General features: G+C 47.8%; 2 protein-coding genes, 1 long non-coding RNA gene, 2 other non-coding genes and 1 pseudogene across 9 annotated transcripts; 5 read left to right on the top strand and 1 right to left on the bottom strand.

Moving 5' to 3' along the window:
- Positions 1 to 12,872: 12,872 nt before the first annotated feature.
- Positions 12,873 to 12,990, top strand: LOC139186726 (U2 spliceosomal RNA; annotated as a pseudogene).
- Positions 12,991 to 24,001: 11,011 nt separating this feature from the next.
- On the top strand, positions 24,002 to 28,791 carry LOC139186594 (uncharacterized). Its single transcript, XR_011570233.1, has 2 exons — positions 24,002 to 25,927; positions 27,146 to 28,791. It is a non-coding gene; the product is annotated as an uncharacterized lncRNA (long non-coding RNA).
- Positions 28,792 to 34,062: 5,271 nt separating this feature from the next.
- ADA (adenosine deaminase) lies at positions 34,063 to 57,626 on the top strand. Of its 3 annotated transcripts, none has more exons than XM_019972443.2 (12): positions 34,063 to 34,233; positions 44,897 to 44,958; positions 47,730 to 47,852; positions 50,786 to 50,929; positions 51,665 to 51,780; positions 52,966 to 53,093; positions 54,010 to 54,081; positions 54,170 to 54,271; positions 54,570 to 54,634; positions 55,979 to 56,108; positions 56,724 to 56,826; positions 57,302 to 57,626. In XM_019972443.2, exons 1-12 carry the CDS (start codon positions 34,201 to 34,203, stop codon positions 57,313 to 57,315), a joined length of 1,092 nt encoding a protein of 363 aa, XP_019828002.2. In that variant the 5' UTR covers positions 34,063 to 34,200; the 3' UTR covers positions 57,316 to 57,626. The 3 variants fall into 3 exon arrangements, with proteins under 3 accessions (XP_019828002.2, XP_070657835.1, XP_019828003.2); XM_070801734.1 differs by having other exon boundaries at positions 56,661 to 56,826; XM_019972444.2 differs by lacking the exons at positions 56,724 to 56,826; positions 57,302 to 57,626 and adding an exon at positions 56,492 to 56,643.
- Positions 57,627 to 58,112: 486 nt separating this feature from the next.
- PKIG (cAMP-dependent protein kinase inhibitor gamma) lies at positions 58,113 to 138,284 on the bottom strand. Of its 3 annotated transcripts, none has more exons than XM_070801736.1 (4): positions 138,147 to 138,284; positions 82,821 to 82,890; positions 62,255 to 62,428; positions 58,113 to 58,801 (listed from the first exon to the last, which is right to left on the bottom strand). In XM_070801736.1, exons 3-4 carry the CDS (start codon positions 62,403 to 62,405, stop codon positions 58,722 to 58,724), a joined length of 231 nt encoding a protein of 76 aa, XP_070657837.1. In that variant the 5' UTR covers positions 62,406 to 62,428; positions 82,821 to 82,890; positions 138,147 to 138,284; the 3' UTR covers positions 58,113 to 58,721. The 3 variants fall into 3 exon arrangements, with proteins under 3 accessions (XP_070657837.1, XP_019828004.1, XP_019828005.1); XM_019972445.2 differs by lacking the exon at positions 138,147 to 138,284 and adding an exon at positions 137,918 to 138,102; XM_019972446.2 differs by lacking the exon at positions 138,147 to 138,284 and adding an exon at positions 92,515 to 92,789.
- Positions 69,588 to 69,667, top strand: LOC139186671 (small nucleolar RNA U2-19). The gene has a single exon (XR_011570346.1). It is a non-coding gene; the product is annotated as a small nucleolar RNA U2-19 (small nucleolar RNA).
- Positions 69,820 to 69,891, top strand: LOC139186670 (small nucleolar RNA U2-30). The gene has a single exon (XR_011570345.1). It is a non-coding gene; the product is annotated as a small nucleolar RNA U2-30 (small nucleolar RNA).
- Positions 138,285 to 142,820: the final 4,536 nt, after the last annotated feature.

The raw sequence follows: 142,820 nt of genomic DNA, 5'->3' as shown, positions 1-142,820 counted from the left end.
CAGGATTTGTATCAGTCAGATAGTCTGGGTCATGTTGCTGTAACAAACAACCCCCAAATCTGACTCCTGAGTCAAGCACTTAACCACTGTCCCATACTGCCTTCCACACTCAACGCCCCGCCCAGAACCTTCTTCCTTGCTGTCCTAAACCTCCCCTCCTCTGTCTGCACCCCAACTGTAGGAAAAACCAATAGAGTCAGTCAGATTCACCCTTGACTGGTTGTGTGCCTGTGGACAAGCCAGCTAACTTCTCTGAGCCTCAGTTTCCTCATTTGGGAAATGGGGCAATAACAGCACGTACCTCGAGCGGAGAGTTCAAGGAGCATGGAGACCGTTTAGCTGGCCTCAGGCACGCTGCCAGCCTGTGCAGATAGGTAAGCCTCAGGCAGGGTTTGGTCCTCGGTTTGAACAATCCCAGGGGAAACACCTTCTTCCTGCCAGCCTTGCGTCAGGGCAGGGGAATGAGTGGGACAGGGGCCAGAGGCTATAGAGACAGTTGTCTCGAGTCTGAAATACTTTTCTCCCCAATAATCTGTTTTCAATCTCATTCCCTTTTTTTCCTCTCCTTTTTCAAACTCACTCTGCCAAGAACAAGCCAGGAAGTGTGCATCAGCTCCCAGCCCAGCCAACATCTCACCCTTTGGGAATTTCTGCTTTAAATACGGGGGTGCAGGACCCTTCAATCAACCACGTGTGTCCCTTTACAACAGCTGGTTCTCCCTCCTGCCATGTGGTACCCTAGGCCCTGGGTCTATTCCGAGCCTGTTCATCATCTGTTGAGGCTTGGGCACAGGGCCCTCACCTGCAGTAGCTCCTCTTCTCTCTGCCTCTCTGCCCCTGTTCACAGGACCCTTCCCTCTTACCCCAGGTCTGGACACATCTTGAATTCTTGTCTCCTCTTGTTATTGACCATATTTGAGGGCAAGGACAGTATCATTCTCTTCTCTGCCGACTCAAAGGCTTTCACAAATCAGAATGCATTCACAACCACCGTATCAATGGGAGGACAGGATGATAATGAGTATGACCATTTTACAGATGAGAAAATGGAGGTTCCGAGAACAGGGGTGAGCAGTCACACTGCTGGGGAGTTGAGACCCCTCTCCCCCAGGTCTCTGCTCTCACCAAGCCTCCCGCAGGGCTAAGCACACTGTAGGAACCTGTCTGAACATGCATTATCAGGGAGTGGGCAAGTGTGGCAGAGGCTGGCAGAGGCTCTTCTCTGAACCCATTCCCTCCTCTTCCTGGACACAGGGCTGGTCGACATCTCCCAGCTTCCCTTGCAAGGGGACCAAGCCCTTTGTGGGTAGGGGTTTTCCATGCCTCTCTGCAATGTGACTTGGTCCTGGCTCCCCTGTTCAAGAGGTGGACTCTATTCCCCTCAAATAAGGGTTGGCCTTAGCGCTCTCTAATCGATAGAATGTGGCGGAAGCAACCTCGTGCTAGTTCTGGGAACAGCTTCTAGAAGCCCTGCAGCTCCTTTCTGTCTCTTCCTCTGCCAGCCCCCGGAGGATGGAAAGGCGAGCAGAGGGAAGCCGTGTTGTCTCAGCCAGCTTTTAGATGACAAACAGCTGGACTGTGGCTTTAAGTCACAAACATGGTCTTCACTCAAATTTTAAATGTCAAGACAGTCATGGAAACTGTAGCTTGATTTGGGGTTAGACCTCTGCCCTGGCTTCCTCCCAGCAGTGGGGAAGGTGGATGAAGGTGGGGTGGGGCTCCTTCTCCCTCTTCCCTCCCCGCCCCTGCAGACAGTGACTGGAGATGGCAGTGCTGACCTGCGCCCCTTGGAGACGGTCATCTCTGCGGGGTGGCCCTTCTCCTTCCGAGGGGTCCCACAATCCTTGCTCAGCCCTGGGGACCCAGCATTCAATGCCAGCTTCTTGCCCCTCTGGGAGGCCTTACAGGACAGGACCCAAGATGATCACCTGCCAGCTACCCCTCCTCCATACACACCCACCCCCCCGCCCACGCAGGGAGTGTTGATCTGGAAACTTCTGCCCCCACCCCCCACCGAGGTCCACTCACTGGCAATGACTCTGCTTCTCTGTCAAGTCTTTCAGTGAAGGCATTTTGTTTCAGTGGGATGCATGTGTTTCTAATTTGGGGAGGTATTGTCAGATTCCCTTCCAGAGGTGTTAAACTGGGTTTTAATCCCACCAGCAGTGTGTGAGTGTTTCTCCACGCCCTCAGCTGTATAACTGCCAGTTTGATAAAGTGCCTGCCCCTTGTGGGTTTAACACACGTTTTTCTTATTAAGAGTGAAGCTAAGCATCTTGTACGTTAAAACCATTGCATTTCCTTTTCTGTGAACCACCGGCTCACCTCCTTTGAAGGCTGTATTTTCCATTTCTCTACACATTTCTCCGTGCTCCCCAGACCCCGACCAGAACCTGGGACTAAGGTTTAAGGACTAACTCAGTCCTCAGGGTTGAGGATTTCTGAATTGTTGGGCAGCAGCAGCAGCAGCCGTTCCCAGGTGTGAGAATTCAATTGGCCAGCCTCTGGGAAGGAAGCTATTTACTAGGTGGTGACTCTTTGCAACCCCATGGACTGTAGCCCACCAGGCTCCTCTGTCCATGGGATTCTCCAAGCAAGAATACTGGAGTGGGTTGCCATTCCCTTCTCCAGGGGATCTTCCTGACCCAGGGACAGAACTAATGCCTTCTGCATTACAGACAGATTCTTTACTGTCTGAGCCACCAGAAAGACCAGGGTTTAATTTTTGAGGGCATACTGCCCTCTGCTGGCAAAGCTGAGTTTCTCCACTTCAGCTTGGAGCAGAAGAGGAGGCTGGGCAGCTCTGTGATGGGGGTGGGGTGGAAGGGGGATCTGGGGGAGCCTCTGGACTCTGGGTTTGATTGTACTCAGCTGTTTACCACTGTGTGGCTTTGGGTAAGTAGCTTCACCTCTCTGGGCTAACTCTTTATCTGCAAAATGGGAATAATAACTCTTCGTCTCACTCACAGGTTTGCTGGAGGAATAATCAGGTAATGGGATATGCAGAAGATCGGAGAAGGCATTGGCACCCCACTCCGGTACTCTTGCCTGGAAAATCCCATGGACGGAGGAGCCTGGTAGGCTGCAATCCATGGGGTCGAGAAGAGTCAGACACAACTGAGCGACTTCACTTTCACTTTTCACTTTCATGCATTGGAGAAGGAAATGGCAACCCACTCCAGTGTTCTTGCCTGGAGAATCCCAGGGACTGTGGAGCCTGGTGGGTTGCCATCTATGGGGTCGCACAGAGTCGGACACAACTGAAGCGACTTAGCAGCAGCAGCAGAGGAGATGGCTCTAAACAAGTCTAAATAAATAATAGCTGGGGGTTTTCTTGGGAGGGGGTGTTGGTTTGTTTTGTTGGTAGCTGGAATTGTTGACATTTAGAAAGACCAGGGAGGGGGAGAAAAAGGCTGGCCTGGCGCTGAGTCAAGGAGACCTTAGTTGGGGCTGGATGTTCACGGGTTCACCACTGCCTCAGCAGCTTCCAGACCTCAGTTTCCTCTTCTGAGGAATGGCCACTGCACTTCACAGCAAGAGGGGGACATGCAGTAACGCCTGGGGCCCTGGGACCCCATGCCTGACCTGGGCAGGGCCCCAGCTGCCCCCACATTGGACCAGGCACACAGAATGCTGAGCAAATCTAGGCTGAACACCCACCAAGGCACTTGGACTCTCCTAACCTGGACTCTCGGAGAAGGCAGTGGTACCCCACTCCACTACTCTTGCGTGGAAAATCCCATGGACGGCGGAGCCTGGTACGCTGCAGTCCATGGGGTCGCTGGGAGTCGGACACGACTGGGCAACTTCACTTTCACTTTTCACTTTCACGCACTGGAGAAGGAAATGGCAACCCACTCCAGTGTTCTTGCCTGGAGAATCCCAGGGACTGCGGGGCCTGGTGGGCTGCCGTCTATGGGGTCGCACAGAGTCAGTCATGACTGAAGCGACTTAGCAGCAGCAGCAGCCTGGACTCTCTGTCCCAGGGACTAGCGGGGGCCTCCTGGAGGCACAAGAAGCACCCCGATGGAAGGTACCCCTATCACATTACTAGCTCTTTGGTGGTGCTGGGTGAGGGCCGTTTTTATATGAGCCAATCAAATGGTCCCCCAGTCACAGGGCCCTGTCTTCATACCTGACAGTTAACTCTTGCCTAATTGACAGTTACCCTCAAGGCTGCCCTCTGCTCTAAAACCTCCCATGACTGCCCATTGCCTGATTCCTCGCCTTGACATTCAAGGCCACCCATGGCCCAAGTTCAATCTATCTGTGAAGGGCACCCTGAGGCTGCATGAGGAGCACTCATGAAAACCCTTTCCTTCCTTTAAGATTAAAGGGCACTTCAGTCATTTATTCCCCTATCATGCAGTTGCTCATTCAACACAATCTATTAAACACACAAATTACTTATTAATACATCTTTATCACCTACTAGACGAGAAGGCAATGGCACCCTACTCCAGTACTCTTGCCTGGAAAATCCCACGGATGGAGGAGCCTGGTAGGCTACAGTCCTTGGGGTCGCTAAGAGTCAGACACGACTGAGCGACTTCACTTTCACTTTTCACTTTCATGCATTGGAGAAGGAAATGGCAACCCACTCCAGTGTTATTGCCTGGAGAATCCCAAGGACGGGGGAGCCTGGTGGGCTGCCGTATCTGGGGTTGCACAGAGTCGAACACGACTGAAGCAACGCAGCAGCAGCAGACAAAGACATCATTCTAGGGCTGAAGTAGAAAGAGACAGTGGTCTTAACCAACTGTAACTAAAATGTCTTAATTTTGCACATTTTCTCAAATGTGACCCTGTATATGCATTGCAGAACCTCCCCCCGCCCCCAGCCTGCAAATGTCTTGGTTGTTTAGTTGCTAAGTTGTATCCCAATTCCAGGCACGAATACAGGAGGGGGTTACCAGTTCATTCTCTAGATCTTCCTGACCTGGGAATTGAACCCGTGTCTCACGCATCACCCGTGTCTGCTGCATTGCAGGTGTATTCTTTACCGCTGAGCCACCAGGGAGAAGGGTGTAAATCCACCTCTGTGTCCAGCCCGAGGGTCCATCCCCCAGCGCAGGAACTGAGCTCCAATGTCTTGATTCCTGGTTCTATCATCAACCACCTATGTGCCCTTGGAAAGGCATTTTCCCAGGTCTCAGACTATTTATAACCAGTGATAATCACAGTTCTGACCTGGAGAGAGTTCTCGGCAGGAATCACGTTAGATTAGGTGTAAAAGCGCCTGCGCGCGGGGCCTGCACGTGGTAAGCGGCAGCCAACATTAGCTGGGGCAGGAGCCACTGACTTTGCTGGCTCCCGGCAACTTGAGGGATCCAGAGATTTGCTCTCTCTGCCCACTGGCGGGCACCAGAAATCACAAATGACATGCCGTCTCTGTACACTGGCTAAGCAGGCGTCCCGGAGCTCCCGAAGCGGATAAGAGTGAGGGGTTTCTGGACCCCAAAGAGATCCCACAAGACCAGCCAGGAGCCTGGTAGTTTTCTGTGCTCTACGTCTGGAGCAATGATGGGGGCGGGTTGCATCTGGCCTAAAAGGGCTCCCCAAACCTTGGGCTGCTGGTTCTCATTCCCAAAGCCCTTAAGTCCACTTCTCACTGCATCCCACAGCCCAGGACAGTGTGGGTAAGAGACTCTGGCTTCCTGAGCTAGCTCTTCACGTTTTGGTCTGTGTGACCTTGGGCAAGTGACTTGACCTCTCTGAGCCTCGGCGTCCTTTTCTATAAAATGGAAACATTACTGGTCCCAAAGAAGGGAAAAGCCTCTCTGCGGAGAAAATATGGCCTTAATGGTTTGGGTTGCTTAGAGTCAGTAAATATGCTACAGTGTAATCGGCTGTTTCCTGCTGATGACAAATGTAATGTGTTGATTAATCTGAACATTGTACCAAGTATCTTACCATGAACCTAGCCCTGTACTGGATAAGAAGACTGGCAAAAATGAAGCTAGGGGTTTTGTTAGGGGTAGTGGGATTCTGGGTGATAGATTTTCCCCACCTCAGCCCCGCTCTGTATCTGCCAAACTCTATGCAGTTTGTTTTTTGTTTTTGGCTGTGCCGGGTCTTAGTGGCATCACGTGGGATCAGCAGGTGGGTTTTTTTTTTTTTTTTTTTCAGTTGCAGCCTATGGGCTCTTTAGTTGTGGCATGTGGGATCTAGTTCCCTGACCAGGGATCAAAGCCAGGCCCCCTGTATTATGAGCACAGAGTCTCAGCCCCTGGACCACCAGGGAAGTCTCTAAACGCTCTACAATATGGATGCATGGACCTAACAGTGATGGAAAGGGAAGCAGGGGAGGAACGCTGATTGGACCCCTACTATGTACCAGATGTTTCCGCTTTATCCTTTCTCTAAGGCTGTGGGCTCCGGGCAGACAGGGACCACCTGGCTTGCTCATTGCCGCGTTCTCCGCGCCCAGCATGATGCCTGAGATGTAGTAAGTTCTCAATAGAAACATATCTAATGATTAAGAATGACTTGGGTAATGTTTACAAAGGAGGAGCCGAGGTTCAGAGAGGTTGTGTGACTTGTCCGAGGTGGCCCAGCCAGTAGGACACAGGGCTGGGATCCTGAGGAGCTCCTTTCCACTCAGTGCCTGTCCTGCCTCCCTCCATCCTCACACTTCCTTTGCCCGAAACAGCTTATTTTACAAATACAGACTTTGGTAGTTCTGGTTAAGCAACAACCCCAAGGGGGTAGGGCTTAGAATTTACCCCATTTACAGGGAGGACAACTGAGGCACTGATCAGTTAACCAGCTTGCTCAGATCACACAGTCAATAAGGGGTAGAACCAGGATTCTAAGCCTTCCCGTTGCTACAATGCTTGCAGGTGACCACTCTGTCATGCGGCCTCCCAGAGGGGCGGCTGGATGTGAATCTTGTCTCCTCAATACCCTGGGGAGCCCTGGAGGCCCCCAATCATGCCTTTTTTGTGCAGCCCCTGGAGCCCCTGGCACAGGGTTGGGCGCACCTCGGGCCCTCAGTTTGGGTCCTCTGGTTGGGGGGTTTGGCCATCAGGTGAGGCCCCTTAGTCGCTGTAGCCCCCTTTGGAAGGTAGTTGGTGACCCTGGGTTTCTAGTGCAAGGTCAGCTCTACCCTTTGAGTCTAGGACTACCTGTCCACGCCCCACCCAGGCCTGTACACACCTGCCAGCAGCGGCGCTTTGAGGATGTGGGGAGGAGGCAAGGGCTGGACTTTGGCCCCTTTACTGCACCCCTTTCCCACTCTCAGATGTTTGTCCAGTAGTGTATGGGCTGTGTGCACATGGCATATATATATACACACACACATGCAGACGAGCCCACATGTACACATGCATTTCTGTACACATGCCTTTGGATATGAGTCGTCATGTGTGTGAGTACACACGAGCATCTGGCCGTGGTATGTGTGCTCCTGTCTGAGGGTGCGGGTGTGGACTTAAATGTGAGCCTGAGTTTATATGAGGCTTTGCACGTGTATGTGATGTGGGAAAACAGAGCACCAAAGTGGAAGGGCATCTCTTTGCCTAGCCTCAGTTTCCTCACCTGTAAAATGGGGGCAAAAATGGTCCCTAACTGGTAGAACAGTGCTAGATACACAGAAAGTGCCTTAATATTGGCTGTTATTATTACTAGTGACCTCACAGAAAGTGCCATAATATTGGCTGTTATTATTACTAGTAACCTCCCAGAAAGTGCCATAATATTGGCTGTTATTATTACTAGTAACCTCCCAGAAAGTGCCATAATATTGGCTGTTATTATTACTAGTAACCTCACAGAAAGTGCCGTAATATTGGCTGTTATTATTACTAGTAACCTCCCAGAAAGTGCCATAATATTGGCTGTTATTATTACTAGTGACCTCCCAGGGGCTGTGTGGGGATTCCACAAAATAATGGCTTTGAGAGTCTGGCTCAAGAATTGTTTCTCCCATTGTCCTTAGATTAGTAGTCTTTTTTTTTTCTTTTTCCTTTTCCCTTGCTTTTATCATCACAAAGGTAATATAACTGTTCTATTTTGGGAAATAGAGGTGGGGAAGGGTGGGACATCTCTCACCCAGAACTCCTGTCACCCTCAACACAAGTAGTGTGTTACTCTCTTTAACTAAAGTATGGTTTCTGTACAATATTATATAAGTTACAGATGTACAACATAACAATTCAGAATTTTTAAAGGTTATGCTCCATTTATAGTTATTATAAAGCATTGTCTATATTCCCCATATTGTACAATATATCCTTGAAAGTGAAAGTTGCTGAGTTGTGTCCAACTCTTTGTGACCCCATGGACTATACTGTCCATGGACTTCTCCAGGCCAGAATACTGGAGTGGGTAGCCTTTCCCTTCTCCAGGGGATCTTCCCAACCCAGGGATTGAACTGGGGTCTCCTGCATTGCAGGTGGATTCTTTACCAACTGAGCTATCAGGGAATATCCTTGGAGCATATTTTATATCTATTAGTTTGTACTTCTTAATTCTCTACCCCCATATAGTAGTTTCGTTTTTGCTATTCCTTTTCAGACTTTGTCCATAAATAAGATAGCATGAGCCTTAGCACCAGGATGGTACTTAAAGCATATTTGGATGGATTAACAAACATTTTTTTTCAGCTTAGATGATTAAACTGAGTACTTTTAAGTGTACCTTTATTATTATTATTTTTAAATTGGAGCATAATTGCTTTAAAATATTGTGTTGCTTTCTGCTGTACAACAACATGGATCAGCTACGTGTATACATATATCCCCCCTCTGTTGACCCTCCCGCGCACCCCCATCCCACCCTTCGAGGTCATCACAGAGCACCGAGCTGAGCTCCCTGTGCTGTGAACAGCTTCTCGCTCGCTAGCAATTTCACACTTGGTAGTGTACATATGTCAATTAAACTGAGTGTTTCTTATCCTGCTTTTGTTCACTTATTATGGGCATTTTCCATGGAACGGCCAATAATTTATAATTATTAGAAGTAATAGAAGAAAATTAGAATTGTCCCCATGCCCCCAAAGCTGGGAAATAGTCAGTTGATTTATGGAAGAACTACTTTAAGAAATGTTGTGGGTTAATAACAGACCTGTAAGATTTTTTTCTTTCTTTGTGATGAGTTAGTGCTTCCATATTAGGAATGGGATATCCCAGGATTTATCTGTCCCTGGACATGAAGGGGATTCCATTGAAAAAATGAGACAACAACCATCAAGAAAATGCAGGTCAAAATCACAGTGAGATACCTCTACACACCCACTAGGGTGACTGTATTCAAAAAGACAGAAAATGACAACTGTCAGTCTGGGTGTAGAAAAATGAGAACCCTTGTACACTACTGGTGGGAAAATAAAATGGTGCAGCTGCTTTGGGAAACAGTCTGGCAGTTCCTCAAAAGATTAAAAATAGAGCTACCATATGATCCAGCAATTCCTCTTCTAGGTCTATACCCAAGAGAAATGAAAACATATGTCCACATACAAATGTTCACAGCAGCATTATTCACAAGAGCCAGAAGATGCTGACAATCTAAATGTCCACCAGGTGATGCATGGATATATTAAATACGGTCTATCCACACTGTAGACAATATCCTGGCAATAAAAAGGAATGAAGTACTGATGTACGTTACACCATCGATGAACCTTGAAAGCATTACGTTCAGTGAAACAGGCCAGTCACAAGAGGACTCTGTGCGCTTTCTATCTTGTATGATTCCATTTATAGGCAAATCCACAAAGACAGAAAATAAATGGGTGGTTGCCTTGGGCTGGGAGGGGTGGGAGATTAGCAGGGAGAGGGGTTGGCTAGGGAGTGACTCCTCATGGGTACAGGATATTTTGAGGGAGGGATGATGAAAAAGTTCCAAAACTGATTGTGATGACTATAGTAAACCCCATTGAATTACATACTTTAAATGATTAAATTGTATAGCACGCAAATTTTTAAAGGAATAGAGACCCAAGATGACAATGAAAATATAGCTCGTTTATTTAAAAGCCTGGACTATGTATGGGCCAAGTGCTTGGTAATCTCATTTAACTTTCACAACCATCTTCGTTATTTTCCCCACTGTACCAGTGAAGACACAGATTCAGAGTGTTTGGGTAAGTGGCCCAGAGTCACTCAGCTCTTTAGTGGTAGAGCTGTGGTTTGAATCGAGGCTTATTTTTAGGTCCGTGCTCAGTCTGCAGTATTTTGTTTCAGTTCCGGTGCAAGACGGCGGCCTGGGAGGATGCTGAATTCACTTCCTTTCACAGACTCACTGAATCTCCAGCTACATACGGAACTGTTTCCTGTGGGAGAAATCCTCTAAAACTAGCTGAGGGACTCCTACACATCAGGAGAACATGAAAAAACCCACGTGGAAGCAGGTAGGGCAGGCTGAGACACAATCTCATCACAGACCCCATCCCTGGCACGGTGACTCGCAACTAGGAAGGAGTTCTAAACCTTGACCTTCTCCCCAAGGAGTGAAAGGTCTGAACCCCACATCTGGCGGGCTAACTTTTCAGACCCGCATCTTAAGTGTTTCTGCTGCTTCTTGGAAGGGGCCAGGAGCCGGTGCACCAGGCCAGCTGGACAAACATGCAGCGTACAGGACAGGTGGGGCCCAAGGCCTGGGGCTCCTCTCTAGTCTTCATCTGGCCTGGGCAGCCAGAGTTCATGGTCACAGCTCTTTATCACTCCCTGAAGCCTTCTCCCAGCATCTCTCTGTTTATGGCCCTTTAACCAGATACTCAACAAAGGGCTGCCCAGGAAGCCTCCAGGACTGGGCCCTGGTCAGCCCCCACGACTTCCATCCTTGCTACACTGAGATAATAATATGTGTGTACTAAGATATATAGACAAAGATGTTCATCATAGTATTGTTTATAATAGGGAAAAACGAGAGACTCTGAATGGTCAACGCCGGGGGACTGGTTACTGTACAACAGAATGTACAACGGAATAATACAAAGTAGCCCTTAGAAGTCAAGTCCTGTGGTAGAAGACTGCTTCCTGACATAGGACGAGGCTCAGATGTCAAGGTCAAATGAGAGAGGCAGACATGTGCTGGGCATCCCCACGCCTCACCACCACGCAGGCCAACCCCTGCTTGCCATCTGCTGTGTTGCCATATTAAACTTCTTAGGGTCCCCTAAAGCCCTGGGCTTTTCCTCGTTTCAGGCATTTGTACTTACTTCCCCCTCTGCCTGGAATGTTCCTTCCTGTCCCTTCCTGCAACTCTTTCAAACCAGCTGACTCTGGGTCAGCCATCAGGTCTCAGCAGAAATGCCTCTTTTCCTGGGAAGTACTCTTGGCCACTTGGGCTGGGGCAGGGCCCCATGTTCTTTCGCCACCCCCCTGGGTCCCCAGCACAGCATGGGTCATGCTCTGTGAGGACATTTAACTGCCTGATTCTCACATTTGACACCAGAAGATGAGAACAGACCTGCCTGACTGGCTGTTGTCTTCTCCGTGTCTGTTCTCAGAGTAGACACCTTCCAGGGATTTCCTTGGCAATTGGAATAAAAGCCAGCCTCCTTTCCATGTTGTATGAGGCCTTGCGTGGTCTGGCCAGCGCTCACTTCACCAGCTCATCTCCTGTAATTCTCATTTGCTGACTGAGATCATTCTCTAAGGTACCAAATGCATTCCTGCCCCCAGACCTTTGCATTCACTATTTCCTCTGCCTGGAATGAATGACAGAATGAGCAGGACCTAATCCTTCATTTCAAGTTGCTCATAGTCCAGTGGGAGGCAGACAGATAAACTGGCTCTCTCTGGGCCCCAGTTTCCTTGCCTATAAAGTGGAGTTGGTCATCTGCCCAGTCTCTCTCTCTGCCCTCCCCCTCCCTCCCTTGCAGGCCTCTAGAAGGGCCTGCTGAGGCCCCCGGTGGAGCCTGTGTGGTGAACCGTGCTGGGGAGAATGGTGGTTATTATAATGGGCTGAGAGCTGGGGGCCCAGCTTCCTGATGGATGATCAGGAGGGGTGGGGTCAGGGGATGAGGGACTGCATTGGCAGGCCGGCCCCCACTTTGCCCCAGGCTGCACATGTCTGGCGTCTACAGATCGTTGCTCTGAGATCATTGCCACCAGATGTGGCCGGGCCTGTAGCATGGACCAGCTGAGGCTGGCGAGGCCTCCGTGGGGTCAGATATCTGGTGACGGCTGACCTCGCCTTCCTGAGCCAGCTGGGCCTGGGCTGGGCTGCAGGGTGGGCAGCCCTGATGCCTTTCCCATTGATGGTCTCTCTCTGCTGCTGACTAGACACCTCTCCTCCCAGAGGGAGCCCCAGGGGGCAGATAACCAGTTCCAGGTGCCGCCCTCTGCTCTTTTGGCCCATTCCTGGCCCCCTTAGTGCTTAAGGAAGCCGAGTGTGTGTCCTTTACCTAGACGCATCTCTTACCCCACAGAGTCCTTTTATGCCTGTGTCCCTAGTGGAAAAGACAATTGAACCTTGTATTTGTCTAGCGGGAACATTGAGTGGATTCAAGCTGTGTGTGAAGTTCCTGTGATTGTAATGAGGATTTACTAATCCCATTTCATATACGAAGGAACTGAAGTTTTGAAAGATAATGGTGCGGATTCAGGCAGAGAACAGGCCCAAACTCGTCAGACACCTAAGATATGACAAGCACTTTACAACCAGGATCTCATTTCATCCTCACGCAATCCTGTGAGGTGGGTACTATTGTCTTCATCTAGCAGATAAGGAAACGGAGGCTGATAGAGGAGAATGTTGCTCAAGGTGTTCACTCGGCCAAGCAGTGGTGGGTCTGGGACTCAGAGTCAAGTCTGGACCACGGCTAAAGCCAGTGCCCTTAATCACGGAGCTTATTGCCTTGGGGCTGCATTTCAGTTCACAGCCATGCTGAGAGACAGTAGGTTATTAACTATATTTCTCAAGGAATCACTTCTTGGCCTTTTGGCTAAGATCAAGTGTAGTATTTGTTCTTATCAGTTTAATATATTTCTCAAGGAAGAAGACTGAGGATGAGTGAGATTAGTAGGTTGGACAGCATCCCACAGCCGGCGAGACAGGAAGCTCTGATCATTGGCAGAAGTTCAGGATTAGGAAAAACAGGGTCTTTGGAGGTTGTCTTAACCAGCCCTCTCAGTTTACAGATGAGAAAACTAAGACCCAGAGAAGGAAAGTGACTTACCAATGTTACAGAATCAGCAAAATCATACTCAGGGCTCTTTCATTGGCAGGGAGAGTGGCTCACCTTCACCCCTTTCTTTACTATTAGGTCACTCCTCCAGCTCTGTGTGTCTGTCTCACTGTCGCATGAGTACCACGCTGGTCCAATTTACTGATGATATCATGCTAATAGGACTTGATGATCAGGAAGGATTAGGCATCTTAGATGCCTCACTAAGACACACACACACACACACACACGAGAGAGAAAGGGAGAGAAAGGTCTATGTTACAGTCTTGGAGCAGATTTCCTTCTTCTCTGGAAAAACTCATTTTTTGCACTTAGGACTTTCAGCTCACTGGAGGAGGCCCATCTACATTATGGAGGGTAACATTCCTTATTTAAAGCCGATTGGTTGTAAATGTTAATCACATCAATAAAATACCTTTAGCAACATCTATACTTGACCAAACAACGGGACAACAGAGCCCAACCAAGTGGACACATAAAGTTAATCATCATGGGCCCCACTCCTGATACTAATTACTTGATCAACCAAATTTCTTCCTTGGAAACGAAATCGCTCTAGCTTGTTCAAACAGGAGAGATTTATTAGAGGATATTTGAGAGACTCTCCATAAAGGCCAGAGTATCAGAATTTTATTCTTTTCCAAAACAAGCATTAAAAGCTAAAAATCCTCCTAGACATTGCTTTTGATTCATCCCACAGGTGATGATATACTGTTCGTTCATTTTCACTTAGTTGGAAATATTTTTAATTTTCTTCATTGTTTCTTCTTGGATGCTTGAGTTATTTATAAATATGTAATTTCTAAATATGCAGGTTTGTCTTAGATATGTCATTATTAATATATAATTCCATCCCACTTCCCTGGTGGCTCAGAGGTTAAAGCGTCTGCCCGCAATGCGGGAGACCTGGGTTCAATCCCTGGGTTTGGAAGATCCCCTGGACAAGGAAATGGCAATCCACCCCAGTATTCTTGCCTGGAGAATTCCATGGACGGAGGAGCCTGGTGGGCTACAGGGTGGGGTCGCAAAGAATCGGACACGACTGAGCGACTTCACTTTCACTTTCACTGTGATCAGAGAACACTCTGTAAGATTTCACTATTTTGAAATATAGTGAGACTGGCTTAAGGCAGAGTATATGGCTACCCTGGTGAAGGTACCCCATGCACTTGAAGAGAAGTCATTGGTTATAATGAACCATAAGTGTCAATTAGCTCAAGGTAGTTGCTGGTATTATCTAGACCATTATGTTTTTAAAGTATTATTGTTTGTTTATTTGGCTGTGCTGCGTCTTCGTTGTGGCATGCAGGATCTAGTTCCCTGACCAGGGATTGAACCCAGGTCCCATGCATTGGGAGTGTAGAGTCTTAGCCACTGCACCACCAGGGAAGTCCCCATTATGTTTCCTTAACTTAATTTGTTTATTTCTAATCGGAGGATAATTGCTTTGCAATGTTATATTGGTTTCTGCCATTCGCCAACATGAATCAGCCATAGGTATACCTCTGTCCCCTCCCTCCTGAACCTCCCTGCCCTCTCCCACCCCATCCCAGCCCTCTAGGTTGTCACAGAGCCCTGGGCTGAGCTCATGCGCCATACAGCTGCTTGCCACTTGCTGTCCATCTTTCATACGGTGATGTACATGTTTCAGTGCTGCTCTCCATTTGCCCCAGGCTCTCCTTCCCTTGTTGTGCCCACAGTCTGTTCTCTGTCTGCGTCTCTATTGCTGCCCTGCAGGTGGCTTCATCAATACCATTTTTCTAGATACCATATATCTCTCTTGCTTTTTTAATGTGTCTTTATTTTATTTTTGGCTGTGCTGGGTTTTTGTGGCTGAGCAGGTTTTTCTCTAGTAGCCGCAGCGGTGTGTGGGCTTCTTATTGTGGTAGCTTTTCTTGTGGAGCACAGGCTCTAGGTACGTGGGCTTCAGTGGTGGCTTGAAGGCCTTAGTAGTGATGGTTCCAGGCTCTAGAGCACAGACTCAGTCGTTGTGGTGCACAGGCTCAGGTGTTCTGAGGCACGTGGGATCTTCCTGGAGCAGGGGTTGAACCGGAGCCTCCTGCGTTGGCAGGCAGATTCTTCACCACTGAGCACTGTGGAAGCCTCACATTATGGTTCTACTGGTTTGGCGCGTCACAGGCTGACCCATCAATGACTGAGAAAAAGGTATTAAGATCTCCAACTACTGACATTTGTACACATAGGAATGAATATGCAAAATGCATATCTACATACAATGGTGTATTATTTAGCCTTAAAAAAGAGGAGATTCTGACATGTGCTACAACATGAAACTTGAAAACGTTATGCTAAGTGAAACAAAACAGAAAGAAAGAAATATATGATTCTACTTGTATGAGTTCCCTAGACTAGTCAGACTCATAGCAGAAGGGTGGGCATTAGCAGATGCAAACTATTACATACAGGATGAATAAACAACAAGGTCCTACAGTATAGCACAGGGAACAGTATTCAATACCCTGGGATAAACCATAATGGAAAAGAATATGGAAAAAGATGTGTGTGTGTCTGTGTATGCCTGAATCACTTTGCTGTACAGCAGTAATTAATACAACATTGTAAACTGACTATACTTCAACAAAATAAAATGTATGTCAAAAAAAAAAAAAAAAAGAAAGTAGAAGGATGATGGCCCAGGGCTGAGGGAGGGGAAAAGGGAAGTTGCCTAATGAATTGAATTTCTGCTCTACAATGTGAAAAACTTTGGAAATCATTTAGAAAAAATGTAAATATACATAATACTATAAAATTATACACTTTAAATGGTTAATATGGTACATTTTTTATGTGTCTTCTACCATAATTATAATTTAAAGAAATACTTTATAAATCTTCAACTGCTCTAGATTCTATGTCTCCCTTCAGTTCTGTCAAGTTTGGGATTGTGTATTTTACAGTTTAGTTACTTGACACTTGTACAACTGTAAACTGTCAGAGCTTCCTGATGAAACGACCTACATTGATTATGTGAAGTGAAAGTCGCTCAGTCATGTCCGACTCTTTGTGACACCATGGACTGTACTGTCCATGGAATTCTCCAGGCCAGAATACTGGAGTGGGCAGCCTTTACCTTCTCCAGGGGATCTTCTCAACCCAGGGATCAAACCCAGGTCTCCCGCATTGCAGGCAGATTCTTTATGAGCTGAGCCATCAGGAAAGCCCAATCAATATTATTCTCATATTACACAAATTAGAATTCCCTACTTCCAGCTACTACTTGTGGGGATTAAAAGCATGAGCTCTAAAGTTGGAGATTATACCACTTATATGTTATATAACCTGGAAAGGTTAGTTACTTTGAGCCTCGGTTTCGTCATCTGTAAAATGGGCTTCATAGCTGTGCCTATTTCCCAGGATTGTCATAAAGATTAAGCACGAACAACACCCAGCACAGAGCCTAGTACACAGTAAGCATTCAAGGTGTGTCAGCTATTATCATCATCATCACATATGTATGTGTGGTTAGAAATCTTTGACATAATGGGTGGGAAAATCCAAAGAGGTCAAGTCATAGGAAGAATCTCTGAAGGAAGCCAGGTAATCCTGGGCAGGAACAAACTTGTACACTGGTCTCACATGTCTGCAGTGCTATTATGAAATGAGAAGAAGCGACCAGTTACTTCTGGGCACACTAGGGAAGAAGACAACCCAAAAAGGAAGCACAGACAGGGGTCAACTTGAAGCAAGTTTAACAACCAGAGTTTTGACCTGTGGTAGTATCACATTTGGGGGAGGAAGTGAGCTCCCCAACTCAGGAAGTGTGTACAGCTAAGGCTCAGTAAGCCACTGTCAAGAAGAGGATCCCTACACTGGTAGGAGGGGGAGGAAATGACTTATGAGGTCCTTTCTTTGGCCTTGGTCTCTTTGGATCAGGGTCCAAAGGCTCTCTCCCGTCTTTGGCTGCACAGGCAGTGAGAAGTCAAGTCGGGGTTACAGGCAGTACGCTCCCCTCCCTTCTTCCGGTCTTCTCTGTGATTCTATTTCCCGATCACAGCCCAGCTCCCACCCGCTGCCACTGGGCCTTTGCACATGCCTTACCCTCTCCATAAGAGGATAGCCAGGTTTTGTGGACCTGAAACTTATAAAGCTGGGAGACCTTCTTTAAGAAAAAAGAAGACAAAATCAGATAAGAATGTGAATATTTAGAACAAGAAACAGAATCACAACAAATTTTTAGAAGATGATAAACAGGGACTTCCCTGGTGATCCAGTGGCTAAAACTCTGTGCTCCCAATGCAGACAGCCCAGGTTTGATCCCCAGGCAGGGAACTAGATCCCACATGCCCCAAAGGGTTCATATGCTACAACTAAGAGTTCCTGTGTCCTGCAACTACGACCCAGTGAACCAAATAGATGAATATTTTTAAACAAGCTGATAGACCCTAGACAATATCTAGAAAAATAATAATGTTTATATTTATTGCCTGATATACATCCATAAAATTTTTTTTTTATTCCTAAGTTTTGGCTGTATGCTTTTAGGATCACCTCTTCATATGACATTGATTTTTTAGTGTCATTTTCTTTAGAGAAAATAAGAGCGTTTTGTCTTTTCTCTAGCACAGTTGACCAAAAGATTTTTTTTTTTAATTGTTGATAGTTTAGAGAAGTTTCTTCCCAGCTTCACAACTCATTATAAATGAGGTCATAAATTTTTAGGACTGTTGTCAAATTTAGAAAAACATGTATAAGTTTCTTTCATAGGGGAGCTGTAAGGTTTCAGGACTTTTCCTATTTCCTTGATCATGCATCTTAAAAACCCTTTGACTAAGATGCTGCCTATTAAGCAGTTTGTTGCAAATGTCCTCTTAGCAGTGATATACTTTGAGTTTTATTTTTCATCGATGTGGCATTCCATGACAGCTTCCCCTTAGCTAGATCCCCAAAAATGTCACCGCCGTGCCCGTGACACCCAAATGAGGGGAAGTATGACCAAGGGGAATGTCAAAGAGTAAAAAGGCAACATTCTTCATCATCTGCAGTTAAACTAGCTTACTTTGGCAAACTCTGCATCAGCATGTGACCCTGAATGTGTCCTGCTTGGGCCCCTCCCAGATCACTGGAAGGCATCTGGCAAGTGAGGGGCTCTAGAGTTTAAGCTTCGGAGCTTCAAGGTAAGCCTGGTAAATTCATTTCTGCCTCATCCCAGGATGGAGCCTCTGCCCTGCCCACGCCTGTTGAATGTGGCGTACAGCTTCTTATCTTGTCCATCTGCGTTCAAGCATCTCTTGCTCCATGAGGCCTCCAGAATAGGTTAGCTGCCCCGTGAAGCTGGAGTCCGCGTCTGTCTGTCTAGCTCACCCGGTACCCTCAGTGTGCTTTGAGCAGAGCCTGGTGCATAGTAGAACCATAGATTCGGAAGGCCGAAGTGACCTGTAACAGTCAGAACTGGCAATCATCAGGGAAGGGAGGGAGGAACTCTGGCTTTCCAGACAGCCTCAGGCCTCAGACAGAGAAATTTATCTCTTGCCAGACCCCTTCAGAGCCCTCGCTGGCTGGCTTCCCTCCCTCCATCCTGGGGCAGCTGATCAGGAACCCCCAGAGAAGGTCATCTGAGCCCTACGGCAGAAATCTCTCTCCCTGGCACTGTTGTGAAGTGTAGAAAAAGACTGCAAACCTAGATTCGAATCTCTGGGCCACTGCTTAGCAGCTGGATAGCACTGGACAGACTGGAACCATCTCTCTGCTTCTTCAGTCCATGTTCTCAGCTGAGTCTTGTGACTGCCCCTCCCCGCGCAGGGCTGGCTGGAAGACTGTAGACAACCTTAGATTAGAGGAAGCTTTCTGGCCCTAGGGACAGCATCAAGTCACAAAGCTCTCTTTGGTTTTTGTTTGTTTGCTAGTTTGTTTTAATTTTTATTTTGTATTGGATTATAGTTGATTTACAATGTTGTGTTAGTTTCAGGTATACAGCTAAGCGGTTCAGTTATTCATATGTCCATTCTTTTTCAGATTCTCTTCCCGTATAGGTTATTACAGAATATTGAGTAGAGTTCCCTGTGCTCTGCAGTAGGTTATGCTGCTGCTGCTAGTCACTTCAGTCGTGTCCGACTCTGGGCAACCCCATAGACGGCAGCCCACCAGTCTCCCCCGTTCCTGGGATTCTCCAGGCAAGAACACTGGAGTGGGTTGCCATTTCCTTCTCCAATACATGAAAGTGAAAAGTGAAAGTGAAGTCGCTCAGTTGTGTCCGACCCTCAGTGACCATGGACTTCAGTCTTCCAGGCTCCCCTGTCCATGGGATTTTCCAGGCAAGAGTACTGGAGTGGAGTAGGTTATGAGTGGTTATCTATTTTATATATATTAATGCCTATGTGTCAGTCCCCAGCTCCTGATTTATCTCTCTCCCCACACGTTTCCCCTTTGGTAACTGGAAGTTTGTTTTCAAAATCTGTGCAGGGCTCTCTTTGTGAACTGGTACCTAAGGAAACCCTTTGTCTCTCCAGCCTGAGTCCACCTCAAGCCCCCATCCCCATCCCAGTCCCCTGGGGTCCTTCCAAGCCTTCTGCTAATAGTTCTTTGCTGATGTCAACCAAGATGACCAACATGCTTGTTGGTAAAGTAACTCTGGACCAAGCATCCTGCCCTCCCATCTGCCTTTTGATTTGAGGTGATGAAGGGCACATACCTGTGATGGGTGAGGTCAGAAGGCAGCTGCCTTTAGATCATGAGTTCCTCTCGGTGGGCCAGCCCTTTCTCACCTTGTGTCCCCAGCACCCAGTATAGGACCTGGCCCAGGGTCACACCCAGTAAATGCTGACTGGGAATTAAATGAGATGCTAGGACACTGCTGTCCCAAACTAATCACCCCTGGCTCACCACCATGGCCACCGGGAAACAAGGGGTAATGTATCTGCCGTGTGCCAGGCACCACGCTCAGCTTTGCTGACTCCTTCTCTTGTTTCCCAGATGCCCTGTAAGATAGGTACTATCATCCCCATTTCACAGAGGTGGAGACTGAGGCTCAGCTAGGACAACCCACTTGCCTGAGCCCATGCTCATGCTGAATGGTAAAGCTTGGAGGGGACAAACTTTCCAATCAGGGCTCCTGACACTATCTACTGCTCTCCCTATTAGTCCTTAACCCAGAATTCCCCCTAGGAAGTCATTTTTTCCTGTTAAGGGATGCTCCTCTGCTAAAATGTAGCACTATGTCAAATAAGTCTAAAATTTCATTTAAAAAATTGAACACTATTTTCTACCCAGGGGTAAAAACAACTGTGAACTCTTCAAAGGAAGGAAAGAGGTTTTTTGTTCTTCTTGTGTCCTCACTGCCTATCACAAGGTCTGGCATGGAGTAGTTGAATAAATGTTTGTTGAATGACTGTGTGAACGTGTGAGTGAGTAATTGAAAATAGCCGCCTCACCAATCCATGGCCCATCCATGTAGGATCATTTGGGCAAGATGAGACCCTCTAACTAGTGGTCACAGACATAGCATGAGGGCTGTACTGTTCATAAGAAGGCTTTGTTTAATCCAAGTAATATCTTTTGTAAAAATTTAATGACTTGCCAATATTTAAGAATTAGAAAATTTCACATATAATCCAGATTTTCACCTTGTGTCAGAGACTTTCACCAAAAGTCTGCCTTTCATCAAACCTACACCCTATTTTTCCCTGAACAGCTGCTGCTGCTGCTAAGTCACTTCAGTCATGTCCGACTCTGTGTGACCCCACAGACGGCAGCCCACCAGGCTCCCCCATCCCTGGGATTCTCCAGGCAAGAACACTGGAGTGGGTTGCCATTTCCTTCTCCAATGTGTGAAAGTGAAAAGTGAAGTCGCTCAGTCATGTCCAACTCTTAGCGACTCCATGGACTGCAGCCTACCACGCTCCTCCGTCCATGGGATTTTCCAGGCAAGAGTACTGGAGTGGGGTGCCATTGCCCTGAACAGAGCAAGACTCAATTTCCCAGCCTCACTCTTGGTTATGTGGACCATGTGACTACACTGTAGCCAGTGGAATGTGGGCAGAAGTATTAACAATATGTCCTACTTCCTGCCCACTTCCTCCCTCCCCACCCTCCAGACTCTTTTCTGGGTCTGTGGGGCAGGTGGGGAAGATCCAGGGGAAGCCCCTAGGCCTGAGGAGATGGCAGAGCCACCAGACGAAAGGCATGGGGCCCCTCCATGGCTGTGGGGAGCCCCCCGCTGGCCCACACTGGACTGTGGTGGGAACAGGAAATACCAACTTTACAATATTAGGGCAATGTGCTTTGGGATTGTTTGTTACAGCAGCTTATCCTGACTAATACATCTTCTCTTGAAGAATCAGAAATCTCACAACATGGGGCTTTCTCTTCTACACGGCAGTGAGGAGCTGGACTTTGGTAGCTGTTGTCCCCTTCAGCTGGGCTGGCGTTTTCTAAGCTCACCTGATCCTTGCTCTCCATCTGCCTGGTTCCTCCGGCTATTTGATTTTATAACTTCTGCTCAAATTCAATCTCTCCCTCCAGTATATGGGGATATTGAGGCATGGAGGGGATAAGGGACCAGGTCACAGTGTGTGTGATGGGCAGAGCTGAAACTTCTGAATTCTCCTAACACCTACTCCAGGGTTCTTCCTTGCGGGGGGCGGCGGGGAGCGGGGATTCTTTCTTAGGAAGTGAGCAGAGGGACTGTTCCAAGTCTCAGGTCCTTTTGGGGTGGAGGGGGAGTTAAGTGGCCAAGAGGGAAAGGGGGCACCCCAGATGGTGAAGGGGATGAAAACAGGAGGGGAAACCCTGGCTCCTCTGTGACTCCAGTTGGCATAAGGCTTAGAAGTCTTGGACAGGTGGACTGAGGAGCTGGGTCCACATTTGTGGTATAGAAGTTTGAGTCCAATTACCCTCTTCTCCCAGTCTTGGAAAAGGGCTCATGTCTTTGATTGCCTAAGCTCCACTGACAAGACATAGGAACGCAGGAACGAATTTTCCCTCCCAGACAAATCCCAAAAGAAAGGAATTTGCAAAATAAAGTCCCATATTGAGAAAGCTGTGCCAGGAATGCCTGGGCAAGCAAGGGAGGGAGCTCTGTGAGGTGTGGACAGGGTTGTCCAGATGAGGCCTCTCTCAGGGGCCGTGCTGGGGTGGGGGCTTTGCCCCCTGCAAGTCATTCTAACTCCCTAATACCTTGTTGTTGCTGTTTAGTCGCTAAGTTGTGTCTGACCCTTTGTGACCCCATGGACTATAGCCCGCCAGGCTCCTCTGTTCATGGGACTTCCCAGGTGAGAATATAGGAGTGGGTTGCCATTTTCTTCTCCAGGAGATCGCCCCAACCCTGGGACTGAACCCGCATCTCCTGTATTGGCAGGTGGATCCTTTACCACCTGGGAAGCCCCCCTAATGTCTTGAGCACCTGTCACACACGTGTTTTCTGGAGGCTCACCTGAGGAAACTTCCCAGCATCCCTTCCCCACGCCTTCCAGCAAGTGTGGCTGCATCCGCCCTCAAGATGTTTGTGGACGCCCAGGGGCTGTGGAGAAGCCGTAAATCCTTCTCTGGCTCCATGATCTCTCCTGCCCAGACCAGACTCCTGCCTGAAACCCATGGCAGCTTTGCCAGAAACAACATTTTCTCGTGGCTTATCCACCCCCCTCCTGTTGAGGGCCAGCTGGCTCCCTGGAGAAGGCTCTTGAAGACTTGAATTTGCATCCACACCCCACCAGCATATTGAAGGGCAGAGAGGGAAACCACTAAGCTGAGGGCCTGGGTAGAGAGAGGAGAGGAGAGTCCGCTCTGCCTCTGAAGGTTGTTCAGAGCTGTTGGTGCCGAAAACCCCGTGAACCCAGAAGAGCCTTGAGCGTGAAAGCTCTGAGTTGTAGTCAAGAAGTGATTACATGGCCGTGACACTGAATGTTCATTAAACACTAATAACAAAAACCCTTACAGAGGCCTACAATCCCCTACCTGCAGTCTGGGAGCCAAAAAAGTTGTGAGCAAAATAATTTAAGGTTAGGACCAAAACTCCTCTGGTGGTAAAAACCCAACCTGAACAGTTGTATGAATATTGATGTTACTCTGCAGAGATATTAATGTGTTTAATTATGGCATGCTCACCCAGTTCCCCACTAGTATCTTTAAAAAATTTTTTTTTATTTTGAGATATAGTTAATTTACAATGTATTAGTTGCAGGTGTACAGCAAAGTGGTTCAATTACATGTATACATATATCTATTCTTTTTCAGATTCTTTCCCCATATGTGTTACTACAAAATACTGAGTACAGTGCCCTGTGCAATCCAGTAGGTCCTTGTCGGTTATCTATGTTTTATATAGTAGTATGTATATGTTGGGCTTCCCAGGTGACTTGGTGGAAGAGAACCCACTTGCCAATGCAGGAGACTCAGGTTCAATCCTTGGGTGGAGAAGATCCCCTGGAGAAGAAAACAGCGACCCACTCCGGTATTCTTGCCTGGGAAATCCCATGGACAGAGAAGCCTGGTGGGCTACAGTCTGTGGGGTCGCAAAAGAGTCAGACATGACTTAGTGACTAAAACAACAAGTGTGTATGTTAATCCCAAACTCCTAATTTATCCCTCCCACTAGTATCTTAATATAACCTACGACATATGCTTTCTAAAACTCCAAAACTCCCCAAATCCCAAAATGCGCGAGGACCCTGAGATATTGGTATTTTAGGTAAGGGATTTTAGGCAAGGAATGTAGAAGACATTTGAAGTGCTTTACATGCATTAATCCTTACAGTAACCCTACGGGGTAGAATTTGTGCTTTGTCTCCCCATTTTATGGATAAGGAAACCAAAGCAGAAAGAGGTGAAATGACTTGTTTCACAGCTGTTGTTGGTGCTCGGGTTTCGACCCAGGCATTCCAGTTCAAGAGCCCACTCTCTGAACCACTCCACCATCTGCCTTGCTGGGCAAAGTGGGGTGGGGTGGGTGGGAAACAGGAAATAACTATTTTAAGCTGCATATGCAACAAGTACACACCCTGGATGGCATCTGAGGAGCAAACCTGCTGCCACAGGTGTTCTCGCAGGGTGCCCAGAGTCTGGGTTACCCTGGTACTGCCCTGGATTCCACAGCCAACTCCTGCATCCCAGTACACTCCTCAAGCCCAACAGAAGGGATGGATGCTCACTTAGTTCTTGAGGACCGTGTGCCTCTTATCTTACGAGTATCATGAGCATCACGGCCCGCAGAGGGGACTCGGGGGTTTGGAGACATTGATACAACATGGCTTCTGAACCCAAACTGGGATCTCCTGTGGGCGCTTAACCAAGACATGGGAGGAAACCCTGGAGGAGGTGCTGGCCAGGTCAGTTGCACCCAGCAACAGTGTGTACCGTTAGTTCAGTTCAGTCACTCAGTCTGTCTGACGCTTTGCGACCCCATGGACTGCAGCACGCCAGGCTTTCCTGCCCATCACCAACTCCTGGAGCCTACTCAAACTCATGTCCATAGAGTTGGTGATGGCATCCAACCATCTCATCTTCTGTCATCCCCTTCTCCTCCTGCCTTCAATCTTTCTCAGAATCAGGGTCTTTTCCAATGGGTCAGTTCTTTGCATCAGATGGCCAAAGTACTGGAGTTTCACCTTCAGCATCAGTCCTTCCAATGAATATTCAGAACTGATTTCCTTTAGGATAGCACTTTCCTAAGGGGTTTACAAGGAAGAGTGCACTCTAATCAGGTTTTTGACTTTGGATTCCATTGTAATCACACTAAGGATATACCCTTAGGGAGAGATTTTCGCTGCTGTTCCGATTTAGAAATGGCTAGCTTTCATCCCCAGCTTTGAATTTTAACTCTTGAAGGCCTACACCTGACCTCTCAGGAATGAGCCACACCAGAGACTCAGAGCTACCTGCCATGGGCTTGCCCAGACTTGTCTGAGGGCAAAGAAGAAAGAGGCAAGAGCTCTGACCTTGAGAAACGGATCTGGGGCTGTAGAAGCAGGAGATAAGCAGAACCAGGCTCAGCGGGAGAAAGACAGCCCCATGTGCTGCAGGTCCAACAGGCTCCTGGAACTGGTAAGGAGGAAGAGGAGTGGGATGGGAATGCAGTGGAATCCTTCTGAACGCGGAGGGCTGCCCGAGTCAAGGATGCAGGCTGGAGGTTGCCAGTTAAACATGGCACACATACTTACCTTCACTGTTCTCTGGAGTTCCAGTATAATGACATAAAGGCATTAAAAAAAAATACACACTTATCCACTGGGACAGAGAGACCATGTGAGGCCATGACAGCAGATCTGGAGAGTCAACCACATTCTGGAAGCTGGAAAGCAGATGCTGAGTGGGGACCGATTTAAGAAACCTGAGAGGTTAAAACCTGACAATTTAGGGGGAGCCAGGTGGCTCAGATAGTAAAGAGTCTCCCTGCAATGCGGGAGACCTGGGTTTGATCCCTGGCTCAGGAAGATCCCCTGGAGAAGGGAATGGCTACCCACTCCAGTATTCTTGCCTGGAGAATTCCGTGGACAGAGGAGCCTGGGTGGGCTACAGTCCAGGAGGGTCACAAGGAGTCAGACATGACTGAGTGACTAACACTCACTTTCATCAGGACACAAGACAATTCAAGATCCTCAGGAAGGCTCAGGGGTTGGAGGAACCGGGAATCTCCAAAAGCCAAGATGCAGAGCAGATAAAACTGGAAAAGCTGGTTAGTAACTGTCTGTGGGACGACTGGATTTCTCCTACCACAGCTGGCACAGGCAGGACATGACCCCTCCGCTCTGGAGCAGAAGGCTGCCTCTCGGGAGAGAGAGAATGATCTGAGAGGATGTTCTTGCAAGGCTCAGCAAGGGCCAGGAATATAGCAGGTCCTTGGTAAGCTATTGCTGTCATTCTATTCATCTGGCCTCTCTCTGGTTCTCTAATTTTCTTCTTGGAGTCAGAAAGAGGCTCAAAGACATGAGGCAAAAGAGGTCACGTGGGCGGCAAAGGCTAATTGCCTGGTAATATCCTCTCCAGCTAGTCACGTGCCCTCCTCACACACTAGGCAATTTGCCTTCTAATATCTACTATCTTCTTCTTCTTCAGTAACAATCTCTTTTTTAGGTAGCTATCTTGTTCCTAGCTCCAAGGTATTTTCCAGTGTCTTTTGCAGTTAGATACGGCCATGTGACTATATAAATAGTAGTGTTGTGAGCAAGTCAGGAACTATCTTTATAAGAGAAATGGTCTTCTGCCACTCTGCTCTCTGGGCTGCAGATGTGATGGCCAGTGCCCCAGCAGCTGTACTGGGCAATGAGGAAAGAGGCCACTTGCTAGAGATGGAAGAAACCGTTTTCATGGAGTTGCCATACCAGCCTGCATTGCCCACCTTTGGACTTCTTCTTTCTTATTTTGGCCACTATAATTTTAGGATTTTCTGTTGGGTGCCTCTGAGCCTAATCCTGTAAACTTGAGTTGGGGGTAACCCCTTCCTTGTCATCCTCCTTCCTATTCAGAGATCCTAGAAGATGAGAATCAGCAGAGAACTTAGCTGTTACAGAATCCACAGGGCCAGGGACAAAATCTGGCCTCCAGACATTTTTTTTAGCTCATACAGAGTCTTTAAAATCAGGAGCTATTTGAGCATATTTTGAACATTAAAGTTGCAGTTTTGGGCTTCCTTGGTGGCTCAGACAGTAAAGAATCTGCCTGCAATGTGGGAGACCTGAGTTCAATCCCTGGGTTGGGAAGATCCCCTGGAGAAGGGGATGGCTACCCACTCTAGTATTCTTGTCTGGAGAATTCCATGGACAGAGGAGCCTGGCAGGCTACAGTTCATGGGGTTGCAAAGAATTGGACATACTGAGCGACTAAGCACAGCACAATCCTATATTATATATAAACCCTATGAGCTAGGTATATTTTAATACATATCTGTTGTTGTTCAGTAGTTAAGTTGTGTCTGACTCTTTGCAACCCCATGGACTATAGCATGCCAGACTCATCTGTTCTCCACTATCTCCCAGAGTTTGCTTAAATTCATGTCCAATGAGTCAGTAATACTATCTAACCATCTCATCCTCTGTCATCCCCTTCTCCTTTTGCCTTCAGTCTTTCCCAGCATCAGGGTCTTTTCCAATAAAAAGACTCTCCAGTGGAAAGGCTCTTCACATCAGGTGGCCTGAGTATTGGCTATGTGTGTATACACACACACACACACACACAGATGGTTGGATGGCATCACCGACTCAATGAACGTGAGTTTGAGCAAGCTCTGGGAAATGGTGAAGGGCAGGGAAGCCTGGTGTGCTGCAGTCCATGGGGCTGCAAAGTGTCGGACACGACTGAGCGACTGAACAACAACAACAATATACACAGAACTCTGAGCTTGGTATGTATATATGCATTGTCTCCAGTCAACAGACGAGGAATCTGAGGCTCAGAGAGGATTTGCCCAAGTCATAGGTCACAAAGCTGGAAGCACTGGACCTGAAACTCCAGACCGTCTGCATTCCATGCTGGCTCTGTCAGCCTTTGAGTTTGCAACCATTGAGGTCTGGATCCCTTGCCTGAAGTTTCTCAGAGGAAGACAACAGAGCCGAAGAGGAAGAAATACTTGATGACCTTTATCATGTTGTGTCAAACCAATAGCCCCAGCTCTCCTGCTTCACTGTGAGGAAACCAACTCAAGAATGGTTTGTTTTTTTTCTCTCTACATCCTGTGTCTGGCACAGAGCCAGCCAGGGAACTATGTGCTGAATGAATGAGGTGACCCACTCTCAGTCACACAGACAGAGCCCGATGCAGGGCTGGGATGCCAACCCTGGGCTCCCACCTGCCCACCTAGGGCTCTTCCAGACCTGGCTGTCGCCCAGCCAGCCCCGCTTTCTTCGGGGTGCCGACAGAGGGCAAGAGCACAGGCTGAGGCCTAGCATGTTCACGCTCAAACTCCAGCTTCCTCTCTCACCGCTTTGAGCCTTGGTTTCTGCCCCAGAAAATGGGAACTAATCACTTACCTCATCGGGCTGCTGGGAGGATTTGATGAGATCAAGCCACATGGCTTCCCGCAATGACCAGCACATAATAGGTACTCATTAAATGGGAGCTATTACTGTGACACGTATTTTTATGAGGGAGTGGCGTGGGGAGGGATTAATTTGCCTGTGGGTTGAAGTCCTTTTGCTTGTGCTTTGACTTGCCCTCCCTTAACCAAGGCAGCTTGAACTCTTCATAGGACTGGACACAGGTCACACTCAGCAGAGAGCTTTGTGTATCTCAGGAGCTTGTGAATAATGACCTGAAACTTCCCTTTCATCTTTGCACCAACATATAACAAGTTCCTACTCTCCAGCAGGCCCTGCGTCAGGGCTGGAGACTTTGGAGAAACTGGAACTGTCCTGCCTTTGAAGACTGTCCAGCTGGCTGGTGAGGTTAGACAAGGTCACGTGACTCTTCGATATGTGGAAGATGATGACAAGTCTTACGGGAAGGGGAGCAAAGGTGCTCCCTCCAGGAAGATGCGTTCCCAACCCAGCAGAGACGGCTAGAGGCTCACCCACATCCTGGCTCTCCATTCCTTCCCAAACTGGACTACGTTTCCCTACGTCTCCCCTGCAATTCAGTGTGACCACAGGACCCAGTCGCAGGGGTGGGGACTGAGCGTGGACTGAAGCATTGTGTGCCGCTTCTGAGCCTGGCCCCTCAAAATTCCCAGGACTCCTTAATAAAGATGACCCCCAGGGTGACTTTGAGACCCACATGTTGTAGATTCAGCCTGAGTTCCAGAAGGACTGAATGGAGAGTTTCCGCCCACCCAGAACTGTTACATGAGAAAGAACTCTTCTAGTCTATTTACCAGGTATTTGTAACAGTCTGTGTGTTACAGTAGCTCCCTTAACTCTAAGACACTGGCCTTGAACATCAGGTTTTTTTTCATTATATTACTTTTCCTCTTTACAACTTTGACAGTTACATTTAGTGCTGTAGTTCTAAGTTACCCACAACTTAATTCTTTAACTGGAGATAATACCCCCTGACCAGGATTGGTTCAGATTGGGATATTCTTATTCATTAATTCTGCATTTTCTTTTCTTTCTTTCTTTTTTTTTGGTGGTGTTGTTAGCTGGAATTAAATCTTGAACTAGATTTTTTAGGAAGGGTATGTGAGAGTTACAGTTCCTGCATGTTTGAGAATAGATCTTGCTTTTCTTCACACATGAATGATGAATCTTATGGATAATGAATTTGGGGGAGAGTATCTCTCTCCATCCTTCCTCCAACTCTGTAGACATTGGCCCACTGTGTACTAATATGGATAGATTCATCACCAGCCTGTATTACTGAGGGTTCTGGCAGGAACCAGGTGATACACCCAAATTGAACAATTGAGGAAACTTTAATAGAAGAATTATTTCCATTCAGTTATAAGATGAATGAGGCTTCCCTGATGGCTCAGTGGAAGAGAATCCGCCTGACAATGCAGGAGACGTGTGTTTGATCCCTGGGTAGGGAAGAGCCCTGGAGGAGGAAATGATAACCTGTTCCAGTATTTGTGCCTGGGAAATCCCATGGACAGAGGAACCTGACGGTCTACAGTCCATGAGGTCACAAAGAGTAGGACATGACTTAGTGACTATACAACAACAAGATGAATAAGGTCGGAGGATCCGATGTATAATACGGTGACTTTAGTTGATCATTCTGTTGTACAGCTGACATTTGCTAAGAGAACAGAGTTTAAACGTTCTCACACATACAAAAAGAGGTAAATATGTGAGGTGATGGATGTATTATTAACTTAATGGGGAGAAATCCTTTCATGATGGATATGTATATCAAATCATTGCATCATACACTTTAAATATCTTACCAGTTTGTCAATTATACTCAGTAAAGCTGAAAAAAATACAAAATTTGTAAAAAGGAATTATTTACAAAGAGGTAGGTAGGCATGGGAGAAGGCAATGGCACCCCACTCCAGTACTCTTGCCTGGAAAATCCCATGGACGGAGGAGCCTGGTAGGCTGCAGTCCATGAGGTCGCTAAGAGTCGGACACGACTGACCGACTTCACTTTCACTTTTCACTTTCATGCATTGGAGAAGGAAATGGCAACCCACTCCAGTGTTCTTGCCTGGAGAATCCCAGAGACAGAGGAGCCTGGTGGGCTGCTGTCTCTGGAGTCGCACAGAGTTGGACACAACTGAAGCGACTTAGCAGCAGCAGCAGCAGGTAGGCATAGCTGTCAGTACCCTGCCCATATGCCCTCACCATCACCTCCACGTGCCAGAAGCTACTTGCTGCTAACACCTGAGTCAGCACCTCTCGCGCGTGGTCAACCCCCTCCTCCCTCCCCACTCTCCCCCTGCTGGTGTTTTCTAACTCCGGGTAAGCTTAGCCAGTGTCCTGAGCAAGCTAAAAGAACCAGGAACTTAACATCTTGGAGCAACCCTCCCAACAATGACAGCAGGCAGTCGGTGGATAAACCCAGCAGCTTCCTCACTCCTCAGCTGAGTTACCTCTGGGACACATCTATGTAATCTCCGAGGTCCCCTGAGGGGCTGAGCTCCAGGTGTCCTGTCTGGTAAATTGCCCGGAAGTTTCAGCTTCTCTCACATCCTGTCTCACTTCTGCCCTCCCCTTCCCGTGCTTCCCAGGATGTCTTCCCAAATACTTGTGTTTGACTCTTATCTCAAGCTCTGGGGCCCAGGCTGGGGTGAGGGAAGGCCGGGGGAGGGGCAGGCGGGGGACCCTAACCCAGAAAGCAGAGTTTCGGGAAATCAATAAAGGCCAGTACAGTAGCCCATGGGGCAGGAGGGAACCTGGAGAGGGAATGGTGTGGAGAGGGCCACCTGCTGGAAGCCTGGACCCTGGTAGAGAGACAGAGCTGACCCAGGGACTGTGCAAGGGGCAGAAAAGAGGGAATAAACATCCTGACTTCTCCCTCCTCCCACCTTCTGATCTCCTAGTGGTGCCCCCTATTGACCAAATCCAACCAGAAGTCAGAGGGCAAGAGAGCCTGCTGGTGGTCAGGCTGCCTGGCACAGAGCAGCAATAAGAAGGGCAGGAAATGGGTCTGGAAGGGCAAACAGGAGACATAAATGCAGCATATAGGCCGATAATTTCCCTCTGCATCTGACCTGAATGGAAAGCATAATCTTGATAATTTCCAGGATCCAGGAGAAGGCTTTTCCAGATGTCAGGGTGGAGTAAACTAAGCGCAGAGACCCCGGGGGGCTGGAGTGGGCCAGCACTTCTGTTATCTACAGCTGCCTAATAATCCACCCCAAGACTCAGAGGCTCAGAATAACAGCCAGTTATTATAAACCACAATTGTGCAGGGCAGGACCCCAGGCCCAGGGTCGGCAGGGTAATTCTTCTGTTCCACACAGCAGGACTGAAGTCACAGATTCAGCTGGCAGCTCTTCTGGTCTGCAGGGTGGCTCCGCCAGTGTATTTGGTTTCTTGGTGGAGACAGTGAAAAGGCTGGTGGACTGAAGTGATTATACAGGATTCTTTAGTGTGATGGTCTCAAGGCAGTTGGACTTCCTACACAGTGACTCGGGGCTTCCAGAAAGAATGTTCACTAGGCCCCAGTGGAAGCTTCAAGGCTTCTTCTAATCTAGGTTCAACGTCCAGGAATGTCACATCCATCACGTTCTATCAAACAAGTCACTCAACCCAGCTCAGGGACAGAAGGAGGAAAATCAGATTCCATCGGACAGTGGGAGGAAGAGCAAAGAACTGGGTCAACTTTCACTGGCCAGAAAGCCATCCAGATTGACTAGTGTTTGGGAAACGTGCCGGGAAGTGATGAGACTGACATTGGAGAGGGACTGGATTGTCATACAGGGGATGGGGAGACAGTAATAAGGCACAGAGTGAAGGTTCTAGAATCAGATTCAAATTCAAATCCTAGCTCCCCCACACACGACACGTGTGCCAAGCAGGCTCTTCCTTTTTCTGAGCCTCAGTGTTCTCATTGTAAAATGGGATCTGATCCTACTTCACAGAATTGCTGTGGACATTAAATGGGATGGTGCTTACGAACTGCTTCCCAGAGTACCTGACTCCAAGTATGTCTCAGTAAACAGGAGCCATTATTGTGTACTCTAAGTGACATGAGAAGCCAGGAAAGGGTCTTACAGAAAACTCCTCTGGCTTCAGCAATGCATCAGAAGGATTTTTTTTTTTTTCCCACTTTTATTTGAGACAGTTGTTTTACTCTTTCTTTCCACTAGTAAATGTGTTTTATTTATTTAAAAACACCTTTTGACTGCACTGTGTGGCATGTGGGATCACAGTTCCCTAATCAGGTAAGATAACCTGTGCTCCCTGCTTTGGGAGCCCAGAGTCTTAACCACTAGACTGCCAGGGAGGTTCTAGGGTGATAGTGAGTCAAAAAAGGGTCATTTTTGACTCACTCTCGCCCTCACTGTCACATACAATTCAACCCAAGCCTCGTTGATTCTACCCCCTAAATGTGACTTCCCCACGGTCACAGCCATCTCTACTCAGATAACTGCAGCCACCTCCTTCCTCCTCTGGCGCCTCTGCAGTGCCTTCCCTTCACAGCAGCAAGCCTGGGCTTCCCCTCCAGCTGCATAGTAACCACATGGGGGATGAAATTCAAGTACAAATTCCAGTTCCAGAGGGCTATAATGGGGTCTGAGAGTCTGCGGTTCAGATAGACTCCTAGGTGATAACGATGCTAATGATTTCAGGACCACACTTTGAGGAGCTGCTGGAGAATGTTTCTTCCACATAAAAGTTTCATCCTATCTTGCCTCCACTTAAAAACCTCCATTGATTTTCCAGTGCTCTTGGGGGAAAAAAGACCAAACCCTCACCAAATCCAACAGGTCCCGTGAGGTCTGGTCCTTGCCTCACTCTGGCCCGTTGTCCTGCACTCTCCTACCCCTCTCTTTCTCCCTTATGTATTGTTACTGTATTTCTTCTATAATGAAATGAAACAGAACCACCATCCCACCAAGTACTGGACCATCGCCAATAACCTGAAAATACCTGTATGCTCCTCCCCTCCTCCTCTCCTTCCCCATTCCCCCGAGATAACCATTCTTCTCAAACATTTCCCTTGCTATTTTTCTACTATGCCTGTTTGTCTAAATATGCATAGTCTGGGTGTTGCTTTCATTATACATTCTAGATTTGAGTCATCGTGTATGTAGTTTTCTGCGACTTATTTAGCATTGTTTGTGAGATAGATCTGTGTTGTTGTCTGAAGGTCATTCAATTTCACTGCTGTATAATATTCCATGGTGTGACTATCCCAGTTTTATTTGCCCACCCGCCTGGGGATGGGCAGCTGGGTGTTTGGAATGTTTTTGCTATTAGAAACACCACCGTGGGAACATTCTTATAGGCGTTCTCCGGCGGCACCGTGGGTCGTTTCTCAAGGGTAAATGCCTAGGAGAGAATTTGCTGTCTGCCCCCTCCCTCTTTTCATTCCCCAGCTCCCTGGGGTCTCCAACACAGAAGACCCTCTCCACCCGGGCTGCCCTCTTCCATTCCACCCCCTACCCACCCCAACCCCCTTCACTTGATAAACTCCTTAAGATCCCCGGAGAAGCCTTCCCCCACCTGCCGGCCTCGACTGGTCCCTGCTAAAGCTTCCTGATTATACATTTCTGTTGTGTGATTCTGCGATGAGCGTGTGTCTTGTCCGGTAGAGTGCGAGCCCCATGAAGTCTGTGAAGCGCACCGATTTCCCAGTTTCCAGCTGTGGCCTGGCACATGTAGGCGCCCAGGCAGTAGTGTAACCCTGCAGGAGGGACCGGGCCGGCACAGAGCCCGGCCAGGCGGCTGGAGTGTGAGCCCACAGGTGGCTCCTACCCAGGGTCCCGGGCCAGAGACATGGGGCAGGCCAAGGCTCCGAGGGGACTCGGGTTTGTCTACCCTGCCCGGCAGGAATTCCAGGAAATGCGCAGCGCGCCAGTCGATGGGGAGGGGAGGGGCGGGGGCTCCGGCAAGGGGGCGGGGGAGGGGGCGGGGCCCGGACGGCGGGGGCGGGGCCGGGCCCCGTTAAGAAGAGCGTGGCGGGCCGCGGTCACTGCGGGCCCCCGGAGAAGCGGACCTGCCATCGACCCATCGGGGACCACCGATCTTCTTTCGGCAGAGCGAGCAGCGCCGGAGCGCACGCTTGGCACCATGGCCCAGACGCCAGCTTTCAACAAGCCCAAAGTGAGCGCGGGCGGGGGCTCGGGTTCCGGGTCCGGCTCCTTGTCTGGCTGGAGGGCTTGGGGGTATCCACTGCCCCGGGAGCAAATGGGGCAGCTGCAGGCGCGTTCTTCCCTCAGCTCAGGTCCTTGGCCGCCTCCAGGCCGGTTCATGAGAGGCAGTGAGACAGGAAGAGTTCTGAATCTGGAGGCACCCCTGGCTGTCCTCCAAGTTCTGCTTCTGCCTCTGATTTGGCCCATCTGGGTCTCAGTTTCACTGTCTGTCAAATGGGCATCCTAGCAATGCCTGTGCTGAGCAGCCTAGGCAGGTGGCTTAACCTCTCTGAACCTTGGCTGTCAAATGGGCCCCTGTATCTACACCCACAGGCACCTAGTGTGAACAGCACATGAGTGCAGGGTGAATGGAAACAGCTTTGTACTCCAACACTGTGGCTATTTTGTGAGCACCAAGGAACCCTGGTTTGTGGATGTGCCTGTGAGAGCAGTGGGCCATGCCATAAAGGGTAGGGAGGGGAGCAGGGAACCCCTCTCCCCACTTTAGAGGGGCTGGATGGGCCTTAGGCCTTGGGCCCCCATAGAGTTCACTCTGGGCCGAGTCATGGACACTAGCCCCAAAGGGATAAATTCCTTGTCCCTTCTCCCACCAGCTGTGGTGTCTTGGGAATGGTGGGGTCAGGGAGGGTCTGGGCCCACTTGGCAGGCTTGGGAGCACTGAGAGAGTCCAGGGAAAGGAGCCCAGGAGTCTGTCCAGCAGAGTGAATCAGCTCGTAGGGTTTAAGATGGGTTGGGTGGGGTCAGAGGAAGGAGCGAGCTGCAATCAACCTCAACTTGCCTCTCTGAGAAATAGGTGTGAGTGATGATGGCAGGTACTGCTAAAGCATGGGTGAGAATCCTGGGTGTGGGGGAGAAGGGGTGGGGGGACTCTGACGAGGTAAGGCCTGGTCCCCACTTCTGATGCCCCCACCAGAGGGCAAACCCTTCTGCTGCTCCCTGCCAGATGTTTCAGGCACTGGGGCTGAACATCTGCCATCTGCATGCCTCCTTCCCAGCTCACCTGGATGCCCCATGTCCCATCATTAGTGTTTTGTTCCTTTGAAGGCTTCCCCCCTGCTTTTGTAAACTTATTTTTTTGGCTGTGCACGCAGCATGCTGGATCTTAGGTCCCTGACCAGGGATGGAACCCATGCCTCCTGCAGTGGAAGCGCATTGTCTTAACCACTGGACCCTCAGGGAAGTCCCCAGGCAGGATGTTGGTGAAAGCATGGAGCCAAACCACTGGACTGCGAGGGAATTTCCTGTTTTCAGTGCTTTGGGAGTCCCCCTGCCTTTGGGCTGGGGAGCCATCTGACCCTAATATGCATCCCAAGGCAGAAGACAAAACCTCTTGACTGGGAGTGAAATGGGGGTTATGGAGAGAGATAACAGATGACCCTTTTGTAGAACTTGCTATATGCGCCAACACCTTCAACACCTCTGTAACAGCCCTGTAAAGGAGGGACTATTATCATGCCTATTATTTGGGCTTCTCCCAATCCTCTCTGCTTCAAGCTGGCAGGCCATTTCCCCTCTCTAGGCCTCAGTTTCTGCAGCTGAGAAATGGGCTCTACCTGTAACGGACGTGTCCAAAGATTAAAAGGCAATGCTTGAGAGGGAAGATAGAGTGTCACCTACTACATACGCGAGATGCAATACATTTTGTATTATTGAGAGGAGGGAGTGTGTCCAAGCTGGTCAGTGAAGCCAGGAGTGTGGATCTCAGCCATTGTGACCAGAGCCAACTCCCTGCCTTCCCTTGTGTGGGATGGGGAACCACTAGAATTAATAGCTAGAACCTATTGAGTTGAATTATTGCTCTGTGCCAGGCACCATTCTGAATATACTACCCTTCATTAATTTACTTGATCCTAGCGGTGCCTGGAAAATCCCATGGACGGAGGCGCCTGGTAGGCTGCAGTCCATGGGGTCACTAAGAGTCGGACACGACTGAGCGACTTCACTTTTTTTCACTTTCATGCATTGGAGAAGGAAATGGCAACCCACTCCAGTGTTCTTGCCTGGAGAATCTTGGGGATCGGGGAGCCTGGTGGGCTGCCGTCTATGGGGTCGCACAGAGTCGGACACAACTGACACGACTTAGCAGCAGCAGCAGTAACTCTGGGTGGTAGCTGGTGGTGTCTCATTTTACAGATGAACAGAGAGACACAGAAATTAATGAGGCCTATTATCACATAGCTAGGATGTGTTGATGCTGGGGTTAGAGCCCAGAGTGGGCTGGCTTCAGAAATTCTGTGCCCTAGCCAGCTCTCCTGAACTGCCTCTGCAGAAGCCACTAGAGGGGGTGGTGCCCCAGGTGTGGGCCTCTCTGGGACAGAAGCCGCTGCTGGGTTCTTTGGTTTCTCAGGACTGGCCAACTTTGAGAAGGCAAAGCAAGGCCATGTCTTCCAAATTTTCATGTGTACTCACATCACCTGACACCTGTTAGCATTCAGACTCTGAATCAGAAGATCTGGGTTTGGGGCCTGAGATGCTGTGCTCCTAACAAGCTCCCAGGAGGTGCTAGTGCTGCTGGGCCATGGACCACACTTTGAGTAGCAAAACCCTAGGCAGCTGCCTACCTGCTCTGATCGTGTTATTCCAACAAATAACTTCCTGAACACCTGCTGGGCACTGGAGGAGGTGCAAAGGCGGGTGGAGGGGGGACCCTTATCAGTCTGTCTCCACAGGAGGCAAGGCTGGAAAATCTCATGGCCCTCAGGAGTTCAGTGTCATGGAGGGCAATGCTGGTCACACGGCTGTCACTGTAATAAAAGTAACGATGCTGCCATTTGAGTGTTTGTGGGTACCAGGCACCTGGATGATTTATCTCACAGAATCCTCCGGACAGCTCGACAAAGCGGATGTTTTCGTCCCCGTTTACAGATGATGAAACTAAGGCGTGACAGGTGAAGTGGCTTGTTCAATGCTACACAAAATCTGACAGCCTTGAAGCTGTGGGCTGGTTCAGGTTGCAACAGCCCGGGCCCCCTGTTCATGCAGAGTATTGAAGCTCAATGTCTAACATACTTTTTTCTTTCTCTTATTTGAATGTTCACTCTGTTTCAGGCACTGTTCTAACTGCTTTGTGTATATTAACTCATTTAGTGCTCACAGCAGTCCTTTAAAGTAAGTCCTATTATGGGACTTCCCCGGCGATCCAGTGGTTAAGGTTCCACTTTCCAATGTAGGGGGCGCAGGGTGGATCCCTGGTCAGGGAAATGCAGACACTTATGCTGCAAAAAAAAAAAAAAAAATACAGTCCTGTTATTATCTTCATATACATATAAGACTGAGGCTCAGAGAGGGGAAGGAACTTGTCAAAGTCACACGGCCAGAAAACAGCAGAGCTAGCGTGAACCCAGACCTACCCAAGACCAAGGTAGATGCTGTTAACTGCTTTGCATATTTACACCCCACTTTGTGGGGGCAGGGGCGGAGTTAGAATCAAGGTGGCCGTGGGCTTCAGACAGACTGAGCAGGGATCCTTGCCTCACCGCTTAGCAGCTACAAGGGCTCAAGTAGACAGTTCCCTGAGCCCCAGTTTCCTTCTCTGTAAAGTGGGCTGATAAAGCCAGGGTCACATAGTTCTTGGGGGGAAGTGGATGCTGACTGGGGCCTGTGAAGCACCTGGCTGGCGGGCAGGTCCTCGGGGGTGCATTTCCTCCCTGGGGAGTGCGGTGGGGGCTGCGGTGGCCTCTCCACCTGCACCTGCAGCTCTCACTCTCGCCTCTTGTCTTCCAGCCACAAAGCCCACTGGGTTAGCACTGCTGTGGGCTTTTGGGGCTTTGCTGTTACTAGAGCCACCTGTTAAAAGAAAAATGCGGCCTGGCTGGGAAGAGCCCTCCGCCCCTACCTGTTACAATGCACGTGGCAGTTGGGAGGGCGGGGAAGAGAGAGATTGGGTTTCCTTCAAGCCTTATGTTTCACAGAGGAAGAAGCAAGGGCCAGAGAGGGGAGGTGCGGTGTCCAGGGTCACACAGCGAAGCTGGGCAGGGCAGGCAGGGCAGACAGCCTCCCGATTCTACAATTCTATGTCTGACCTCAGGGTGGGGGTGGCCTGTGTGGGAAGGGCTCCTGGGACCTGGGAGCTGGAAGTAGCTTGTCCGCCTGCCCTGTTGTCCTGGGGGATGCCCCTGGGCCAGAGAAGGGTAGGACTATGGCCTGGATTTGGACAGGGGAGAAGAATAGGCCAGGGCAGCCAAGGTGAGGCTCAAGCCTATATTTATAGAGGGTTGGGGGCCATCTCACCCTCATTACTTAGGTTCTGAGGCCCCAGAGGAGCAAGGTCAGGAGAGAGACAGTCTCTAGGTTTCTCAAGGGAGTTGCTTCTCTGTGCCTCAGTTTCCCCATCTGTAAAATGGAAATCATATTTGTATCCACCCTACATAAAACACCAAGTGCAGGCCTGGGAGAGCGGGCAGGCTGATGCTAGCTGCTATTGATCACCCTTATCATGGTTATCAATCATCCTGTTTAGATTTGACCAGCACTGACTCAGCACGGATATGCAGGATGAACAGAGTGTGATGTGGTGGTTACGACCTCCCTCTTTAGAATCAAACAGCTTCCGGGCGTGGCACTCATTAGACTGTGCCCTTGGGAAAGTTATTAAATCTCACTGAGCCTCTGTCTTCTTATCTATAAAATGGGGGTAACCTTGCTGAGTTCCTAGGCTGTTGCCCTATAGGTTGACCCCTGGCTGAAGACACACCTTGCCATTTGTGAAACCCCCTGGGGAAGCTCACAGAGGCCCAGGGAGCTCAGCTGAGCTCTGAGTCAGCCGGAGGCGCTGAGGGATGGCCCTTTTTGCTCTGTACCTCGGAGCTGCAGGTGCAGATGGGGCTGAGCCCAGAGGACTTCTTGGAGGAGGTGTGGTTGAAACAATGGCAGCCCTGAGGCTGCTCTGTCTCCTGACATCACCCCAAAAGTTGGCTGAAAGGCTGTGGTGGCATGAAGGCACTGACCCCTGGTGTTGCCTAACTCAGTGCCGAGAGTGGGTCTAAGAAGGGTCACGGGCACCTGTGGCTCCTCCTGGTTCTGACTGCAGTGCCCAGGTCCTGGGGGCTGGCCAAGCCACCCTGGCTACTCTGCCCCATCTGGGTTCTCTGCTAGGCCCAAGGTGGGCAGGTCAGCCCTGCAGAGAGAGGACACAGCACTGCTGACCCAGGACAGGGAGAGGAGAAAATAATCACTTAGCTGTTTAGCACCTACTGAGCCCCTCCTGCTGTGCGGGGCTCTGTCTTAGGCACTGGGGGCACAGCAGGATGCCACAAAGTCCCCGTTTGAAGGGAACTGAGAGTCAGGGACCCAGGCATGATAAGTAAGTGAACTGAAAAAGCCAGTGGGATGGGGACGTCCCTGGTGGTCCCAGTGGTTAGGACTCTGAGCTCCCAATGCAGGGGGCAGGGGTTCGATTCCTGGTTGAGGAACTAAGATCCCAATGCTGCGCAGTGTGGTCTACAACATTAAATAAATAAACAAAAATAAAAGTCGGGGAGATGAAAACAAAATGGGTTTGTTTGGTGAGTTGGGGCAGGGGGTGCTGAGGAGAAGTAGTCTGGTTCAGCTGTGCCTTGAAGGTAGACAGCCCGGCCAGTCATGAGTGGGAGTCAGATCTGGGAGTGCCTGGTCCTAGAGTTCAAGACCTGGGTCCTCGTCCTGGCCCTGCCACTGATACCTCATGTGACCTTTGTCGTTGTTTAGTCACTAAGTCATGTCTGACTCCTTGTGATCCCTGGACTATATAGGCCCCCAGGCTCCTTGGTCCATGGGATTCTCTGGGCAAAAATACTGGAGCAGGTAACCATTCCCTTCTCCAGGGGACCTTCACAACCCAGGGATCAAACCCAGGTCTCCTCCACTGGCAGGCGGGTTCTCTACCACTGAGTCACCAGGGACCTTGGGGAGTGCATATTCCTTCCTGGGCCTCACCTGCCTGCCTGGTATCTTCTGAGAGCACAGATTCCCTGTGTTCCCCACAGTGCCTGGCACCTGGGGGTGGGGAGACTTAGTAAATATTTTTTGGTAACTGGGGATGTTTCCTGTTCAGACCTGGAGGATTTCCTGCAATTCTGTCAGAGGCTCACTGTGAGTCAGCCTCGTGGAAAGTGACTGCAGGGGTGGGGGTTGAGGTCCCCCCACCCCTAGCACTCAGGAGGCCTGGTGTAGGTGCGCTGCAAGTTCTCAGGAGGTAGTATGGCCGGTGGGCAGGACTTGGGTTAGAGGTGGAGGGGCTTGGGTTCTGCCCCAGCTCTGCCCTTGTTGGTCTGGGTAACCCGGCAGGTTCCTGAATTTCTCTGAGCTCAGTGGCAAGTCCATTTCCCTATCCGTAACATGGAGCTAGGGTATCCCCCGAGGAGCTTGCCTAGGGGCAAAGATGAAAGGAAATAAAGGGTCTGATAACAGTAAGCAGCTCCTTACATCTGACGTTAGGCCTGCAGAGACAGTAGAGCAGGAGCTCAGTTCAAACCTGGGTAGCACAGATCCTAACTCCATCACTGCCTCTGCATCCTTGGAAACTTTTTGGGAGCCTGTCTCCTCATGTGTAAAATGGGAGTGAAGTCCCTACCTCCCTGGTTGTAAGGATGATATTCAGTTCAGTTCAGTCACTTAGTTGTGTCTGACTCTTTGCGACCCCGTGGTCTGCAGCACGCCAGGCCTCCCTGTCCTATGGCCAGCTCCTGGAGCTTACTCAAACTCATGTGCGTTGAGTTGGTGATGCCATCTAACCATCTCATCCTCTGTTGTCCCCTTCTCCTCCCGCCTTCAATCTTTCCCAGCAAGGATGGTATAAAATGATGCACATAGATGGTCCAGAACATAGGAGATGGTAAATTGGAGGTCACTGCTATTTCTTTCCCCTGAAGGGGGCTGACAGAGCAGGGTACCTGCCCCCTACCCACCGCCATCTCTGAGCTTGTGCCTGCTTGTCATCTGGGGTAGGCTGACAGCTTTCTCCATGGGTCATGTGTTTACCAGAAAGTGCAGTGGGAGGCCTGTCTGAGCATGGACCTCCAGTGCAGGCAGTTCCTGGCCTCTGTTCCTCCCCTGAAACGTGTCTGGGCAGCTTCCCAGGAGGCCCTGAAGAACACAGCGTGAGGCGGGATGGGGGGGCAATGGTGGGGGAGGTTGGGTGCAAGGGGCAGGCTCTGCTTTCCCTCCGCCCGGGGTGCCCTTGCCACCTGTATCCTACGGGCTCCCTGAGGCCTCCTTTCCGGAGAACCAGTCAGTTCCTGCTCCCTGAACATGTACCGTGTCTGGCACTGCAGCGGGTCTTCCCCGTGGGGCTCATCTCCCATCTGGACCACACCCTCAGGTCTCTGTCTTCTGTTCTGACTTCCACACAGCAGCCAGAGGAAGCTTTTACAAGGTGACTCTCCCTGTGGGAAACCCTTCAGCAGATCACCCTTTCCTGTGACCTGTGAGATCTCCCTGCCCTCCATCTGCCTAACTCTCTCTCTGGCCTCATCTCTCACGGCCTGATTCAGACACATAATGCCCGCATGTCCCTCTGCCTGGAGCTGATAGCTCTCCTTCCTTGTCCCTTTCCCCTGCTGACTCTTCCTCTATTTCCTCCTTCTCAGAGGGACCCTCTCCTACCTTCTCATAACCATTTGTCAGCTCTTCAGCTTCTGGGGGCTCCAGGTGTCCCTTGGCTTGTGGTGACCTCACTTTCACGTTTTGCCGTGGTCCTAATGCTGCTTCCTCTCATGTGTGCCTCTCAAAACTCTCTGCCTCCCTCATGAGGGAAAAGGGGATTGGGTGTAGGGCCCACCCAGATATTCCAGAAAAAAACTCCTTAAGATTTTTCATCCCATAGTTTGCCCTGTACAAATCCCCAAATCTGGGGATTAGGATATAGCTGTCTTTTGGGGGGTTCACCATTCAGCCCCCTGCACCAGCCGCAGCGGGGTGGGGAGGGGACTCCTCCCTGTTGAAATCTTCTCACCTTCTGCAGCCTGCACACTCCTGGCTCCCCTTCTTTCATCCGTCTGGCAGCTCTTCTCCAGGCTCACACGCTTCTGTAAGCCACTGGGCACTGGTGCTCACCCAGGCTTCCTTTCCTGCTCTTTCCTCTATGTTCCCTCCCTGGGGGAGCTCATTCAAGACCACAGCCTCCGTATTCCTACTCACATCTCCAGCCTGGATCTCTCTGGGAGCTCCAGACCTGCACAGCCACTGGCTCAGTCCCCGTGCACGTGAAGGTCTTGGTGGCATCCCAGCTTCACACACCCAAGATCACACTGACTGTGCTTCTCTTCCCACGCCTCTGCACCTCCTTCCTGCTCAGAGCTTGATCCTCTTCCTGGGCTCTCTGTCTCAGTGTCAGAATCGCTTCTCACCCAGGCCTGACCTGAAACATCCTCCCTGACACCCCTTTCTGTCCACCTGGCATGTTGGCCTCACCATCCCAGTCCGCGACACCATCATCATTCAGAAACTTGACTACAGCAGTCTCTAGCTATGCACTGCCCTCTTCAGCATCAAACCCATGTCTCTGTTGCTCTCAGGTCAGAACCCAATCCTCCTGGTGCCCCTACAGCCTCTCCAGTCCCACCATTGCTCTCCTCTCTGGACCTGTGTTCAGTCCCTCTCACTCCATGTTCTTCTCCTACCACATGGCCTTCGTACATGCTGTTCCCTCTGTCTAGATGCTCTTCCAGCCTTCCCGCTCACCCCCACTTTTGCCTGTTGTTAAGTCACTAAGTCGTGTCCGATTCTTTGATACCCCATGAACTGCAGCACACGATGCTTCCTTGTCCTTCACCATCTCCAAGAGTTTGCCCAAACTCATGTCCATTGAGTCAGTGATGCCATCCAACCATCTCATCCTCTGTCACCCCCATCTTCTCCTGCCCTCAATCTTTCCCAGCATCAGGGTATTTTTCAGTGAGTCAGCTCTTTGCATCAGGTGGCCAAAGTATTGGACCTTGAGCATCAGTCCTTCCAATGAATATTTAGGGTTGATATCCTTTAGGAAATTTCATCCTTAGCTCTTAGCTCAACCTCTGCTTTCTCTGGGAAACCATCATCGGCCCTCTAGCTGAGTTCTTTTGTTTGTTACCTCTTTGGTAGGTCTGCATTCATGCCTCCCAGGAGCTGACTTGGCTTGTGACTGTGCATTCACCAGTGTGACATTTACTTAACATCTCTCTCTCTTGCTGGACTGTAAGCCTCATGGAACCAGGACTCCTCCAATGCAGGGAGTGTGGGTTGGATCCCTGATCAGGGAGCTGAGATCCCACTTGCCTTGTGGACAAAAAAAAAAAAACCCAAAACATAAAAGAGAGGCAATATTGTGACAAATTCAATAAAGACTTAAAAAAAAAGAAACAGGAGGCTCAGAGAGGTGAGGTCACCTGTCCAAGGTCGAACAGCTGGTTGGCAGTTCCCTGCCCTTCAGTGTTCCCAGTGTAGAGTACTTCTTGAGAATCCATCAACTTTTGGCTAAGTGGGCATTCAATTCATCTTGTCAGGGAATCCAACAGCTCACTGGATGCAGAATCTGTGAGAGTTGGTCCTTTGCCAGCTGAATGACTTCCGGAGAGATCTGGTTATTCTGATCTCCTGCTGATGGGGGGCTTGGTGGCCCTGGCCCTGCTGGCCCCCTGGGGGCCCCAGGCTGGGTTTCCCACACAGGAGGCAGCTCATGTGGGTGCTCCCGGAATGCCCGTGGGCCAGTGGGTCCCTGGCTACTCCCTCTCAAGCCAGGGTGGCCACTTCTTGTCCGGACTCCCAGGTTCCAGAGAAGGCCCCACCCTGGTAGAGATGTTTATTAAAAATGGTCTCCCTGGCTGGGGAAAAGCTCTTCCATGACATGGAGCAGAGAGAGGGCAGTTGCTTCCCCACCGTCTCCCAGAACCCGCTCTGCTTTTCTTAATAGTCTATGCGAAGGACCCTGCCTAAGAGGCAGGGGCTCTTGCCCATGGGCTGAACTTGCCACGTTTTAAAATCCTTAAAATGTTCTTGGACAGGGAGGCAATCTTTTTGGCTGTTGAGGAAACAGGCTCAGAGAGCTCAAGTGTCTTGTCTAAGATCGCACAGCCAGAGAAGAGGCAGAGCTGGGAGTCCAGTCTGATGAGCTGGCCCCCAAGTCCCTGTCCGTAAGCTTTTAGCTTTGTGTCCTGAGTGTCGTTGGTGGGGATGAGCATATGGGAGAGGATCACCAAGGTAGCCAAGTCGCTAGTGCCCTTTCTGGAGTTGTGGGAAGATCTTTTAAGGAAGAACAAAAACTTTATTTTGTATCGGAGTATAGCCAGTCAGGGCTTCCCAGGCGGTGCTAGTGGTAGAGAACCCACCTGCCAACGCAGGATACGTTAGAGGCTCTGGTTCAGCCCCTGAGTCAGGGAGATCCCCTGGAGGAGAGCATGGCCACCCACTCCAGTATTCTTGCCTGGTCTTCCCTGTGGGGAAGCGACTTGAAACGCAAGGGGAGAATGGATACATGTATATGTATGGCTGAGTCCCTGTGCTGCCCACCTGAAACAAATACACCATCGCATTCCAAGTCGCTTCAGTCATGGCCAGCTCTTGGCAACCACATGGACTGTAGCCCACCAGGCTCCTCTGTCCACAGGGTTCTCCAGTTTATGGGTGTTTGTTTTTTCTCTTTTTCCTCTGCACCCTTGCAGGTAGAACTGCATGTCCACCTGGATGGAGCCATCAAGCCCGAAACCATCTTATATTATGGCAGGTAAGTCCACAGATAAGAGGCCTTCTTCCCCAGGAGGCCTCTGGAGAGGTCCATGTGGCTTGGATTGACTTACTGAACTCTCGTGACAACTTGTGAGGTGGGTATATTATTGTTCCCAACTTACCGGCAAGGAAACTGAGTCAGGGTAGGGGAAGTGAGTTGTGATGTAAACAGGTGTGATCCTGAGTCCGTGCCCCTGACCATTGCCCCAGTGAGCTGGAGGTTTGGATGAAGTATTGCACAAAAAATACTTAGCTGAGGGCGAGCATGCTAAGTGCTCCATAAATGTCACTTTGTGATGATATTACTATTATTAATTGTAACCTATGCCTCTGACTAAGTGGGGTGAAGCCACTGGGCTTATCTCTGCCTATCCTTTGCCCAGTGTCAAGTACCAGCTGTTGACGCAGGGTCCCTAATGAGGCCATTAGTGTGGGTTAACCAGGTACCCAGATGGGATCTAATCGCGGGCAACCCATTAAGGGGTCAGATCACGCTCATTAGTGGAGCAAGAATCTGAGAGTGCCCAGGGCAGGGTAGAGGGAGGAGGAAAGGGAGTAGCCCTTGTTGGGCAGCGGGTTAGGTTTCCTGTTTCCACGTCGACTTGGCATCCTGGGAACCATCTAGGCACTTCTTTGGGCTCTAGAGAAGGGGTGTGGGTTTGATCCAGCTGGAGTTTGATCTTGAGGTCAGCAGGCAGGGGACCGGGGAGTCAGTCAGACAGGGATATGGACAGAACATGCTGGAGGCCTCCTAGGTGGGGTGGGCTGTGGCTGAGAGGGGGAAGCGTGGGTGTGTCTGGCCTGACACCTCCTCCACCCCAGCCAAATCCAGTGGCCATTTACCTGCCCTGTGACTTGAGCCTCCGTTGACTGTGTTCTCACCTGTTTTTTTGTTTTTGGCTCCCATGCCATGGCTTGTGGGATCTTAGTTTCCTGACCAAGGGTCAGACCCAGGCCCTCAGCAGTGACACTAGAGAGTCCCAACTCCGGGACCATTAGGGAGTTCCCTCACCTGTTTCTTCTTATTCTATCTTGTCTCTGGGGGCTTTAATTTCTTTCTCAATCTCCTTCCCGACTTTGCCACAAGCCCATTCTGATTCTGACCACTGTCTCCTTCCTGTCACCATCCTGGTTTGAGCCATTGGACTATTGCAATGACTTCCTGACTGGTCTCCAAGTGGCCACCCTGACCTCCCCCATCTATTGTCTCCAACAATACTGGAGTCAGAACAATCACCTTAGAACATTGTGCAATTGGATCGCTTCCTTGGTCAAACCCTCCCAACTTGCTCGGGGTCAAAGCCAGTGTCCCCACATGGCCCTTGAAGTTCTACAAAGCCTGTGTTAATCTCTTTGACCTCTTCTACTACTTCTTGGTTAGTTCATGCCAAGTGTTCTCAAACATGCCACACCATGGGCATCATCTTCCCTGGGGACACCTGGCAGGGACGGAGGTCTGACTCAGAGCTTGAGCACCAGGGTGCCCCCTGGTGATACCCACAGGACACTCATGAGGCCTGGGGTCACCTTGAAGCAGAAGAGGACACGTTTAGGGAGACTTAGGGAACAGGTATTTATGTAGAGAAACATTTTAGTATTTTAATAACAAGCTATTAAAAGGACTGCAACACTTCGGTCCATTTTCCATTTCTTTGGCAATGTCATCCCTTCTGTCTTCTGTTCTTGCTCTGCAGGTCACTGGAGGCCGAACCTCTTGGTTGAATCACTTAATTTTCTTAATCATTTGCTCCTATTTTTTATCTTGTCTTTTGTTCTATTTGCTGGAGGATTTCCTCAATTCTATTTTCCATTCCTTTTATTACATCCTGATGTTCACTGCCCTATTCTTCTAGATCTCCGAGAGCTCTTTCTTCCTCCCTGAAAGTCCCCTTTTTAAAAAGGAGTGTTCTCATTTCAAGGATGGGCATTGTTTCCTCTCCTTGAGGCTGTTCATTTTAAGGTTTTTAATCTTTCTCTGCCTGTTTGTTTCCTAGGGTTCCTTTGATCTCCTGACCCTCATGGGAGAAGCATCTCTTGAGTGTCTGGGGTTCTTTGCTTGTCGCTTTTATCCTACAAATGGAAAAACTGAGGCCCGGGGTGACCCATGGGTGGGGACAGGGCCCAGAAGAGCAGAGAAGCAAGGAACCCAGCCCAGTCTTGCACCCTGCAGGCCCCGGCTGGGAGGAGGCAGGGAGCTCTGCGGAGAAACAGAGGCCCCGGAGCAGAAGGGCTGTTCTCAGCCAGCCTGAACTGAGCGGCCACGTGTGGGGGGCTGTGGGCAGGGAGGGGAGAGAGCTGGGGAGGCCTCTGTGCTCTGCCAGCACAATGAGCCGGCCCAGCCTCTCTGATGTGTCGGCCACTTGGAGGGTGGGGTGGGGAAGTCCGGCGCCTGCGCCTGCCCCGGGCATTGTGTGCTGCCGTTCTTGCCTCTGATGACCCCTGACCTGGCACAGGATCAGCTGGCTCTACTGCGAGTTCGCCTTGGCATCTTCCATGTCCTCAGACACCGGTGTGTGTGTGTGTGTGTGTGTGTGTGTGTGTGTGTTCATGTGTTAAATGGGTTTTAACACCAGTTGTCCTCCTTGAGATTTGTTGGCTTGTCATGGCTTCAGTGACAGGAGGTCCTGGAAGGATTTGGGTCCTGGTTCTATACGCCCTAGGCCTCAGTTTTCCCATCTGTCCAATGGGAGGAGCTGGATACCTGCACTCTGTCAGGAACTGTAGGGTCCTGCCCAGGGTCGTCCACCATCCTCATTGTTTCGTCCCCAGGAAGAGGGGCATCGCCCTCCCCGCCGACACGCCAGAGGAGCTACAGAACATCATCGGCATGGACAAGCCACTCAGCCTCCCAGAGTTCCTGGCCAAGTTCGACTACTACATGCCTGCCATTGCGTGAGTCTTCCCACCCCCAGGCCTTGGGCAGCGTCCTGTCGTGCTGCCAGCCCCCAGCCTGCACACCGCAGCCTGTGGGGCAGGAGAAGGCACTGGGCTACTCTGCTCTACCTCTCACCATTAGGCGCACTCCTGCTGCAAATCTCCCACGCCTTTGGGCCTTGGCTTTCCCTTCTGGAAAGTGGGTGTGATGGGCGGAAACTCCTCTCCTTCCATAGAAAAGTGACAGAATGTGAGGATTGAGAACACAGATCCTAGTATCAGAATCTTTCATGAGATAACTGCAACACTGGGGGAATCTGCCCACTCTGCGCCTCAGCTCCCTCGTCTAGTCTATGGGGCTTATGACCCTCTCCCTCCCAGGCTGGGGTTTGGAATGGACACAGCGCTGTCCTCAGGAAGCTCCCTGTTTCTATGAGGACAGTTGCTACCTTTATTGAAAGCCAGGCACTGCTGGTTTGATGTTGCTTTTCATTCCTTCCATTAAAAAAAAATTAGCAGACTCTTAGATAAAGAAGAATGTAATGTGTACAGCTCACAGAACTGTCCTCTTTGTAGCTGTTCACAGTCCTGAGAGCTGGACCCCCTCCTCATTGGCAGAGGAGGAGATGAAGGCTCAGGAAAGTTGAAGGAACTTACTCAGTTCACAGTTGAAGGAACTTATTCAGACCACACAGCTGGCAAGGGGTGAAGCCCAGATTCTTGCCCCGGTGTCACCGTGAGCTTACTGGCACGAAGCAGAGTTTCCCAAGGGAGGCGATAATTGGGCCTTGGCAGTCAGTGCTGCCAGAGCTCAGAGGGGGAAGAGGTGGAGGGGACTGGAGGAGGCAGGGAAGGCTGCCTGGAGGAGGCAGTATGGATGGATCCTTGGGAGGGAAATGTGTGCTATTGTCCAGCAGGCTGGACCTAAAGACAGGTCTGGAGGACAAGCTGTTGGAGGACCAGTGAGGAGGGTGTGCAAGACGGATAGAAACCTTTGGCTGGGTAGGTGGCAGGACAGGAATGAGGAGTCCTGGGGAAGGAAGGAAGGAAGATGTGTGCCAAGGCTGCTGGCTGCTTTCTGGAAGCTTCTGGGCTCAGACTGGAGGGCCCGCAGGGCCCCCATCCTTGGCATGTCAGTAGATGCTGTGGTGCACATGCTGCCTCCCCCTGGACACCCCACACCCAGACACATGGACTGGTGGAGCTCATACACAGGCCGAGGTACCTCTCCTGTGCTGCTACCCAGCTCCTGTCTCTTGGCCACAAGACAGAAGAGGGCAGCTTTGTGAGGGCTTAACTCAGTTTTGCTTTGCATTTCCCTGGTGATTAGTGACATTAGGCACCTTCTCGTGTGCCTGTTGGCCATTTGTATGTCTTTTGGCAAACGTCTACTCAGGTCCTCTATTTTCTAAAACTATTTATTTGGCTGTGCTGGTCTTAGTTGTGGCCCGTGGGATCCAGTTCCCTGTCCAGGGATCGAACCTGGGCCCCCTGCATTGGGAGCACAGAATCTTAGTCACTGGACCGACAGGGAAGTCCCCCCTTTGCCTATTTTGTTTTTAAATCAATTTTTGTATTGTTGTTTGCTTTGCTGTTGAGTTGTAGGAATTCCTTCCGCATTTGGGGCATTAGCCCCTTACCGCATGTGTGGTTTGCAAACACTTTCTCCCATTCGGTAGGTTGCCTGTCACTCTGCTGCTGGTTTCCTTTGCTGTGTGGAAGCTCTTTAGTTTGGTGCAATCCCCCTCCTCTAGTTTTGCTTTTGCTGCCTTTGTGTGTCCTTTTCTCCTATTTCTCCTCCCTGCTGGCCTACATCTATCACTCAAGAAATATTTCAGTGGCTGCAGTGTCCTAGACTCTGTTCTTGGCTGAGGGATCGTAGCCATGCCAAGACAGAAGGGTCCTTGTCTCATGGAGACTATGTTTTAGGTTGGGGAGGTGAAAATCGGCTAATAAAGAAACCACGTGATCTGTCATGTCAGGTGGCGGTAAGCGGCAGGGAGAAAACTGAAGCCCTAGGAAAGGGGTGGAGAAGGGAGAAGGGCTGTTTTAAAATGAAGTGGCCAGGGAAGGCCTCCCTGAGGAGGTGAGGTTGGAGCCGGGCTCTGAATGGAGGGAGCAGGGAGGACAGGGTAATCCAAGGAAGAGCTTGTAGGCCAGGGAGCTGCAAACATGAAGGCCCTGACCTGCGAACTAGCTTGACTGTTCGCTCGGTGGAAAGAAGGCCCTGGAGGCCTCAAGGAAGGAGCAGGGAGGTTGGCAGGGACCGGATTGTGCAGGCTTTGTGGGAAGGGTCTCAGAGTTGAGATTTCCTCCATGAGGTGGAACGCCATTAGGGTTCAGAGTGGAGGAGCGACACTCTTATTTTTGGGTGCATCGTCTTAGTTACGGCACTCAGGATCTTTCATGGTGTGATGTGAGATCTCTCGTTGCGGTGCAGGGACTCCCTAGGTGCGGTGCAGGGACTCCCTAGGTGCGGTGCAGGGACTCTCTAGCTGCGATGCAGGGTCTCTCTAGCTGCAGCACGTGAGCTTAGTTGCTCGGCAGCCTTAGTGGGATCTTAGTTCCCTGACCAGGGATTGAACCTGCGTTCCCTGAACTGCAAGGCAGATTCTTAACCAGACCAGGGAAGTCCCAGAGTGGTGTCCCTTGATTTCCATTTTTAAAAGACTGCAATAGCTGCTGTACTGGGACAAATGTGGAGACGGAGAGGCTGGTGAGGTGGTCGAACCGGGCTGGAGGGGGCGAGGACTGGCACCGAGTTGGGAAGTAGAGCTGACAGGATGTGCTGGGCTTCTGGGATCTTCTGCAGTAGAGGCCCAGAGCTTGTGACTGGGGGATGAGAGATTGGGGGCCCCACGTGGGTTTGGTCTGTCATGGGTTGGGGACAGCTTTGTCACTCCTGGAGCACCCAAGGGGAGTGCTCTCGAATCCCTCTCTTCCCTTCCCAGGGGCTGCCGGGAGGCTGTCAAAAGGATTGCCTACGAGTTTGTGGAGATGAAGGCCAAGGACGGCGTGGTGTATGTGGAGGTGCGCTACAGCCCACACCTGCTGGCCAACTCCAAGGTGGAGCCGATCCCCTGGAACCAGGCTGAGTGAGTGACCCCCCGGAGGGCTGTGTGGGGGCTGTGGCAGGGTGGCCTGGCCCGAGACTGAGGGGCACCCTGGGAGCCCTGGCCCAAGCAAGACTTGGATCTTGCATCCTGAGCTGGTCCGCAGCCTCAGCAAGATGGGCCTGTCTCTGCCCTGAGGGATGTGGTTCCCATCCATCACCTGGGCTTCTGTTCTTACCTTGGGCAAAAGCGTTTGGCTGTGTCTTGCCATCCTTGGTCCTGGGCACAGGCCTGTGGTCTAGCAACATGAACCTACTTATCCAATGACATCTAGGGGTCCCATCCTCACCCAGTAGCTGAAGCGATGTGACCCATTCTTGCCCCTTCTGCCTAGACCCCAGGGATGACCCCCGTGGTACCTCTCAACCGCCTTGCCCCCTTCTGGCTGTGACTCTGATACTTGTGGACAAATGGGGATCAGAACACCTTAGCTTAGCAGAGCTCTGCATCTTGAGTAGGGGGCTGTCTGACGACCCCCCAGTTGGGACAGAACTTCCAGGTCTGAAAGCTCCCAGGCAGACCCAAGGAAGATGGAAGGGGGTGTCCTAGGCCTTGGGGCCATCTCCCTCAGCCTTTCCGTGGAGGCAGTTGGCTAGTGGGGCCTAGGGCTTCTCCTGGAAGACCCCTCCTTCCTCTCTCTCCTACCTCCTCTGTCCCAGCCTCTGTCCTTTATGCCTGCCTTTGTCTCGGGCCCACCCGTCTCTTCCCCACACACAGAGGGGACCTCACCCCGGATGAGGTGGTGTCACTGGTGAACCAGGGCCTGCAGGAGGGGGAGCGGGACTTCGGCGTGAAGGTGCGGTCCATCCTGTGCTGCATGCGCCACCAGCCCAGTGAGTGTGACCCTGGCCCCGGCCACCCATCTGCCACCACCGTGGCCTGGGGGGCACCGGGGTCGTACCCGGTCTCCTCTGTGTCCCCACCCTCACCCCGTGGTCTCCCTTGAGCCCATCAGCTGGACTGTGGTGGGGCTTCCTTCCGGGCAGGCTCAGAATTTCCTGCAACAGACTTGGCTCCCCAGGGAGGTTGAGCCTGAGAGCCATGTGACCTGCAGGAGGCTCAAAACCAAGGGAGCCTGCACAATAGAGAGAAGCCAAGCCAGGTTCCCATCAGCTCGCAGTCCTTCCTGGAGACTCTGTGGGCTGGGCCCCCTCCTGTCAGAGCTGCGGAACTTGGGACTAGGGTCTGAGCTCCGGGGCCTGAAGGGTCTCCCTGTGGCTGACACCGGTCGCATCTCCAGGGCTTGTGCTTCCAAGGCTGGGCGACTCTGGCCAGATCACATCACCTCTCTGGACCTCAGATATGCCTTGTCACAGGAGGTGACCGTACTCACCCTATTCCCTGCCCTAAGGAGGAGTGAGACCACAGTGAGGGGCTGATGTCAACCCACAGGGCCTCCCTGGGCAGAGTGGCTTGTATTCTCTCTAATCCTCGCAGGGGCCTAGGAGGCAGGACCACCATTTGACATTGGTGGTCGATAAATTCGACCACCATGTATCCCCATTCGACAGATGACGAAACTGAGGTAGAGGCTCAATCAGCAAAGCAGAAAGCCCAGATCAGAAGCCAGGGCCATCTGGTTGCAGAGCCTGTGCTGGTTCATTCTTTACGATGACCTCACTGGTTGTGAGGGTGTGGTAGTTAGGAATACGTTTAGTAACACGAGTGCGAGTTACATTTTAGGTTTAAATGTTAACCAGTGTGGACCCCCATCCCCTCTGCTGAGTCGAGGTGGGTGTCGGGGATCGAGAGAGAGGACTGCCACTTGTCCTTTACTGAGCCCAGGCCCTGCCCCTGGTGTTTCACCCGCGGGGCCTTGACCTTGTGCCACAGCAGGTGGTGTCCGCTCTGCGAGGAGAGGACACTGAGGCCTGGAAGGCTGTGGAGTCAGGCCTGGAAGACAGGACTCGGGGCCCTCTGCCTTGTGCTGGCCTTGCGCGGGAGGCAGGGGTGCATGGGGTGGGAGGTCTTTCTCCTCCATGCCGCTGCCAGAGGCCCGGCGGGCATCTCGCCCACAGGCTGGTCCTCTGAGGTGGTGGAGCTGTGTAAGAAGTACCGAGAGCAGACCGTGGTGGCCATTGACCTGGCTGGAGATGAGACCATTGAAGACAGCAGCCTCTTCCCTGGACATGTGCAGGCCTATGCGGTGGGTCCTGGGGAAAGGAGGTCAGGGAGCTGCAGGCATGGGGGAAGCTGCACGCAGAGAGCATATCCCCACCCCAGCAAGGAGTGGTCACACTGACTGGGGATCCCAAGGCCCCCTGGGCTCCCAAGTGTTCTTGACTTGAGTCTAAAGTGTTAGTCGCTCAGTCGTGCCTGACTCTTTTGCAACCCCATGGACTGTAGCCTGCCAGGCTCCTCTGTCCATGGAATTGTCCAGGCAAGAGTAATGGAGGGGGTAGTCTTTCCCTTCTCCAGGGGATCTTCTGAACAAAAGGATTGAACCCCAGTATCCTGCATTGCAGGCAGATTCTTTACCATCTGAGTCACCAGGGAAGTTGTCTAGGGGCTCTAGAAATTGGAACTCTGGTATGAAGGAAAAAACCCCACTGGATGCTGGGGGTCCTGTGTTGGAGCCTTTCTGCCTAATGATTTGCCTTGTGACCTTGGGCAAGACTGTCCCTTCTCTGGGCCTGTTCCATCTGCTGGGATGACTGGGTTGGATGGAGCCAACCTCTCAAAGCCTCATGACGTGCTTCCCATGGAAGGGGTGAAGCTTGGGGTGGAGAACAGCTCTGGAGTCTACCTGGCTCCAGAGCTCAGCCCCCACTCCCTAGCTGTCTGATCCCTGACCCTCCTGAGTTTGTCCCTTGCCCCTCCCTGTAAGGCAAGTATCAGAGCAGCTGTGAACGTTACCATAGTGTATCCAAACCAAGTACAGTGCCTGACACATAACTGTCTAATAAATGAGAGCGACCACTTACATGTGGTTACAAAAACAAAACCCACCCGGATCTCCCTGTCTGGAAGCAGGCCAGGCTGACTCAGCCCCAGGGTGCGGTGAAGGCAAGGCCCACAGGGAGAACCCCAGGCCGCCCCTGACCTTGCCCTTGCCGTTCCAGGAGGCCGTGAAGAGCGGCGTCCACCGCACGGTCCACGCCGGGGAAGTGGGCTCGGCCAATGTGGTGAAAGAGGTGAGTGGTGCGGGTTGGTGGAGGGGTCCTTCTCCCTGCTCCCCCTGCTCCCGAGGCCCACGCTGGACTCCACGATGCTTGTCCGCAGGCCGTGGACACACTCAAGACCGAGAGGCTGGGGCATGGCTACCACACCCTGGAGGATGCCACCCTTTACAACAGGCTGCGGCAGGAAAACATGCACTTCGAGGTGAGGGGCCGGGGAGGGGAGGACAGGAGGCGGTGCAAAGTGGGGCGGGGCCAGTGGCACGGGGCGTGGCCAGGGGGCCACAGCGGGGCGGTCAGGGGCCGTGGGAGCATGGCCGCGGGCCTAATTGCTGCTGGGTGGGGGGCTGACAGGTTCGTGGGACTCAACTACAAGGCCACTGGCGTGACCAGGGCAAGCATGCTGCCAGGGCAGGTGGCTCTGGCCGGGGCCAGGGGAAGGGGGGTCAACGTGGCCCGGGAGGATGTGGAGTTTCGTGCCAGCCACCCGCCGCCTCTTCCAGGTCTGCCCCTGGTCCAGCTACCTCACCGGCGCCTGGAAGCCCGACACGGAACACCCGGTTGTTCGGTGAGGCCTGGTCCCACTCGGTTTTTGTTACTAGAAAAGCCAAGGGTGGGAAGGGGGTGCAGATACCGCGTGCTGGCCCTGCTGGGTCTCTCGGGTATGGAATCTCTTCCAGTGCTTGGGAAGCAGGAATTATTGTCCTCATCCTCCGACAAGTGAAGAATCCGAAGCTTGGATGTGGTGTAACTTGACCAAGGTCACTCAGCTATTGGAAAGCAGAGCTGGGGGCCCTATAGCCCCATCCAGCTCTAGCAGAGTGCCCTGTTAACCGCAAGGGAACTTCCACACTCCAGATTCTGTCTCCTAGCAATGAAGATGAGTCTCTCTTGCCCACGTGGTCTCTGGGCATTCCCACAGCACCATCTTGACACTTCCCCCTGGAGAGTCTGTTCCCCTACCCATCCATCCAGTCCCACCCTACGACCTTGGCCCTTCTTCAGGTTGTCCTGGGAGAAGCCTCAGGAGGGCAAAGCTGACTCAGGAGAAGCTCACCGAGAACTCTGGGTGACCGCAGTCAGGCCAGCACTGATGGTCTGTCTGCCAAGACTATGACAAGGAAGGGAGCTTGGGCTGCATTTACAACAGGGGCCCAAAGTCTGCTTTAGAACGTGGAGTGGGCAGTACCTACAGGACTTCCAAGTGGAGGTTCCTGGAGGCATATGTGTTTACAGTCTGTGGGCTGGAGGAAGACTTGAGTCGTCTAAGCAGATGTGGTGTTTGAAGGAGAAGGGAAGCCCTCAGCAGGTGGTGAAGCAGGAGAGCTTAGGAGAGAAACCCAGAAGGACAGTGATACTAAAGGGATGGGCAGAAGGAAAGCCCAGTGGTGGTGTTGGAGAAATCTAGGGAAAAGGTCAACAGTATAAAATTCTGCGACACAAGTCGGGTGAGGTGAGAGCTAGGAAAAGTCCTCTGGACTCAACAAGATGGCGGTCAGAGGCGGTGCAAACAGTTTCCATGGTGGGTCTGAAGAGTCAGATCCCATGGGACTGAGGATGGCTGGGCGAGAGGGGTGCCAACAGCTCTCCCAGGGTGGCGGCTCTGAAGGGAGGCTAGAGAGGGTGGTAGCTGGGGGGGGGGGGGGGGGGGCTTTTTTAGCCCGCCCCAAGCACCTTTCCACTTGGCTCCTCTCCTGCCTTTAGCTGGCTCTAAGCCTGGCTGGGTGCCTTAAGTCTTGAGTTGCTGGTTTTGTGGCCTTAGACAAGTCGCTGGAGTTCTCTGAGTTCTTCTTCCTCTCTACAATGACGAGATCTTCCAGGCACGTCCAAGGGTGCCACAAGGCTCCGAGGAGGGTGGCCGTCCATGAGTAACAGGAGGGTGCTTCTCCTTGCTCCCTTCCCCCATATTTAGGTTCAAAAACGACCAGGTTAACTACTCGCTCAACACGGATGACCCGCTCATCTTCAAGTCCACGCTGGACACGGATTACCAGATGACCAAGAATGAAATGGGCTTCACTGAAGAGGAGTTTAAGAGACTGGTAAGTGGCTGTGAGCCTTAACTCTGGGCTGTGTGAGTGTGTGGCCTGCAGGTCCTGGAATCCCTGGAGAACTAGGGGCGAGTCTCAACAGGCCAGGCCAAGCTAGACATGGAGTTTGATGTCTTCCACGGAGAAGACATCTGTGGCTGAGATCCTGACCTGGGACTGGATTTTCTATCCTTTGCTTGGCTCAAGTGCCCTAAGAGACCCTCAGCACTGTCAGCCATCTCCCCAGAAAGGGGCTCAGCTCTACATCCTACATGTGGTTTGCAGGCTACTCCTGGACCCCAGGATGAGCCCTTGATTTCAGTGGTTCTGATACCCCCAGTCTGTCCCTGCAGGACTGTCCCTCTGGCCCCACACATCCTGCCCTGTCTTCAAAGGTTTCTCCAGCCTCCTTCCCGCATCTGTGTGTCACGTCCTGCCACTTTAAGAACACAGACCCTCATAGTCTGCGCTCTGGCACTTGCTGCCTGTGAGCCTGGACAAGGGCTCCCCATGATGAGCTTATCGAATTGCCCGTGTCTAATGAAGAGGCTGGACCGTCACTAGATTGCCAAGGGCTCCCTTCCGTGCTGTCTGGTTTCACGCTGTCTGTCGTGCTGGACCTTCCAGAACATCAATGCGGCCAAGTCCAGTTTCCTCCCTGAAGATGAGAAGAAGGAGCTTCTTGATCTGCTCTATAAGGCCTACGGGATGCCCTCTCCGGCCTCTGCAGGTATGTTTCTGGTGGACCTGCTGGGCTGGCGTCCTGCCCTGGCTTCCGTCTGGCTTCTGGGGGCTTCTAGCAGGGCGCTCTCCACCCCTATTCCGGGCCGCACCAAGGCTGGGTGATGACTCCCTAGCTGGTGGTAGCCCCTGACAAGACCAGCTTACGTTCTGCATAAGCCTCTCATGAGGCTGGTCTGGGGACAAGACTTTCTGAAACCCACTCCCAAAGGTCCCAGCAATCGGGGGCATCTCCAGGGCTGCCCAAAGCCAAGGGCAGGGAGTTGAGCCCAGGTCGCAGCTTTGTTCTGCTTCTTCCTTCCTGTGTGGCCTTGACAGAGCCCTCCCTTGCTCCAAGCCTCAGTCTCCCCATCTGTACAAAGGGGTTCCTTTCTGGCTCTGATGTCCTGTGATTTTTTTTGTTTGTTTGATGTCCTGGATACTACAAGTTGCCTAACCTTTTGCTTCTCTGACTTGTCAAGCAGAGCAGTGTCTGTGAAGGTGTCGTGGCTACCTCTCCGAGTCCTGGCCCTGTGGATGGAGCCTTCACAGCCCCAGGGTCAAGCGACATGCTTACCTTTACTCCTTCCAGGAAGACTGTGATTTCCAGAATCATCTACCAATGATTGTGAAGCCCACGTGCCTCTTTCCGTACACACATATACCTCGGCAGGGCCGTGGCTCTCCTCTGATTGTGTGCCTGGGCCAGGATCAGGGCCTAGGGCAGGCTGAATCCAAATTCCTCCTCCTCTGGTGACTTGTGCTGAAAATCTGGTGCTCAATAAAGAAGCCAATGGCTGGGGCCGTGCAGCCCTGTGTCGTGTGCACTGCGGTCTGGGCGGGCGCCTTGGGTTTGTGGAGAATGGAAGGGGCCTCAGGGCCCCCAGCTGCAGGCAGTCTGCCCAGCAGCAGTGTCCTGCAAGCCTGGCGGGGGCTGTGAATGGGAAGAGGGAGGACAGAAAGGTTTCCAGAAGTAACCAGGCTTCTCTCGAAGAGTCAGTTTCTTAAATGTGCACTGAACTCTTAAGCCCCTTCGACCTTAGGTCCTAAGGGTGAAACTTTCCTTTTGGGTTCCCATGGCTGTGAAGTGGGGTGGGAGAGGGTGAGATGAAGAGGGCTCATTAGATACTGGGCCGAGGAGTGGTGGCTCTGTGGAACCCCGGCATCTTCTCCACTACTTCACAGGTACGTGGGAGCCTGGGGCAGCAGTGGGTCTCAGCTAGTCGTGGCCTTGGGGAGACAAGGCCTGGCTCCTGCTTTTTGCTGTTTAAAGGAGAAACAGTCGTCGTAAACCAGTCACACAAATCGTCAGCATTTATTTCCTGGGTCCTAGGTATCACTTATCTTGGTAGAAAGGGCAGAGAGTTAATCAATATGGTTTTGAGCACAAAAATCCCTTCCCTAAAAATGGATCTGTGAAGCTCCAGGAGGGAACCTCAGAGCTGCATAGATGGTTCAAGAGTTTAGCTTACAATGGCTTCCAAAAAAAAAAAAAAAAAATTGTCAGCTCCCTCCCTTCTCTGCTGAGAAAAGGTTGAAAGTTTCTAAAAAGTTTAAAAGTGCTTTTTAAAAAACGGGGTAAGAAGGTGTCCTGACTCAGAAGGCTGGAAAGGCTGGAGCCAGGACCAGTCTCTGAGTCCCAGCGCCCCCTGAATAAATTACATCCTTGTGGTTACAGCGTCGTGAAAGTGTGCCCGGGTGCAGGGGGGAGGTGGCGGGGGCGTGGAGTCGGGGTGCGGGCAGAGGGCCTTCCCAGGGTGGGGGCCGTGGGAGCCCCTGGGCCCGCCTTTCAGTCTGGCCCTGCTTGCCTGGAACACACCGCTCACAGGAGAGGCTGCTGGGTCATTGCCAGGGCTCCAGGTCCATGGCACGTCTCCCTTCCAGCCTCCTCGGGCAAGGTCACGTTCAGGATGAGGTGGTGCCATCGCTGCTCTCGGGCTGGCTGCTGGCTTCCTTGTCTGAGGTGCCTACCTCTGCCTGTCCTTCTGCAGAGGAGAGAGAAAGGGGCATAGTCACAAATGTAAAGTGTAGAAGGAGGTATCATGGGACCTGGCCATAGTGGGAATGGTGTGGATAAGCCTGGGGAGCAGGACAGGAGCTGGACTAGGGGTGGTGGCGGCCAAAGGGAACTCTACCCGGGTCCGCATCCTTTTTCTTTCTACAAAGGAAATGCATCTGCTGTTACTAGTGTGGTGGTGGTAGTTTAGTCACTAAGTTGTGTCTGACTCTTGTCACTCCAGGGACTGTAGCCCGCCAGGCTCCTCTGTCCATGGGATTTCCCAGGCAAGAATACTGGAGTGGGTTGCCATATCCCTCTCTGGGAGATCTTCCTAACCCAGAGATTGAACTTGGGTCTCTGGCATTGCAGATGGATTCTTTACGTGCAGCTGGGGGCCCTGAGGCCCCTTCCATTCTCCACCGAGGAATAATTAAAATCAATGAAGGGCCAGGATCATGGATGGATGCTACAAGCAACAGGTGAAGAGCTGTCGAGGGTCGGGATATTTGGGTGGCTTCTCCAGAGGGAGAGGGCATGTGAGGTCCCAGCACATGACGGGTGTTCAGCAAATGGTAGGTCTTACAAGACAGGGAAAAGGGCATCAGATGATGCCAGCTCAGGACTTCCCCGGTGGTCCAGTGGTTAAGACTCCATGCTCCCCATGCAGGGGGCCCAGGTTCAATCCCCGGTCAGAGAACTAGATCCTACCAGCAGCAACTAAGAGTTTGTATGCCAAAACAAACACCGAAGATCCCCCCTGCTGCAACTAAGACCCAGCGCAGCCAAATAAACATTAGAAAAAAAAAAGATGATGCCAACTCAGGGGAGCACCAGGGGTGGCCTGCAGAGGGTCTAGGGTGGAGCCCGAGGCTGTTTCATTGTGCTGTGTCTCCCTAGACTACCCCTACCTCCCTCTCTGGCCCCTGGCCCCTGACCCCTGTCTTGTATCCTTAGGCTGAGCCCTTTACGGGATGAAGGAGAAACTATCGTGTACCGGGATCCCTAGGCTGCAGGCTAACAAGTACTTTCCATGCAGTCACACAGAAGCCTGGAGGCATGATGAGGGTCATGATATGATTTGAGTGAGAAAACCGAGGTTCAGAGGAGAAAATTGAGGCTCAAAGAGGTGAACTGAGTTGCCTGAGAGCCAAGCGGTGGAGGGAGCAGTGTCCTTTCCCCTGACTGAAGCCCGTCCCTAAAGCATCTCTCTCTAGGGTTTGTAAAGGCTCATCACTGCCACCACCTCATTCTGCCCCGGCAGCTGGCTGGGGACTGGGGGGAGTGGTAGGGCGAGGATGTGGGAAGAACTTGGACACTGGCCCCTCCACCCCCCGACTATCCTGGGGCGGTGCCTGCAGCAAAGACTTGTTCCCATCGGGTCCTCCTGGCCCACCAGAAGCCTGACAAAGCAGCCGGCACTCGGGGCAGGTTTCCTGGCGTGTGACGCCCTACTGGGTCCTGAGCCTCCTGCCCTGGAGAGCAGAACCTTCTAGTCAGATTCCCAGGACCTGCTGTTCAGCCATGTCCTTGCTGTGGGGCCTCGAGCAACATAGTTAACCTCTCTGAGCCTCTAATTCCTGGTCCAGGAAGTGAGGATGACGACACCTCTGACCCTCCGTGGTCGCTGGGCCCCTGGGGACAGCTCGGCCAGGGGTAAAGCTTCCCCTCTGCAGGTCCCAGCTCCCTTCTGGGCCAGAGAGAAGGTCCCCAAGCCCGCCCTGGGACAGACTCCCTCGGGACCAGTTTCAGAGTATGATTTGGAAAATTTCCCAGTCACATACTGCCAGGCGGTACATTTATATTCCTTCAGGTCCTGCTTGGTTGTTTATGTCTTATTATTTGGCCAAGTAAGGAAATACTTGTGCTTTCCACAGAAGGAAATATGGGAGCAGACAAAGGTTCGTACATAAAGGGCTTGAGGAGTGTTAACACACATATGACCTGGGGAAGCCTGGAGGCCAGGCCTTCAAGGACAGGCGAAGGGCTTGGTTCCTCCTCCCTTACCCGGGCTGGGCATCAGTCTCCCAGGAGATTTAAGCAAACAGATGCTCCAGGGCCATCAGTATCTGTATCCTCTGTAACCCTCTCCCCTAGTGAGTCCGCTGGACTGAGCATGCCTTGTAGACCTCCAGGGGAAGCTGTTCGTTGCAGGGCCTACTAGAAGGTTCCTTGGCCAGTCACTGTAGCCTGCACTCTGCTAGGAGGGCTTCACTGACTTGCAGCCAGCACCACTCCTTCCTTGGGTGCCCTTCTTAATGGCAGACAGATGCCAAGACACCCAGATAACCTCAGGGATTTCAAATCAGATGCGGGTAGGAGCAGGCAGTAGAGGACCTGGGTGGGTGGATGAGCCGCTACAATGAGATCGAGGGAGACAGAAAACAGTTCAGCAGGCAGACGCAGAGGCCTGGCAGCCAGCCCCCTGGCCGCAGGCCCAGCGTGGCAGCTGGATGTGCTGGTCAGTGAACAGCTATCAACCAGGTACCTCTGATGTACACCAAACACTGCCAGGCACCAAGCGGTCAGGATGCGGGTCCCAGAGGATCCCTGGGCTCTGTGGGATCGTGGAGGTGGCCAGAGGAGGGAGGGCAATGAAGTCAGAGGAGACTTCTCAGCAGAACAGTCTGGGCTATAGAACAAAGAGAAACAGCCAGCCCAGCAAGGGGATGGCCAGGAAGGACCAGACAGGGAGAGTGCATGGAGGCCCCCTGGGGATTTTCAAGAAACGGAAGTCCCTTCCTCAGCTGGATTAGAGGCACAGGGGAGAAATAGGGGCCCAGAGGCTGGAGGAGAGCAGGTTCAGACCCGGGGAGGCTCCGCAGCCTGGGGAGGAGATCGGGCCGCAAGACGAGGGAGGGCTGACCATGGATGGACAAGACAGTGTGAGGATGGAGGGGGAGGCTCCTGGAGCAGCCAGGACTGGGTGGAGGACGTTCTAGTGGAGGAAACAGGGAGATGAAGGGGGACAGGGGATGAACTGGCAGAAGCACGGTGGGACGGGAGCTTTAGATGAATCCTGCTGGCAGCTGTCCAGGAGGAAGGCTGCGGTGAGGGCAGGCCAGGGAGGCCAGGGCAGAGGCTGCTGTGCTGCTGGGAGTGGCCTGAGCCCGGTGGTGGCCATGGGGACAGAGAGAAGCAGAGGAACCAGGAGGGATCATAGAGGGGAACCAACAGGGCCCATGGATGGGCAGGGAGGCTGAGGGGCAAGGGAAGCACTGGGATGCCTGGCCAGAGGGTCCTCATGGCCTGAGATGCTGGCACCCTCCAGCCTAGGGACTGGCTGCCCTCTGCCACTGACCCAGGGCCTGGGGCCTGATTTAAAGGCAGTTTCTTCTCTGAGAAAGAGGGGGCAGCCTAGGACTTAAGAGGCCAGCCCTGGAGCCCAGAAGAGGGTCTCCCACCGGGGTGCTCGAACCCAAGAGTGTCCGTGGGTTCTGACCTGCGCCCTCAAGGGCCAGCTCGCCCATGTCGCCAGCCAGCTTCCGCACACTCACGGCCTCGGAGTCTCCCTGGATGTCGGGGACCGCATTCCGGCGGCCCGTCCGGTCGCAGGAGATGAAGTCCGAGTAGGAGGACTCGACCTCCATCATGCCTGTCGCATCGCTCTTCAGGCCTGTGGGGGTAAGGGCAGGAGGACAGAGGTGAGCCCAGGCGTACCCTGCAGAGAAGACCCAGCACCGACGGGTTCCAACAAAATGATAACTGCTGCCTTGCTCATGGCGGACAAAACAGAAAGCACAGGAAACTACAAATTAAGTCATGCGTAATTTTATACCCCCAGAGCTACCATCATCATTTTAAAGGACATCTTTTTTTCCTCTAAAGTTCATGATAACCCTCTACACACTTATCAATACCGTGCACCGGCCAGGGGCCACAGATGCAGCAACGAACAAGTCAGCCCCTGTCCCTGCCCTCAGGGAGCTTATAGTCTATTGGGTCAGAGAACAACCAGGGCCTGACCAAGGCTGGGGGTCAGGAAGTCATATTTTACTGAGATTTTAGAAGGAATAGGTAGACGAGGAGTCTAGGATTGCAGGGAAGAGCACATGCAAAGGCTCTGCGGATGGAAGGCATGGTGGGTGTTGGAAATGCAAAGGCCATGGCCTGGGGGGAGGGGGAGTGGGACTGAGACACCCAGGACACCGCTGAGCTGGGCAGGGGCCCGTGCGCATCTGCAGCTGCTCCCTCAGGACGATCAGATCAGCATTTTCAAAGATGACTCTGGCCCCTGGAGTGAGCAGGCCCAAAAGGCTCCAGTCCATGGGGTCACAAAGAGTCAGACATGACTGAGCCACTACCTCTTCACTTTGATTGTAGTAATAAAGCCCAATTACCTGTCTTTCTTCCCGCCCACCCACTAGCTTTGTTCATAGTGATGCTTTCTAAGGCCCACTTGACTTCACATTCCAGGATGTCTGGCTCTAGGTGAGTGATCACACCATCGTGATTATCTGGGTCGTGAAGATCTTTTTGTATGGCATGCTTTAGGGAGTTTCAAACAGTAAGCTATAAAAGACAGCATACTATAGTATGATCTCCAGATCTTTTTTCATATGCATATGGTTCTTTGTATATGTGGCTTTCCTCTCTCTCAGCTGTAAAATCAACCATCAGGGCTATTGACCACCATCTCTGTAACTGTCTCTGTAACAACAGGGCTTCCCTGGAGGCTCAGATGGTAAAGAATCCTCCTGGAATGTAGGAGACCCAGGTTCGGTTCCTGGGTTGGGAAGATCCCCTGGAGAAGGGAATGATTACTCACTCCAGTATTCTTGCCTGGAGAATCCCATGGACAGAGGAGCCTGGCAGGCTACAGTCCATGGGGTTGCAGGCAAGAGATGGTGGGCCTTAGAAAGCATCACTACGAACAAAGCTAGTGGAGGTGATAGAATTCCAGTTGAGCTATTTCAAATCTTGAAAGATGATGCTGTGAAAGAGCTGCACTCAATATGCCAGCAAATTTGGAAAACTCAGCAGTGGCCACAGGACTGGAAAAGGTCAGTTTTCATTCTAATCCCAAAGAAAGGCAATGCCAAAGAATGCTCAAACTACCACACAATTGCAGTCATCTCACACGCTAGTAAAGTAATACTCAAAATTCTCCAAACCAGGCTTCAGCAATACGTGAAGCACGAACTTTCAGATGTTCAAGCTGGTTTTAGAAAAGGCAGAGGAACCAGAGATCAAATTGCCAACATCCGCTGGATCATGGAAAAAGCAAGAGAGTTCCAGAAAAACACCTATTTCTGCTTTATTGACTATGCCAAAGCCTTTGACTGTGTGGATCACAAGAAACTGTGGAAAATTCTGAAAGAGATGGGAATACCAGACCACCTGACCTGCCTCTTGAGAAACGTGTATGCAGGTCAGGAAGCAACAGTTAGAATTGGACATGGAGCAACAGACTGGTTCCAAATAGGAAAAGAAGTATGTCAAGGCTGTATATTGTCACCCTGCTTATTTAACTTGTATGCAGAGTGCATCATGAGAAACGTGGGCTGGAAGAAGCACAAGCTGGAATCAAGATTGTTGGGAGAAATATCAATAACCTCAGATACGCAGATGACACCACCCTTATGGCAGAAAGTGAAGGGGAACTCAAAAGCCTCTTGATGAAAGTGAAAGAGGAGAGTGAAAAAGTTGGCTTAAAGCTCAACATTCAGAAAACGAAGATCATGGCATCTGGTCCCATCACTTCATGGCAAATAGATTGGGAAACAGTGGAAACAGTGTCAGATGTTATTTGGGGGGGCTCTAAAATCACTGCAGATGGTGACTGCAGCCATGAAATTAAAAGACACTTACTCCTTGGAAGGAAAGTTATGACCAACCTAGATAGTATATTCAAAAGCAGAGACATTACTTTGCCAGCAAAGGTCCGTCTAGTCAAGGCTATGGTTTTTCCAGTGGTCATGTATGGATGTGAGAGTTGGACTGTGAAGAAAGGTGAGCACTGAAGAATTGATGCTTTTGAACTGTGGTGTTGGAGAAGACTCTTGCGAGTCCCTTGGACTGCAAGGAGATCCAACCAGTCCATTCTGAAGGAGATTAGCCCCGGGTGTTCTTTGGAGGGAATGATGCTGAGGCTGAAACGCCAATACTTTGGCCACCTCATGCGAAGAGTTGACTCATTGGAAAAGACTCTGATGCTGGGAGGGATTGGGGGCAGGAGAAGGGGACGACAGAGGATGAGATGGCTGGATGGCATCACCGACTCGATGTACATGAGTTTGGGTGAACTCTGGGAGTTGGTGATGGACAGGGAGGCCTGGCGTGCTGTGATTCATTGGGTTGCAGAGAGTCAGACACGACTGAGTGACTGAACTGAACTGAACTGAAAGCATGCCATGAAGGTTCTCTGTAGATGTGCTTGGTGTATCATAATATATTTGAAGAGTCCCCTAGACATGAACACTCCTCTGGTAGCTCAGCCTGCAACAGAAGACCCAGGTTTGATCCCTGGATTGGGAAGACCCCCTGGAGAAGGGCATGGCAACCCGCTCCACTATTCTTGCCTGGAGAATCCCATGGACAGAGGAGCCTGGTGGGCTCTAGTTCTCTCGGTTGCAAAGATTCAGAAATGACTCAGCGACTAAACACCAACAACAATAGGCAGCACTTTCCTGCCTGGAGAATCCCAGGGACGGGGGAGCCTGGTGGGGTCGCACAGAGTCAGACACGAGGGAAGTGACTTAGCAGCAGCAGCAGCAGGTCTTTGTGTAAATATTTCAGCCTATGTCTAGCTGTTTCTTTAGAGTACATTTCTAGAAGTAGAATTGCTAAGTTAAAGGGAAGGGTGAAATACTGTTTAAGACACAATATTGTGACACATTTGCCTTCCTGAATGACATAATGGTATCTATAATAACCAAAAAAGATGAGTAAATAGAACTTGTAAGTTCAGTTCTGTTCCTATTTATATCCCCACCAGCAGCCTGCAAGACTGTCCATTTATCTGCACCCTTGTCAAGAATGGATACTGCTATTATACATTTTTTTAAAAGGCTAATCTGCTAAGGGAATATAAGTATCTCCCTTTGAGCACCGATGATTTTCTGAAGGCAATCAAATCATACAGTCACCACAGGGATTCTGGCCACTGGGCAGATCCTGAGTTGGGAAGCGGGGTGGAGGGTCTAAGACACTGGCCTGACCATAGGAGTTCACAGTACTCTAGTTGAGATGGGCCCAGCAAATCCCAGTTCCAGACACATGATGGCAAATGCCAACGCTCTTCATAGTTTGAGGAAGCTTTCTGCACATGGTCAGTGACAGGGAAGCTCCCAAATGTCCCTGAAAAGGCTAGGCATTGCATGAATTATAGAGTATTCAAAAAACAACCTACACCGGGTGGATATGTACTAATGGCAAAGTGTCAGAGATAAACTATTACCTGAAAAATTCAAGGACATTCCTGGTGCTCCAGGGGTTAAGACTCAGCCTTCTGAAGCAGGCAGGGGGTGTGGGTTAGATCCCTGGTCCGGGAGCTAGGATTCCCACATGCCTCCCAGCCAAAAAGCCAAAACATACAACAGAAAATATTGTAACAAATTCAACGAAGACTTTAAAAGTGGTCCACCTCAAAAAAAAAAAAATTAAGAAAAAAAAAAAAGGCAGATTGCAAAACAACACCTTAAAGAAAACTCAGTTTCAGCTCATACAACTCAACACCAGCAGAAGAAAAACAACCCAATCGAAACATGGGCAGAAGACTTAAACAGACATTTCCCCAAAGAAGACGTGCAGAGGCCAATAGACACATGAACAGATGCTCAGAATCACTAATTATTAGAGAAATGCAAATCAAAACTACGAGGTACCGCGTCACAGAGTGCGGAGAAAAGGGAACCCTCCTGCACTGTTGGTGGGAATGTAACTTGGTTCAGCCACCGTGGAGAAGAGTATGGAGGTTCTTCAGAAAACTAACAGGATTTAGCAATGCCACTCCTGGGCACGTGTCCAGACAAAACTAATTCAAAAAGACGCACGAACTCCTATGTTCATAGCAGCACTACTCACAATAGTCAAGACGCTGGAGACAACCTGAATGTCCACAGACAGGTGAATGCATGAAGGTATGGTGCATGCACACAACTCACCCTTAGAAATGAATGAAATAATGCCATTTGCAGCAACATGGATGCAACTAGAGAGGACCCTACTAAGTGAAGGGTCAGAAGGGCAAATACGATGTATGGTATCACTTATATGTAGAATCTAAAATATGACACAAATGAGCCTACCTACAAAACAGAAGCAGAAACAGAGAGAACCCAGTGGTGGTTGCCAAGGGGAGGGGGCTGGGGGTGGGACAGTGTGGGAGGCTGGGGTTGGCACTTCCAAGCTTTCATACATAGAATGGATAAACCAGGTCCCCCTGTATAGCACACAGAACTATATTCAGTATCCTGTGATTAACCATAATGGAAAAGAATATAAAACACAATGTACGTGTGTGTGTGTGTGTGTGTGTGTGTGTGTATAAGTGAATCACTTTGCTGGATAAAATAATTAACAAAATATTGTACACCAACCATACTTCAATTAAAAAAAAAAAAGATAACCCAGTTTACACAGCAGATACAAGAAAAACACCTTGCCAAATGTGGTACTTTGTGACGAAGAGGAACTTTCACGCCTAAGACTAAATTTTTATAACGGTAGGAGTTTGTATAAGCCCGAGTTATTGTGCAAAGCTTTCAGAAAGTAACCACATTGGCAGGAAGCTCCCGGAGCACCCAGGGTGGGGCTCAGTAAGTGGTGTGTGTGTGTGAGAGAGAAAGAGAGAGAAAAAAGGGACTGGCCAGTATGGAGGGCTGGACCCACATCTCCCCACAACCCCAGGCTGAGAAGACACACTTGGAGAATGAATGAGGAGACAGGGAGGCGTCCTATAGTAGGAAGAGTAGAGAGAAGGACACGTGACCTGTTCTGTCGCCAGACCTTGAGCAAGACTGCCCCCCTCTGGGCCTCCATTTACCAGGTCTCAGTTCAGTTCAGTTCAGTCGCTCAGTCGTGTCCGACTCTTTGCGGCCCCATGAATCGCAGCACGCCAGGCCTCCCTGTCCATCACCAACTCCCGGAGTTCACTCAAACTCACATCCATTGAGTCAGTGATGCCATCCAGCCATTTCATCCTCTGTCGTCCCCTTCTCCTCCTGCCCCCAATCCATCCCAGTATCAGAGTCTTTTCCAATGAGTCAACTCTTCGCACGAGGGGGCCAAAGTACTGGAGTTTCAGCTTTAGCATCATTCCTTCCAAAGAAATCCCAGGGCTGATCTCCTTTAGAATTACCAGGTCTATAAAACAGAATAAAGGCTGGACCAGAATTCCAAGGCAAGCCCCGCAGCTCCAGCAGGGGGCGCACCAGGCCAATTTGTCTAAGCTGCCTTGAAAGAAAGAAGTTGCCCTAGTTGTGTTGCCGGTTGCTTCTTGGCCAAAAACCAACCAACCAACCAACCAACCCCAGGCTCTGAATCTGCCAGAGACGGTTCTTCCATAGGTCACGGAAGGTTCACTCCTACATTCTCCCTCTGGGAAAACTGCTCAAAGCTTCAGAACAGGGGCCTGGCCTGTGGTAATAACAGTAATAACACAGAATAAAATTTATAATGATAGTTCTAACCATCAGAGAAGGCAATGGCAAGCCACTCCAGTACTCTTGCCTAGAAAATCCCATGGATGGAGGAGCCTGGTGGGCTGCAGTCCATGGGGTCACTACGAGTCCGCCGCGACTGAGCGACTTCACTTTCACTTTTCACTTTCATGCAATGAAGGAAATGGCAACCCACTCCAGTGTTCTTGCCTGGAGAATCCCAGGGATGGCAGAGCCTGGTGGGCTGCTGTCTACGGGGTCGCACAGAGTCGGACACGACTGAAGCGACTTAGCAGCAGCAGCAGTTCTAACCATAATGGTAAAAGCAAGTCAAGTCATTACATTTCCTGTACCTCGCTTACAAAACTTCCACAGCAGCCTCTGAGATCTGTGAGGTGAGTTTATCTATCACCACGACCTGGGAAGGTCTGTTTCAGGCGGCAGGACCCGCACCTCCCAGAGGAAGGGAGACCCTGGGCAGGCCACACCAGCTCCCAAGCCCCGGCTCCTCAGGGCTTTTCCTCCAACTAGGATGTGGGCTCCCCAAGAACCGGTATGTCTGTCTGGGTTTTCGCCTGGCCAGGCCGAAAGGCCTAACCCCGGCAGCTAAACCACATGCTCCGGCTGCTCGGTCCTCAGCTTCTCGCCCAGGGCCTGGCAAACAGCAGGTGCTCAGGAAACACCTGTCAGATTAAATCTGAGTCTGTCCATCACTCTATCTCCTCTCCAGCCCTCTTTCCCTGCCTGTGGGAACCAGTGGGAAAGGCCTCTGTCGGCCACAGACGGCTGTGCTGACGTTCCGGTCCAGGGTCTCCAGCATCTGACACTGTGGGATGGATGGAATTACAGGCTCCATCAGAAAGGCTAGTATCCTTCTCAAACTGGCACTCTGGGGCTTTGGCTCCTGCCCTTGCCCAGCTGACATTACAAGCTGCCTAGCACAGGACGCCGACCTTCCTGGCTCGGAGAGGGAAGTGTGCCAAACTCAAAGGCCGATCCTGGAAAACACCAACAGCCACCAGTGTGCTCTGGCTGCCTCCCCGCCCCCACCCCCGCAGGGATGGGTCTAGGGAACACACTATTTTCATTTTTATGCAATATTTATATATTTTCCCTTCACTCTCTGCTCTTAAAAGTCAACAGCATTCTCTGAAATCTGCTCTTACTGAAGTGGATCAGTGATGAAAGTAGCCAAATCTGAGCATCAGAAGACCACCCAGTGTACCTGATGCATGATCTCTGTAGTTCTGAGAAGCAAAAGAATAATTTAAAATAAGGGGTATGAAGGGGTATGTGTGTGTGTGTGTGTGTGTGTGTGTGTAGGTGACTGGATAATTAAGGGGCTTATTGGTAGGTAAGTGAGAGTTGGTTGTGGGTGTGCTTGTATGAAAGGCTGATCAGTTCTGAGCAATGATGAAAAGATTTTACTGCAGAACTTTATGTAACTGTGAAGGTTTCTACACTTGATCTGAGCTTAGGAAAAAAAAAAAGTCAACAGCAAATGGGGAAATATGAGCAACCATCCTGGGAGCTGGAAGCTGCATCAGCAAACGGACGTCCTCAGACTGTTAACGACAGCACCAACGCCAGGAACTCTGAATGACCTGACACGATACACCAAGAAACCAACTTTTCTCACACCCTTGAGCCAGTAAGTCAGCAAGGTGACCGGTGAGAACAGTCCCTGGCTGTATCAGCTTGCACTGCTCCTGGGGGTAAAACACAGCATCTTTCCATGTGTATTTCCTTTTCTGTGAACTGTACTCAAATCCTTTTGCCCATTTTCCCATTAGATGGTAGCATTCCCACTGATTTGTGGGAGTTCTTTATATATTGAGATAATCAGTCTTTCACATTAAGAAGCATTACACGTATTTTTCGGAGAAGGCAATGGCACCCCACTCCAGTCCTCTTGCCTGCAAAATCCCATGGATGGAGGAGCCTGGTAGGCTGCAGTCCATGGGGTCGCTAAGAGTCAGACACGACTGAGTGACTTCACTTTCACTTTTCACTTTCACGCATTGGAGAAGGAAATGGCAACCCACTCCAGTGTTCTTGCCTGGAGAATCCCAGGGACAGGGGAGCCTGGTGGGCTGACATCTATGGGGTCACACAGTCAGACACGACTGAAGTGACTTAGCAGCAGCAGCACACATATTTTTGGGGTTTTGTTCTCTGATTTTATTTCTCTGTGTGCACACATTTTTTTTCTCTTCAAGTAGTCAAACTGATCCATATTTTACTGTATGGTTTTCGGGTTCTGGATCATACTTAGAAATGTCTTCCCCACTCCGAGATTGGTGAAGAATTCTCTCTTGCTTATTTCTTGTATTTTCCTGGCTTTATTTTTCATATTTAAATCTTTGACTGAGCTTGAATTTATTTGCTATGAGGTATGAGGTAGGGAATCTACCTTAATTTTTCCCAATTATCTAAAAACATTTTGTGGAATCATCAAACTGAAAAGACTCCCTGAGCTCATGGAGACAAACCTCTCATTAATAGCCGGGGAAAGTGAGGTTCAGAAAGGGAAAGTGACTCGCGCAAATTCTGGATCTAGCTGTCTGATGTCCTAGTCCAGAGGCCTTTCTCCCACGCCTTGCTGCACCCCTGGGGGTCGGAGTCCCCAGCGACAGGCCCATCTCTCAGGGGCATGCGGTTGCCAGGAGGCACCAGTTCTGACGTGCGGCCCGTGTCCCTGTTATGAGCTCAGAGACCTTGGACAACTGCCTCCATTTCTCAGGATCCCAGTTTCCTCCTCAGCCACACGGAGAGAACAGTAAAAACCTTCTGCTTAGGGGGCTGTTGTGAAGTCAACGGGTCAGTGTGCTCAAAAAGAGTCCGATAAGATGTGTGCAAGGGAAGAGGCTCACAATAAGTCATTACCACGGTCCATTCTCACTGGGTGACTTATCAGTAAAACTGTCCTACTGACGCTTTCTTTCAGCTTCTTTGTTTTTACTCTGTTTAGTGATGCACAGGAGGCCAAACCTCATGCTTCCTGCTTTTGTGCTTTACCGTGCTGAGTGAATTAAGTTCCACAGGAGTGGCGCCCTGGCTGACGTGTGGACTGCTGCATCTGATAGGCCTGGCACAGAGGTGAAGCCCAATGAATATTTCATAAATGAGTGAATAATAGAAGACGGTCTAGATTCCAGGGCAGAGCAAAGACTACGCGGGTTTGCCTTATAACAGGGGCCAGAGGTCTGGCTCAGTCTCCTTACAGCAGGGTGACCGCCCTTCTCCCCACCCTGGGACCTTCCCTCTCTCCCAGCTTCCTTTCCCCCCATCAGAATAATCAGGTTGAAATATGATCCCTAAATGTCTTCCAGTCCTGAAACTTCATTCACTCATTTATTCTGTGTTTACTGAGTACTTTTTGTATGCCAGGCACTATGCCAGGTATGGGATATGCATTGGAGCCAAAAAGATATTTACTATGTGATAACAGAAAAAGGCACCGGAAATCAAAACTACAATGAGATGTCACCTCACATCAATCAGAATGGCCATCATCAAAAAGCCTACAAATAATAAATAACGGAGAGGGTGTGGAGAAAAGGGAACCCTCCTACTCTGTTGGTGTGAATGCAAATTGGAGAACAGTATGGAGTTGCCATATGACTCCTGGGCATGTACCTGGAGAAAGTTCTAATTTGAAAAGATACATGCACCCTGAAGTACCCAAGGCACGGAAGCAGCCTAAATGTCCATCAACAGATGAGGATGTGGTGTTTACATATACATATATATATAACGGAATATTTCTCAGCCATAAAAAGAAGGAAATAATACATTTGTAGCAACATAGGTGAACCTAGAGATTATCATACTAAGTGAAGTAAGTCAGGCAGAGAAAGACAAATACAGTATGATATCACTTATATGTGGAATCTAAACTAATGATACAAATAAACTTATTTATAAGGCAGAAATATTTAACTCACAGACACTCACAGACATAGAAAACAGACTTATGGTTTCCAAAGGGAAAAGGGGAGGGAGGAATAAATTTGGAATTTGGAATTAACAGGTACATACTATACTATACATATAATAGATAACCAACAAGGACCTACTATATTAGACAAGGAACTATATTCAGTATCCTGTAATATCCTATAATGGGAAAGAATCTGAAAAAGAATATATATATGTGTGTGTGTGTGTATATGAGACTGAAGATATATATATAAATATGAGACTGAATCGCTCTGCTATATACTTGAAATAGTATAACTCAACTACGCCTCAATTGATAAAAGAGAGCGGCATTAGCAAATAAATGAATCCATCATCAGGGCCTGTGTAAGTGCTGTGGAGGAAGAGAACAGGTTTCTCTGTGTAGGGGTGGTTCAGTTCAACACTGAATGGTCAGGAAGGCCTCCTTAAGGATGTGATCCTGCGCTGAGGTCCACAGAAAAGTCAGACAGAGGGTGATCTAGGTAGAGTCAACAGCCAATCTGGGAATAAGCGATCTACCATATTCTATCTCAGCTTGAGCCCTGAGCAGTGCTCAAGCCTGATGCTCTTCTGCTCCTCCCCATCTTCAGGAGGTTTGGGGGCCTTCCTCGGGGTAAAGCGTTTGGCCCTGAAAAGAAAGAGGCTGTGGGCTCAGCTTCCCAGACCCTTGGCGGCCCGGGGTCAGAGGCTGCGCTCTCGCAGGTGCTTGCCCTGGGCGCCGTCTGGTTTCCCCACGGGAAGCTGTCTTCTCCCTTTGGTTGTTATTCTCCCCCCAGCTCTGTAAACTGAAGAGGCCCCAGCTTTTGCCAAGAGCTACACAGTCTGTTCCAAGTCTGCAGCTATTAGTCCTCATAGCTCAGGCAGATTCCATGACAGCGCCAAATTGTTTTCCAAATATACCAGAAAGGTCATTTCCTGTTTTTTTTTCTTTTTTAAAAATTAAGTATTTGCAGAGACGGTACAAATAAGAAAGCAGAGCCTTCTGTAATGGACGAAGAGCAGACAGTGGGACTTGGTCCCCTGGGACAGGCCTCCTCAGGGGTGGGGAACATGCTTTCTAAGGCTCCTCTGAGGGAAAGCAAGGGCTGTGGAAACCTGATGCAAATACCAGGGCCTGGCGACCTGGCATTCCTCAAATTCAGAGGAAGCGGCTTTTCTCCGTGATGAGAAGCCAGACCCAGAGAGGCACTGAGGCAGGCAAGATAAAAAGGCCAGGGCTCCAGACTGGGAGCATTCCCAGAACCTGGGAAAGGGCAGGGCAGTAGTTCTGGGAACACGCCCCAAGCTCTACCTAGTCCCTGAGGGACACACCCAGGGCGGAGTCTCCAGAGAAGAACCCAGCTTCTACCAGGGCAGCACCTGATGCCCACAGAGAGGCTTCCCTTGGAGGCAGCTGGGCAGGGCCTTGGCCTCCACACCCAGGGGGCCAAAACCACGCGGCAGGGAGGGCAGGCGGTGGAGAGACCTGCTTTGGGAGGGAAGGGGGGCGGTGCTGAGTCACACGAGGTCTCCACGGACGCCCTTCTCCTCAGACCACTCTCCCACTGGGGGCCTGCAGACCCCACACCCTCTGGGCCTCCTCCAGCCTCTCGGGCCCCTTCTTAACCTCGTCCATGCATGCGTCTCCTCTGTCAGGGACCTTCATGTGAGAGGCCCCCACCCTAGCACCAGGCCCGGGCCCTCTTCTCTATGTGCCCCTGGGGGCTCTCACCCTTGCCCTTGACAGTCTGTGTGGACGGCTCCCCAGGCCTCTCTTCAGAGCTCTAGAATGGGCAGTCTAACCGCCTACTCCGCCCTTCCCTTGAACGTCTCACCAGCATTTCCAACTTCACGTGTCCAGTCACAAGCCTGCTCCCCCCAGCACCCTCCAGGTCAGTGACGGAACCAGATGTCGAGGCTGCTCAAGTTGGAAACCTGGGGTCATCCCAGGGGAACGGAGTATTCTCTTTCTTCACTCCCGGCCCGGTTCGTCACCAGGTCCCCGCGCTTCTACTTGCAGAACTGAGCCTGAATGGGCCCCCTCTCCCCTCCAGCTCCCAGTCTCCATCACTGCTCATCTGTGCCCCAAGCCGTGGCATCGCCTCACCACCTCCCTGCTCCCCGCTTGCCCCCGACCCAAGTTCTGCGCTCGCCACGAGGGCCAGGGCGAGGTACGCGCCTCAGACACTGGGTCCTGTGGTTCCCCTGCTTCATTCGGCCTTGGATGCCCTAGCATTTCACATCTGGCCAAGTCCAAGCTCTCTACACCAGCCCCTGACATCCTGCACTGACCTGGGCCCGCCTTCCTCTGTGAGCTTTTGTCTCCTTTCCACCTTCTTCTCGGCCCATTTGGGTCTTTAATTCCTCATACTAGCTCTTCCGGACTTCAGGGCCTTCATGAGACTGTGTGCTCTGCCTGGAATGTTCTCTGTCACTTTTCTTTTTATAGAGCCTCTTAGATGGATTCCTAACCCTGCCTTTTTAGGCGCTCCTGCTCTGGGACCCCGACATGGGGCCCTGCAGGTTGTGAATTCCCGTGCTCACCCAGCTGCATGTGGGCTGAACACCTGGAATCCTGCATGATACGATGGCACCGCGAGGGCCTGGGGTCGCTCAGCTGCTGTCCCTAGAGCTGCACACCTCAATGCCCACAGAATCCTCTTCTGTAAAATGGGGGTGTGCCAACTGCCTGGAAAGGAGCTCATAGGGAATAATCAGAGCCAGCAATTACGGAGTCCTGACTGCCTGCAACACTGCTAAGCATCTTACAGGCATCTCACTTCATCTTACAGCAACTCTCTGGGGTAGGAAGCATTGCTACTTCTGTCCTACACAGGAAGAAGCTGAGGTACTGAGAGGCTAAGTACTTGCCCAGGGTCATATCATCCACTGACTGTGGAGGAAGAGGGAGCCTGCACTATTGGGACAGAAAGCACAGAAATGAGTTGGCATCAGGCCTGGCAGGCAGTAAGGATTCATTGAAAACTGTCCACTCCCCTTTCTCCCCTTTCTTCTCCTCTATCCCGCAACGCATAACAAGGCATTTCTGAAGGAAGGAAAAGAAAGCAATGAAGTCCCAGGAGAGCATTTTGCAATGCTGGTGAAAGCAAATACCCAGATGTACTTTACCCAGGCTGAAGCAAAATTCTGTTGAGAATGTTTGACTGTAAATGTAAAATCTTATGAATCTGTCCAGTGATGTTGGGTTGATTCTCTGAACTCTGCCACAACAAATTCTAATTTTTGTCATCTAACTTGGTGAAAAAAGTATTGGGGGTGCACATTTAAAAAACTCCCACCCACTCTGTCACCGTGTCTCCCCCTGTGGCTAGGCAGCGTTAGCACTTCATGGAGGGCTGGGGTTGGGCATTTGGGATGGTGACACAAGCTCTTCAAACCACGGGAGTCTGTGCTTCTGTGGAGCTTTGGGAAAGAAGCAGAATACAGCCCAACAATATTATTGCTCGGAGACTGAGTCTCCCCAGCTCTCCTGTGGTTTGCTCGTTATCTATACCTTATCTATACTTGGTGAGGGCTCTGCTAAAACGCAAAGTTCCCAGAGGCCAGCAATCCTGGCTGGAACATGGAAGGAGGACCGGAAGGTGAAGTGAGATCACTTCCCAGCAGGCTGGCCAGAGCTCCAGCAGCTAGACTGAGCTCCAGGTCTGCCGATGCCAGGGTGGGTGCCTCTGGGCAAGGTTCTTGTCTCTCCAACCTCGGGGGTCTCAAGTGCAGAAGGAAGGGGTAAGCTGGGAATCCCTGTGGTGTTTTTGAAACACATCTGCAAGTTCTTTGACATTTCTCTTGTCAAGAGGTGGAGTGTAATTTGTATCCTTGTGAATGAGCTGGTTGTCGTGACTTGCCTCTAACTAACAGAGTACAAGAGAAGTGATGACATGTGACTTCCAAGACGGGGTTAGAAGAAGTGTCACAGCTGCCATCTGGCTCCCTCTTGGGACACTTGTCTTGGGAGCTTTGAGCTGCGTGTAGGAAGTCTGAGGCTGCCACGTTTTGGGGATGCCCAAACCAGTCACATGGAAAGGTCCTGGGGTGGCCATGGAGGGAGACACAGCAGGCGGCCCCAAGCTGGCTCCTCGAGGCTCCGACACCAGCCACTACCTGCAACTGCATGGGAGACTCAAGCCAGAACTGTCCAGCCGGGCGGCCCCCAAATTCCTGACGCACAGGAAAAAGCAGGAAAGGTAACACGTCACTGCTGTCGTCTTAAACCACTGAATATTGGCAGTGGAGTGTTATGTGGCAGTAGATAAACAGGGTGAGCTCTAATGTGACTTCCAGCTTGGGGTCCCTCTACAATACCTCTAAAAGTCTACAGAAAACATGCCCCAAAGCCATGGTGGAGAAGGAAAAGAAGCAAGATCTTCTCTCTATAATATGGATTCCTTCATCTATTCATGTAACGAAATATTACTGATCACTCAGTGTGTACCAGGCTTGGGACTAGGTGCCACAGATACAAAAGCAGTGAGACACCAGGGGCTCTGGAGGGACAGTCAAGGTCTAGTTAGGGAGGTTGACTCAAACACCCGTAATTCTTAACCAGGGAGGAGGGGCAGGGGCGCACATACCAGAATTCCAAAATTACTGGTGAACCACAGCTTCAAACTATCCCTCCTGCCTCCCCTGGGGATTCTGACAGTGCCCCAGAGGGGGATGGGCGAGTGTTTTGTAGTCAATGACCACTGCCCATATCAGCCTCTGTTCCTGATGGAAGGTGTCATGGCCCACACACGTGATGAGAGAGGAGAGACTTTAGGGACCGATTCTGTATAGGAATCTTTTAAAACTTTAAGAATCTTTGGGAAAAGCTTGGTTGCTAGGAGCTGTAACAGTAAGATGTACAAGGCAGAGAGGGCTCAGAATCCAGCCACTTACACACAGTCACTAACTTTAAAGATACGACCCCCTCCCCTATTTATTGCTCACTGGGCGGGGGGATTCAGCAAGGAACAGCACAGACTCTCTGCCCTCACGAAGATCACAATCGGCTGGAGTGACTCATACTAACGAGCAAACAGAATAACCAGCAGGGGTAACAGTGCCTTCGAGAACACTGGAGGAGGGCAAGGGCCGGGGGGCTCTCTCAGAGTAGACAGGGAGGCCCTCTGGGAGAGGGACACGGGTGCAGAGACTTGGGGGGACACCCGGCCAAGCGTGGCAGGCAGAGGGAACAGCGTGCAAGAGGCGGGGCCTGCCTGGAGTCCAGCAAGAGGACAAGGAGGCCGCAGGGCTGGTGAGCAGCGAGTTGGGGAGAGAGAAGGCTGAGGGTGGCCGGGGCCTTCTGGGGCCTTGGAGGATAAGGGCTGACCTGGAGTTTTGCTCCGATTTTGACTTCCCCCTTTCAGGGCCATTCCCAGATGAATGCTTTAATACTCCTTTCCACGCCAGTTCTCAGAGTCTCCTCCCCGCGCCCCATCACCCCCAGTGGACGGGGATTTAGGCCTGAGGGCGTCTCGTCACACATCCCCCACAGGCACAGACACTATTGACCCAAAAGCAGGCCCAGCTGGGGTGGCAGGGGGCCTCCAGTCTTCAGCTAAAGGAGAGACAAGGTTCTCATCCCATTCCTCCTGCCTCTGGAGAGAAACAGAGCTCAGAATCCACACAGCACAACACAGGAGAGGACCGATGCAACGAGAAAATGTGGCAGAGTCACGTCTCCAAGCCAAGGACCGTCTGACCTGAGCAGAAATGCAGGAAAAGAGCCTGACACTGGGAAAGACTGAGGGCAGGCGGAGAAGAGGGCCGCAGAGGATGAGACGGCTGGACGGCATCACCGACCCGATGCACCTGAGTTTGAGCAAGCTCCGGACAGGGAAGCCTGGCATGCTGCAGTCCATGGGGTTGCAAAGAGTCGGACACAACTTAGTGACTCAACAACAGGTTCTCCTGTGCCTTTGGCCCAGAGTCCCTTGGTTCGGTCCCCCAGCCCTCCACCCCCTACCTCCAGGCATGGGGTCTTCAGGGGACGGCCAGCCCCCAGGGCCCAGTGGCCCCTTCCCTGACCCAACAGAAGATAAGGGATTCCTGCTTTGCTACCACACAGGTGCTGGCCCACCTGTCCCATATCTGCCTTCCCCACTGGCTCCAGGAGGACAGGCACCCCTTCTGGTCACTGTATCCCCACCGCATCGCAGAGTATGTGACGCATGGAAGATGCTCAATAAATGCATCCATATGAATGTGTTAATGAACAAACAAAATAAGCAACGAACACATGCACTCTCAAGCCAGTGATGAAAACAACCACCCAAGCCCTGGTCCCTGACCAAACAAATAACAAAGGGAATAATAAAAATGGCTACTATTTACGGGGTATATGTGCTATGTGTCGGATATGGTTAAGAAGTGCTTCTCAGCAGCCCTGTACAATTAGGTCCCTTTTCCACAGCAAGGATGTACTGGAACCCACCCCGACCCCCACACCCAGGTGCCTGGCTCCTAGGCCCGAGGCCTCAAAGGTGGCGGCTCCCTTTGGCTCAGGGAAGCAGAGCATGCCAGAATCGAGGACAGGTGAGCTGAAAGGGGCTGAAATGGCAGGAGGGACTGACTGGGAGAAGAAAAGGAGGTTCCCCTTGGTCTTCCTTGAGACCTTCTCCCACCTGCTCACCTGACCTGCCAGGGCTCTGCTCCAGCTCAGAGAATCACAGGACACTCCTTCTCTCCTTAAACATCTACAGATCTTCAACATCTATGCGCTCTTCCCAGCACTGGGACTGAGGGTATTTTGGGAGGCCCTGCGTTACTGAACGCTCACAATAGATAGCCCATGGCTCGGAGAGGCCGCATGAGTCCCCTAAGGTCCTCCAACCAGTTACTGACCGAATCAGGCCTTGAACCTGGATTTCCTCAACTCAGATTCCGAGCGCATTCTCTAGGATGGTGCATTCTGGGGATGGCTCTGTCTCGAGGTGGAGGACATGGCATCTGTCTCATCCTTAACAGAGAACTGTTCTGTCACCAAACTTCCTGCCCCTCTGGCTTGTCTCAGTGCAAATGACTCTGCCCACCTGGGCCCAGAAAGGCCACGCGCTGTACTAACCAGGATGAGGAGTGTGAAGAGTGAGTGACTGAGCGCCTACCACAGTGCCAGCTGCACGGCACCCAGGAAATGCTTTCAAAAAGAACAAGCGAGGCAGGAGAGAGACACAGTGGATCTGCCAACCTGAAAGAGTCCAGGAGAGCGTGTGGTGGTACACAACCTCCGAGTACCTGACAAGCTCCTGCCCTGAATCTCAGAGTGATGGGCAACGAGCTGAGGGCCCCTTCACTTAGACAACTAGAGCCAGGAAGAGAGAGAAAGCGAGCCAGGGACTCCGGTGACAGGACAAAGATCCCATGGCTGAACCGCTGTTGGTTCTGACGCCACTGGAGAAACGTGGCCCCAGGAAACCGTCATTGTTTTACAGCTGCCCGCTGAGAACAGCCCACTTGACAGGCGATGCTGAGAAGTGGAAATTACTCAGAGAGAAACTTGTCTCTTGTCAATCATAAATTTGGGCATATCAAAGACAGGCTTGTAGCTTCTTAGCTAATAAAACCATTTATAAAATACATAAGAGTCAAATTTCATTTGTCTAATTATTCCTCAGGGAATGACTCACTCCAGATCACCAAGATTCCCACACTGTTACTCTTTTAAGCATCAGAACTTTCTGTGGAGACAGAAAGCAGACTGGTGGCTGCCTGGGACTGGAGAGGCTGGAGGGCTTGGGAAGGTGATGAGTTCAGGATGTGGGGTTTCTTTTTGGGGGGAATGAAAAGGTTCTAAAATGATCATGGTGACAGATACAAAACTCTGAAATATACTGTAGGCCAATGAATTATATATTTTAAATGAGTGAACTGTGTGGCATGTGAATTATATCTCAGCAAAGTTGTACCAAAAAAAAAAAAAAAACCTTATCTGAATTAAAATAGACAGAGACTCTTCTCAGGCACTGCACTAATGCATTAGTGTATTACCCACTAACCTTTTCTTCATGATTTAAGATCAGTGCCGTGTGCATAGTTTTTAGTATCTTGTGTAACACGACAACCTTCTCAGTATTATAAGATACAGAGCTGTTTGATCTACCTTTCACAGCGCATTATTTTTTTCTAAAAACGGTGAATTTACTTTCACCATAAAGCTTGGTGGTTAAGTTCATGTACTTGGGTCATGTATCACTTACTGACTGTGTGACCTCTGGTGAATTACAAGATCTTTCTGTGCTTCAGTTTTTCACACATAAAATAAGAGCTTCAACCTCCATGGGAAGTTGTGATGATCAAATAAGATAAGATATACAAAGCCCTGGATGCTGTTCCTGGTGGTGGTAAGCCAGACTGAAATTCAGCTATCCATCAACACTGTTCCCACTGGGCTGGCTTCCCAGGTGCCTCAGTGGTAAAGAACCTGCCTGCAGATGAATCTGCATCCAGGGGCTTCCCAGTGGCACTGAGTCAGAACAGGACACAAGCCTGGTGGCTTAGGAAGGAGATGCAGGAGACTCGGGTTCGATCCCTAGGTTGGGAAGTTCCCCTGGAGGAGGAAATGGCAACCCACTCCAGTATTCTTGCCTGGAAAATCCCATGGACAGGAGAGCCTGGCGGGCTACAGTCCATGGGGCCGCAAAGAGTTGGACATGACTGAGCATAAAGACAGAGCACTGTTCCCACTGCTGTCAGTGTAGCTGCTGTAAAGCCCCTCTGAGCCATAGACTCAGAAACCAGAAGACCTCCAAAGTGTGCTCAGTGAGATGAAACAGGGGCTGGGGGTGCAATTTTGTGGTTAGACTTTGGGACACGCCATCAGATAGCTCTAAGCGCCAGCAATATTAGCTAGTTTGTCCCAGTTCACCCCTAAACAGAAAAACCTAGATGAGGTTGCCCAAGATATCCTGGCACATGGAAGACTGGTGCCTAAGGAGACTCGAGACCCCAAAACACTTGGGGCTCTCTCTTGACCACGTGTGTGTGCTCAGTTGCTAACTCATATCCAACTCTGCAACCCCGGCACTGTAGCCTACCAGGTTCTTCTGTCTATGGGATTTCCCAGGCAAGAACACTGGAGTGGATTGCCACTTCCTTCTCCAGGGAATCGTCCCAAATCAGGGATTGAACCCATGTCTCCCGCATTAGCAGGTGGATTCTTTACCATTGAGCCACCAGGGAAGCCCCTCTCTAGACAACTGATTCTTAACCTTCAGAGGTCACAGACACATCTGAGAATCCGAGGAAAGCTATAGATATTTAGCCTAGGAGAGTATGTGTGTATACATACAAAACTGTACCCATGTTTACAGGAAAATCTTGAATCCCAGAGAAGCCTGTTTAAATACCTTGGCTCTAAACTTCACATAACCCTAGCATCCTCAAGGTTCAGTGGCTAGGCCCCAGTGCTCCCACAGCAACTGGAACAGAAGGCCCTCTGACCCTGGCCAGATAAACAGTCCTGGGAGCTGACTGCCGCATCCAAGCCACTGCAAACATCTGCATCCAGGGGCTTCCCAGCAGCACTGAGTCAGAACAGGACACAAGCCTGGTGGCTTGGGAAGCTGCTATAGGGCAAGGCCCAAATGCCTTGCTGATAAGCAGCTGGGGAGTTTCAGACCCAGGGCAGCTGCCTGCCAGATAAGATCCTTTCTCTGCCAACAGAGAAGAGGAATCTTAGGAGCGGTGCTAGAGGCAGGCCAGGCCGTGAGAGGGAAATCAAAGGAGCTGGAAATCCCCCAAACTCCCAGGACTACTAGGACTTGGACAGTGAACTAAAAACCAGAGATTCTGCCCAAATGTAAGAAGATGGAGCTGTAAAGGGGTAGATAAGTTGGGGGCAAGGGAGGTGGGCGGACCATGGATCAGAGGCTGTTAAAAAATGTTTAGATACCATAAAGATATGAACACTGACCCAAGGCAGCCACACTTCCAGGCAGACCATTCTAGGATCTATGGACTGCATTCTTCTTCCAACTGGAAGGGACCTGCACCATCTCTCCTCATCAGATCACTGGGCTGTACTTGTTTCTTTGGGCTGGGTTTTGCCTGCTTTTGCTTCTGTACCACAGTATTAAAATCCCCATCATGTGCCCTTGTCTTTATGAAAATACTTTTACAACAAACAATTGGCGGACGGGGAAGTTGGCATCGCACCCAGATTTGCATTCTATCTGCTTAAGCAGATGGTCGAAGAAACCCATTCTCTTGTAAGCCACCAGAGGTAAATTGTCTTTCTGATTCTCTATAGCATCAGAGAAACGGTGTAAATGGAATCATGATGGAAACTGCAGCGTGATTTTACATAACTTCTGAAAAGGGCCGTCCTGGCTCTCCCTCATGGGACGCTGCGTCCTCTCTGATTTCATTTGGAACCGATTTCTTTTCCTTCTTCAAACGGAAGTAAAAGTACGCAGGCAAACACTCGTGACGCTGCAGCAGAGTGGTGTGAGCAGTGTGACTACCCACCTGGCTCAGTTTCTTTTTCCTGCTCGCATCTCTTCAGATTTTCCACTGTTGACTAATCAATGTGGAAATTCTAAGGAACCAGAAGAAAAACAGAAATTAGAGTCAGACATCCGCTAGGGCTGAAGCAATCTTTTACGAATACAAGTTAACAATATCTATCAACTTATTAACTGTGCACATCCTTTGGCTCACTCAAACATCTAAAAATTTATACTATAAATAGGTTCACATAAGTTAAAAAAAATGTCCAGTAAAACATACTGTGTAAAAGTAAAAAAATAAAAAATAAAAGAGGAAACAACTTAAGTGTCTGTTACTAGGAAAAAGAGTTAAATTATGATATCGACACAGGGAGGAACTATACAGCCATTACAAAGATTCTGTAATGGCTGTAATGGGGGAGATTCTGTGGTACTGACATGGGAAAATGTACATACTCTGATGTTTAAAAAAGTGTAAAATTGTATATACTATTTTAGTAAAAAATGAACGTGATTGTTTATCCTTAGGAAAAAAGTACAGCGTTTGTGTACATACACACTTTTTGTATCTATATTAGAAAAAGGCAAACAGCAAACCCAAAACAGCGGCTCCCCCTGGGACTCAGAAACTGAGGGGAGAGGAAGGAAAGGCTTTCAATTTTTATAGGAACTGTTTCTGTTGCAGCTGAAAACTTTATTATTAGAGGCACACACATCTTTCATAGTCATTATACACCCTGTTTAAATTCCAAAGTATCAAGAGTAAGGGCAAAAGAAATTTTTGGACAAAGACTAAGCAGGTTTACCATTGACAGAACTCCAAAACATTCTCCAATAGAAGAGAAAGTGAACATAGAGTATCATTGTGATTGTAGAAGCAACAGTGAGCAAAATTAGTAAGAATATTGGTACATTTAAACAAGTACTGACTGAGTGAGACAAGCTAAATGAGGAGGTAAAAACAGACTTGACGGTATTTGACAACGACAACGTGGAAGATGGAACCGAAATCAGATAGATATTCTAAGGTCCTCGATTATTCAGGACAAAGAAATGCTGTTTTATTTTAGATAACACTTCCATGATGAATACTGAAATTTTAAAAACAACAAAATATAGAAATAGAACACATGAGTCCAGCCAGTTAGTATGTTCCTGGGTAGAAAAGTCTAATTATCCTAAAATGCCAACCTTCCCAGATTACTATATAATCTTAATTAAATTCAAATAAGAATACCAATAGGTTTCTTGGATGGGGGAATGAAAAAAATTACGTTAGAGTTCATATGGAATAGTAAGTATTCAAGAAAATTAGCCAAGAAATAAAGAAAAGCATAAAAAGTAAAGAGGGGATTTGTCTTAAAATTTTAAAAAGTTATTATAAAGACATAATAATAAAAAGATACAGAATTAACAGAAGAATAGACAAATAAGTTGTGGGCTAGAATACCAAGTTCAGAAACATACCATAAAGGAACTTATTAATGACAAAGATGGATTTCAATACAAAACAGAAAAGATGGCGTATTTAATAAATGCTGCTGGCCTATCTAGAACAAAGCCTGATCATTACTCCTCAGGATGCACAAACATAAATTCCAAAGGGATTAAAGGTTCAGGATTAAATTAACTAAAACCATATAAGTATTAGAAAAACATGTACTAAAATATTTATGTAACTTTGAGGTGGGGAAATTATTCCTAAACAAGGCAAGAAATTCAAATACTATGAAGAGCAATACAGAAACAAATTAATAAATAATAGATTAGGGAAAACATTTGCAACACATATGGGATCTTTAATATATAAACACATTAAGCGCTCCTACGTGTGGTTGAGAAAAGACAAACAATTCATAGGAATATGGGCAAAGGAAATTCACAGATAAAGAAAACGAAAAGATCAGTTAACATGCAACAATGCTCAATTTCACTAAACAATATACAGAAGTAAGATGCTATTTCCCCATCAGCTTGGCCACAAATGAAACGAGCGATGGAGAGAGAGATGGACAGAAGAGAGAATTCCTAATACTGGTAAAGCTTTAGGGAAATGAAAGTACTCACATATGGCTGGGGAGAACGTAAATTATTACAACTCTTTGTAAAGTAGGATTATATTATCAATCAAAATATAAAGTATGAATACTTTTTAACCCAGCAATACTATTTTTGAAAATATAATCTATAAAAGTAAAAGCACCAGTGAAGATATGTACATGAAAATATTTAACGCAGTAAGATTTTTTAATAGGAAAATATGGTAGTAACTCGAGTATCTGCCAAAGGAGAACTGGTTGAATATATTGTGATACCTCTAGATCTACAGCCCTGAAGTTATTTAAGAGTGAACTGGATTTGTACCTACCCAGGATGTATTATTTAGTGGGAAAAATAAACTGTAAAATAACAAAGTACAATCCCACTTCTGGCAAAACACAATAACCACATACATACATACAATATCCATCTACACGGGAGCTCGGAGAGAGGTATGGAAGGATACACACCAAACTAACTGCCCTGGTTATCTCAGAAGGATGGAAATGGGGAGCAGGAGGAGAGGAGAGATCATAAACTTTCTCTGTATACATCTTCAAATTGTTCAGTTAGTTACAATCAGCACATGCATCTCTAGGGGAAGTCAATGAAGAAAGCAAAAACAACAACAAAGAAATACACACATGAGAGCAGAGACAATGCGTGATAGTAAACTATGTCACACGCTACCCGTTCATCTTTACATGGGACAGTTAACTGTACTTCCTCTCACTTTCTCTTTTGGTCAAATAAAGAACAGGTCTTCCAAACTATCATTTTAACAGCTGGAAGACAATTTATCTAAAAAACATTTCTTTTGGCCATGCCCTGAGGCATGTCGTCTCTTAATTCCCTGATCAAGGATCAAACCCACGCCCTGTGCATTGGAAGCTCCGAGTTTTAACCACTGGACCGCAGGGGAATCCCCTGGAAGACATTTTTAAAAGCTTCATGAGATGGGGAAAAGCTGCACTTTTCCCCCTAAGCATTTATGTGTTTTATTTTAAAGGGGAAATTTTTTTTACTTAAAAAAAAAAAAAAAAAATGCCCCCCTTTAAAAATCTACTGCCCTGCTCAGGTGGTGTGTGGGCTGGTTCCGCACCGTTGACTGTTTTCTGTGGCTACCTGCCCCCAGTTACCTTCCTTCCAAAACCCAAATAAATGTACTCCCAGGCACCTATGTCTGCCGGGAATCAAGGCCCAGTAAACCGCAGCAGCTCTGCTCACAAGGCTCTCTTGGCCTCCAAGCAGATTCTCTGGCTTCGCTATCAAATGGGTCCTGGAATCCAGAGAAGCGAAATGGATTCTTTTGTAACCCATTCTGACAGAAGCAGAAAGGAAGGAGATGGTTTATCCCAGTGGATGAAATGAAAGAGAAAAAAGGAACAGCACTCACAACAAGCTCTTGAAGGCGAGCCACCTAGGTGGAATCGGCCATTTGCAGGTTACCTGGAAGGGTACACTCTGCCCTTACCTGGTGCCATGCTTTGCTTTTAGTTTAATTTTATTTCATTAATTAGAAATCTTTCGCTGAAATAATAATGATACCGCATGTGTCTATAACACTTCGTATTTTACAAAGCACTTTAAGATACTTTATCTTTTTCAATCTTCACAATGGCCCTGGGATCAGATCAGCCTCATTCTCCTTTGGAGATGAAAATGAGGCCCAGAGAAGTTAAGGATCTTTTAAGGTCACACAGCAAGTTGGTGACAGAATGGCAACAGAAACTCTGGTCTCCAAACCCAAGTCCAGTAGGGAGCTCACAACTGAAATCAGAGAGAAAGGGAGCTAACAGGCAAGCCAACGAATGAAAACACTGGCTCTTGGGAGTACCAGATTTTTCCTGCCCCTTATGAAAAAAATTACAGACCAGGAGGACTATTCTATGCCACCTCAGGGAGAAAGTTTGCTCATACACTGGAATCCAGCTACTGAAGAAGACAAGGAAAATCCTTCCTGGGTCCTGTCCTCATTGCCTCCATCTTCTCCCTCTTCTCTCTTGCTTTCCCCTCTAGGCTTTAGCCCCACTGGCCTCCCTGCCTCCAGCCTTTCACCGGTGTTCCCCTCTCTACCTTGAACAGTCTTTCCCACAACGCAGCACCCTTGCGCCCCAGCCCCCTACTCCTGCCTTAGCTCTCAGGATAACCGACTCCTCATCTGGGTTCAAACACCACCATCTCTTGCGGCAAACCTGCCCTGACCACAGTCTCCTCCACACCCCTTACTCGTCCTGGGTATTTCCTAACACCACTATCAGTCCCGTACGCTACATGTGAGGAGGGACCACGGCTGTTTTGTGCAGCGCTCTCCGACTATCACCTTGCCCAGTGCCTAGCAGATACTAGGTGCTCAATAAATACTGGCTGAATACATCAAAGAGTTACTGAAATGAATCAAACGCTCGGCTTAAATGCTACTCTGTCAGGCTTCCACAGCACTATCCCTCTCTTGGGGCACATGATCACACATGTTAAGAGTTTTTCTTCCTATCAGGCTGGGAGCTACTTACAAGTCTCACTTACCCTGGTATTGCCAACAGCACCTTGCCCATAATGCTGAAAACATAAGGGTTCTTAATGATGGATGAATTCACACATCCGTAAAGGAAAATACAAAGGAAAGCTGGGGTCCTTAATCGACGGCAGACCTGGTTTCTCCTCTGCCCAAGGGGAGTGCAACACAGAATCTGAGCACCTCTGAGACACGCAAACAGGGACTCTGCCCAGGGAGAGAATAAAACGAGCTCAACTCCCGAAGCAGTGGGTGTGCGCCTAAGAAGGGGATGGGGGCAAAACCATGGATTGCTAACGGGAACTTACACAGGCGAAAACTTCCCAGTGACTAACTGCAAATGCGGATCAGAGACCTAAAAGATTCATGCGCTTTGACCTCACCAGGCCCTATTTAAAAATCAGAGAACCGAAATCACTGCGTGACGATTTCAGTGTGTTTTTCCGTACTGTCTAGCTTTTCCTTTCCACGGTGGTGGTTTAGTCGTGAAGTCATGTCCCACTCTTGCAACCCCATGGTCTGTACCTGCCAGGCTCCTCTGTGCATGGGATTTCCCAGGCAATAATAATGGAGTGGGTTGCCATTTCCTTCTCCAGGGGATCTTCACGACCCAAGGATTGAACTCATGTCTCCTGCATTGTAGGCAGTCTCCTACGTTGCAGGCAGATTCTTTACTGACTGAGCCACCAGATCCAGCTTATCCTTCCATGAAGGTGTTCTAACTTTCTAATCCGAAGGAAAAAAAAAAAAAGGCCACAATAAGTGTTGTAAAAACAAACCAACAGAAAGCATAGTGGTGATTTTAGACAACAGAATCACCCATCCCTAGGATTCCGTGTCCTCTAAGTTGGGGCTGTTGCACTTCAATGACGAGTTCCTTTCTTTCCTCTGAAACCCTGGGGGATAGGAAGGTGCTGAGGGTGAAGGCTTCAGCAGGTGCGGCTCTCATTTCTCCTTAAGGTAAGTGCTGGCATGGCTCTGGGCATCAGGAAGTGGAGGGGAGCGTGGAGTTTGTAATCAACCCAGCTCAGGATCAGGGCCTCGTCTACCTGCTGCTGATCCGCCGTAATTATTCACTCATCTGCCTGTCCTCACGATGCTCTTGAGAACTGCACCAGACCAGAGGCTGTCTCTTCATCAGCCTGATCCTCGAGGCTCATGCTCTCAGTGCCCACCAGCCCTCAGCACAGTTCACGGACTGGCAGGGCCCACCGCCATACAGTACTAAACACAGGTCCCTGGGACATAGTAAGACTGCATTAGCAACCAAATGCTTCATTATTCGAGTGCCCTGAAGGTCCATTATTCAGTTTGGAAGAGCCAAGTTGAAGGACAGCAATTTCTTGGAAGATTAGAGACTACTTTTACAGTTAGGAGATGCTGGCCTTGTCCAGTCAGAGCAGACGCGTTTATCATCGGCAATTCAGAATCGCTTAGCTCGGCAGCTGAGTGTAACTCCCAAAGAAACCATTCTTTGAAGGGGCAGTACTTACAAGTTTTCATGAGGCGTTTCTGAAAGATTTCCAGGAGGTAGTGAGCTCAGCCTTGGGTCCTGATTGATGACTTGTTTCCGAGAACCTTAGACTTTCCACGTCTGTCTCCACTTAGGAACCCACTCGGCCGCTCGTGAAAGCGCCTGGCTGAGTGGACTGGGGGAGTTCAGCTGCCCATCACGCTCAGAAAGGAACACCTGCCACCAACTTTTCCCTTTGGTCGCTGGGTGGGCCAGGGACCTCTGGTGTCAGGAAAAAGCACCCACTTCAGCTTCTGGCCTCAGCACTTCAGTGGGTGACAGGAAACGGTGCTGGGGCTCGGGTTAAAGAGCCAGCAGGGCGGCCCCAGGGCCATCCTGGTGGGGGCTGGGTGTGTGTGTGTGTGTGTGTGTGTGAAGACTGAGGAATTCAGAGATGACTTCTGGCTCCTCACACAAATGCCATCCTGGGACTGAGGGGCCAGGGGATGTCAGCTCACATCCTAGGATGTCAGCTAATGTTCTCCTTCTAGAAACCATAAAGCAGCTAATCCTGAGCATGTATTACTGAGTCAACTAAGTGTGTTGTGAGCTTTAAGCTGCTTTGTCCTCATGGCACCCCTGCCTGCCTCCTAAGTTGCTTCAGTCATGCCCGATTCTTTGCGACCCCGTGGACTGTAGCCCGCCAGGCGCCTCTGTCCATGGGATTCTCCAGGCAAGAATACTGGAGTGGGTAGCCATTCCCTTCTCCAGGGGATCTTTCCTGAAGATCCAGGGATCGAACCCCCATCTCCTGCACTGCAGGCAAATTCTTCACTGCTGAGCCACCAGGGAAGCCCCGACACCCCCTGAGGTAGATATAATTGTGACCCCACATTTCTGGGAAAAGGAGGGTGGGGAGGAATCTCTCCGAGATGGCTCAACCTCTCATGGAACCCTATGAGAGGTGACAGGGACTGGGGACACCAGCGAGCCGGGGGCCACAAATACAACTGTCCACAGGGGCCAGGGGCCAGGCAGAAGCCCAGGGAACACTAGACAGACTGGGCAAGCATTCACATTCAACAAAAATAAAAACGCAAACCAGGTGCCTTCCTTCCAGGGTATCACCTCCTCCTCAGCACCACCTTAGGAAAGAGACAGACTTTTTAAGCAGCTGAAGTGTCGGGGCCCTGAGGGCTCGAGGTCCTGGGTGAGGTTGGGGCGGAGGCCCGGGCCCTCCCGTTGCCCACACCCCGGGGGCGGCGCCCTGGCGGCAACGGTCCACTTTCAAAGGGCTCAGCTGCTGGGAGGAGATACGCTGCAGCTCTCAGATCTGCCAAGGGGCTTCACGAGCCCTCCAGCTCACCACAGTCTTAATCCAGTCAGTCAGTTCAGTCACTCAGTTGACTTTTTGCGACCCCATGGACTGCAATATGGTCTTAATCCAAAAGGTCTTAAATACCGCATCTTCCTAGGGTTAGGGTCTCTGATAGGCTCTTAAAGAGAAGAAAAACCCTTCAACTGCCAAGACCTGGAGGCTTGGAAACCCAAAGTCCGAGACCTGACAGCTTCTTTTGCTTTTCTTTGTACTTTGGCTCTGGCCAACCTTTCCCTGCAATGCCCACTCCAGTATCCTGGCCTGGAGGATCCCATGGACAGAGGAGCCTGGCGGACTACGGTCCATGAGGTTGCAGAGTCAGACACAACCGAGCGCCGACGCTCATGCCCCGTTTCCCCGCAGCGGTGCGGACTGTGTCGAAGGGAAATGGAGAGGGGAGGGAGATGAATAGAGATTTCCGTCTCCTCTTCTCCCTCTCTTTGGCCAAGCTAGGCAGTGGGACAGCGGGCTTCAAGTTGAAATTGAGTATGATGTGTCTCCTCTGTACCTATGTCCCAAGTTCTCTACCAGGAACGAGGAGACGGGGCCTGCGGTCCAGCGGAAGCAGTGAAGGGGTCACGCCAGCACAGCTCAGGTGCGACTCCCTGGTGGTCAAGAGGTTAGGGTTTGGTCTCTCACAGCTCGGGTAAACATGGAAAGGAGTTCAGGAAAACATGGGAACATACAGTGGAGAGTTACCCTGTCGGTGGAGTCGGGAAATAATGATACTGACCGCCTGGTGTTATGTGAAAGGATGAGCATAACACAGAGCCTGGCTCTCACCAGGAGCTCAAGACTTACTGTTGGTTCTTTTTCCTCCTCGTTCCCCGATATACACGCACATACACTGAGGATTTCTCCTTCCAGAACACAAAATCTGACAAAATTTAAACTCAGCAAGTAACCACAGTGCCTGTTTTGTGTCCTCTTTTAGTTCTCCTAGAGGCACCAGTTTTCACCCACTCCGGGATGCTGAAAACCACAGGCCCTCTGTTCCTCAAGCCCTAAGTGTTCTCCTCAAAGGGGAAAGGGCTTTGGTGGTTTCTTTCAGGCTGAATTTGGGAACACAGCTGACCCTTGAGCAGCACAGGGGTGAGGGGCACCGATCCTCTGGGCAGCTGAAAATCCAAGTGCAACTTTACAGTCGGCCCTCTGTATCCACGTGTCTGCAGCATCCTGGGCTTGCATCCATGGATTCAACCAACTGCGGATCCTGGTTCTGTAGTGTGTTATTTATGGGAAAACATCCGCAGGACAGCCGACCCTCACAGTTCAAAGCCATGTTGTTCAGATGGAGGGCTCATCTAGTTTGGCCCCTCATTTAGGTACAAACGAGGGAACTAAGGTCCAGAGAATAAAACTCCTGCCCAGGGCCCCACAGTTTCCTGGGGTGGCCCTTCTGTTATATAGTGGCTCTTGCTTTTTATTTATTTTTTTCTTTTTTAAAGCTCGAGAATTTCTTCTTTAACTGTGATTTTTCAACTATTTTTACCCGCGAGGAGGGTGAGTGGTGCACACACAGCACCTGCAAGCTTCGTGTCTCCAGCCACCTGAGAACCCTCGGCTTGGCCCCCGCAGGTACGGCCCCCTCCCTTCCTCTCTGCACTGAGTGGCTCCCTTGGTTTAAAATCCTGAGGACAGAACCCAGCAGAGAAAATGCCCAAGGGCTTACCCAGTCTTGTTTATTTTCTAGGAATAAGCAGCACATTTTTTTTTTTTAAAGGAAGCAATTAAAAGATCAGAAAGCCAAAGGTAAAGATTTCTGTCTTGGAGTTTCCTAGGCAGTTCCTGCAGCACTGGGCAGAAGTAATGAGGTAACGTCATGAAATCTAATCATCTCTGTATCTTAAACTGAAAATACCCTCTGCTGCCTCTGAGGGCGGCAGATTATGGGGAATTCTCATCTGCAGAGACATTTCTCTCTAGAATGTTTAAGATTTTGGGGGGTCCCACCTTGGTCATCAGAAAAATAAATTAAAAGTTTTCCCAAATACCAGTTTCTAAGGGAGGATTTATTTCCTTATCTATATTTGGGGAAAGGAGCTGCTTTTAAAGCCCGAGTGACTCCATCCAAGTTCTATGGGAAACAAAGTAAGACAGCATTTGACTGGAGCCCTGTCTGTGAGCCTTGAAGTTCAGACTCTAGCCCTAGGCGGTTTCAGACAAAGCCATGGTTTTCAGAGCAATAACATATCATAATGTAAAAATAGACACTTGGTGACCAACGGGCTGGAAAGCAAACTCTCCGGAGAGCCCTGCCTCCCAGCCTGCTTCTCCCTGGGGGTGGCGGCGGTGGCGGCGGCGGTGGGGAAGAAAGTCCTACTTACGAGAGCAGGAGAGTTCCTTCCAAGTCCAGCGGTCCTCGGTCAGAAGGGAAGGTCGAATTTAAGGAGCCAGCATTCAGGACGCCTCCTTCGGAGGGTAAGCAAGACTAGCAGAGCGAGCCGGCGGGGGCAGGCGGGCTCTCTCGTGCCCCCCTCTCTCTCTCTCTCTCTCCTAAATGAAATGCACTTCGAGGTTTTAGTGGGTGTTTCCCACGTCTCGGGCCAAGTGAGTCCCCATTTGTTGTAACCCAATGCTCGGCTGATGATGTCAACCACTCAGCTCCCTGGTTCAGCTTCCACCTCTCCATCCACAGGAGAGATCTGTTTCCTCCGGACAATGAGCCTCGGGGGCTGTAACTGCATCCCGGGCCTGCACGTTTGCCTAACATCCTTCCTTCCATTTTTGGCCTCAGTGACAAAAGGCTTCCTATCCACTCCTGGGGCCAGGGCTCCCGGAGTAAATCCCTTTGCCTCTTAGTCACTGCTGACCGTGGGCTGATTCAGTTTGCTGTGCCATCGTCCAGCTCACTTCTTGGGTGTATGATTACGCTAGTTAGGGCGGGGGAGCTGCACACCACCACACTCCGTACCATCCCCATCTTTTTTCTTCCTGCTCGATTTTCCAAGCTGTTGAATTTCTCCCGAAAGTTTCCTAGGTGCGTGCTGGACAGAGGGCCCGGGTCTGTCCTTTACTTCGACAGATGGCACATGTCCACGCCGAAGGCTCGGAACGGGCACTGGGCTGTTGCCTGGGAACTGGGCTCTGGTCCCCGACACGCTCCTAACTGAATGAATGACACCACTCACATCACCTCTCTCTTTGGATCTCAGTTTTCTCATCAATAAAATGAGGGTTTTGGTGTCTTCCACTTCTAGAATTCAGTAACGGACGAGCTTAATCAACAAATTCACCATAAGGAACTTTACTACAAAGTGGCTGACCACAGGCTTGAGGGAGGGAGGAACCCTGGAGGGGTCAGAGGCTACTGCTCAAGATGCCTGGTTCAGCTCAGGCTCCTTCAACCCCTTTTCTGGTGGAGCTGAGCAGTTTCTCTGGGAGAAAACCCCCAAGAATTCACTGAACAAGTTCTGGGGGACATGGAAAGAGGCAGCATAAACTACGAGATAAGATAAAGCAGCAAGAGAATTTAACTGTCCTAAGGGACTAACATGAAACAGTCGTGGTTACAAGAGATAAGTAATCGCCTGTGTTTGAAGAGTGCTTGATAAGAAAGACAAATAAAGCCTCTCTGCTTTGGTGTACAGTGGGAAGCAATGTGGCACGTATAGCGATTATGAGCATCAATTTCGGAGCCAGGGATGCAGCTGCTCTGACTCCTATGTGACTTAACTTCTCTGAACCCTTTTTGTTTTTTTTTATTGCAAAATGGGATATGAGGGCCTGCATTTGAGGACACTGAGAATGAAATAACACACGAAAGGGACCTGAAGGTATTTGGCCACGTGAGTGACGATAGATGGAGGCTCTAACTTGTTGTACCCAGTCTCCTTTGAGGACTTCTCTGGGCGTCCAGCGGTGAAGATCCACCTGCCAATGCAGGGAACACAGGTTTGATCCCTGGTCTGGGGAGATCCCATACGTCTAGGGACAACTAAGCCCGTGTGCCACAACTACTGAGCCTACACCCTCGGGCTCGTGTCCCACAACAAGGGAAACTGCCACAATGAGAAGCCTGTGCCCCGCAACGAAGAGCAGGCATCACTAGACAAAGACCGCACACAGCAATGAAGACCCGGCACAGCCAGAAATAAAGAAATGAATAAATTAAAAAGTCTCCTCTGACTCTCACTTGAGGAGAATTAGGTCATTGCTAATCTCCTTTTCCTGGATGGGAAAATGAAACACAGAGAAGCTAAGAGACGTGCCCGAGGGCGTGCGGCTGAAGATGAGAGGCCCAAACTTGGAAATGGAGTCTTTTAACTCCTCCTGAGGTCAGACGCGAGCCACACCACCGCCAGTGCTCCCTCCCAAAACGGTTACTCCACTGAGCCGGGCCCTCAGTTGTAAACGGGATCATCCCCACTGTGGGAAACAGGCAAAGCTTCTTCAAACCAGCGGGTAAGCAGTGGGAGGGAGAGTCTTCCTGGGTTCAGCTGACAGGAAACACTTCGGGCCGCTAGGTAAGAGGGGTGCTTAGCTGCTTTTCTACCAAAATACTGTGTGGCCTGAGGCACGTCAGGGCTTCAGTCGCTCCTCCCCCCAGAGACGCAGAGCTGACTTGCCTTAAAGCCGTTTGGGACTTGGGCCCTATTGGGAAAGAAGCTATTTATAGGTGGGAGGAAGGCTGTGGCAGTGTGTGACTGAACAACAATTTTGATGAATGCTCAGAAAACGCTGATGTTAATCAGAAAAGGTCCCAGCAAACAGAGTGTGTATTAGGAGGGAGCGTGCCACTCTGCAGGCTTTCCCACAGGGTGGTGTGAGACTGCGGGAGAATACGGGGCACACCAGCCTGGTCACCCACAGAGAGCAGCGGTTCACGGACGGAGACCACTTCCTTCTCGCCCCGGACCTTCTGCCTGAGTAGGACCCTGGGCCAGTTAGCTTCTTTGTGCTTTGGTTTCCCAATGGAAAATGAGAATAACAACAGCTTTCCCCCTTCAAAGTTCTTGGGTGATTTATACCACATACTACAAGTTCAAAAATACTTGTAAAAATCAGCTGGCACATCCTAAAGACATCATTTTCTAAGTCTGACTCAGTGTCACCACCCTCTGCCCTGAGCACAACGTGACAATAAATAAGGTCAAGAATGTCAGGAAGCCAGAGAGGAGGGCTGCTGTTTGTCAGGATGAGTAAGGAGCAAAGCCTCGGAGTGCTGGCTGACGTTCTCGCAGATACACTCTGTGTGCAGGGCCCGGAGGCGGGGTGGTGCTCGGCTGGGCCTTTATTCCAGGCATCTGAGTGGGCGTCAGGAAGTGAAGCCAGATCCTGACAGGTCAGTAGACTGACATCACCCTTGGCGCGCTGAAGCACGGTGTGTCACTTGATCGAAAAATACTAGGAAGGCGCTCATTCATAAAAACAAAGACAGCGTTTTCCCCGACAACACGCATTCTGTCACATGAGCCCTGCAGACCGAATAACCGTCCGTCTGTGACAGAAGCCACGAAGAGAGAACTGTGATGGCAGCAGCACAGCCAGTCTGTCCTCTACTGACCACGGCAGGGGACACGCTGCGTGGACCGAGGCCACGCGCTGAGCTGTGAAACCCCCGCTGGATGGCATCCTTACCCAAATCAGCAACAGGAAAGTTATTCACAGTCTCATCCAACGGTTGTGGAAACGCGGACTGGCCGGCCTGCTCAGAGAGCCCCCTGGAGAAAGTGATGGAGCCTGTGCTCCAAGATGGGGCTGCCTGGGCCAGACCTGTCTCCTTGAGACCCTTCCTCTGCTGCCTTCTAAATGTTTCCCTTTAGGAACTCAGTCGATTTCTCCAGCCAGCAGGATTGGCCCCATTTGAGGATAAAGGAAACTGGCAGCTTCGGCACCCGGGGCTGGCCTAAAGGCCCCAGAAGCCCCTTGGCCCCAAAGCTGCCTTTAATTCCCATCCTCTCACCCCTAGTCCTGAAGGGATTTCTCCCGCTGAATTTTCTAAGTACTTGATCTGCTTCTCTCTTAAGAGACTTACCCTTTTCTCCTTCGAGGCATATTTATATCTGGATAGAGCTTATTCTGCTGTAGAATTTGAGCTTCTTAAGCAAAAGCTGTGTCTAGTTTATGAGCATTTTGTACATGTTATAAGATACTTATTAAAATAAGGAAATCCATAAATAACAAAAACCTGTACTGTTTATCGTATATCAGATGACATTCTAACTGCTCTATATAAATTACCTCATTTAATCTCGACAAGGATCCTACGAGGCAGGTGTATTTATTATCTCTACTTGACACAGGACAAAATTCCAGACACAGATCACCTGAGTAACTTATTTAGATGGTAACTGATGGATATCTGTTGAAAGGAGTATGTGAATGAATGAATTCTGGCCACCACTAATTACCCACCCTCTGGGCTTCCCTGGTGGCTCAGACGGTAAAGAATCCACCCGCAATGCAGGAGACATGGATTCGATCCCTGGGTCAAGACGATCTCCTGGAGAAGGGAAAGCCAATCTACTCCGGTATTCTTGCCTGGAGAATCCCCATGGACAAAGAAGCCTGGCAGGCTATAGTCCACGGAGTCACAGAGTTAGGTAAGAGTAAGTAACTAAACACGCACGCACACACCCACCCTCTAGTCCAAACACCTGTTATTAAAACACAATTAACTTTTCACCCAATCCAAGGCCGGTTTCAGCCGTCACGCCGTTTCAAACGCACTTATTCCCTATGCCACACAGCTGTAAGTTCCCCTTTTTTCCCAGACAAATATAATTGAGAAACATATGGCCTGAGATTTAATAAATGAAAGTAGATTTTCTTTGCTTTCAAATTAGAATCATACTTGCTTATTGTTAAAAAAAAAAAATAGGAAAGTAGAAAAGATCAGGGGGAAAAAAAAGGAAAAAAGCAAGGTGACCCATCATTCTATCACTAGGAACAGCCTGTTAACCTCCTGGGGGCACGGACCCAGAAAGAACTGCACCGTCACTCAAAACAGTGTTTGAATTCAGAAACAAGTCATTTGGGGGCGGGGGTGGTTAACTCCACAAAAGACGACAAATGTTTGATATACGAACACCACACTGCCCCTCCCTACCTTTTCCAGCCTTCTTAAAGACCTGCTTCCCCCTAGCAAGAATGGGTTTCAGATGGGGGCAGTTATGGGAGAGGCGCAATCTCCAACTCTTGAGTTAAACAATTTTAGATGTGTTGGCTTTTAGAGCTGAAAAGAGCATGTGGTCTCCTCATTTCTGAGATGGGGAATGCCAGGCCCCAGAAGGCAGGGGTATTTTCTGAGGCTGAGCAGTCTGGTGCTCTAACAGCAGGAAGACCTTCTATTGGTTTGAGGTGTGCTCTCTGTGACACTGCACTGTTGAACATGCATCTGATTGGCCCCACCCTCTTGGTTTTTTTTTAATACTTATTTATTCTTTTCATTTTTGGCTGCACCAGGTCTTAGCTGTGGCATGCGGGATTTTTTATCTTCCTCACAACAAGTGGGATCTTTAGTTGTGGTATATGAAATGTTAGTTGCGGTATGTGGGATCTAGTTCCCTGGCCAGGGATCAATCCTGGGCCCCCTGCTTTGAGAGCAGAGAGTCTTAGCCACTGGACCACGAGGGAGGTCCCCCAACCCTCTTATTTTGGTTAACTGCTACTCAGCCATCAGATCTGATTAAATGTCACTTCCTTCTGGAGGTCTTCCCTCTGAACCACATGAGCTGCCCCATGTTTCAGGGTCTCCAGGCACCTTCTGCCTCTCCTAACTTGTTAACATATGTTATTGTTAACACATGTTACATGTACTGTGGGCACCACAAGGTCAATGACATGTCTTCTTCATTCACTGGTACAGAACAGGAAACCCAACAAATAATTTCTAAACACACACACATATCCCGGATAGTCCAGGCTTGTGTATGTATGTGAAAGTCACTCAGTCCTGTCCGACTCTTTGCAACCTGGTGGATTATAGAGTCCATGGAATTCTCCAGGCCATAATACTGGAGTGGGTAGCCTTTCCCTTCTCCAGGGGATCTTCCCAACCCAGGGATCAAACCCAGGACTCCCACATTGCAGGTGGATTCTTTACCAGCTGAGCTACGAGGGAAGCCCAAGAATACTGGAGTGGGTAGCCTATCCCTTCTCCAGCAGATCTTCCCAACCCAGGGAACGAACCAGGGTCTCCTGCATTGGAGACAGATTCTTTACCAAAAGAGCTATCAGGGAAGCTCTTAATGCAATTCTTTGATGCTTAAAAAAAAAAAAAGTAGCATGTCTTCTAAACTTTAAACCAGGCTTTCCCTCTTGTCAGGTAGAATCATTAGAGAACAAAAAATTTCATTCCAAATAATTTCTAAAAGATGTTCAAGATGACAGAAGATGAAGTCCAGAGCACAAGGACAGAAAAGGCCCCGTGGAAATGTGGGAAGTCCAGGGAAGCTCTGGGGCTGGGGACGGCGGGCATCAAGAGGATTTGGGAAGAGGACTGAAAATTGGGGGACCCACTGAAGCCCCTGTGCCAGTCAGCTGCCCATGACACACCCTCAGCACACTGAGGGTGAGCAAGCTCTGCAGAGACCCAGGCAGACGGGAGGGCTCTTTGAATAAACGGAATGACTGCCTTGGGGTGAGCCAGGGCTTCGAGTAGGAGAGTAGGCATCCTTATTTTAACTTTTAAAGGACCTTCAGTCTCAGGTGCCCGAGAGTAGGATGCACCCTTCAGGATGGTACTCAGAACTTCCAGCAGCTTCCTAGGCAGCGGTAGGGTCTCTGGGGGCAAATAGACAACCAATTCCGGAGGAAATCAAGGCCTCACTCCTAAAAGGAGGCTTTTATTATCGACTATAAATGGCAGAAAGAAAAAACTATCATAGGGCATCTGATGAAAACCAACAACATGACAGAGATTGAAATAAAGAGAAAAACAGACTCCACCATGAGAAAAAAGGTTCAGACAAATGGTAAGCTTTATTTTTAAAAATTTTTATGTCTTCAGAGAGATTCTGAAGATCCTGTGTCCATAAAACATAAAATAAACAGACAAAAACGGGCTCTTAAAAATTAACAACATGAAAACTGAAATTGACAACTAAGGAGAAGGGCTGGAAAATATGAAAAGGAGACCTTTCAAAATATAGGGAAAAAACATTCACAGGACAAAAAAAGGATCTTGATATAGAACAACAATCCAGGAAGTTCGACGTCAGACTAAATAGGAATTCCAGAAAAAGAACAGAATAGAAAGTACAACAGGAAGTTATCTAAGAAATCATGAGGAAAAGTTCTCAGAGACAAAGGGAGGCTGCGTCTTCAAACCGAAAAGCTTAAAAAGCACCAAGAAGATGAAAAAAGACATAGTGTCTTGACCTTTTAGAATTCAAAAAGGAAAAATTGCTACACCTTTGTAGAGAGATTATTTCAATAGAAAAGAATCAAACTGGTATCAGACCTCTTGCCAGCAATGCTGATGCCTGAAGAAAAGGAGCAATGCTTTTCAAGAAAAAAGTTCAAAATGATTTGGGACCTAGAATGTATACTCAGCTAGGCAAAATAAAGACTTTTTCAGAATTGCAAGGACCTAGAACAACTTCACTTGTACAGTGTTTTGTCAGTAAACTTCTGGAGGAGAAATTTACCTAAACAAGGGTTTAAACTAAAAAGTAAGAATTGGAAAAGAAGGATCTAACAAGAGAGGTGAAAGGCATGCTAAAGGATGATGGTGATGACGATTAAGCAAGTGGCTTCAGGGCCTGGCTGACTCTTGAGCCCTGGGGAGCATCAGCCTGATCCAAGCAGGAAGGTGGAAGCTCCAGGGAAATGGACCTCATGGAATTACTTGACAAGCCTGCCAAAAACTATACTCAAAGACTACGGGAAAGTGTGGAAAGACTCAGCATGATGGAACGAGGAAAACTGAGCATATTAAAGCAGAAGCAGTAAGTCCAGAAAAACCATCAGAAAGGAAAAAAAAAAAATAGAATGTTATTGGCTTGGCAGTAAATAATATTTACAGTGCCATAACACTGAAAACACTGAATATGAATTTAACCAAAAAACCATGCTGCAGGGAGGAAAGGGAGAAAAGAATGTGAGCAGGGCTGAGGTGTCTGAACAGAGGCTAAGGCCTCGTGCACCAGCCAAGGAGGTCAACAGGCAAGTTGTCGAAAACTGACAAGTAAAGAGCATCATGGTTGCATGTGGCCCTTGTTTGGATCTGATTTGAAAAATAAATATTTTGAGTTCATCGGAGACCTTTGCTAATAATAATGGATTATTAGTAATTTTATTGTATAATAATGGTAGTACAGTTTTTTTAAGGAGTCCTTATTTTCTTAGAGATATATGCTCGAGTAGTTATTGATGAAATGTCTAGAATTTATGCCCAAATTATCTGTGAGTAGGGGGAAAACGGCCACTAGCACTGATGAAACAAAACTGGTCGTGAACCTTAGGGCTGAGTAATGAGTGGCCCAGGACCATTCACTATACTATTCTATGATAACATGTTTGAAAATTTCCAGAGTAAAAAGATTTACAAGAGAGAGAGATAGCTGTATATTACTTATATATAGGGAGAGAAATTCTAGAACAAACGGCTAACAGGATCAAAACTGTATGCTCTTGGGAGCAAGACAGGAGGGAAGGGAAGAAGGGGTGGGGAACAGGGGAGAGCGTTTTTCTAGTGTAAGTTTATAATGGTATTTGACCTTAAAAAGAACAAAGCAAACCTGTGTGCATGTGCCATTTTGACAAAAATGTTTAAAAAAAGTAATAGAGGGCTTCCCTGTGGCTCAGTGGTAGAGAATCCGCCTGCTAATGCGGGAGACATGGGGAAGATCCCACATGCCATGGGGCAACTCAGCCTGTGAGTCACGACTACTGAGCTTGTGCTCTAGAGTCAGGGAGCTGCAATTACTGAGCCCCCGGCTTCAACTACGGAAGCCCTAGCCTGTGCTCTGCACCAAGAGAAGCCGCACACCACCACTAGAGGAGCCCCGCTTGCCGAAACTAGAGAAAAGCCCTCACAGCAGTGAAGACCCAGCACAGCCAAAAATAAATAAATAAAATAAAATTTAAAAACATTTTAAGTAATAGAGGTAATTTTATTTAGAGAAATGGCAGAAAAATTAAATGGTTATGTCAGGTGAGGGAGTAAGCAGGAGACTGATGCCTTTCTGGACTTGCAGGAACTTTTTTTTTATAATAATTTCATTACTTTGATTTTTTAAAATGTTATCTATTCTTTACCAGTTATTGCCATGAGCATTTTGCAGGGACTTTTGGTAATCTCAACATCTACAAACTGAAGCTGTTTCTCCAGGTGAAGAATCCTCAAGTGGCCAGAGTGAATATCTCCACATGAAATGTAACACCACCAGGATATTGCCGTTTATCTATTATCTGCCATTTGTGAGAGTTTTACATGTGTTATTTCTAATCTTCACAACATCGCTACAAGGCAGGTATTGACATTACCATTTTACAGATAAAAAGACTGAGGCTGCGAGGCACTGGCTCATGGGCTTGAGGTCACACAGTCCACAAGGCCAGGCTTGGGAGACCCTTTCCACTTCCCACCTCTCCTTTATAGCCTGCTGTTCAGTATCATCCAGAAAATACTGCTACATCCATTTTCTCATCAACTCCATGAAACAGGACTATCCTCACCTGACAGATGAAGAAGCTAAAGCTAAGAGAAGTTGGGCAACTTGCCCAAGGATCCCAGGATTCCTGATCCTAGTCCGGTCCTTGCTAGCATTCCTGTCCCCTGCGCCCTCAACAACAAAATGTCAAGATCTTCCTAGGCTCCTCGTGGGCATCTGACATGAGAGCCACAGCAGATGAACGTGGCTGAAGCAGGGATTTTAAGAGAAAGAGAGACTTATTTTTTCCAAAGGAAGTAGAGTAATAAACCGTGGAATGTCCTCAGTTGCTCTAACGGCAGCATTTTGCTCGAGTCCCCAATGGTGCTTTGGAAATGTCAGCCGCCCGCCTGCCTGTCTGCCTGGCACACGGCGGGACAGCTGCTGGCATCGGCAGCCCATGGCAGTTCCGACCACCGCACCGCTCTTCTTAGCTCCAACAGAAGGGAACGAGTCGTATGTGCTTCTGCCCCGAAAACTGAACGTCTGTGTCGCCTCAGTCTACTTTCAGTCAACAGCCAGGTGGTCCCGGGGCTTTTTAGAGCTGCCGGGAATCTCAGGTCTGGGCTCCTCTGGAGCAGAGGCAGGTCTGCAGAGATGCAGGACAGGCGGGGGCAGGGTGGGAAGCAAAGGTAGGGAACTGAAGGGCCCAAGGATGGGGTGCCCCCCATCATCTCAAGCCCTGGGGTACCGCGGGTCGCTGATGGCAGCCTAAGAGAAGAGCGCAAGCTACTGCTGCTCCCCAGGCAGTTCTGGCAACTGAACAATGACCAAACCACAGCTAGAGGGGAAGAAAGCTGTTTACTTGAGCTCAAACTATTTATAGCACCAGCAATCTGCACATATTTGGATGACAAATCTCTGGGCTTCAAGTGAGCGGTGCTTTGCTCCTGGACAATTTCACCGAACACATTCCCTCCCCACGCCACCCCCAGACTATCCCCCCTCACCCAATCATGAACACATGTTGCCCTTGGGATGTTTTACTTAAGTTGCTGAGTGAGTTTAAAAAGATCATAAAAAGAAATCGCATTTTAAGAACTAGTGACGTTTAATCCATTTGTCTACGGGTTTAAGCTACACAATGTTATTCTAAGGCTTGAATCAGACATTAAATTCTAATACCATGTAACTGCTATTAAAAAAAAAAAAAAACTGAGATAAAAACAGGACCTGAATGAAGTCTGTAATTTAACATGTGCTATATCATTTAACGTTGCGGCTCCAAGCTTAAGACCTACAAAGAGAATGTTTCTTATGACACAGTTTATGTAGGTTGATGAAAGGCTTTACCGAAGAGATCCACAAACAATACGCAATCATAGATGCATTACAAACAAATAAAGGAGGTCTTCTTACCCACTGACTCTGGGGCAGAAGCAGATGTAGGCTTCAGAGCTGGGCAGGCCCCCTCCCCTGGCCGCCAAGCAGGAGAGGGTCTGACTGTAACAGAAAGAGGTACGGAGCCCTCTGTGTAGGTTTAACTCACAGGAGGTACTAGATCCTTGCCAACAAATTCGTTTGGAAAAACCAGCTTATCTCTAAAAGCTGCCTTGTTTGTATAGTAAAAGCGACGCTTGATCAGCCATCTCCCCTGAGCCAGGCACTGTCTAATTCCGGAGGAGGAAAGCGGCGGTTGATCCCCATGGATATTGGCTAAAACGCTGGTGGCTTCCAGTCCTATTACAGGGTGCAGATGGGCACTGGCACAGAGAGAAAGGGCAGAGCAAAGGGAGGCTCAGAGTCTGAGGGCTGATGCTGGACAGTTCACTGAGGGAGGGAGGACAGAAGGGATTCCTCGGAGGTATCAACTGGTTTTATCTTTTCCTCCTGCCTGTGAAGCTCATTAGAAGACAGACAGAAAGCTCTCTAAGACAATCTCCTGACGCCCCTTTTTAAAATCAGGAGAAAGGTGCCCGTGAGGGCGAAGAAAAGAAACATGTCTATACACAGAGGGAATGGAATTTTAAGAAATTTTTTTGCAGGTCAATTTGTCAGTATTTAGTCAATTTATGCGGAGAAGGCAATGGCACCCCACTCCAGTACTCTTGCCTGGAAAATCCCAGGGACAGAGGAGCCTGGTAGGCGGCAGTCCATGGGGCCTAGGATTCGGACACAACTGAGTGACTTCACTTTCACTTTTCACTTTCATGCACTGCAGAAGGAAATGGCAACCCACTCCAGTGTTCTTGCCTGGAGAATCCCAGGGACGGGGGAGCCTGGTGGGCTGCCGTTTCTGGGGCTGCAGAGAGTCGGACACGACTGAAGCGACTTAGCAGCAGTAGCAGCCATCAATTTATGACCACCACTTTTTTTTTTTTTTTTAATTTTAAAAATGGAAGTGTAGTTGATTTACAATGTTGTGTTAATTACTGCTGTACAGCATAGGGATTCAGTTGTACATACAACTGAATACATTCATATACTTTCTTTTTTAAAAAAAAAAAACTCTTTTCCATTATGGTTTATCATAGAGTACTGAATACAGTAGGACCTTGTTGTTGACTCATTCTATATATAAAAGCTTATATCTGCTAACCCCAACCTCCCACTCCAACCCTCCCCCATCAACCCCCTCCCCCTTGGCAATCACCAGGAAACACCCACCTACCTATCACATCACTTTAATTGTCTGAACAGCACTGTTCTTTTTCCTGTTCATTAATCTGTTTACTGCCAGTCTTTCACTGTCCCCTCCCCCACTCCCACATTAAAACGCCAGCTTTGTAAGAGCAGGGACCAGTCTTTCTAAGTACACTGCTCTTTCTATGTGTTGGACACTGGCCAGGGACATACCATTCATCATCTTTCAGTCCTCATGGCCACAAGAGGTTTCTGTTATCAGCTCCACTTAACATAAGAACAAACTGAGGTTCAGATTAAGTCTGTGTCTGACTCTTTGCGACCCCACGGACTGTAGCCTACCAGGCTCCTCCGTCCATGGGATTTTCCAGGCAAGAATACTGGACTGGGTTGCCATTTCCTTCTCCAGGGGATCGTCCCAACCCAGGGATGGAACCTGGGTCTCCCGCACTGTAGGCAGATGCTTTACCGTCTGAGCCACCAGGGAAGTTCTAAGTCTAGTGAGTGGCCAGCAAGTTGGCAGTGGGAATGTGAACACTGGTGTGTGTGTGTGTGTGTGTGTGTGTGTGTGTGTGTGTGTGTGTGTGCACGTTCAGTGATGTTTGACTCTTAGCAACCCCACGGACTGTAGACTACTAATCTCCTCTGTTCGTGGGATTTTCCAGGTGAAAACACTGGAGTGGGTTGCCATTTCCTACCCCAGGGGATCTTCCTGACCCAGGGATCAAACCTGCGTCTCCTGCAATGGCAGGCAGGTTCTTTACCACTGTGCCACGTGGGAAGCCCAAAGCTCTTAACTACCTTTCTCCAAATGAACCAACATTTCAATGTACACACTTTAAAAAAAAAAATTATTTGGCTGTGCCAGGTCTTAGTTTCAGCATGAGAGTTCGTTAGTTGCGGCATTCAGGATTTTAACTTGGGGCCCACGAACTGTTAAGCTGTAGCACGTGGGATCTAGTTCCCTGGGCAGGGACAGAACCCGGGCCCCCTACCCTGGGAGCACAGAGTCTTAGCCACTGGACCCCCAGGGAAGTTCTATCACCATGCACACTGTCTGACCAAGCAATTCCAGTTTTGGAAATTTATTACATGGAAATAATCAGACAAGAACAGATAATCAGACAATTAGATATGTCTCAATTTATCACAGATTGCTTATGTAGCAATATATTGGAAATATGTTTAGGCAAGTCACCAGTTAGCCATAAGCCTCAACTTTGCTTTTTGGTAAACAGGGGCCCCATCTCAGAGACACTGTGAGAATTTTATGAGACAATGCACTGTACCTGGCTCACAATCACTGTTTTGTTATTATATGCATTTAAACCTCTGAAAAGATACAGAATATACCAAACTGGATTCCAGATTTCATTAAGTGGTATACTTCCGTGTTGTTCTAATTTTTATAAAATGCATATTAGTGTTATACTCTTCAAAAATAAATGTATTACTTAAAAAAAAAAAAGAAGAAGATGAGGAAAATAAAGTTGGAGGAACTTAAACAGAAGAAAAAACTCAGTTTTTAGGAGAGGGAAACTTGTTTAGTAGATCTCAAATAAAAATGTTCCTGCCCTTTTGTTCTATGTAAGAACAACATCTTCAATGTGCTTATAGGCTCTACATCATTGCAGAGCCTACATTCATAGTGAAGTGAAAGCGATTTTTAATACAGGTCTACAGGATTTTTTAGATGGCTTCATGAAATTTGAGAAAATGTTGAAATGTGTATACAAAAAGAAGAAAGTCTTTATAACCATATCTGCCTTCTGAACAGAAAGGCTCCTGTCAAGTGGAAGGCCCTCTTGGCTGCTAATCCTCTTTTGGGGTTCAGCCATGCAAAAAGAGAAATAAAAGCTAAAGGTTTTTATTGCCAAGTAGCTCTGCGCAGTAATGAAAGGTGAACTGGACTTTTAAGGGAAATCTGTGAGGAACAGCAGAAGGGGATGGAGCTAGGAGTCCGGAAAATGTCAGAGGTCTGGGTTTTCTGCTACACCGTGACCCCCTTCTGGGATTTTCCAAACATCAGCAAAGATGATGACATAAAAGCTCTTTGGGGGTGTGTTCTTTGTTCTTGATGGAAACCAGGAGGGGACTGAGTTTCTATTATGAGCTGACAGGTTGAGAAACAGAAAGAGGTGGCAGAGATGACCAGGAAAACATAAGCCACTCCTTCCCCGTGAAGGAATCTTTACAATCTTGGGGAACTTTGGACTTATACAGCGCAGGAAGCCTGGGGTCACGCTGCTCACTACAGCACGTGAGGCCAGGGGTCACGCTAACCTGATCTAGATATCGAAGTGCTAACTCCTCCTGGTTACGGTATGGTTCATTTATCAAGTGGGGTCAAGGTACAAATCAATACGACCGTGTGTGCAGGAAAATGAGTAGGCTAGAGGGCTCTATCCTGTTGAAAAGCTTTCCACAGTTTGTGCGGTGATTTCTATTTATTTTTGGTCACATACTCCTTTGAGAAGGCGATGAAAGCTAAGATGCTGCTCTTCAGAAAATGCCTGTCTTCAAATGGATCTGATTTCAAGGGGTCTGTGGGAACCCCTGAAGGCCCTCTCTGGATCCGTGACAGGTCCAGAGATCAAGCTCAAGAACTCTTGCTCTAGGGAAACCACAACAGTGTTGAAGGACACTGGTTGTTGTTGACCGTGGGGACCACAAACCATCTTGTAGTTTGCAGAAGGCCTAAGAACACTGCCAGCATTCATTCCTTTATAAACATTTGTTGGAGACCTAACACACCAGGTCCTGATGGTATAAATGCAGCATGATCCCTGTATTCATGGAATTCCGGTCAACTGAGGGGAGGAAATGAGAAGAAAGACCGCAACAAGAGGATGGGGTGAGCCACCTACATTTGAGACTAACATCACCCCTCAACTTCCCTTTTGGCTCCAGGGTTTGTTAATTACAAGTGAAAAGACAGGTGGGAACAGATTTACACGAATACTGAGGACAAGCAGAGGAAAAGCAGCGCCCGACCAGGACACTGGGGCCACTGACACAGCCGGCTGGCTCTTCCGTGGGCTTGGGATTCCCCGTGTCTGCATAAAAATATCCCATCCCCCCACAAAAAACTGAGCTTTTTTCCTTAAAGAGTAACCATGGATTTTTTTTCAATGTTACTTTTTTAAAAAGGAGTTAACAATAGAGTTCTTTTCCTTAATAAAGAGTAACCATGGACTTTTTTTAATGTTACTTTAAAAAAAAAGCAGATAACAAACGCAAAGATTCTTCTGAAAAAGTCATGTACGCTAAGAGAAGCCTATGTCCACATGGCTAGTTTACTTTGTTAGATCAGCAATCATTTCCCAGGCTCTGAAATAATAATACTTGATATTTGCATTACATGGGACTTTCACATGGACTGTGTCCCTTTTTCTACAAAACATCCTGTCACAGATAATTATACTCCGATTTTATAGAAGAAGAAATGGAGGCAAAGAAGGGCAGAGAGACTTGCCGAGGGTCATTTTTTTTTTCAACTTTAAAAAAAAATTTTATTTATTTATGCCTGCACTGGTTCTTCGTTGCTGGGCTTTCTCTAGTCGCAGCAAGCGGGGGCTACTCTCTAGTTGCGGTGCGTGGGCTTCTCATTGTGGTGGCTTCTCTTGTTGCAGAGCACCAGCTCTAGGCTGGTGGGCACAGTAGTTGTGGTACACGGGCTTAGCATCCTGGTGGCATGTGGAATCTTCCCGGACCAGGGATTGGACCTGTCTCCTGCATTGGCAGGCAGATTCTTAACCACTGAACCACCAAGAAATCCACCTAGGGTCATATACAGCTTTTAAGTCCTGCAGCCAAAATCAAAATACAGACCTACCTACCTTTTCCCAAACTTAGGGAAGATGACAGTAATGACAGAAACAGGCACGTCAGGAAAGGCAGCAGCCTTGAGGGACAGGGAAGAGGGAAAATTTGTTACTGTGGCATCTTTTAAGTATAGGTGTTGAAATCACATGGACTTAAAGGAAAATCCTGGCTCCCTCCTCCACTTCCTAGCTGTGTGACCTCAGGCAAATCACTTCACCTCTCTGAATTCTGTCATCTCATTTGTAAAAGGAAGAACATAACAGTGTCTATCTCATTTGAATGTGGGCAGGCCGAGGGGAGAACAGCAGGTAGAGTAATGTGGAGGCATGATAATTTCATTTTGCACAGAGGGAAATTAAAGGATAGAGAGAGAGTGGGTTAGGACACTGGCCACTTATATCAATACAGTGAACCAAATATCCTCAAACCTTCCTCCCAGACACCTCTGCATCTGTCTATCCTATCTGGGTGTTTATTTTTATGTACATGTATTACTTTATATTTTTGTTAAACTCGCAAAGGAACCATAATAAATAGTAATGTTATAAATAATGTAAATATACATTTTAGAAGAAAAAAATTGAATCTTACGATGACAGGAAAAGGTATTCTGCTTTAAACGTGCCGTATCAAAGATTTCTTTTTAACGATAATGCTTAGTGTCATGGGGCTCTGGGAACATGTAGGTAAGGAGGGAAACTGGTATGATAGTTTCAAATTGCCAAAGGCAATTTGGCAACATATGCAGAAATCCTTAAAATTATACATGCACAGGTTCGGGGAGGGGGGGCGGGTTATGGACATGGACATGGAAACTGTACTTTTGGCTCAATTTTGCTTGAACCTAAAACTGGTCTAAAAAATAAAGTTTACTAATTTAAAAATACATTCATGCCCTTCGACCCAGCCATTTGATTTCTAAGAATTTACTTAGAGAAGACATTATGGATGTGTGCAAAGACGTGACTCAAGGTTGTTCACTCCAGCATGGCTAAGAACAGTGAAAACCTGAAAACAATCCTAAAAGTCCACATGAGGGAGTAGCTAAGTAAACTTCAGTACATTTATAGAATGAAATATTAAGCAGTCCTAAGTGATACTATAGAAGCATTTCTAATAACATGAAATGTCTCATTTAATGTTTAAGTGTTAGTCGCTCAGTCGTGTCTGACTCTTTGCGACCCCATGAACTGTGGCCCGCCAGGCTCCTCCATGGAGGAGAACTTGTCCATGGAGTTCTCCAGGCCAGAATACTGGAGTGGGTTGCGGTTTCCCTCTCCAGGGGATCTTCCCAGCTCAGGGATCGAACCCGGGTCTACCTGCATTGGAGACAGATTCTTTACCATCCGAGTCACCAGGGAAGCCCCATTTAATGTTTATGTATGTATATAAAGGGGCTCATGTTTGTTAAACAGAAAATAGTATTTTGCATTAAAAATGAATGAAACTATCAGTAATACCACAGGTAACTTTTCATTTTCTTCTTTCAGCTCATTGGTATTTAAAATTTTTTCTGGCAAAGCATTCTTTTTGTAACAAAAATACAGTATTATTTCTATAAAAGGAAAACATATAGAAAGTTATTTTTAAGTTCCTTTGGTCAATACATACCAACTGCTACAATTAGGCATACACTCTAACTTGTGAGAGACACATTGGTAGTTATTTATAACAGTGAAAAAAATGGAAACAGTCAAAATATCAAACACACTGGCCATTAAAATAATGGAGAGAGACATGAGCCACGCTCCATCAGGGCCCTGTTCCCAACCTCTACCCCCCTGACCTGGCCCAGAAGGTGAGGCGCCAGCCTGGGCCTGGCACAGAGGATCGTTCCTACATGTGGGAGATGTACAAGAAAACCAGCCGGACCAAGACCTGTAGGAGGAGCAAGGAGAGGAGCACTGAAGCCGCACAGGAAGGTGGGGGGAGTCTTCAAGCTCTGCCCAGGTCCCTCAGCCGTGACCCAGGCCACTTGAATGACTGGGATAACCGACAAGCGTAAGGAGAGAGAAAGGAAAAGGAGACAGGATGGAGGGAAAGCAGGTCCTCGGAAAGGAAAACAAAGTAAGTGAAGAAAAAGGAGGATTTTGGAAAACTGAGACAGAGACGACAGTGTGAGGCAGGGCCTGTAAAATGGAATTGCCCTGAGCAGCCTCAGAGCTCCTTAGACAGAGCCCCGCCTCAAAAGCTTTGATAAGACAATCAATCACAGAGGAAGGACCCTGGAGCCTTCTTCTCATTTCCCATGACGGACTGTATTGCTCTCGGCAGCTCCGTGATACTTATACATCCAGTGGATTCCAGTACAACGAAAGATTAGATCAAGGACAAGGCTGATAGCCCATCGAACTAAAGGTAGCTTCAAACTAATGTGCACCACCGTCATGCTTTATAAGAGAGACTGTTTATTAGAAGGCTACAAAGAGGCTAATGCGTCCAGAGATGAAAATTCTTTGCCAGGAAAAAATTCCAGGCCTGAACCAGTGCAGTCTTTAAAGACAGCAGACTGGCAAAAGATCAAAGGGATCCTTCCTCCGCCATGGGAGGACAAAGGCTGTTGGCTGAGAGATAAGAAGACTCTGCAAATACTTAGGTTGAAGATTTTTAAAGTTCCAATTAGGAAAACAGAAAGATGATATACTTGAAGATAAATTTAAAGGCAACAAATTCGAAAGAGAACAAAAGCAGACAGGATGCTTCTATGAGAGAAACTAGCGCAAGCTGACCAAAAGCCCATAAATAGTCAGTGTGAACTCGAGATAAGAAAAATTAGAGAGGACAAATACACTGAGACTTCTCTATCCCATGGATCCCATGACAGGAGAACCAGGCTCCTGCCTTGTGCTTCCCTGGTGGCTCAGATGGTAAAGAATCTGCCTGCAATGCAGGAGACCTGGGTTCGATCCCTGGGTTGGGAAAATTCCTGGAGAAGGGAATGGCAACCCAATCTAGTATTCTTGCTTGCAGAATTCCATGGACAGAGGAGCCTGGCGGGCCACAGTCCAAGGGGTCGCCAAGAGTCAGACACGACTGAGTGACTAACATTTTCATTTTTCAAGATCAGAAGACTTCAAAGTGGACTAAATATATTACATGTGGTCAAAGAGGAGAAGAACAAAGTTTGTGGTCCCTAAAATTCTTATGCACCAACTGCTAACTCCATTTTTACAAATTCAGCAAGAATGATTCTGACTTAATGGCCTTAAGCTACAGGAAAGACTGATCTTCCAAGGACTCTTCAGCATCCATTAGTTTCTGGCCATATACCAAGATTATGCATACGTTATCACAGAGCGTTTCTCAGACTTCTAACAATGGAACCCTCTATGAGCTGAAGTCACTGTTTTATCTCAAGCTGAGGGCTAAAAGGGACACTTTAACAGAGCAAAGGCAAAAATAAAATAAAACATTTTAATTATAGAAATAGAACCCGTAGTTTCTTTGTTGTTCTTGTCTTAGTTGCTAAGTTGGGTCAACTCTGGAATAGGTTGCCATTTCCTTCTCCAGGGGATTTTTCTGACCCAGGGATCAAACCCACGTCTCTTGCACTGGTAGGTGGATCCTTTACCACGGAGCCACCTGGGAAGCCCATAGTTTCTTTGGACTCTAGCAATCAAGACAGGCTTGCAGCGCTGAATGTACTGATCAGCGCTGACACTCCAGGTGAAGCTTTTGACTGAAGGGGCTAATGTCTCAAGGGAACCCTGATGAGGACATCATGTAACTTAGGGAACTTCAAGAGGCCTAGAAGGAATGTTGGAGCTCTGTCTCAGTCTCTAAGAACCGTCTTGCCTAGAGTGTGTCTCCCTGAACAAATAACCAATAGTCTTAAAAAACTTGCACAGCAAGTAACTTCTGTTGCAACTACTCAACTGTCACAGTGCAAAAGCAGCCAAAGACCATGTGTAAACCAATGAGCATGGCTGTATTACAATAATAGCTTACTTACCAAAACAAATAGCAGGTTAGATTTGACCTGCAGGCCAGAGTTTGCCCACTCGTCATTAGAGGATGGGATGCTGGTAGCCAATGGCATGTAATGCTGAAAGGGTTGTAAAAGTCATCACCTATGGCCATCCCAAGTAAAGTACATACTGAATGCAAAGCTGTTTCAAACTCAGGTGTTGGTGCTGTAGGCCAATGACGGGCATGAGGAATATAAAGGTCATGAAAGTACATTTAACTGCACTGAAGACCTTAAATAAAATTATGAACCCAGGTTATAGAGCTGTTATGGGGCAGAGTTTCCGATGTCCAGCATCTAATACCACTTGTGCTGAATAACTGAGTCAAGGCAGCAATGGTGTATTCTCTAAAACAGTCCTCCTTAGTGTGACTGGGCTGCTGCTGCTGCTGCTAAGTCGCTTCAGTCGTGTCTGACTCTGTGCGACCCCATAGACGGCAGCCCACCAGGCTCCCCGGTCCCTGGGATTCTCCAGGCAAGAACACTGGAGTGGGTTGCTATTTCCTTCTCCAATAGTGTGACTGGGTATTTCTATGGAAACATTGCCTCTGACTGCTTTATTTCCATCTGTGTAACATTAAAGTCCAGACTTATCAACTTCCTGGAGACTGTAAACTACTTCTGCTTAAACCAGCTAGAGTGGATTTTGTGGCTTAGAATTTCAATTTTCTATTTACAGCTGGTGTATAAAAAATACAACTGATTTTGTACATTGATTTAGTATTGAGCAAACTTGCAAAACTTTCAACTTTAATACAGTAATGTTTATATAGAATTCTTCTGCGGTTTCTACATAAACAATCATGTCATCTATAAACAGTAAGTTATTAATTCTTCCTAATACTTACACATTTCATCTTTCTTTTCTCATTGCAATTGCTAGAACTTCCAACAACTGTTGAATAGACATGATGAGAATGGGCAACTCTGGTTTCTGAACTCAAAGTGAAAATTTACCATTCAGTATGATACCTGCCGGAGAAGGCAATGGCACCCCACTCCAGTACTCTTGCCTGGAAAATCCCAGGGATGGAGGAGCCAGGTAGGCTGCAGTCCATGGGGTCGCTACGAGTCAGAAACGACTGAGCAACTTCACTTTCACTTTTCACTTTTATGCATTGGAGAAGGAAATGGCAACCCACCCCAGTGTTCTTGCCTGGAGAATCCCAGGGACGGGGGAGCCTGGTGGGCTGCCGTCTATGGGGTTGCACAGAGTTGGAGACGGCTGAAGCGAAGCAGCAACAGCATGATATCTGCTATACCTGTTTTATAGTTATTTCTTCACCAGATTAAGAAAGCTCCCTTTTATTCCTAGGTGGCTAAAAGTTATTGTTGTTGCTGTTTTAATCAGGAATTGATGCCGAATTATATATACAGTCATCGTTTTCCCCTTTTAATGTGTCAGCAAATTATACTGAGTCCTTCATGTGAAATGAATCTTGCATTTCTGAAATAGACCCAACTTGGTCTTATCCCTTTCATATACTGGGCTTCCCTGGTGGCTCAGCTGGTAAAGAAACTGCCTGCAGTGCAGGAGACCTGGGTTTGATCCCTGGGTTTGGAAGATTCCCTGGAGAAGGGAATGGCTACCCACTCCAGTATTCTGGCCTGGAGAATTCTATGGACTGAATATCCATGGGGTCGCAAAAAGTCGGACACAACTGAGCAACTTTAACTTCACATATAGAGCAAACTGTATTTTTCCAAAGATGGCCTCAACAATATAATCTCATCCCACATGCTTTTACAACGTGACCTTGACACCTCTCCCTTTGGGTGGTAGGTTCTATGATCCTTTTCCTGGAATCAGGATGGGACCTTTGTAATTTTTTCAACCAAGACAGCACTATGGGTGTGGCAATACGTGAATTTCAAGACTAGATTATCAAAATGCTAAGCACTTCCAATTTGCTCTCTTGGGACCCTGCACTTGAAACCAAGCTGCCATGCAGTAAGAAAGCTTGAACTACCCCATTCCGACAGACCACAGGGAGAGGTCACATGCAGGCACTCCAGTTGAGATGAGCTGAGTTTCTACACAACAGCCAGCTGAGGGTCTTTATGACAGACAGCATCAGCTGCAGGACCTGCAAATGAAAATGCCTCCAGATGATTCCAAGATTCTCTTTGAGACTTCCAAACACGCGGCCCAGACAACACGGAGCAGAGGTAAGCCATCACCATTTTGCCCTGTCCAGATTCCTGACTCACAGAATCCCTATCATAATAAAATAGCCATTTTAAGCCATAGCATTTTGGTTAGTTTCTTATATCACTGTAGTAAGTGAAATACTGGATTTTGCTTTGCTAATATTTAGCTTAGCAAATATCCATGAGTAAAATGGCCTGTGATTTTTCTTTTCTCATAATGTCATTATCAGGTTTCTTAGTTTTACTAACCCCTTTTTCTACTCTCAGGAAAAGTTTGTGTAATATTAATTCTTTCTCTTAAATGTTTGATATAACTTCCCAGTAAAGGCATATAGGACTGCAATTTTCCTTGTGGAAAGGTTTTTAATTGGTGATTTAATTTTTATTAACAGTTATATTACTCATAAATTTATTCACCTAAATTTCTAAAATTTTTGACATAAAGTTGCTCATTATATCTTACCTTGTTCATAACTATGTGATCCCCCTTTTCACTCCTGACTGGTTATCTGTACCCTTTTTTCCTTTTCTTGATCAACGTTGCTGAAGTATGTAATTTTCATCAGTCTTTTCCAAGAACCAAGCTTTGCTTTCATTGGTATTCTCTATTACACATTTGCTTTATACTTCATTCCTCCTCTTTTCCTTATTCTTTCTTTCCCCTTATTTTCTTGATTTTGTTTTGCTTTTTCTGACTTAAGATAAACATTTGCTCAGTTTTTAGCCTTTCTTCTTCCCTAATACATGCATTTAAGGTTCTATACTTTTGAATCTGCGATGCACCTCTTTTAATAGTTCTGGGAAATGCTCAGCAGTGATCTCTCCGAGTATTACCGCTGTACCAGTTTTGTTCTTCTCCTCGGATTCCAATTACAGTTGACCTTTGAATGACAAGGATTTGCACTGTGCAGGTCCACTTGCGTGTGAATATTTTTCAATAGTACACACTGCAGTGTTACACAGTCCATGGTTGGTTGATTCCACAGACGTGGAGTTGCCACAGATTCAGAGGGGTGACTCTAAGTTATACACAGATTAAACCCCTGTGTTATTCAAGTGTCAACTGTAAATGTATATTAGACATTCTCACTGTATCCTTTTAAATTATCTTACCATCTTTTCTGTATTTTTTATATTTTTGTCTTGTGATGGTTCATTCTGGATCACTGCCTTCTAATCTATCTCATAGTTCATTAACTCTCTCTTCACCTATGTAACCTGCTTTTAAATCCACTGTGTTCTTGTTTTCAGTTATTACATTCCTCAGTTCTAGAATGTCTAGTTGGTTCTTTTTTTCAAATCTCTTGTTATTTTTAACAATGTCCAGTTACTAACTGACATTTTCACTCTTGGCTTCTGTTTCTTTTTAGATAGTGAATGTGGTTGTTCTGGAGTCTGTGTCTGATACTCCAATATCTCATGGTTTTGAGAATATTTTTATTGTTTTCATGTTCTAGTTCTTTTCATGGGTGTCCTATTTTCCTTGTGAATCAATATTTCCCTTATGTGCTGCTCATTATATAAAAAAAATTATTGAGAGGACGATTATTCTTATGCTCAGGATGATAACATCTTCCCCTAGAGAGGATTTTGTCACTTGTTTCTATCAGTTGCCCAATGATGCCATTAGCTTAGGACAATCAAGATAAAGCTTCCCTGGACCTGGAAGCTTAGTGGTAAGGCTATGTTCAAGATCCCCTTTATGTTTTAGGGGTTCCATTCAAACTGGGGGTGTGATTTATTCGAGTCTCCATCCTTGACAGTCAACAAATTATAAACTCTGCCCTCATGGGTGAGTCTACCAAAAGCACTGCTTAACCTCACCAATGCTTTCTTAGGATAAGCAGATGTTTTCAGGGCAAAAATGACTTTGCTAGCAAGGCTTACCTGTCTTGATTTTTTCATTCTTCCAGATGTTGGGATGGGAATCCTTCAATATCTTGCAAACTCACTGAAGCTTTTGAGAAAATGTTTTTACGTCTTGTCCAGCTTTCTAAGCTGTCATCAGCATGGTTGATTCAAATGACCTAGACTGCCACAACTGGAAGGAGAATTCCCACCATATGTCTTGGAATAACTTGTGAATTTTGTACTATAAAATGGTATTGTCTACTCAAATAAATAAACATATTTTTGAAAAGATAAGAAGTAGAGTGATAGAAGGATACAACACTGAGAAAACATCACGTGGAAAGGAGAAAAGAAAGGGACGTTCATTTACCTTTTAGCATTTTATAGAACAGCTACAGGAATATCTTAGATATTGACAAACATGTTAATTTTTAATGGAAAAATAAAAGGAGCTTATCAAAACCTCTTGATACATGTATTCCTTGGTAAATCTTGAACTTATATACTCTAGCCATTTGGGCTTGGTTTTCCACCTGCTTTAATGCTTTGTGACATTCATAGAATATCTGGTTATAAGGAACTCTGTATCTTGTAATTCAAAAGAAAGCCAGTTCAGTCTGTAGTTTAGAGTGGAAACTAGTGAAAACTTCCAAGGATGAAAATGGAAATAGCCATCAAAATTTTAAGCATAGGACTTCCTTAGTAGTCCAGTGGTTAAGAATCCTCTCTGCAAGGCAGGGAATGTGGGTTCGATCCCTGGTCAGGGAACTAAGATCCCACACACCTCAGGGCAACTAAGTCCCCAAGCTGAAGCTACTGAAGCCCATGAGCCCTAGGGTCCATGCACCCCAACAAGAGAAGCCACCTCAATAAGAGGCCAGCACACCACAGTAAGCCCACATGCAGCAACACCCAGCACAGCCAAAAGTAAATAAATAAAAAAAAATTTTTTTAATGGACTTAAAAAAAAAAAACTATAATACTGAATTCAAGAGCACATTAAAAGATCATACACTGAAATCAAATTTAATTTACCCCTGGATGCAAGAATGGCTTAACATAGGCAAATCAATAAATGCAACATACTACATTAACAGAAATGAAGGATAAAAATCATATGACCATTTCAGTAGATTCAGAAAAATCACCATCCTTTCATGATAAAAACGCTCAACAAATAATGTATATAAGAAATGTAACTCAACATAATAAAGGCCACATATGACAAGCCCACAGCTAACATCATACTCAACAGTGAAAACCTGAAAGCTTTTCCTCTAAGATCAGGAACAAAACAAGGATGCCCCAGTCCTGCCATATCTGTTTAACATAGTCCTGGAAACCCTAGCCAGAGCATAGTAACACGTTCAGTGATTTCTGGCACTGTGTCAAAAACCCAGATATTGAAATAGTCAGAACATTTAAATGATAAAAGCTTCAGTAAATCCCTAAAACCGCAAACTGTAACAATATTTTTAATACCCGACTTCTAGAAAAGGAAAATGTCACGTGTATGGTAGGTAACAAACAAAAAAAAATCAATAAGGTGACTGTTTTCCTGCGTTTCATCAATGAAGTTGGGAGAAACACTGCCTGGAAAGCCGGGCATGCTTTCAGGAGGCTTCCTTCAAAATGTAGGTGGCCTGGGACTCCTTCCAGGGAGACCTTGGAAAACCACAATCTTCTGTGCTCTGTGTAGATGCTCCAGATCCTACAAAGCACGTAGGGGTTTGTCCTCTGCTAAAAACATCTTAGGAAAACGTAGATCCTGGAGTATTCTCCACCCACCGGCAGACCACTACCCATTCCAGTCCTGTCCGGCTGGTGCCCCTCCCCAGCCTCAGGGCATTCTAAGCCAGCAAGCAGTGAGCATCAAGTCTGGGTCCTGCTCAAAACCCATCCCTTGGGACTTCCCTGGTGGTTAAGACATCTCGCTTCCACTGCAGGGGGCATGGCTTCGATCCTTAGTTGGGGAATTAAGATCCTGCATGCCTCATGGCCAAAAAAAAAAAAAAGAATGGATGCCATCTTCCCTTTGCTGTTTTCCTCTGGCTTCTCAGGTGGTACAGTTGATAAAGAATCTGCCTGTCAATGCAGCAGACTCAAGAGATGCAGGTTCAATCCCTGGGTTGCAAACATGCCCAACGGTAGGAAATGGCATTTGATCCCTGGGTTGGGAAGATTCCCTGGAGTAGGAAATGGCAATCTGCTCCAGTATTCTTGACTGGAAAATCCTATGGACAGAGAAGCCTGGCTGGCCATAGTCTATGGGGTCACAAGAGTTGGACACGACTGAGTATGCACACTGGTTTTCTCATCTCATATTCCATTTCCCCCCATCTTGAGCAGGCTTACCTCTGAAGTTATGTCAGACTCAGTTCAGTCGCTCAGTCGTGTCTGACTCTTTGCAACCCAATGAATCGCAGCACACCAGGCCTCCCTGTCCATCACCAACTCCCGGAGTTTACCCAAACTCATATCCATTGAGTTGGTGATGCCATCCAGCCATCTCATCCTCTGTCGTCCCCTTCTTCTCCTGCCCCTAATCCCTCCCAGTATCAGGGTCTTTTCCAATGAGTCAACTCTTCACATGAGGTGGCCAAAGTATTGGAGTTTCAGCTTCAGCATCATTCCTTCCAGTGAACACCCAGGACTGATCTCCTTTAGGATGGACTGGTTGGATCTCTTTGCAGTCCAAGGGACTCTCAAGAGTCTTCTCCAACACCACAGTTCAAAAGCATCAATTCTTTGGCGCTCAGCTTTCTTCACAGTCCAACTCTCACATCCATACACGAGCACTGGAAAAACCATAGCCTTGACTAGACGGACCTTTGTTATGTCAGAAGCACATCTCAAAATAACCACTCCCTCCTCCAAAGGAGATTTGTGACATGTGCAGCTAATATGACATTTACAAAATAAAGCTCTAGTGCTCCACTGGTTAAGATTCTGCACTTCCACTGCAGGGGGCCTGGGATCGATCCCTGGTCAGGGAGTTCCAGCATGCTGTGCAGTGTGTCCAAGAGAAAAAAAAAATGGAGCACTGGTTACAAGGATAAATATATGTACTTGTCATGTACATTTCACTGTATGTAAAATTTACCCCAGTTAAAAAAATTGTTTTTAATTAATAAGGTGTTAGTCGCTCAGTCGAGTCTGACTCTTTGTGACACCATGGACTATAGCCCTCCAGGCTTCTCTGTCCATGGAGTTCTCCAGGCAAGAATACTGGAGTGGGTAGCTGTACCCTTCTCCAGGGGATCTTCCTGACCCAGGGATAGAACCCGGGTCTCCTGCACTGCAGGCAGATTCTTGACAGTCTGAGACAATAAACAGATCCACAATGCTCCTGTCAGGTTATCCAAAGTTAGCTTGTGCCAAACTTCACCCTCACTCAGCTGTCTTTTGTTGACACTGGAACTTGCTTTGCTTCCTCCAAAGGCAAGCTCTTTCCCACCTCGAGGCCTTCACGCCCATGGCCCTGTCTATCTGGCATCTCCGCTGCCATCTGGCCCCATCCTACTGCCTTTCTTCTAGTTACACCTTTCCTCGTCTAGCCAGGCTCAGTTTGGGTGCCTTTTCCTCCAGGAAGCCTTCCTTCCTCCCCTCATCCTCATGGACGCCCACGTGCTCACACATGCAGGCCAAGGCGCTTCTCCGCTTCCTCAGCATCCTCTATTCCTACCACCACAGGATTTATTAGGAACACACATCAGAAGGGAAGATCCATGACAGCAGGCATCGTCTTCTTATCATTCACTGTTCTGACCCAAGCACCTGGCACATCACGGATATCAGTCAATATTCACACAACAAATGTCAAATGAAGGCATAAGGATATCAGTCATTCTGATCTAGAACCTTCCTTCCCCGTTTTACTGACTCTAATGTGCTGCTGCTTGAATTCTGTGTCTGTCATCTCAAATCTGACTGTTTAGGCATCACAGGCTCTGGTTCTATTAATAATTCTTCTCAGGTTTCCTAGCTCAGAAGAAATTTTCTAGGTTCAAAAAGAACTGAAGTTGAGTTGACAACATGTGTTAAGTCGATTAACGTGTACGTTTCAGGCTCTCGTCCAATCTCTCAGCCAACAGAATTGGTTTGTCTAGACAAGGTTTTATATGAGATGTTTGGCTACATGGCACTGGTCATTCTGGCCACCCCAGGGCAGCACAGACCTTAGCCTTTCCTGAGATGGAATTAATCATGTGACACCTTCAAGCTTTCATCTTTGGAAAGTAAAAAAAAAAAGAAAAAAAGGTAAGCCAACTAATTTCCCCCAAAATTCTCTCTCTTGCAAGGTTGTTATGAGAGGAGGGAAGGAAAATGAGATGGATGAGTCAGTGTGAGTCAGTGTTAAGAAAAAAAAAAAGCCCTCTGTTTCTGGTAAACAGTTTGCTCTTTTACAGACAGGATTGGGATTACTCGGCTCCCACTGCTAAAAATACACAAATAACAGGTGGTATATATTATATAAGTAGTTCAAAAACAGAGACTCAGATCACTGACTCTAAAACGGGAACAGTTAATCAGTGATGGGCCAGACCATCCCCACGGCTTATTTCTTCTGGGAGAGGCTCCCAAGACAAAGTCAGTGCTTCCTTTAAGACAATTAAGATCCTAAATAATCGTACTGTTCATTCAAGTGACCTAAAGGAAGCACTGAGCTTCCCTTATAATCACTACCACTGAATGAGCACCTACTATGTGCTGAAAACCGTCCTGGCACTTCATATAATTCATCTTTAAATTTACAACAATCCCGTAGGATAGATATTATTTTCAGTGTTTTCTAGATAAGGAACCTGGAGCTTACAGAAGGTAAGTGATTTACCCAGGGTCGCACAGTGGCAGTGCTATGACTAAACTCAGATCTCATCTGGAAGCGCTTGTTGCCCTGGATCCCAGGCCCCAGTTCAGAAATATACATAAATCGCTGCAAAGGCATTTTACCAGGCACCACCTGGGATCCAAAGGAACAAGAGGATACCCTATTATCAGGAGAGAAAAGTAAGAAGAAAATGGGACTCTCTAGGAACAGTCATCGCCATTTCCAGAATCCTGAACAAGGCCTATCACATAGGAGTTGCCCAGGGAATGGTGACCGAAAACATATGTAGGAGATAAGGGAAACATACACTCAAATGCAACACGAGGCAGTCTGTGGCCAGTGGCAAGAGAAAGAATGTGTTAGGGGGGTTTAGACTACATCTTGATGCAGGGCTCCGAGGAAGACCCACAGCCAACACGGCGTTTGAGATAAGCTTGACAAATGGACTTTGACAGGTGACAGTGAAAAGTAGAGATCAGTGCAGAACAGGCAGCAGCACTGAGATATACCCTTCAGCACCTCCAGCTAAACAGGGAGAAATAAAGCAATTGAGGGGGCCCTGGGTCTGCTTCAAGTCCCTTTGTATGGAAAAGCACAAGAATTACAAACACTCCCTAGTTGATTCAGACCGGTATAGAAGACATACTTAGTGGTTAAATAAATCAAGAATTATCATATAGTCTTTCTGGAGTAAAGCAGTGGTGGTGGTATAGGGGTAGAATCGAATAAATGGATACATTTATTCAATTAAGTAAACTGAATAAATATGTATACAAATCTAGAACACAATGCTTCTATTACAAAAGGAGCGCTGCAGATATGTTCTACCACCTCCACTCCCTCAATACTGAATTGTTACAGTGAGTGCAGTTATTCTGTGAATCCAAGTTTTCTTCTCATTTAACCTACAGCTCTTTCCTGAGGGGACTAGTTAGGTCAATGACTCACTACACAGACACTGCAGGGCCTTTTGGAAATGGGGAAGAAGGGGAGGGCATATTGGGTTGTTACAATATTTGACGGCTTCCTCATTCAAATGGGTATTTAATAGGTGAGGACCAAGATGTTACAAGTTTTCCTGATGGCTTCCTCCGATGGCTCAGACAGTAAAGAATCTGCCTGCAATGCAGGAGACCTGGGTTGGGAAGATCCCTTGGAGAAGGAAATGGCTACACACTCCAGTATTCTTCCCTGGAAAATCCCATGGACAGAGCAATCTGGTGGGCTACAGTCCATGGGGTCACAAAGAGTTGGATATGACTATGTGTTTAACACACACAAGATGTTACAAGTCCAGCAAATTGTCAGGTAGTCTTATAGGAACATTGCCCTTACCCTGCCTATCTTTCAAATACCAAGATATTAATGTAAGTGGAAAGACAGTTTAAAATTATCTGAGCCTAGAACTTCTTTTCACACAGAACAAAATACTTTTACATGGAGACAATGTATTTTCCAAGAATGCATGGGGGAGGAAGGAGGTAAATACTGTGGATGTAAATATCAAGGAAGATGATGATCTGCTTTGTATTCATAGGTGAATTATGTCAGTACCATATTTTCAAACAGTTCAGCAAAAATTGAAAAACAGACACATATGTTGATAAAGCATATGTAGCAAAATGTTAATGTTGTTTGATGTAGGATTTGATACAGATGCTCACTGAATTCTTTAAGTTTTTTTTCTGTATGTTTGAAGTTTTTCATAATAAAAATCTGGGGGGGGGGAATCAATCCAGCCCCCATTAAATGAGAGGTCCTAAAAGGCAACGAGCACAGACTCTAGAGTTTTTCTTCTCCCACAGGAGATAGAGCAATGAATAGAACAGGCAAGGTTCCCACTATTTAGTTCACCTTCTACTGAGCAAAAGGCAATTAAACAGTAATAATAAAAAAAAAAAGATAGTTTCAAACATAAGCAAATTCTATGAATAAAATTAAACAGAGTAATAGGCCAGGTGAACAAAAGTGGGGAAAGTAGGCTACATTAGAGTGGTCAGGGAAGGCTCCCTGGAGGAGGTGACATTTGAGCTGAGCTCTATTACTAAGGTAAATTGGGGAAAGGGTAAATGGGATCTCCCTGTATTATTTCTTACAACAGCATATGAGTCTACAACAATCTCAAAAAGTTAAAAAAAAAAAACATACACACACACCATGGCTACCACTACGAGGCTACTGTGTACAAACCTACATAATATGTATACATACACACAACTTTTTTAACCTTAAAAATCTGTTCTATGTAACCCAGTATTTCCAAAACATCATCTCAGCATGTAATCAACATAAAAACCATTAATGACATATTCCTGATCTTTGTACTAAGGCTTTGAAATCCACTGTGTACAACACATCTCGGGTTGGACCAGCCATGTCAGGCGCTCAGTAAACATGTGCGGCTAACAGCCACCATACTGGACAGCGCCACTTCAGAGCTCCCTGCAAGGCCTTTGATCATGAATGTGGAACTTCCACCCTCATTTCTGTCCGCACATACCTTCCTCCTCCCCTCCCCCAGTTTTATAGAGCTATAATTGACAGACAACACTGTGTTAGTTTCAGGTGTCCCACCATAACTCTTATAGCAGGACAGGAAGGGAACCAGGGAGACCAGCGAGCAGGCCACGGCTGCTGTCTGGCAGCTCACAGTTGGCAGCTGGGGCAGGGTGTGATTTGTTTCTATAGCAACACAACCAAATGGACTGGGTGAGGACAGAACAATGAAAGGGATCAAGGAAGAAGGTGCGCAGCCTAAGCAACCGAGTATTTGAGTCCTATCTAACTCCCAGTGCTGCTGTAAGATTAAAGGAGCTAGAATGTGTAAGACACCCTACACACAGCTAGGCACACAGAAAATGCTCAATATATGCGAAAAATCAAAGAAAAATTCGAACCTAAAGTTCCAACATATAAAAAACTAAAGTGAATCTCAGACACTGGATAAAATCTCCCAGTTCCTCTAGAATTGAAAACTAGTTTCCAACTTCATTTTTCAACAATTAACAAGGAGGATCAAGCAGTATATTCAGACCCCTTTCCAACATCCACTTCAATCAAAAAGACATAAACAAGTATCCCAGTAAAGTAAAGGAGCCCTGCGGCTATAAAAATCCAAAGTTCTTTTGGCCAATCCTTTCAATCTAGAAGTTTCAGTAAGATTTAAATTTATATGAGAAGTGGCATATCTTCTAACACAACACTGGCTAGGTAACATCTGTAAGATGATTTGTGCTGGATCTTTTGAAAAGAAGCATCACCAAAATATACTTGGATTCCAGGGGAAAAAAGAGTCAAGAGCCTGTGTAATAAAACATTTAAATAGAACAGTCTATGGGAAATAAAGCTAAGAGATCGTATGTCATTGGGGCCAGATACTGGAATTAAGAGCTTGCTCTTTTTTGACATAAAACTGCATTTTTATTTATATTTGTTTTTGTTATTCGGAGATACGGAACAAGGGTTTAGTTTCTTTGAATGAAGACGTTTATAAAAAGTTTAAGATGCTATAAATTACAAATGGTAAAAAGACAACATTTTTTACTAACTGAAAGAACAAAAAGCAAACTTTTTAAAAAAGCTAAACCTAATGGCAAGTAATGGTTTGAGAAGGGACTATCTTCCTGAGAAATTAAGTTTGGGGCACTGACTTTCTGACCTGGATTTATTTAACTCTCATACCCAGGAGACCTAACAGTTGATTGTCTGTCCAAACAAACACTGCAGAAATTTATTATAACCATCAGGGATATTCCATTTCTCTTCCCACAGTATCTACGAACTCTTATCTCAGACAGATATGTGTGTGTGTGGTTTGGATGGATGTTCTGCATAATTAGAATTCTTTGCAGTGCTAAGGAGAAAGCAGAGTGTTTAAAACTTAGCCTTCATTTAAAAGAAAATGGATTTTTTTAGAGGGATTCTGGCTTTGGGAAAGCTATTTTTAATTAGGAGTTGAGCAAAGTGTTATAAGAAAAATATAGACAAATGAAGATACTGTTTATATTTCAAAGATGGTGAAACAGATTCTGCTATGAAGTTTTTTCCAACATTAATCCCCTGTAAACCATTTCTTAGGAAAACTATTTTTATCCCTTTATCAACTTGGTTGATAAGTATTTCATTTCCCGTGCAAGTATGGACACGCTATATAAAATGAAATTGTTGTCATGCTTCAGGAACAAACATTTTGCAAATAAAAATGAAGCTTACTGTGCTATAGTATTTGTTAGACTGACAAATGACTCTGGGGCTCAGGAAATCTCAGAACAAGAGTCCATATGAGAGGCACGCTTGACTTACAAAAAGCTCCCAAGAGCTCCAAGGGGTCCCGCCAGATGGGAACACAACCCCCAGAAAACCGGGATTAATGTTAATTAGCCCAGAACACATTTTCAGGCACGACTGCACTGCCTTGTAACAGATCAGATGCTATTATCATTTTTACTTTTCAGATGCAAAAAACTGCAGCTCAGAAAGTCTGATGGCCAAGCTCCCAAGTAAGTTAAGTGCCACAGCCGCCAAACTCAGCCCCCTGAACCCGCGCAGTAGTGACAGCAGTGGCAAGAGCAGGAATGGCGGTGGCAGGGGCAGCCCCTCAGTTGCACCCACCGCGTGGCTGGGCTTTGTTCTCGGCGCTGTGTGTGTCCACTCATGAAACCCTCACCACAGCCCTGCGAGGGAGGCAGGCAGGTTTGTCTGTGGACCACCAGCCTCCTCTTTCTCTACACTGCCCATCATATATGCCCTGCTGCCTTCTCCCCAAAATCAAAATGGGCACCCCAAAGCCTTCACGTTCTCTCTACCCAAATCAAAAACTGGTTCTAAAATGTTAATTGTTGAAGTTTAGATGATGTGCACTGGGGGTTTCTTTACACTCCTCTAGGTTTTTTTTTTTTAATATTTATTTATTTGGCTGCCCCAGGTCTTAGTCGCAGCATGTGAGATCTAGTTCCCCGACCAGGGATCAAACCTAGGCCCCCCTCTGCACTGGAGTGTGGAGTCTTAGCAACTGGACCACCAGGGAAGTCCCTCTATGAATGTTTATGTTTGAACATCACCTTATAAACATTTTTTTTTATGCTTTCCTGTGGAATCTGACTTAACTAGAAGACTATCCACTAACAATGAATTCAAAGGAAATGTTCTGAAAGATGGTTATGTAATAACAGAAAATGACAAATTCGTTCATTCATTCCATGAACATAAATTGAGGGCCTGTAGGTTAGGATCTGTAAAGGTCCGATGAAAGACTGCTGTCCTCAACAGGCTAAGAGTTTAGGAGTAGATACAAAACAAATGCAAAAATAAGTATAGAGGAGTACTATTTGTGATAAATGCTATTTTTAAAAAGGTTCAAATAAAGTGCTATGTGAATTGGAAAAAGAAGTGACATCAGAACAACGTGCATTACGGATTTTTCTAGGACAGTACGAAATTTTTGTGTACCAAACAGTAAATATCATCTAGAATCCGAGAGTGGCCACAAGGAGAAATGGGCTAAACCCAAAATCACAATTGGCGCTGGCAGGCCCACATGCCCTCTTTTATGGTATTAAGATGATTTCCAGACTGAAATTCAGGCCTCTCAGTAAAAAGGCGTTGACATTCCTCCCAAGTCCTTGGATTAAAATATACTGATTGGAGAAGGTCTTTCTGTAAAGATCAACAGCACAACACCCAAAATACAAAAAATGGAGAAATAAATGTCCAACAGTAGGGTTTGGTGATAATCATTCCTGTCAACTGATGCACAGTAATCTCTACATAACAATTTAAAATGAAATAAAGTAGAAGCTCTCTCCTTGATGGGATCAGGACTAATAACGGTAGAATCCATTAAAAACAAAAACAGCCAGGTAAAGGAGAGGACTCATTGAAAATGTACGTTACTTGCCAAATATTTGATAAGGGACCAAGGTGGTTTCTTTGAGAATAAGTTCTAGCAATTAAAGTTTCTGCATGACCACACCCAGGAAATGATTTCCAGTTTTCACTGAAAAGCCACTTGTGAAGTTGTACAAAGGCAAAAGGGCTTTCCTGGTGGCTCAAACAGTAAAGAATCTGCCTGCAATGCAGGAGACACAGGTTCGATCCCTGGGTGGGGACGGTCCCCTGGAGAAGGGCATGGCAACCCACTCCAGTATTCTTGCCAGAGAATTCCATGGACAGAGGAGCCTGGCAGGGTCCAATCCAGGGTCGAATCCATGGAGTCGAAAAGAGCTGGACATGGCAAAAATTCTACATTTTGATTAATTTTTTTCTCTCAATCTTTTCAGAGGTCTCTTCCACCTCTAAAACTGACAAGAACTTTTTAAATACTCATTCACCTTTTGGATGGGGGTGCATGGACTCAGTCATGTCTGACTCTGTGACCTATGGACTGCAGCCCACCAGGCTCCTCTGTTCATGGATTTCCCAAGCAAAGAAGACTAGTGGGTTGCCATTTCCTTCTCCAGGGGATCTTCCTGACCCAGGGATTGAATACAGTCTCCTGTATTGGCAACCGGATTCTTTACCACTCAGCCACCAGGGAAGCCCACTGTTCTAAGAAGCTCACTAAGAAGCTCATTAAAGAAGTTCTTTAATACGTAATAACAGTCTTTTACAAATAAGGAAACTGAGGCACAGGGAAGTTAAGTAATTTGCTTGAGATAATACAACTAGTAAACAGCAGATTGAGAATTCAAACCCAGGCCATCTGGTCCCAGCTTAGTGACTTGAACCATTAAAACTCCCTAAAACCAAATGGTGAGCTCAGCTGTGTACTGGTGCTCGAGAGCAGTACTAGCCAATAGAAGTTTCTGCAATGATGGAAACGTTTTATATCTGAGCTGTTGAATTCAGTGATCACCAGTCGCATGTGGCTATTGAGACTGAGAGACTGGATTTTTAATTCAACTTTAATTAACTAAAATTTAAACAGTCAGGGAGCTTCATTGCTGGTCGAGCAGTTGAGAATCTGCCTGCCAATGCAGGGGTCACAGGTTCGATTCCTAGTCTGGGAAGTTCCCGTGTGCTGAGGAGCAACTAAGCCCCGTGTGCCACAACTACTGAGCCAGCACTCTAGACCGTGAGCCACAATTACTGAGCCCCTGTGCTCCGGAATGAAGCCTATGCATCTACAGCCTGTGTTCTGCAACAAGAGAAGCCACTGCAATAAGAAGCCTGCGCACAGCAATGAAGAGTAGCCCCAGCTAGAAACAACTATAGAAAACCTGCGTGCAGCAACGAAGACCCAGCAGAACCAAAAATAAATTAAAAAATGAACAAATCTTAAAAAAAAAAAAAAAAAAACAGTCACATATGGCCAGTGGCTATTGTATCAGACAGCAAAGCAGAGCTATTTTCTAGCCAGGAACATTCTGAAGGCTGTGGAAATTAAACACTAAGTTTTACAGCAACAATGGAGAGGCTTTCACTAAGTGGAGATTGGACTAGAAGCTCCTAGTCGGACACGACTGAAGCGACTTAGCAGCAGCAGCAGCAGTGTAATATTAGGGCTTCCCTGATGGCTCAGATGGCTAAAGAATCTGCTTGCAATGCTTGAGACCTGGGTTCAATCCCTGGGTGGAGGGAATGGCAATCCACTCCAGAATTCTTGCCTGGAGAATCCCATGGACAGAGGAGCCTGGTGGACTATAGTCCATGGGTTCACAAAGAGTCTGAGCGACTAACACAGACAGATTGTAATGTTAACCAAATGAAGAAACACTTGTGATGTTGTTAAATGGAAAATATGAAATTATAAGACATTGTATCAAGTATGTCTCATTACTGAATTCAAAAAACATGAATAAAAAGACAGTACACTCATTCAAGACTGGCTTCTTCCAAATGGAAAGTATGGAGGTTATGGCTGGCTGCCTTCAGAGGTGGGCACTGCACATCACCAGATCTGCATTTTCCCTCTGTTTCGCAGCAAGGTATCCCTCTATTGTTGGTAACAGTGGTGTGTCCAGCTAAGAAAGGACATTCAGCAGCCTCCTCACAGACATAAACGGTTAATGAGGTGTAAGCTGTACGTGCTGGCCGAGGCTTCTGGTATTTGAAAGGGTGTCCTTGGCCCTCCCTTCTACTTCTTCCTGCTTCAAGGAAGGACTGTTTGGTTGGAGAGCCAGAAGCCCAGTTGTGACCTCAAGGTGACCATGAGCGTGCCAGCCATGTTATAAGGACAGTGAAGCAGAAACAGAGAAAGATCTGGACTGTGGCAGTCCCATGCCAGCAAGATTGCCTATTTTGGACTTGATGTCTTTTGAAAGAAAAATAATTTGTCTTAAAGCCAACCCAAATCCTAGCTGACCAAACTACTTGGTATCCATTCCTCCTATTCACAGAAAAACTGCCTAACAGACATGCAATTCTGTTCTGGATTGGCCTAAAGATAATTTCATCCCAGTTGTAAATAACTTCTTTAAAAACCAGGCTGAAGTCAACAAGGCATGGCGTTGCCCTGGTGACAGGAAGTGGCTCGAGAAGTGGGCACATGACTCGATTCAGGCCAATGACATTGCAGGATCAGTACTGGGGGCGGGGGATGGAAGAACAGAGGAAGTAAGAATCTTTCTATTCCTTTGGTAGGTGCTGTACATGGATCTGGGGCCCAGAATTGCTGCCCATATTTTGCTGCTGGCCCGAGGATGAAGCCAACACCCCAGGGAGGGCAGAGCAGCCTGAGACAGCGGATTATGTTAATGATAAAGTCTGTGCTGCCTCTGGGATCTTTATAAGTGCCACAAAATATCCACAGTACAGAGAGATCATCTTAGAGGCAAGGGACTAGGTGCTGAGTGCTATTCAAATATTGTGAGAAAGGCAAATAAGGGAGGTCTTCCCAAGGGGCATGCAAAGTCAGGCACTGGGTCTTTAACAGTTCTGTGACTTTTCCATGAAAAGTGAAAGTGTTAGTCACTCAGCTGTGTCCAACTCTTTATGACCCCAGGGACTATAGACCACCAGACTCCTCTGTCCATGGGATTCTTCAGGCAAGAATACTGGAGTGGGTTGCCGTGCCCTCCTCCAGGGATCTTCCCAACCCAGGGATTGAACCTATATCTCTTATGCCTCCTGCATTGTCAGGTAGGTTCCTGCGCTGGCCACCTGCGGAGCCCACTGGAGTGGGTAGCTATTTCCTTCTCCAGGGGATCTTCCTGACCCAGGGATCAAACCCAGGCCTCCTGCATTGCAAGCAGATACTTGACCATCTGAGCCACCAGGGAAGCACATGCCTTTTCCATACCAGGTCTGATAAAGAAGTTACTACACACACAGTAAGGTACCAAATAGTGAGTTATTTAGAAGAACTTTTTGTTCTTCTGGTCTTCTACAGGCTTCTGCCAAGAAAGGACTTCCCTGGTGGTCTGGTGGTTAAGAATTCCCCTGCCAATGCAGGGGACATGGGTTCGATTCCTGGTCCAGGAAGACTCCACATGCCTCGGAGCAGCTAAGCCCCATCAGCTGCAACTCCTGAAGCCTACGAATCCTTGAACCTCTGCTCCAGAACAAGAGAAGCCACTGCAACGAGACGCCTGTGCGCCACATCTAGACAGTAGCCCTTGCTTGCAGCAACTAGAGAAAGAACACGAAGCAAGAAGACCCAGCACAGCCAAAAATAATAAATACACTTGTATAAAAAAAGGTCACTGAATAAGTGGACATGTTTCAAAGGCATTACAATAACCCTAACAGTTAGCAGATAATGTCAAGTGCTTACTAACTACCTGCCAGACCTTGTGCTGAGCCCTTTACTTTCATGCAATCCTCACAAGAGACGAGGAACTTTCATTATATCCATTTTACAATGAGGAAATGCTGAAGCTTAGAAAGAAAATTTAATTTTTTTTTTTTTTTTAAAAGAAGCAGACTCAGAACAAACTAGTGGTTACTAGTGGGACAAGGGAAGTGGGAGGGGCACTACAGGGGTGGGAGAAAAAGGGTTATTGCGGGATTATATGAAATCATATTTGTGACAGAATTTAAAGAAATTTTCACTCAATAAAAAAATTAAAAAAAAAAAAAAGATGATCCTCCTATTCAAATGCTAATCACAATAAGGGCTTTTCTATGAGTTACCAAGGAAATTAAAACATTAAAAAAAAAAAAGGAAAGAAAGACTAAGTAACTTGTAGAAGAAAGTAGAAAGGGCCAAGACTCAAACCCATGTCCAAAGGACTCCAATGCTTCCTAATCAAGCCTTCGTATTGCTTCCTCTGGATACATAAAAACACATCTATGATTCTCCTGAGACCGCGCTGTTTTAAAATAATCTGTTCTCTTGACCCTCTAAGTACACTATACTCAGACCACAATGGTTTGGTTTGGAAAAGATGGCCATATGCACCACATACAACAAGCAGAGCTCATCAAGAAACACTGAATGTTAAACCCTATGCACACAAGACAATACAATTACATGGGGCTTCCATGGTGGCTCAGGTGGTAAAGCATCTGCCTGCAATTCGGGAGACCCAGGTTCAATCCCTGGGTCGGGAAGATCCCCTGGAGAAGGAAATGGCAACCCACTCCAGTACTCTTGCCTGAAAAACACCATTGGCCAGAGGAGCCTGGGGGGCTACAGTCCATGGGGTCCCAAAGAGTTAGACACGACTGAGCGACTAATCTATGTTGCAAATCAGATCACCAGCACTTCTTTTCCAAGCTTCCTTTTGGTGGCGGGTAGAGGTACACAGCAGGCAGGCTTATGGAACTGGGCATGGGAGAAAAGCAGATTAACTCCCGTAATGCTGGAACTCCTCTCCCAAACAGTTCCTCTACCTACTAATCCCCAACCAACTGCAGGTACAGTTTGAAAAGCACTGATACAGTGTGATTTTGCCAACACATAAGACCAACCCAGGACAGCAATGCTGTGAGCAACCAGTATTGAACTGAATATATAGGCTCTATTCTCTGAGCACATACTGAGAACATGACTCAGGATTGGGGCTTCCCAGGTGGCACAATGGTAAAGAATCCGCCTGCCAATGCGGGAGATGTGGGTTCGATTCCTGGGTCAGGAAGATCCCCTGGAGGAGGGCATGGCAACCCACTCCAGTATTCTTGCCTGGAGAATCCCATGGACAGAGGAGCCTCGTGGGCTACAGTCCATGGGATCACAAAGAGTCAAACATGACTTTATGACTGAGTACGCACACGTCATGAAATAGTAAGTAGATCGAGGCAACGATCATTAACAGCTGCTAAAACCATTTTGTGAAAGGCTGATGAGAAACTTATAATGAAGGGATCGTGCTAACAAACCCCTGAACCCATGATCAATCTTACCAGGTGAGAATCAGCCTTTACTGCCTGCTGATATGATACACAACACCACTCATAAAGAGCAACAGCCAAAAAAAATAAAGGGAATGGAGGAGGACATTAGAGGGATATAACCAGGCAAATCCAGAGTAGCTGGACGGGACAAATGACCTGAGTTTTCAACAAATGAAAGGTAAGGGGAAAAAAGAACAGGCAAAATTGCTACAGATTCTAAGACTTAAGCGACTATCACCCAGATGTGATCCTTGTTTAGATCCCAATTCCAACAAACCAAGTGTGAAAGACGTCTATGAGATAACCAGAAAACTGAGAACCAAATGGATACAAGGTAATGTTGAGGAGTCATTCCTGTTCATTTTCTTAGGTGTGATCATAGGGGCGAAAGGGGAAAGAAAAAAATCCTTCTCTCTCATATGCATATTAAAGTATTTATAGATGAAATGATATGATGTCTTAGGATTTGCTTTAATATAATCTATGGTGGGGAGGGAGTGGAGGGTATAGATGGAATAAAACTGACCATTTGTTGGTATCTGTTGAAGCTGGGGTATGAGTATAAGGTATGTATTATATTATCTTTTTTACTTTTGTATATGTTTAAAACTGTACATAAGAGGCGGCTATAATATAAAAAGAAAATAAGAAAACCTAGATTCAAAATCCAGAATTTATTAAATGTAGGAGCTAGGAGGTTTCTTAAAGCCTCTGAAATTCAATTTCCTCATCTGAAAATAGGAATGATAATCCCTATCTAAGAATTATTGGAAGGAATGAAATGAGATCGTGGGTTCACATCTTGTGGACATGCAGCTCTTAAAAACTGCAAAATGCTTATGAGATGTCAGCACAACAGTTAGTTCCCTCTCTGGGAGGCTCTGGAAGCAGAGATATTACAGGTTTGTGGGAGGAGAAGTAGGTAATGAGCTGAATCCATCTGGACTCTTAACAATTTTTGCTTTGTAGTAAGCATTTGGTAAGACACTGTTTACCTCATTGGCCCCCTTTTCCCCAAAGGACAAAGATATTTGCAATTAACTGAAGGTCTGTAACTTGAGTTGTTTATATTTCTTGTTTGCTTTTCCAATTATATTTCCCCTGCTAAAGGTAGAAAGTCAAGTAACAGGAGACTGTGTCGTTAAGATAAAACTGAATGCAATTAGGAATCAACGTAATCTAAACAGGACTTTAAAATATTTCAGGTGCTTTTAGAAGAGTAGATATGCATCTTTTAGCACCAATGCTTTGTCTCAAATAAGAGGAAATTAACAAAGGTTCAAGTCTAAGTAACACAAAGGGAAATTTTGCACTCTGGCTTCAGCTCGCAGAATGGATTGGCCACGGTGATCTTTCTATAACTCGAATGTGATTAAGTCATTTCCCTTCTTTTCAATGGTTTCCTTCTACTATCAGGAAAGAGTCTAAACCGCTGAACAAAAAGGCTCAGGTGGCTCTCTAACCTTATTTCCTCCCTCCTCCCCAAGTCTAAATCCCATGGACAGAGGAGCCTGGCAGGCTACAGTCCATGGGGTCGGAAGAGTCTGACACGTCCGAGTGACTTTCACCTTACTTCACGTCCCCAAGTCGAAGCCCTTTCTCCCCACAGGCCCCCAAGGCTTTGTCCTTCACGCCTTTCTCCCTTACCTCTTGGTTGTCAAGTCCTGTTGATTCTCCCGAACGCTCTCTCAAATCAGCCCACTCCATTCCATTCCTGCAGCCACTGCCCCAGGTCTGACCTTTTTTTTTTCAACCTTTATTCCCCCATCTCCCCAAATAGGATATATCCTTATTGGTTTATTTTTTTTTCTGATTATGAAAGCCATTCATGCTCATAAAAAAGAAAACTAAGGCAATAAGGAAAGGAATAAAAAGGTCCCCATGGATCTCAGGACACAAAGAACTTATCTTTCTGGCACATTTATTGTCTGTAGCAGCATTACTCAAAATAGCCAGAAGGGGAAAGCAATGCAAATGTCCATCTATGGAAAGAATAAACAAAATGTGTTCATACATACAATGTATATACAAAATGTGTATATCCATACAGTGGAATATCATTCAGCCTTAAAAAGGCAGGAAATGCCGACATGCTAACACTGATGCACCTTTAGGACATTATGCTGTTGTTGTCGTTTAGTAGCTAAGTAGTGTCTGAGTCTTATGTGACTCCATGGACTATAGTCCGCCGGGCTTCTCTGTCCATGGGATTTGCCAGGCAAGAATACTGGAGTGGGTTGCCATTTCCTTCTCCAGGGGATCTTCCTGACCCAGGGATCGAACTCATGTCTCCTATATTGGCAGGCGGATTCTTTACCACTGAGCCACCAGGGAAACCCTTAGGATATTATGCTCAATGGGAAAAAAAAAATCACAAAAAGATAAAAATTGAATGATTTCACTTATATGAAGTATCCAGAGTAACCAAATTCATAGAAACAGAAAGTAGGATGGTGGTTGCCAGAGACTAGGGAGAGGGAGAAACATGGAGTTGTTTTAATGGGCGTAAAGTTTCAGATTTGCAAAATGAAAAAATTCTAGAGGTTGATTGCACAAGGATGTAACTATCCTTAACACTATTAAACTGTACACTTAAATATGGTTATGATAAATTTATGGATTGCTTACCAAAATAAAAAACTGTCTTAAAGAACTCATCTCGGGACTTCCCTGGTGGTAAGTCGCTACGCTATGGGAGTGACACTATGCAATGGTACGACACCACGCTGCCAACGCACGGAGGGTGGGTTCAATCCCTGGTCAGGGAAATAGATTCCATGTGCCACAGCTAACAAGATCACTCCTGCCACAGTGAAGATTGAAGAACCCGTGGACCACAGCTAAGACCAGCACAGCTAAATAAAAAATAAATATCTTTTAAAAATAAAATAAAGAACTCATCTTTCTAGACGTCTTTCCTACATATATATATATATATATATATATATACATACACACACACACACTTAGAAAACACCAGAAACCAAGTAAAATCTGTTTTTACACTAAAACATCCTTCTCATATCTATGGCTCCCACCTTCTTCATGGCTGATCGCACCCATCACATGACCACATCATAATTTAGCCAGTCTGTTACTAGTTTTTCAATATTATAAAACATCATAGTCAACATCTTTGTATATTTTCTCATTATGTCTCATAATAGACATCTGGTTTTTTTACATGCTTTGTTCCTGGTATCAATACCCTGATTTTCCCAAAGAAAAAATTACTTCCTCTTCATACAAACACACTTCCTGACCTATACTCCCCAACCTCCAGCCAACTCTTGTCCTATCTGACTAGCCTGGGTGCCTTTATTTTAAGGTTTAGTCTTTATTTATTTTTCATGTTGCTACTGCCATTTCACCTACAATTCCATTTTCTTACTCCTACTGCTGGTACAAAGCTATTGTTTTTTGTCTCTCTTACAGCTTGCTTATTTTTAACTCAATTCTCTTGGATTTTTTCCAGCATATCATCATCTCATAGGTAGACAATCATATCATTTAAGGAATGATTAAGAGCAAAAGCTCTGGGCTCAGGCCTGGATTCAAATCCTATGTAACCCGGGCTAAGCATTATCCCCCAGTGTCCTCATCCATAAGCTGGGAATTACAGTAGAGGCGCTCTCTCTCCCAGGGTTGTTGTAAAAAGCATGCTTTCAACTGAGACTAGTGCCTGGAGAGGGCTTAACACAGTGCTACTTCAATAAATGTCTCCTATTTGATGAGAAGGAATATAGAACTTTCCACATTTACATCTTTATTTTTCTGCTGGCATTACATGGGCGCATTCCTTTTCAGCAATTACCTTGCTTACCATATGTCCAGAAAGAAGAAGAAAAAAAAAAAAAAAAAACCACGTCATCAGACTCTTTGTAAAGGATCTGTGCTGTGGATCGTATCCACTCTCACATTTTTGGCAAGTTGTTTGTGCCATTTATTTTCCCCTGAGAAAATCTCCTGTATTTTCTCAGTCTCTCCCTCCCTTACTGGCTCTACCATCAGCATTTACATCTGCTCCTGTCTGTCTTCTGCTTAAAAAGACTTCACCTGATTCCCCAACTGCTCTCCAGCCTTCTCCTCGCCTCTCTTCACAGCCAAACTTCTTGGAGCTGCCTACACGTTACTTTCTCACATCCCACTCGCTCCTCATTCCACTGACATATTACATTGAACCTTTGGAAGATGCCGATATTATAGATTCCGCCCCCATCATTTCACCAAATCTGCTCAATTGGGTTTCTCGGTGACCTCTATATTTACTTAAGCAAAAGGCACATTTTAACATGTAACTTAGTTTACTTGAAATCTCAACTGCATCCAACAAAGTGGATCTCTTCCTTGGGCTTTCCTTACTACACTCTCCTAGCTTTCCTCCCACTTCTCTGGCCATTTCTTCTTGGTGTAGTTCTAAGTGAATGGTTCTGCCAAGAGTGTACAAGATAGTGACCCTGAATGATGTGGGCCTTAAAAAAAAACAAAAACCACTCTCTGGATGGGTCTCTTCCAGTACTGATTCAGTTCTAGCTGTACTGGACTACTTCTGTCTCTATGAATGTACCTTTGAACATGTCTAGAATACATGCCATGAGGGTAGGAACCTGATTCCTTACACAGGGCCTGGCATGTAACAGATGCTCAATAAATACATTTTATTTTGAATCACCATAAATGAATAGCTGCAACGTGAAAAACAGACTGGAGGAGTGATGAGACCAAGAGAGAACAAAAACCCCTGATCTTTTGGAAACCACACCTCTGATCACACACACACACACACACACACACACACACACACACACACAACACATACTCACTGCCCTGATTTAAATCCTTTGGTGTTCCCCACCAACCCTCACGACAAAGTCCAAACTTACAGGGAGACACAAGAATCTTTCAGAAAGGCACCTGCTTCTCTCTCAGACACACCTAGCTAGACCACTTCCACTTCCCAGAATGTCTCTAACCACTAATAGATGTCCAAAAAGCCTGCACTTTCTCCCCAGAACCTTGCACTGGTCTGTTCTCTCTGCCCAGAACACTATGCACTCCACTAGCTTCATCTTCCGGCCAATACAAAGGTAGCTGTCACGTCTCATTTCGGAAAGCATCTTCTTTTGGAATCGCTCTTTAACCATCCTCCCCAACCTCATCTCCGGAAATCTGGGTTAACTGCCTTCTCTGTGTATTCACAGTCCCCTGAATGTCCAAAAATCATAGCTGGAACCACAAAGAGCTCCTATTTATACCTGAACACTGTGGAGTTCCCTGAGGACAAGATGTCTCATTCACTTATTTTTACCCCTGGCGATCAGCCCAGGCCCTGGAACACAACACATGCTCGATAATGGACCTTCTTTAGTAGTAGTAGTAATAATAATAGCTCCCGAGGATTGAGGGTTTAGCTGCAAAGATCTGAAATATATTATTTACTTTGTAATAACCTTTTAAAACAGGTGCTATGATTGTCCCCATTCTGCAGATGGGAAAACTGATGTACAAAGAAGTTAATCCTCTCTGGCCCCCAAAGAGTCCTACAGACGCACATTTTCGGCAGTTCGGAGTTCTTTCTCGACCCCCAAATAAGACGTGCTTTAAAAAAACTTTTGAATCAAGCCAATTGCCCCCACCCCCATCCCTACCTCCAACATAATGAACGCAAAGCGACTCCCCGCCCGCGCTCGACGGAATTAAACTGCTCGAGGGGCTCCTCCCAGGCGCCAAGGATGGAGGAGGCGGGGAGCCGAGGATAAAGGTCAGGCCCTGTCTCCTTTCCGGAAATCCCAGCGGCCCAGCCCCTCGCCCGCTGCGAAGAAGCGACGCCGGGAGCCGAGCGTTGGGGCCGCGATTGCCCGCCCGGCCCCTGCTCACCTGCCGTCCCGCCGGCCAGCGGAGCCCGGGCCGCCGGCCCGCAGCGCCTCCCCAGGGCTGCCAGGCGCCCGCCGAGCGCAGCGGAGCCCGTTGCCTTGGCGACTGGAGCTGCCGAACTCCCGAGGCTCGCGCTACGGCGGCTCGGAGGGGACCAGGAGGCTTCGCGGCCCCTTCCGCAGCCCCCGAGCGCGCCGAGGAGGGGCAGCGGGTGGAAGTCCCAGTTCTGAGCCGCGAGGGACCCGGGTTGGGGGCTGGCAGCCTGAAACTTGGCCCGGAGGGACGGGAGAGGGAAGGAAATGTTGAGGGGGAAAAGGGGACAGCCAAACTGGGGGGAGGACTTGTGCTTCGGATCCTGCCTGTGCCTCAGTTTATCTCTCTGGCACCTGAGATGGAGACTATTCTGGGAGAGATGACGGAGCCGCAGGCGGAATCTTGCTAGACTGGGAATATTTAAAGAAGAAAACTGATGTGGGAGGGGTGGCGCATGCCTCTCTCTTTAATTTCCGAAGCAGTGGTATGACAAAGAATTCTTTTTTTTTTTTTGGCCATGCCCACCACCCGTGGGTAGTGAAAACTCCGAATCCTAACCACCTGACGGCCAGCCAGTTCCCCAAAGATTTTTTTTTTTTTTTAACTGAAACCAAAACCAAACCAACCAACTAAACAAAACCCCTTGTTTCTTTGGGTTCATGGTGAGAATGAGTTCACCAGATTTAATTTCAGTGTGAGAAATAACATACTGTAACCTGTGATCAGCAGTTATACGTCGTGGAATAATCCTGCAGATAATCTTGGGACATGAACATAAAGGATATTCATTAGTTCATTGTTTATAACAGTAGAAGGGCTGAGAAGAAGCTAAACATCTAGGACTGATGAATTAAGTACATTATAGTACATCCATAAAATGGATTATCATAGAATTAAGGAGGACTGAAATAGACGTAGATACAGTTTAGCAATAGACTGGTCTTCAAGCTATGCATACAGCTATCAACGGAAAAAAAAAAAGTACAACCTGAAAGTTGAGAATTTTGGCAGACAAAATTGAGGACTTAAGTCCAGGACACACCCTCTCAGATAGCTTTGAGAAACTTCTCTGAAGAGAACAGGGAGGATGCGGGATATATTGGAGTTTTTGCAACACAGATTACTGTTAAAGAAAACCAGACATCTCAAGGTATGGGTCTGCCCTTTCTATGCAAGAGTCTGGGCACACTGAAATCATTCCTTTGATAAGCACGTTAACTACCTAGGTCCAGTATCCAGATTTCCTTCATCCTGAATTCCTTCAGGTGCACAGCTGGAGTGACTGCAGTGGCCAAGGGTTTTGTCTCCATCCTGAGTTCCTTCAGGGCTCACTGTCCTGGGTGGTGGTAGTGGCTTAATGGCTGCAGCATCCTTTGTTTTCTCACATGTCACTTAGAAGTTGGCACTTACCGTCGGTACTTGCTGTCTTCCTTTGCTGCAGTTAAGAGCCGCTGCAGTTGCTGACCTTTCAGCACCTCCTAAAAAGAAGTCAGAGATGGAGATCAGCAATGAGGCACTCTGTGCTCTGGGAATAACTGGTAAAACAGGTCTCCAGATAGTTAAATAGTTTCAAAAGACGGTTTTATGAGCCCAAGTCTTGCATTTCATCATATCTAGAAAAGCACTAAAATCTTTGCTGAGGATGTCTGCTTCTCATGACTAATCTTCATGAGACTAGCAGCAGCAACCTTCGGCAAGAATCTGTGCCTGATTTTATGTACTTCCCCATCATCAAAATCACATATATACTGAACTCCACCCTGCGTGCCCCCAGCCCAGCACTTCTCAGAGCTGTCTGAAATGCTGTCTCCCAGGTTATAGTCCTTATTTTGCTCTCATGTGTGTTTCTTTTCAGTCGACACATAGCAGGCAACATTTTCCATTTCATACAGCAACAGTCTCCTAACTAGTTCTGTCTTTGCTCCTGCTGTGACCTCCAGCCCTGCCTCAGTCTCCTCTCTACCCCAAAACCAAAATGATCCTTTTAAAATGTAAATATGATCACATCCTTCCCCTGCTCAAAAACTTTTGAGTGTACTGAATAAAATCTAGAGTTGCCATGGTCAACGACAGACACCACCGCCCACAAGGTGAACTACCTCCATGAATGCCTGTCCCATACGATCTCTCACCATGTTCCCTCTTGCCCATGCTCCAGCCACCCAGTCTTTGTGGTTTTTAAGTTAAGCAAACTTCTATCGTGGGATTCCCAAGTGGTTTAGTGGTAAAGAATCCGCCTGCCAATGCAGCAGACGCAAGTTCCATCCCTGGGTCAGGAAGATTCCCTGGAGGACAAAATGACTCCAGTATTCTTGCCTGGAAAATCTCAAGGACAGAAGAGCCTGGCAGGCTACAGTCCATGGGGTGGCAAAGAGTCAGACACAACTGAGCGAGTGGGCCTGCGTGCCTACTTCCATCTTGGGGATTTTCCTCCTGCTGTTCCACATTGGAAACACTTTTCCTCCAGATAGTCCCATGACTTCCACACTTCCTTCAAATATCTGCTCAAATGTCAGTCTTCAAAAAGACTTGTCCTGACTGCTTTCTTTAAAAAAGGCCCAGCAACTCTGTCTTGTCTTCTCCTGGTTTATTTTTCTTCACAGCTCTTGTCAGTATCTGATGTCATTTTATACAGTTATTTGTTGCCTGTTTCTTTTGGTTCCCAGTGAATTTAAGGTTCTTGGCTCATCTTGAAAGAATTCAGAGACAAGCAAGGAGGTTAAGAAAGTAAAGTGAGAATTTATTTAAGCAAGAATAGTTAGTTAGTTAGTTAGTTCAGTCGCTCAGTTGTGTCTGACTCTTTACGACCCCGTGAATCACAGCACGCCAGGCCTCCCTGTCCATCACCAACTCCCGGAATTCACTCAAACTCACGTCCATCGAGTCAGTGCTGCCATCCAGCCATCTCATCCTGTCGTCCCCTTCTCCTCCTGCCCCCAATCCCTCCCAGCATCAGGGTCTTTTCCAATGAGTCAGCTCTTCACATGAGGTGGCCAAAGTACTGGAGTTTCAGCTTTAGCATCATTCCTTCCAAAGAAATCCCAGGGCTGATCTCCTTCAGAATGGACTGGTTGGATCTCCTTGCAGTCCAAGGGATTCTCAAGAGTCTTCTCCAACACCACAGTTCAAAAGCATCAATTCTTCAGTGCTCAGCTTTCTTCACAGTCCAATTCTCACATCCATACATGACTACTGGAAAAACCATAGCCTTGACTAGACGGACCTTTGTTGGCAAAGTAATGTCTCTGCTTTTCAATATGCTATCTAGGTTGGTCATAACTTTCCTTCCAAGGAGTAAGCGTCTTTTAATTTCTTGGCTGCAGTCACCATCTGCAGTGATTTTGGAGCCCCCAAAAATAAAGTCTGACACTGTTTCCACTGTTTCCCCATCTATTTCCCATCAAGTGATGGGACCAGATGCCATGATCTTCGTTTTCTGAATGCTGAGCTTTAAGCCAACTTTTCACTCTCCACTTTCACTTTCATCAAGAGGCTTTTTAGTTCTTCTTCACTTTATGCCATAAGGGTAGTATCATCTGCATATCTGAGGTTTTTGATATTTCTCCCGGCAATCTTGATTCCAGCTTGTGCTTCTTCCAGCCCAGCGTTTCTCATGATGTACTCTGCATATAAGTTAAATAAGCAGGGTGACAATATACAGCCTTGACATACTCCTTTTCCTATTTGGAACCAGTCTGTTGTTCCATGTCCAGTTCTAACTCTTGCTTCCTGACCTGCATATAGGTTTCTCAAGAGGCAGGTCAGGTGGTCTGGTATTCCCATCTCTTTCAGAATTTTCCACAGTTTCTTGTGATCCACACAGTCAAAGGCTTTGGCATAGTCAATAAAGCAGAAATAGATGTTTTTCTGGAACTCTCTTGCTTTTTCCATGATCCAGCAGATGTTGGCAATTTGATCTCTGGTTCCTCTGTCTTTTCTAAAACCAGCTTGAACATCAGGAAGTTCACGGTTCACATATTGCTGAAGCCTGGCTTGGAGAATTTTGAGCATTACTTTACTAGCATGTGAGATGAGTGCAATTGTGCGGTAGTTTGAGCATTCTTTGGCATTGCCTTTCTTTGGGATTGGAATGAAAACTGACCTTTTCCAGTCCTGTGGCCACTGCTGAGTTTTCCAAATGTGCTGGCATATTGAGTGCAGCACTTTCACAGCATCATCTTTCAGGATTTGAAATAGCCCAACTGGAATTCCATCACCTCCATAGCTTTGTTCGTAGTGATGCTTTCTAAGGCCCACTTGACTTCACATTCCAGGATGTCTGGCTCTAGGCGAGTGATCACACCATCATAATTATCTGGGTCGTGAAGATCTTTTCTGTACAGTTCTTCTGTGTATTATTGCCACCTCTTCTTAATATCTTCTGCTTTTGTTAGGTCCATACCATTTCTGTCCTGTATTGAGCCCATCTTTGCATGAAATGTTCCCTTGGTATCTCTAATTTTCTTGAAGAGATCGCTAGTCTTTCCCATTCTGTTGTTTTCCTCCATTTCTTTGCATTGGTCTCTGAGGAAGGCTTTCTTATTTCTCCTTGCTATCCTTTGAAACTCTGCATTCAGATGCTTATATCTTTCCTTTTCTCCTTTGCTTTTCGCTTCTCTTCTTTTCACAGCTATTTGTAAGGCC

The sequence above is a fragment of the Bos indicus genome, chromosome 13 (assembly GCF_029378745.1).
Source record: "Bos indicus isolate NIAB-ARS_2022 breed Sahiwal x Tharparkar chromosome 13, NIAB-ARS_B.indTharparkar_mat_pri_1.0, whole genome shotgun sequence".
Taxonomy (NCBI): Eukaryota; Metazoa; Chordata; class Mammalia; order Artiodactyla; family Bovidae; genus Bos; species Bos indicus.
Note: the sequence above shows the minus strand (reverse complement) of the source record. Positions and strands in the feature narration are given on the sequence as shown.

Bases quoted from the DNA above. Each gene is read 5' to 3' on its own strand.
- ADA (XM_070801734.1), top strand. From the start codon at position 34,201: ATGGCCCAGACGCCAGCTTTCAACAAGCCCAAA. The intron at 47,853-50,785 runs GTGAGTCTTCCC...TTCCCTTCCCAG, and splicing joins TACTACATGCCTGCCATTGC to GGGCTGCCGGGAGGCTGTCA. The intron at 50,930-51,664 runs GTGAGTGACCCC...CCCCACACACAG, and splicing joins ATCCCCTGGAACCAGGCTGA to AGGGGACCTCACCCCGGATG.
- PKIG (XM_070801736.1), bottom strand. From the start codon at position 62,405: ATGATGGAGGTCGAGTCCTCCTACTCGGACTTCATCTCCTGCGACCGG. The intron at 58,802-62,254 runs GTCAGAACCCAC...TCTCCTCTGCAG, and splicing joins GCTGGCCCTTGAGGGCGCAG to AAGGACAGGCAGAGGTAGGC.